This window comes from Capra hircus, chromosome 7 (genome assembly GCF_001704415.2).
Source record: "Capra hircus breed San Clemente chromosome 7, ASM170441v1, whole genome shotgun sequence".
Lineage (NCBI taxonomy): Eukaryota > Metazoa > Chordata > Mammalia > Artiodactyla > Bovidae > Capra > Capra hircus.
This window is the reverse complement of record NC_030814.1, coordinates 103384393-103524123: the sequence shown is the minus strand read 5'-3', so window position 1 is coordinate 103524123 and position 139731 is coordinate 103384393. Positions and strand designations below refer to the sequence as shown.

General features: G+C 50.9%; 5 protein-coding genes across 7 annotated transcripts; 2 read left to right on the top strand and 3 right to left on the bottom strand.

Annotated features, from left to right (window-relative positions):
- On the bottom strand, window positions 6530-9979 carry RPL18A (ribosomal protein L18a). Its single transcript, XM_018051404.1, has 5 exons — window positions 9872-9979; window positions 8359-8538; window positions 7698-7827; window positions 6906-7015; window positions 6530-6685 (listed from the first exon to the last, which is right to left on the bottom strand). Exons 1-5 carry the CDS (start codon window positions 9887-9889, stop codon window positions 6593-6595), a joined length of 531 nt encoding a protein of 176 aa, XP_017906893.1. The 5' UTR covers window positions 9890-9979; the 3' UTR covers window positions 6530-6592.
- Window positions 33357-52295, top strand: JAK3 (Janus kinase 3). The gene is made up of 25 exons (XM_018051403.1): window positions 33357-34092; window positions 35236-35453; window positions 37951-38147; window positions 38610-38733; window positions 39057-39168; window positions 39425-39570; window positions 39966-40260; window positions 40895-41017; window positions 41120-41277; window positions 41694-41805; window positions 42021-42207; window positions 43003-43130; window positions 43361-43492; window positions 44222-44306; window positions 45102-45229; window positions 45919-46051; window positions 46135-46286; window positions 46426-46576; window positions 47195-47334; window positions 47406-47595; window positions 48189-48313; window positions 48837-49009; window positions 49460-49577; window positions 49919-50029; window positions 50976-52295. The coding sequence occupies exons 3-25, from the start codon at window positions 37964-37966 to the stop codon at window positions 51081-51083; spliced, it is 3315 nt and encodes a 1104-aa protein (XP_017906892.1). The 5' UTR covers window positions 33357-34092; window positions 35236-35453; window positions 37951-37963; the 3' UTR covers window positions 51084-52295.
- Window positions 54103-55316, top strand: INSL3 (insulin like 3). The gene is given in 2 exon segments (NM_001285579.1): window positions 54103-54292; window positions 55111-55316. Coding segments are annotated over 2 exon segments (396 nt in total).
- B3GNT3 (UDP-GlcNAc:betaGal beta-1,3-N-acetylglucosaminyltransferase 3) lies at window positions 86882-106079 on the bottom strand. Of its 2 annotated transcripts, none has more exons than XM_018051402.1 (4): window positions 105937-106079; window positions 92729-92788; window positions 90459-91134; window positions 86882-88463 (listed from the first exon to the last, which is right to left on the bottom strand). In XM_018051402.1, the coding sequence occupies exons 3-4, from the start codon at window positions 91023-91025 to the stop codon at window positions 87912-87914; spliced, it is 1119 nt and encodes a 372-aa protein (XP_017906891.1). In that variant the 5' UTR covers window positions 91026-91134; window positions 92729-92788; window positions 105937-106079; the 3' UTR covers window positions 86882-87911. The 2 variants fall into 2 exon arrangements, with proteins under 2 accessions (XP_017906891.1, XP_017906890.1); XM_018051401.1 differs by having other exon boundaries at window positions 90459-91075.
- Window positions 109859-138697, bottom strand: FCHO1 (FCH domain only 1). Of its 2 annotated transcripts, XM_018051400.1 has the most exons (28): window positions 138637-138696; window positions 133850-133898; window positions 133037-133107; window positions 128827-128918; window positions 127703-127777; window positions 126262-126403; window positions 124378-124530; window positions 124054-124158; window positions 122908-123006; window positions 122725-122821; window positions 121089-121133; window positions 120895-120973; window positions 119877-119901; window positions 119446-119503; window positions 118579-118757; window positions 118451-118475; window positions 118018-118069; window positions 117339-117430; window positions 116694-116969; window positions 114907-115019; window positions 114711-114798; window positions 114446-114554; window positions 113357-113512; window positions 112932-113064; window positions 112282-112481; window positions 111367-111422; window positions 110695-110859; window positions 109859-110153 (listed from the first exon to the last, which is right to left on the bottom strand). In XM_018051400.1, the coding sequence occupies exons 3-28, from the start codon at window positions 133061-133063 to the stop codon at window positions 110131-110133; spliced, it is 2664 nt and encodes an 887-aa protein (XP_017906889.1). In that variant the 5' UTR covers window positions 133064-133107; window positions 133850-133898; window positions 138637-138696; the 3' UTR covers window positions 109859-110130. The 2 variants fall into 2 exon arrangements, with proteins under 2 accessions (XP_017906889.1, XP_017906888.1); XM_018051399.1 differs by having other exon boundaries at window positions 109877-110859; window positions 138637-138697.

Here is a 139731-nt window from a genome sequence, read left to right as displayed (position 1 = left end):
ACCCTTTCCGCCCTGTACTCCGTCAGATGGGCCAGGACAGCACACTTAGGTGGCTGCTGGGGGGTGGGGGGAGGCTCCCAAATGCCCCCTTTCCCCCTGCTTTGTGGGGGCACTTTCCGCTGACCATAAACTGTTAATGTCTCCCTTGGACAGGTGGGGAAACCGAGGTTCAAAGTTGCCATGTCACTCGCCCAGGGCCACACCTCTGGGAGCGGTGGCCCAGCATCAGATCCCCGTTGTGCTTTTGTACCCTGAGCTAAGGGGAGCTCACTCACCCACAGAACTGGGCTTACTTTCAGGGTTTCAGGGTCCCATAGGGAAAACTTTCTCTGCTTGAACCCCGCCCTCAATTGGTACTTTGACCCTCTCCATTTCTCTAGAGCCTAGCAGGAGGGCATCACCAAACCCGGCCCTCAGGCTACGCTGAGGGGAAGGCAACAGGTTCCTTCAAGTCCTGAATGCCATCCATATTTGAGAGAGACTTTGCGTCTCTCTGGGCCTCAGTTTCCCCATCTGTAAACGGGCATAAAATAGTCCTTGCCTCAGAGGAACAAACGGAACCTGTATAACACAAGCCTGGCACAGAACAAGGACCTCATTCATTCATTTCTTCATGCATTCATTGGCTCCTCACCGAACATGCATTGAGAGTCTACGCTGTGTCAGACGTTAAGTGTACAATGGCGGTCAAGGCAGAGGGGCTGTCTATGACCATGTTCCCAAAAAATGGAAGGACGTGACTACCTGGGGAAGTAGTGTCTGGCATGTCCCACAAATGAGATCAGAGGTACAGAGGAAGGGGGAGTCCCTTGTTTCAGGTCATGCCCTCAAGAAACCCACACTTTGTCATCTGGAGGCTCTGACCACTGGTTTCGAGTCCTAGCTGGACCTCCAAAAGCTGGATTCCCTCCTCCATAAGCGGGGGGGAATCTGAGAATCTGTCCTCCTAGGGCACTGGGACCGTCCTCGGCCTCTGCCGCCCCCTGGCGGCCTCCTCTGGCCTACACACATCACCCAAGCTGGGTCCAGTGACTGCCAGGCAGCCTCTCATTGGACCCGGGACTGTCTTATTCTGTCTCCACGCAGGGCTGCAGAGCCGACTTACTCCTCCCTGGAGATGCGATGCCGTGGCTCCACACGGCCATCTGTTGTCTGCTGGAATGTCTGCACCCTTCGCTTTATGGCAGAAAGCGAAGAAGAACTAAAGAGCCTCTTGATGAAAGTGAAAGAGGAGAGTGAAAAAGTTGGCTTAAAACTCAACATTCAGAAAACGAAGATCATGGCATCTGGTCCCATCACTTCATGGGAAATAGATGGGGAAACAGTGGAGGCAGTGACAGAGTTATTTTGGGGGGCTCCAAAATCACTGCAGATGGTGACTGCAGCCATGAAATTAAAAGACGCTTACTCCTTGGAAGAAAAGTTATGACCAACCAAGATAGCATATTAAAAAGCAGACACATTACTTTGCCAACAAAGGTCCATCTAGTCAAGGCTTATGGTTTTTCCAGTGGTCATGTATGGATGTGAGAGTTGGACTATAAAGAAAGCTGAGCGCTGAAGAATTGATGCTTTTGAACTGTGGTGTTGGAGAAGACTCTTCAGAGTCCCTTGGACTTCAAGGAGATTCAACCAGTTCATCCTAAAGGAAATCAGTCCTGAATATTCATTGGAAGGACTGATGTTGAAGCTGAAACTCCAATACTTTGGCTGCCTGATGCAAAGAGCTGACTCATTGGAAAAGACCTTGATGCTGGGAAAGATTGAAGGTGGGATAAGAAGGGGACGACAGAGGGTGAGATGGTTGAATGGCATCACCGACTCAATGGACATGAGTTTGAGTAAACTCTGGCAGTTGATGATGGACAGGGAGGCCTGGCGTGCTGCGGTTCATGGGGTCGCAAAGGGTTCGACGTGACTGAGGGACTGAACTGAACACCCTTCGCCTTTGCCAGAAGGGTGCGGAGGACACCGTGTTCCTCCTCCCTTCCCTTCTCTGCTGCATCCTCCTCAAAAACCTGTTGGGAAAGGGAAATGCTGGAAGATTCCCCGCAAAGCCAAGCAAGAAAATGCAAATATATGCAGATTGATGCAAGTTCGGGGGTGGGAGGGGGAACTGTCTTGTCTCCCCAAGGGGTTTGGGGTGGGGAATCATCCCTTGCCAGCTCCTCTCTTCTCGTACCCTGGTGGAAGGAGGGTCCAGGCTGCAGACAACACTTGGGCTGAGTCCCTTTCATTAAGCGCCTACTGTGTGCAGGGCCCTGCACCAGCCACTGGGCACACAACAGGATGCAGGTGGACATGCCGTGCAGGGCTCTGATCAGCCAGCAGATGAATACCCATTTCAGAAGCTAACAGATGACAAGAGTGAAGCAAGGTCAGAGATGGAGACAGCCTGGGGGAGGGAAGTGGGGGACACAATGTGAGGCCTGAGAGAGGGACCCTGCAGGCAGAGAATGAGCCAGGTTTGCAGAGAGCTGGGGGTAGGGCTCTGAGGTTGGAAAGAGCAGGACAGGGAGGATCACTGTAGACTTTGAGCCTTGGAAGGGGTCTGGATTTTATTCTGAGGGCACTGGGTGGGAGCAATTGGAGTCTGGAGCAAATGAGGGACCTAGTTTCCCTGATGGGTCAGTTGATGAAGGGTCCACCTGCAAAGTAAGGACCCGGGTTCGTTCCCTGGGTTGGGAAGACCCCTGGAGAAGGAACTGGCAACCCACCCCAGCATGCTAGCTTGGGAAATCCCATGGACAGAAGAGCCTGGCAGGCTACAGTCCATGGGGTCATAAGAGTTGGGCACGACTTAGCAACTAAATCACCACAGGTTCTTAAAAACCCACCAGGTCCATGGCAGCGGTTGAGGGTGGGGAAAAATGGGTAGATTCAGAACATGTTGTGGATTTCCTGGATGGTAGGCTGAGTTGGAAGCCCTGCTGGGTGGTGGTTGCGGGGTAGGGGGAAGTGTGGAGGAGGGCAGGGAGGAGACAGGGGAAGCAGTTATGCCTTCCCTGACTGTATGATTCCAATTATGGGATGGGAGGAGGGCAGGCAGGACCCGAGGACTCCCCCTGGATGGGGGAGAGGAGCAGGGCAGTCTCTTGAGAGCCCAGCAGCAGTGGTCTAAGCAAAAGGGGCAAGGATGTCGGGGTGCTGAGGGGATATCTGCTGCCACCACTCCTGGCTGCTGCCTGGGCATCCCCAGTGTGCTCATGTCTCCTTGGAAACAGGGCAGGGGTCAGAGATGAGAGGTTGTGAGCTGTTCTAGCTGCTCCAGAATGACCTGCTGGATATGTCCCTGAACATCCCATCCTGCATTCAGTAAAAGCAAACCATCATTACTACCAGTGGCTGTCATTTTCTGTAAGATTCCCTGATTCCAAGTCCTAAAGATTCTGATCCTGTGGTTCCGAGTCTCTCTGGGTTTCGGGATCTACCATGGGTCACCCGGGGCCCCCGTTTGCCTTGCCTGACTCAGAAATGAGGTGCGGGGTGGGTCAGGGAGGTGCGGCTCTCCCCCAGGGCTCCCAGCCCTGTCCAGTCTGGGACACCCGGCACCTGGAGAAGCCCGGGGGCGGGACCTAGAGAGCCTCAGCACCTAAGGACCTGTGGGGTGCAGATTCCTGCCCACCTTCGGGTTGGCCACGTGAGCCTGGGAAAAGACTTGTCCCTGGGCCCGAGCTGACCACTGAGGGGAGCCAGCAATCCAAGTGGCCCATCTTGCTCCACAGGCCCACACAGACGGGCCCATTTCTCCCTAGCCCTGGGCCTTTGTGCTGGTTGGTCCTGGCCCAACCACCACTGGAGACTTGAGGGTTCACCTCAGTGGTCCTTGAGACCTCCAGCCAGCTTCTGGATGACTGCTCTGTGCACGCTTTGTGGGGTAGTTGCCAGGGGTGGTTACGTGGTAGGGGCTGTCAGTGGACAAGGTTATGCGACGACGAGAATGCAGGATGGGTGTGTGAATAGGTGTGCTGGCAAGCTGAGGGCTCACTCATCACTTGGTTCAAGGCCTCCTCTATGAGACTGACCCCATTCCCCAGCTGGTTCCCAGGCTGTAATGTGGATGAAATTTTGGCAGAGCTTCAAGGTGGGGATGGGCGTGCATGAGGGGCCTTTGTGGGGCCCTCCCTGGCCTTCCACTTTCCTGGTGGTATATTCTCCCACCTGACATTGCTGGCCTCTCAACCTCTAGCTTATCTGAAGCCCACCACCTGAGACCTAAGGGATCACCATTTCCACTTTATACAGGAAAAAACTAAGGCTCAGAGTGGGCTGTGACCTGCCCCAGGAACAGGGATCAGGAGTTTCATGGCCAAACAACTGCTGGAGAACCAGGCATGTTCCTATCTCCCAGCCAGATCATTTTCTGGAAATGCATGCATCACTACTGCTAATATTACACGCCCATCCTTAAATGGAAAGGAAGCTGCCAAACTTTTCCTGGGTGGCATCTAGATATGGAGATGCCTATTACTGAGAAAGGAGAGAAGGAATCTTTAGGGTAACCAGGAATTTCTGCCAGAAATCACAGGGTTAATGAAATAACCTAGGCAGATATTCAAGAAAAACTTGGCTGCACAAATATCTTAAGCGTCAGGAGGAACTGCCCTGAGGAAAAAGCATTTATAATCTCTGTGGGGAAATTTTTTTCAGCCTTTTACTCCACATACCTGAGCTTTTTTTTGGGCCACATCACAAGGCTTGCAGGATCTTTAGTTCCCGACCAGGGATCGAACCCAGGTCCCAGCAGTGAGTCATGGAGTCCCAGCCACTACACCACTAAGGAATGCCCATATCATACCAACCCAGCAGCCCATGAGAGGAGTTCCTAAGGCTCTTTTCTACGAGCGATTTTTTTGTCTCAGGGCAGAATGCTTTCCATATAAGGAAAAGCAAATCCTAAGGTTTCTTTTCAGCCACCAGCTTGTTCACCCATGGTGTTGGCAAGGTTGAAGGAAAATAGTCCTCTTATTAAGCTGAGTTAATTAGTATGTTAGTGGTAGGCATTTTGGCATTAATATAAAAAATCTGGCCCAGCACTGCCAGATCAGGGCTTACCCATGTGGTGCAGATGGAGGTAGAAGGGTGTTCAGTGGCCATCACGACCCGGTCTCAGATTATTTTTAACTCCTCCTGGGGTCACAGTAACACATGTGGTCTCTGCCCTCAGTCTGGTGTGGGACAGTCCTTGTCAACCATTGTATGGTCTGCAATCTCCAGGGAGGCAGAGGGCTCAGCAAGTGCAGGGAGGTGGGGAAGAGCCACCGGTGCTGGTGTGTGTGGTGAGCTCAGTCACTCCAGCTGTCTGACTCTTAGTGACCCATGGACTGCAGCCCGCCAGGCTCCTGTGTCCATGGGGTCCTCCAGGCAAGAGTACTGGAGTGGGTTGCCACGCCCTCCTCCAGGGGGTCGATGGACCCAGGGATTGCACACACGTCTCTTACGTTCCTGCATGTGCGGGCAGGCTCTTTACCACTGGCAAGCCCCAGGGGCTGGAACAGGCTAAGCAGTCACCGAGGACTCAGGGCCTGTCTTTCCCGTGAGAATGGCTAGCCATGCCTGAGACCTTCCCTGGGAAACTCTCCAAGAACAGGTGGGATCTGAAGTGAGTTGATTTTCTGGAAACCACCCAAGATCATCACGCCAACTAAACCCCTCCTTGGACAGGTAGGGGGAGTGGAGGCTGTGCCCTTGTCCAGGACCATGCTTCTCCCAGCCCCGACTCCACACTACCTCTTTGTGCGGCAGCTTCTTCCCCATCCACGGTTTCTGGAAGACAAGGCAGGCCCTCATGACCCGTGTATACACTGCCTGCAGATCAGTAACTCCCCAAGGCAGCTGAGCAAATTCAGTCAGTGCCCTGATCTTCTGAAGAAGACACCAAGGTACAAAGTGCCTGGACTGCCCAAGGTGACACCACCAAGAACTGAATTCCTAGCTGTGCCTCAGCCTCCTGGTTGAGGAGCTCAGGGTGGGATTAGCTTCATGCCTGGAATTCCCCAGGCCTCAAGCAGACAGCTGCCCACTGAGAGACCGCGGCCTCCTAGGTGGGATTAGCACAGCTTCATTCAAGGGGCCCCCAGCAGGCAGAGGGGAAACAAGCCAGCACAGCCGCACAACCCTCCTGGGCGCCCCCTTGGGCCTGCTCTGAGGATCTACAACAGGGCTGGAGGCTGGGTAGGGAAGATCACACCTGCAATAGAACCAAACCCACAGGCTTCTCCCCCTGGGTGCAGCTGTCCTTTTACCGCCAAGAATGAGGGGGAGTAGCACAGAGCTGAGAAATACGCATAACACGGCAGGCAAAACAGATCTGGGGCCAAAGCTGGGGCCTGCAGCACACCCCGAAGCTCACAGCACAGCTGTCTGACGGCACTGAATGAAGAGAGCGCTGAGTGGGGAGGAGCGTGCCCTTCCTGAGAATCCAGTGCCGGGGCCCTACTCAAGGAGGGGAAGACCCCTCCCAGCGCACTCACAGCTTGGCTGCACCCTCTTGAGTTCTGCAGGGTGTGTAAAGAAAACAAGACGTGTATCTGGGCACTCGGTTTTCCCATTAAGTTTTATTTGGGCAGACCTGGGGACAGAGGGCCTGCACCTAAAAGAAGGTGTTGGGCCTCTTGGTGGTGAAGCGTGGCTTGTGCTGGCGACGGAGGACCCGGTGGGGCAGTGGGAACTTGATCTTGGAGTCCTGGGACAAGAAGAGGAAGGTAAGGGGGGTGGCGGTGGTGGAAGGCTCTTAACTTTGTCTCCCAGGGACCACTGAGGTGTGGCCACCCCCCACAGGGTTCCTGCGTCAAACCCGCTGCCTTATTGCATCTCCCAAGGCTGGGGGAGCTGCCAGACCAGTCTGGTGTTCCAAGAGAGCCCCCTCAGCCCAGCCCGCCCTGCAGGACCCGGAGGGCACTCACGTGGAACTGCTTGACCGCTGGTCGGCGGCACTTGCTGGCTGCGATCTCCTCCACCTTCATGATCTGGATTGAGTGGGCCCGGGCTCGGTGCCGGGCGCCCATGTCTCGGTCTGCAGAGATCAGGAGGGGCAGGGTGAACGTGCACATTTTCCCATCATGCGTGGGGATGGAGGGCGCTCGGGGACCAAATAGCCACAGCATCTGGGCCCAGCAGACACCGGCCACCAAGCGTGTAGAACCTCCAAATTCACTTTGAGGGGCACGGCTGCAGCCCCACAAAGGCGACAAGGTAACATTTGCTGTTAGCACCTCTGTTTAAACCACTGCTACAAGAAACAGCAGTTCTTGGGTTTAGGTGCTCGGATTCTGGTCCCAGCAGGTGACACACGCTGGAGCACTCAGGGTTGCTAATGCCAGGTCCCATCCCTGGACAGGGGCTGGACTAGGTTTCTGGCAGGCAGCTGCATCTATACAGGGCTGACCTTAAACCTCAGGAGGAGGTTCCAGATGCAGTTGGTGCTGGTGAACCAGCTCAGGAATGACCAGAGCCCCTCCTCTCCACCCACCCGCAGCCCGAGTCCACTTACTGCCAGGTTCCAGAAACAGGCACGCTTGGGGCATCCTCTCCACTCCTAACCCCAAAGCAAACATCTCCCCTGCCTCCATCCCTGAGGACTGCCCCCCAGCCCCGAGAAGCCTCTTGCATTTATGGTGCCTCTGTCTGACAGAAGTGTCAGACTGAGCTGCAGGTGCCTGCCCTGTTGAGTCTAAAGCGGAGGCCTGGCGGCTTACAGCACTGGGTGACGGCGCCCGCAGTGGTCAGATCCCGGTACTCGCGGTACATGTTGTGGGTGCCGCTGCGGGAGTCATAGCGCAGCCAGATGCCGAAGTTCTTCACTCGCAGGGGAGATTTCTCGAACACCTGTCAAGGAGAGGAGACCAGCTGAGGCTAGAGCAAGTGGGCCTCGACCAGGGCCCCCACCATTCCTGAACCCCTGCCTCCAACACTACGAAGGATGGTCCAGCCCCTGGACCTCTCTTGCCCGTCTTTCAGTCCCTGCACCTTCAGGCACCTGAGGGGAAATCTGCTGTCTGAGGGAAATCTCCATGGTAACCGCAGGGATGAAGGGCAGTCCAGGACGGGATGCTCCCGGCAAGGGGACTGACACAGCTTCCGAATCCCCCTAGCCAACCAACAATTCTCTTGGGACCATCTGGGCCATAAAACCATCAGTTACCCAGTGCAGCCTCAAGCACTGCCCTCCCCGCAACTTCACAGATGAAGCCCAGGGTTTTCTCATTAGGAAAAGGGCACCAAGCCACCTATTCCATCCTAATGTAGGGCATGAAGACCACAAAGGAACAGGATCAGAGGCTGTAAAGTCTGCTAACTCTGGAGGGTGACAGATGCCCCATGGGAAAGTGATCCCACCCAGCTTCAGACACCCCATACCTGTCCACAGTAGACGATTTCCCCCGAGGATTTCTTCATCTTCTTCAGCTGAGACACAAAGTACCAGAAGCGGGACTTGGCAACAACATGATTAGGCGCAAAAATTCTCATGCGATAGAGGGGCGGCGTGCGGCATTTGGGGGTCGGCAGGCAGCGCCCCACCACCTTATACTCTCGAAGCTAAAAAAGAAACAATGGTTGAGGTGGGGACCAGCACCCAAAGTCTAGAGGCAACTGCAGGGACTCACTCTGCTCCCTTTCCCAAGCCTGTTGACAACGGATCAGGGGATGGAGAAGGTCAAGTCCCACCAGGGCCTTCCTGGGATATCTGGGTGACTGTGGGTCATTCCATGGTCCGAGCCTTCCACATAAAAAGCAGTGAGAGTGGGGAGGATTAACCCAGGTGCCCGAATGCCCTTTGCCCTGGCTCAGGAAAGCTGGATGAGGCTCTCAGCCCCTCTCTCTCCCTTCACGTTAGCTAGGCACAGACCAGGGGGGCTGTCTCCTTCCTCCCAACACCTCATCTATCCAGCTCACAACCACTTGTCAAAATGAAAATTTGGGACTCCAGAGACAGTGACCAGCCGGGAATCTCACAGCCAACTCCAGGCAGAATCAGGACAAGAATCCAGTTCCCTGCCCAGCTCTGGGTTTCCCCGACTTAGGTCATGTCTTCGGGCTGCCTGTTTCCCAGTTGCAGTCCAAGAGGTTTCGACTCCCAAGCAGAAGCTCCCTGTTTGCACAGATGCAACAGGGATGATATCTGCCACATGCAAATCCTGGGATACAGCAGAAAGGAGCCACCTCCACAAAATGGCTCATCACCATTTTACTAATTAATGTCAGCAGAAAATAACCCCAAATATCACAAACTCCATTCTTACTCCAACCTCTCAATCTGACTCATCGGCCTCCCAGGCCACCCACTCAGGAAGGGACCGATGCGGTCGGACCCCTTCCCAGTGTGCAAACTGGAGCTGGAAAGCCGAGAATGACCCACCTAAAATGCTTCTCCGTAGGGTCTAATCTTCCATCTCTGAGCCCTAACGATGATCTTGCCCAGCACCTGCCACAGCGGTTAAGACTCCCACTCCCCATGTCAGCCCCGAGCTATAATAATTTTTTCTACTTCTCTTACAGCCATACCAAAAAAAACACTATTGCCCGCCAACTCCCACCCTTGGCACTATGTTCACTTCTCAAACGGAGAAACCGAGGCTCGGAAGGTCGGTGAGGTCCCGTGGCGCGTGTTTCCACGCCGCTCAAGTTGTCCCTTCTGTGGAAAGGAGACTCGGACTCCCCCGCTCCCGCGATTCCCGAGCCGGCCCGGGCCACGCTCTGGCCTCCCCACGCGGCTCCCGCAGTGGCCGCCATGTTGGCCGCAACTGGGGACCTCGGCGCACTGGCCCTAACCAGAACGCGCACTCCCCGCGTGTCCCATGCCTCCTCCCGCAGCCCCCGATTCGGTCCGCGTCGCGTCCTCTGACCCCTTGCCCCACCGCGCCCACCTTACCGTCCCTGAGGCCTTCATGGCGCTCTACCCGCGACCGCCGCCACCCTCGAAAAGGAAGTGGCCGCCCTCGCGCAGCCGCTCTCCTTGATTTCGCGGCCGGAAGTCCCGCCCTTTCGATGCCGCGAGCCCATTGGCTCCTCAGCCCCGAGCTCAATAAGATTTGCTTCTTTGTTGTCTCCAGATCCACCAACCTCTCGCAGCCCGGCCTCCCTTTGCGGCGAGACTACAACTCCCGAGACGCAGCGCGACAAGCCCTCCTGTTCTAGCGAGGCGTAAGGGAGCCTCGGCGCGCGCAGCATGCCGGGAGTTGTAGGTACACCGGGAGCTCTCGGAGGCCCGGTCCAGGTTCCTGCCTTTACATCCATTCTGTGTGCATCATCGTCCCGGTGATGAGGCTCCAGGACCTGAGCGTTCTTTTCTGTAAAACGGAAATGTGTGCGTAGTCGCTCAGTCGTGTTCGACTCTTTGCGACCCCATGTACTGTAGCCTGCCAGGCTCCTCTGTCTATGGGGATTCTCCAGGCAAGAATACTGGAGTGGGTTTGCCATGCCTTCCTCCAGGGGGTCTTCCCAGTTTACGGATCGAACCCAGGTGTCCCGCATTGCAGGCGGATTCTTTACCGTCTGAGCCACCAGGGAAGCCCAAAATGGGAATAGTACTGGTGTGTGTGTGTGTGTTTTTTTTTTTTCCTAATAATGTTACCATACTGGCTTCCCAGGTGGCGCAGTGGTCAAGTATCCACCCGCCAAGAGACACAGGTTAGATCCCTGGGTCGGGAAGATCCCTTGGAGCAGGAAATGGCAATCCCCTGCGGTATCCTTGCCTGGAAAATTCCGTAAACAGTGGAGCCTGGCTGGCTACGGTCCATGAGGTCGCAAAGAGTTGGATAGGACTGAGCACGTAACACTCATTCACACTCAACTCGTGTGAAAGGCCAGGTACAGAGCAGTTAACAAGTGCTAACGTTCATTAAGGCTTTCCTGGTGGCTCAGTGGTAAAGAATCTGCCTGCCAAGAGATGCGGATTCCATCCCTGGGCCAGGAAGATTCTCTGGAAAAGGAAATGGCAACCCACTCCGGTATTCTTGCCTGGGAAATCCCATGGACAGAGGAGCCTGATGGGCTACAGTCCATGGAATCGCAGAGTCAGACACACTTAGCAAACCCCCTAAACATTCATTAAGCAATGGAATAGTAATTATTATTATGGGAGGATCTGATTTGTGTTTCATAGTAGCAGATATTCAAACCCCATCTGCTTGTTTCCAGTACAGATCCTGGGGCAGAGTAGGGCTTGGGGCTGGGGCCGGGGTGGGGGGGTGGGGTGGAGGGGAGGTGTGTGGGGGTGCTAAAAATGATCAAGGGGCAGCCCCACCTTTGGAAGCTCGGGCTTAGCAATTTGTTTAGGCAAAAAAAATGGCTCCTCTGGAGGGGAGACCCAGAATGGAAAAGGAAAGAACTCACAAAGTCAGGCTGTGAAGAAAGACATGAAAGAGGATAAAGTGGAGGGTTTATATTAGGAGAGAGAGCTCTTGGAGGAGGTGACAGTTGAGCCCAATTAGAATTTTTATTTTACTAATTAAAAATTAATATGTTTAATTAAGATATGGTTCACAGAGACTTCCCTGGTGGTCCAGTGATTGAGAATCTGCCTTCCGAAGTACAGGAGATGGGTTTGATCCCTGGTCAAAGAACTGAGATCCCACATGGGGTGGGGCACATAAACCCACACGCCCACTCACTCTGGAGCCCTGTGCTCTGCAACAGGAAGAAACCCTGAGGGCCACAACAAAGACCCAGCACAGCCGCAGTTTTTTTATAAAGGGGAATGTCAGTTAAAAAGATTTAGCTCACATGCCATATAATTCACACATGTAAGTTGTACAATTCAATGGTTTTTTTTAACTACATTTACATACATACATACATATATATATATATATATATATATATATATATATATATATATACACACTAGAGAAGGAAATGGCAACCCATTCGGGTATTCTTGCCTAGAGAATCCTGTGGATGGAGGAACCTGGTGGGCTGCTGTCCATAGGGTCACACAGAGTCAGACACGACTGAACCGACTTAGCATGCATGCATGCGTGCGTTGGAGAAAGAAATGGCAACCCACTCCAGTGTTCTTGCCTGGAGAATCCCAGGGACAGAGGAGCCTGGTGGGCTGCCGTCTATGGGGTCGCACAGAGTCGGACACGACTGAAGCGACTTAGCAGCAGCAGCAGCAGAGATATACAGTCGTGCAACGTCACCATAAAATTGAGAACACTTCCATGTTCCCCCCTGAAAGAAGCCCCTTACTCTGAGGAGTCACTTGCCATTCCCTCCCCACTCCCCAGCCCTAGGCTGTTTCCCTATTCTAGACATTTTACATAATTGCATGCGTGTTCAGTCTCTCAGTCATGTCCAGCTCTTTGGGGCCCCACGGACTGTAGTCCACCACGCTCCTCTGTCCCTAAAATTTTCCAGTCAAGAATATTGTGGTGGGTTGCCATTTCCTCTTCCAGGGGATCTTCCTGGCCCAGGGATTGAACCTGTGTGTCTCCGTCTCCAGTACGTCCTGCGCTGGCAGGTGGGTTCTTTTCCGCTGCACCACCTGGGGAAATGGAATCACACAAAATGAGATCTTTTGTGACTGGCTTTTTCCAGTTAGCATAATGTTTTCAAGGTTCATTGACATTATATCATGGATCAATATGTCGTTTCTTTTTACAGCCGAGTAATATTCTATTGCATAGATATATTTTGTTTATCCATTCTTCAGCTGATGAACACTTGTGTGGTTTCTACTTTTTCACTATTGTGGATAAGGAAATAATGACATTTCCATGCAAATCTTTGTGTCTGTATGTATTCATTTCTCTTGGATATTGCCAGGGGTGGAATTGCCATGTCTCTTAGTAATTCTCTGTTTAACTGCCAGAGTGGTTTATAAAATGCCTGTATCATTTTACATTCCCATCAGCAATGTGTGAGGGTTTCTAATTCTCCACATCCTCACTGACGCTTTTTATTATTTTTCTCTTATTATAACCATCCTAGTGGTGTGAAGTGGTGTTTCATTGTAGCTTTGATTTCCTTTTCGATGAAAAGCAATTTTCATTGCTTTCGGGCATCTTTTCCTGTGCTTATTGACCCTACCTGTATCTTCTTTGGAGAAATGTCTATTCAATTTCATTGCCCGTTTTTAAAGCATTGGTTTTATTTATGTATTTTTGGCTGGGCTGGGTCTTCCTTGCTGTGTGTGGGCTTTCTCTAGGTGCAGTGAGTGGGGGGCTAGTCTCTAGCTGTGCTGCACAGGCTTCTCCGTGTGGTGGCTTCTCTTTTCTCGAAGCCTGGGCTCTGGGGCACTCGGGCTTCACTAGTTACAGCGTGTGGGCTTAGTAGTGCATGGGGTTACCTGCCCTACAGCATATGGAATCTTCCGGGAGCACGTATCGCACCTGTGTTCCCTGCACTGGCAGGTGGACTCTTAATCACTGGACTACCAGGCAACTCCTGCCCATTTCTTCCCCCAGAAAAGGCCTCACATATTTATTACTAAGGCAAAGCATTAGCTAACCACAGAGAACCAACCGTTCCATCCGTCCTATAGAACACATGTGGGCTGTTCCAATGGTAGTTTAGTGGTTAAGTGATACGGCAGGATGCCAGCGACCTTGATACAGCATAGATGTGTTCTCCTTCACATGCAGTGAATATGAAAGTGAGTGTTATTGTTTCCTTCAGATAAATATACAGAGGTGGAATTGCTGGATCATATGGGGCTTCCCAGGGGCGCTAGTAATGCAGAATGCCGAAGCTGTAAGAGACATGGGTTGGATTCCTGGGTCGGGAAGATCCCTGGAGCAGGGCATGGCAGCCCACTCCAGTTTTCTTGCCTGAAGAATCCCAGGGACAGAGGAGCCTGGTGGGCTATGTCCACAGGGTTGTAGACTCGAACATGACTGAAGCGACTTAGCACACATAGTAGTTCTAACTTTAATTTTTTAAAGGATCCTCCAAACTGCTCTTCACAGGTGGCTTCATCAACTCACATTTCTGCCAACAGTGTGACAGGGTTCATTTTTCCTCCATGTTCGAAACACCAACTGTTCTCTTGTCTTTTTTTTCTTTCTTTTCTCAATGCAGGTCATGGGAGGGGCTTCCCTCATAGCTCAGTCAGTAAAGAATCTGCCTACAATGCAGGAGACCTGGGTTCAATTCCTGGGTCAGGAAGATCCCCTGGAGATGGAAACGGCAATCCACTCCAGTATTCTTGCCTGGAGAATCCCAAGGACAGAGGAGCCTGGCAGGCTCCATAGACTGCAGTCTACTGGGTTGCAAGAGTCAGACACGACTGAGCGACTAAGCACACAAACAGGGCACGAGGGATCTTCGTTCCCATACCAGGGAAGTCCCACTCTTGTCTTTTTGATGGCATTTTGCTGCCGCTGCTGCTGCTAAGTCGCTTCAGTCGTGTCCGACTCTGTGCGACCCCGTAGACGGCAGCCCACCAGGCTTCCCCGTCCCTGGGATTCTCCAGGCAAGAACACTGGAGTGGGTTGCCATTTCCTTCTCCAATGCATGAAAGTGAAAAGTGAAAGTGAAGTCACTCAGTCGTGTCCGACTCAGCGACCCCGTGGACTGCAGCCTACCAGGCTCCTCCGTCCATGGGATTTCCCAGGCAAAAGTACTGGAGTGGGGTGCCATCGCCTTCTCCGATGGCATTTTAACAGATGTGAAGTGATGTTTCATTGTGGTTTTGATTTGCACTTGTCTGATGACATCTTTTCATGCGCTGTACCTGATGGCCATTTGGATGTCGTCTTTGAAAAAAATTTCTATTTGGTTCTTCTGCCCATTAAAAAAGATCGTACTGTTTGGGTTTTGAGTTCTTTGTGTATTTTGGATATTAACCCCTTATCAGATACAGAGTTTGCAAATATTTTCCCCCATTCTGGAGTTTGTCTTTTCATTTTGTCGATGGTTTCTTTTGCTGTGCAGAAGCTTTTCAGTTTGATGTAGTCCCACTTGTTTATTTCTTTACTGCTTACCGTTGCATGAAGCAACTATTTTCTAACATAACATTTTACTTCCTTTAATGATTTTTTTCGGTATATATATTGAGTTATTTCCTTAGTGACTGTTCTAGGGCTTACCATATGCATTTCACCTTAGAATCTCCTTGGATTTTTGCTGTCTTAAATTAAAAAAAAATATTTATTTATTTTGGCTGCACTGAGTCTTAGTTGCAGTATGCTAACTCTTAGTTGCATCATACATGTAAGATCTATTTCCTCATCAGGGGATCAAAGCTGGGCCCCTGCGTTTGGAGCACAAAGCCTTACTCACTAGACCATCTGGGAAGTCTCTATGCTGCCTAAATGTTAAGGACATATATAGAAATGTTGATCTTACATATTTCATTTCCTCTTCCCCATTTTGTCCTATTATTATGTGTGAACTTCGCTCAGTTCTGACTCTCTGCGACCCCCTGGACTGTGTAGCCCACCAGGCCCCTCTGTCCATAAAATTCTCTAGGCAAGAATACTGGAGTTTGTATTCTCTTCTCCAGGGGATCTTCCCGACCCAGGGATGGAACCCGGCCAGATCTCCTGCATTGCAGGCAGATTCTTTACCATCTGAGCCACCAGGGAAGCCCATGCTATTATTGTTATTATTATACTATAATTGTTTTACATATTGAATCCACCTGTGTTACAGAACAAATAATACATTGTTATAATGATTACTCCATGCAGTTACATGTTTGATAAAGAATCCAAGAAAATAAAGGAGGGCAAGTATCTAGAGTTGTTACATTGGTTTTCTCTTTTTGAATTTCTGGTTCGATTCCTTTGTTTTTGTCAATTAGAGTTACCAGAATAGAGCAGGACCCTGTGCTCGTCTGCCTGCCTTTTGTCTGTGGCAAAAAGACCCATGTCTTTTGCCTGCCTTCTGCTTGTGACAAAAAACTTTAGCCAAAGAATAAGTTTAATCAGGGAAGTGAGAAAATGCAGAAACAAAGGGAAACAGTTCAACAAGACTAAACAGTACCAGTTTAGTCATTAAACATAGTCAAGGACGTTTAGTTCCTCTTCATGGGTTGTAAATAATATTCTGAGTGGCATGCTGTGTGCTGTCTTTAAGATACTGAAATCCCTACCAGGTGGAAGACGTGAACTGCATGATAACCAGACCGTAGGCATGACGTAAGCTAAGCTGTTACGATTTCAAGAACTGGCCTCAAGGACTTGGGAGCAAACTGACCTTGGAACTGAAGATTAGCTCTGCGGAAACAGTCAGGCTGACGCTGCAGACCTCTGAGCGGCCAGTGTGAAGATGACTGTCAGAGCTGGCTGTGCTGTTTCTGCCTGCAGCCCCCTCCCTCTGTCTATAAAACCTCTTGCCCACTGATTGTCAGCGGTGGGGGTGGTGTCAGCTTTCGGAAGGAATCCACCTCCCCTGCACCCCAGTTGCCAGCATGCAAAATAAAGCAAACTTGCTTTTCCACCAACTTGCCTTTTTATTGGCTTTTGAGCAGTGAACAGCCAGACCCCACTTTGGATAACATTACTGCCTGGTGTTAATTCCTGATTTCAATACAGCGTTGTTCCTCTCATCTCCTTTGTGCTATTATTGACAAATATATTACCTTTCTACATGTTTTAAGCCCCCAAATAAAATTAATAATTTTTATACAACTGCTTTTTAAAATCAGTTGAGACAAAAGGAGAAATATGCATGCATGCTGTTTTTATAATTACAGAATGACCTGTATTTGTGGTCTTTAATTTTTTGTATGCATTGAATTAATGTCACCTCCCTCCCCTGCCCACTTTTGGGGTCTTTCTCTCCTGAAGGACCCAGGAGGGAGACTAGTCAGTCGATGCTTCTCAGGCGGAAACTTAGGGTGTGAAAATTTGAACGCTTGGAGGGAGAAGAACTTGAGAAAGGGTGGTCAGGGCCTTAGGCTTGCGTCTTCCTGACCGGCCTCGCCTCCCCGCCCCGGGTCACTGGCAGGTGCTGCCGTGAGTGTCCACTAGATGGCAGAAGAGCCTTTGCCTGTCTTTGCCAGGCTGAGGCCAAATAGCCTAGGACATTGATGTGGTGGGGTAAGCAAGTTTCCAGGGCGTTACTACTCTGGGCCTCAGTTTCCCCATCTGCAAGATGGGGCTAATTATAGTCCCCAGCTTCGGGTTGTTGGGAAGTCTGGTGCGCGCGTCCTCAGTCGTATCCCACTCTTTTGTGACCCCATGGACTGTAGCCCGCCACGCTCCTCTGCCCATGGGATTTTCCAGGCAAGAGTACTGGAGGGGGTTGCCATTTTCTCCTCCAGGGGGTCTTTCCGACGCAGGATCAAACCCACATCTCCTGCACCTCCTGCATTGGCAGGTGTATTCTTTATAACTGAGCCGTCAGGGAAACCACTGGGCGAGGATCCAGAGGAGGGGCAGTGGGAAGGACGGGGAACAGAAGGCAGAGGAGAGGAGGGTGAAGTGGAGAGGGAGGGTGATAGGAAGAGCCCTGGCCTTGGGACCTGGCGCTACTGTCACCAAAGCCTGGGTCAGGATGACCCTTGCAGCTAAGAAGAGGGACGAACACTTGGTGGGGGGGGGGGGGGTGTGTGTATTCTGTCTAAAAATGTTTTGTTTGTTTGTTTTTATGTTTTGGCCCTACCTGGCTTCTCTGCTAGCTCAGCTGGTAAAGAATCTGCCTGCAAAGCAGGAGACTCTGGTTCGACTACTGGGTCTGAAAGATCCCCTGGAGAAGGGATAGGCTACCCACTGACTGCAGCCATGAAATTAAAAGACGCTTACTCCTTGGAAGAAAAGTGATGACCAACCTACATAGTGTATTCAAAAGCAGAGACATTACTTTGCCGACTAAGGTCCGTCTAGTCAAGGCTATGGTTTTTCCTGTGGTCATGTATGGATGTGAGAGTTGGACTGTGAAGAAGGCTGAGCGCCGAAGAATTGATGCGTTTGAACTGTGGTGTTGGAGAAGACTCTTGAGAGTCCCTTGAACTGCAAGGAAGTCCAACCAGTCCATTCTGAAGGAGATCAACCCTGGGATTTCTTTGGAAGGAATGATGCTAAAGCTGAAGCTCCAGTACTTTGGCCACCTCATGGGAAGAGTTGACTCATTGGAAAAGACTCTGATGCTGGGAGGGATTGGGGACAAGAGGAGAAGGTGATGACAGAGGATGAGATGGCTGGATGGCATCACTGACTCAATGGACGTGAGTCTGAGTGAACTCTGGGAGATGGTGATGGACAGGGAGGCCTGGCGTGCTGCGATTCATGGGGTCGCAAAAAGTCGGACACAACTGAGCGACTGAACTGAACTGAACTGAACCCACCCCGGTATTCTTGGGCTTCCCTGGTGGCTCAGATGGCAGAGAATCTACCTGCAGTGCAGGAAACCTAGGTTTGATCCCTGAGTTGGAGAGAGGCCCTGCAGGAGGGCATGGCACCCCACTCCAGTATTCTTGCCTGGAGAAGCCCCATGGACAGAGGAGCCTGGTGGGCTGCAGTCCGCGGGGTCGCCATGAGCTAGACACGACTGAGTGACTAAGCACAGCACAGCACAGCACCTGCCTGGCAAGCGCTGTCACGGCTCCCACTGTGCCCCTGACCCAGCCTCCTGCCCTGCGCACACCCCCTGGCTGCCCCCACCTGGGGCCAAGCAGGAATCTGACCCGATAAGCTGGTCCTGGACCAGAGCTGTCACGCCAGGCGCCGCTCCCTCTCTGTCACCATCATTCAATTAGGTGCAGCCAAGTTCCTGACTCCGGAGAAGGCAATGGCACCCCACTCCGGTGTTCTTGCCTGGAGAATCCCAGGGACAGAAGAGCCTGGTGGGCTGCCATCCCTGGGGTCGCACAGAGTCGGACACGGCTGAAGCGATTTAGCAGCAGCAGCAGCAGCAGCAGCAGCAGCAGCAGCAAGTTCCTGACTCAAGAGGCCGCCCCTGAGTGCCCTGGACCAGTTTGTTAATCCAGGCTTCTCATGCAGCCCTCAGCTTGCTTCATCAGGCTGCCCCTCCTGGGCTGTCCTGGCCGTCACATTTGGAGCTCGGCCATCCTGACCACTCCCTTCTCCATCCTGGCACCTGCATCCTTCTAGGGCTCTGCTGGCCAGAGTTCTGCCCCTGTCCTTTTGTCCTCCAGATGTCTGCAAGCCACCTGCTCCCCCGTCCCTCAGGTGCCACCCCATCCTTGCCCTAGCCTCGTTCCCCCCTCCTCTCCTGTCCCCAGTTGTCCCTGCTCTCAACCTTCCTAACTCCTCTGAATTCATTCATTCATCAGTACCTGCTGCGTATCGGGAACCGGGGACACAGCCGTGACCATGACAACCAAAAGCTCCAGCTAGAAGGGAGCTGACATAGCAATGGGGGAAATGGCCAAAAACAAGATAAAGAAGAAAAATATGTACCACAGCCGAGTGTGGCGTGCAGGTTAGGGAGAAAAATTAAGAAAGGAAGGCTGGTCTCTGTGGGGTCTGTACCGCTATCTGCCCTTCCCCACACACACACCCAGGGGCCAGATCCCTATTTTCATTTCTCAGTCTATCTGGGGGGAATCCTAGGGCATTGTGAGAAGGAGAAGCAAAGCAAGCTAGAGGCTCTTTCTTCCTGCCACTTAACCACCCCCAGGCTCAATTTTCCCCTCTGTAGATGGGTACTGCAGTTTACACCTCTGAGGGTGTTTCAAGGATAAACTGAATTACTCCCAGTGGGCACCTGGTGTACTGGTGATCGCTTGATAAGTGTTTGTGGTTCTTATCACCAATGATTGGTTTGGTTCACGGTCAAATTCTGAACAGCAGCTTCAGGAATTCCCGTTCCCCGCCCCCCCACAATCTGTGTAATTAAATATACTTCCTTTTTTGATCAACACTTGACTTTCTGTATCATTTTATTGACTTTTGGCTGTGCTGGGTCTTCACTGCTGTGCAGGCTTTGCTCTAGCTGCGGCGAGCGGAGCGGGAGCCACTCTAGCTGCCGTGCTCCAGCTGCTCATTGCGGCGGCTTCTCTCGTGCAGCACAGGCTCGAGGCCGAGTAGGCTTCGGCAGCTGCGGCCCGTGGGCTCAGTGGTTATGGCTCCCGGGCCCTAGAGCACAAGCTCAACAGCTGCGGCGCGTGGCCTTCGTCGCTCTGTGGCACGTGGGCTCTTCCCAGATCAGGGATTGGACCCCTCTCCTCACCATTGAGCCGTCGGAGACGCCCTTAACTTTTCAACACTATAAACAGATACGAGCTTCCCAGGTGGTACTAGTGGTAAAGAATCTGCCTGCCAGTGCAAACAACACAAGAGATGAGGGTTGATCCCTGGGTCAGGAAGATACCCTGGCGGAGGAAATGGCAACCCACTCTGGTAATTTTGCTGGGAGAATTTCATGGACAGAGGAGCCTGGCCGACTACAGTCTATGGGGTTGCAAAGAGTCGAACATGACTGAGCGTCTGAGCACAACAGATACAAAATTCAACAGGTACAAAAAGATAAACAGCATAAACTGTCTCCCTCTTTCACTTATGATGGCTCCCCAGTTCCCCTCCTCAGCAGACACCACGTGAACAAGTTTTTTATGTCTCCCTGCAGAGAGTCTTGGCCAGTATGAGGAAATCCTCATTGCCTCTTCTCTTTCTATACAAACAGAAGCCTCCTGCCCAGACTTTCTGTACCTTGCTTTTTCCTTCACAGAGTATCGGAGTGCAGGGGTTAATAATCAGCCTTCTATTGCTCTGGCTAAGCCATGAGAAAATCACCATAATTTTTACGGAAATTGGAATAGAATTCCAAGCGAAGTATAGCAATACAGTATCATCTAAACAAAAAGTACATCGGGTTGATTAGTTGGGGTCATTGTGCCCTGCTAAGCCAAGGAAAAACATAGTGTGGACCTTGGAACACCAGTTCAACGCAAATTCAGAACGCTGCTTGTGCACACACCAAGATGTTTTCCCAAAGCATATGCGGGTCTATGACCTCCAGCTGGGTGATACCCCTTGCACAAGAAAATAGCAGAGATAGTTCAAAGTAATCAATAAAATGGGAGACGTGACTGGGGACACAGGAGGCTGATTTTATTGTAACACAACAGAGACTTTCTGCTTGCCAAGACACTAAATAAAAGTGGTGTCGCTCCAAGGAACAGGGCTCTTGATCCTAGAGGTCCTGAGTTTCCCAGTCCCATCTTTAAGACTAATTCTGTCTCTGGTTTCTTTTTTCCAAACTGTGTGTGGATTACTTTCGATCCCTACCTGCTGCGCTGGCTGCAGCAAGTGGCGCCCAAGGTGGGGCTCAAAAGCGAAGGATCCCCGAGAGCGAAGCTAAAGTTGAAATATTGGCACATGGTCCTGAGGAAGAATGGGGTGAGGCCTCTGAAAATCTCCTTTTGGGTAAGTAACACTCTCTCAGGCATTGAAACCAGTGTTAAGTACGGGAAATTCAGAAAGCTCAGAACAATACCGGCCATATATATGCCTCTTTTCAAAGCAGAGGGAACACAATTAAGTGAGGGCAGGCTATTGGAGCTTTTACAAACCGTTGAGAAACACTGCTCAAGGTTGCCTTCCCTTGGTACTTTAGCTTTAGGAACAGGGGAGAAGACAGGCAGTGAACTAGAGAAACTTCTTTGCAAGGGAGAGAGTGCCCTTGCCTGTATCCATCTGGTCAACCTGGGCACTGACAAAACCCATCTTAGAACATTTTCAGACCCCAGATAACTCAGAAGGGGGTGAGGATGAATGAGAAACCCCATCAAAGAGATGATCGGAATATGCTAGAGCCCGAGGGGGTAGGCAAAAAACTCAGGAGTTTCTTAAAGCTGCAGTTCCTGCTTCACCTCTGTTTAGGGAAGACAAAGTTCCCCTGCCTCCTCTTCCTCCCTCTCCTGTCTTAACCGCGGAAGCGTCTCAAAGCTTTTCCTTTCTTATGACAGATGGCCGTTCTGTCACCCCTCCAGGAAGGTATTTGGTGGGCTTGACAGGAGAGTGACTTGAAGGCTATGGTGACTTGAAGGTGACTATGGCATTTCCAGTGACAATACATGAACGGATAGCTCCTGGGGCAGATCTTAATAATCCTAATGGGGTGTATGAGGCGGTACGTAGATTCCCTTCAAAACGCTAAAAGAACTTACGGAAGCGGTTCAGAACTATGAAGTAAGTTCTCCTTTTACCTTGGGAATAGTGCAGGGACTAGCTGAGGGTTCCTGTCTGATTATGGCGGCTCATAACCAAGCCAGGCAGATCCCCATCTCTTTAGATCAATTGATAGGCAGTGGAACTTGGGAGAGAAGCCAAGATCAAGAGTTTATGGAAGACCAGGCTATAGCACAGATGAGGTGATACGGCTTAAGAGCCTGGGAGAAAATAGAAGTTAACGGACAGACTTTCTTTGCTTTAAGAGAAGATCTCACTTCTCCAGAGAGACAATCCATGCTGGAACATCTTATCAGTCAGGCTACCCTGTCATCAGAGCCAATTTAAACATTCTCTGGTTTAATTTTTAGCTATGAAACTATGACTACAAAAAAAGAGATGACATTTTTGACACTGAATAGCCATGATATTCTTTAGACTCTGGAGAAAACTGGTTAAAATAAAATCTTTTTTGAAATTACAAAACCAGTTCTTTTTGCACATGCAATTAGGAAAAAGTTGGCTTATTAAAATACTTTCTTGGAGCTCCAATTCTGCCTGAGAAACAAAAATAGGCCTGGGTAAAAACCTGAAGTTAACTCTTATCATGTCCTTGGGATACACAGCCCACTCTATCTGGGACTCCAGCCATAAACAAATTGGTAGAACTCAAACCAAGGAAAAAAGAAGAGGCAAAGAGACATTTTAAATTTCAAGTGGAAAACTATGAGATCTCTGTCTGTCTGTCTCTCTAAATTTATCTGTGTCTCAGTGTGTGTCTTTGGTTTTAGATAATATGAGGTTAATTTATGAATGAGCTCTATTTACATTCAGGTTCATGTGAACTGAAAAATATTCAATATTAAATATCTAACATTAATGTCTGTCTGCTAGTCAAAACATGTCTTGAGTCATCAACATTATGTAATACTTTTAGTGTGCCTAGGTTTAATGTAAGCTAAATTTGTCAGCAGTTCATGGTTGCTTAAAGAAAATGATTTATGTTTTTAATAAGTTCAGTTCAGTTCAGTCGCTCAGTCGTGTCCGACTCTTTGTGACCCCATGAATCACAGCACGCCAGGCCTCCCTGTTCATCACCATCTCCCGGAGTTCACTCAGACTCACGTCCATCGAGTCCGTGATGCCATCCAGCCATCTCATCCTGGGTCGTCCCCTTCTCCTCTTGCCCCCAATCCCTCCCAGTATCAAAGTCTTTTCCAATGAGTCAACTCTTCCCATGAGGTGGCCAAAGTACTGGAGTTTCAGCTTTAGCATCATTCCTTCCAGAGAAATCCCAGGGCTGATCTCCTTCAGAATGGACTGGTTGGATCTCCTTGCAGGCCAAGGGACCCTCAAGAGTCTTTTCCAACACCACAGTTCAAAAGCATCAATTCTTTGGCGCTCAGCCTTCTTCACAGTCCAACTCTCACATCCATACATGACCACAGGAAAAACCATAGCCTTGACTAGATACGCCTTAGTCGGCAAAGTAATGTCTCTGCTTTTGATACACCATCTAGGTTGGTCATCACTTTTCTTCCAAGGAGTAAGCATCTTTTAATTTCATGGCTGCAGTCACCATCTGCAGTGAATTTGGAGCCCCCCAAAATAAAGTCTGACACTGTTTCTACTGTTTCCCCATCTATTTCCCATGAAGTGATGGGACCAGATGCCATGATCTTCGTTTTCTGAATGTTGAGCTTTAAGCCAACTTTTTCACTCGCCTCTTTCACTTTCATCAAGAGGCTTTTTAGTTCCTCTTCACTTTCTGCAATAAGGGTGGTGTCATCTGCATATCTGAGGTTATTGATATTTCTCCTGGCAATCTAGATTCCAGCTTGTGTTTCTTCCAGTCCAGCGTTTCTCATGATGTACTCTGCATAGAAGTTAAATAAGTAGGGTGACAATATACAGCCTTGACGTACTCCTTTTCCTATTTGGAACCAGTCTGTTGTTCCATGTCCAGTTCTAACTGTTGCTTCCTGACCTACATACAGATTTCTCAAGAGGCAGGTCAGGTGGTCTGGCATTCCCATCTCTTTCAGAATTTTCCACAGTTTCTTGTGATCCACACAGTCAAAGGCTTTGGCATAGTCAATGAAGCAGAAATAGATGTTTTTCTGGAACTCTCTTGCTTTTTCCATGATCCAGCGGATGTTGGCAATTTGATCTCTGGTTCCTCTGCCTTTTCTAAAACCAGCTTGAACGTCAGGGAGTTCACGGTTCACGTACTGCTGAAGTCTGGCTTGGAGAATTTTGAGCATTACTTTACTAGCATGTGAGATGAGTGCAATTGTGTGGTAGTTTGAGCATTCTTTTGCATTGCCTTTCTTTGGGATTGGAATGAAAACTGACCTTTTCCAGTCCTGTGGCCACTGCTGAGTTTTCCAAACTTGCTGGCATATTGAGTGCAGCACTTTCACAGCATCATCTTTCAGGATTTGAAACAGCTCAATTGGAATTCCATCACCTCCACTAGCTTTGTTCGTAGTGATGCTTTCTAAGGTCCACTTGACTTCACATTCCAGGATGTCTGGCTCTAGATGAGTGATCACATCATCATGATTATCTGGGTCGTGAAGATCTTTTTTGTACAGTTCTTCCACGTATTTTTGCCAAGGTATTAAAAATGAAATTACTGTCTATTAAAAAAAAGTAAGTCTAAATTTACAGGTGACTATTCTCTAAAGAAATAAATGAAGTGATGAATACAAAAAGTGTAAAAAAAGGTTTGTGGCAAATGAAAGAAGAGTTTTGTGCATGGTACAAGTTTCTTAAGACATTAAACTGCTTTTGAAGTCTTATTGTTGCTTTGACTAAGTAAATAACTATTTTTTCACAGTGAATATAAGCTGGCACCAATGTGGAATTGGTTAATTCCTGTTAAAAGAACAAAGTTTTTTTGGAATATGCTTTTGATAATAGACTATGTAAAGTTCTTTGTCTTTAAGTGATTCATACTTGCTTTAAAATCTTTTGTTACTTTGATAAAATCAATGAGTGTTATTTCACAATGATCTATAGAGACTATGGCAGACATAGACAAAGCTCGTTCTGCTTCTACAAAATTAACCCCTCGTCAGAAGATTTAGAGTGGATAAACAATGGCTGTAAACTAGTCAGGGCTATGGGAGGTCCAAGACTTCTCGGCTTTTCCTGTCTCCCTGACAAACCTCGATTTTATTTGATAGGATAAAGCCTTTCCTGACTTCAGGGTTAATATCTCACAATAGAGAAAAAAAAATGGCTAAAATGTGTTTTCTACAATCTCCAGTTGATTGGGGCACCCACTTTGCTGGACAGGGCCTACAGACAAAAAACTTCACAAACTTCTCAGAGACTATTGTTTTTTACTGACGTCCTTGGTCATCGGGCAAGGACCACAAACCAAAGGGACTGGTTACGTGAGATTGAACAGACTGCTAAATATGACTACAATTTTCATGACTTTTTATCTGACATATTACTGGCTTCTAATCTTTGTTTTCAAATATAAAAAAGCTCTTCTCCTCAAGTCGCTGATGGTTTAAAACAATTCAGTGATTTACACCTGTGGGTAAAATTAAAACATTTTTCTTTTCTCTCTGCCTCATCCCTCCAGAAATTGGAGACATTTGGGTTTTGACCAGCCTCATCCAAGTAAAAAAGGCTATTTCCAGACATATACAAACATCTCAAGAGTATAGTGGGGAGCTCTAAAAGAAAAATCCACCCAACTGTTGTCAGGCCTAGGGTATCTATTATATTTCACTGAATATTAAATTCTAGCTTTGTTAATTAAGGTCTGTATTTACTAAGACTCACTTCTAATATAGTTCCTTGTGGTTACATTACATGGCTAGGAGGTTTAATTAAGTTATTAAAAAGGACACTCTTAAGTTTGTTTCTAAAGCTTATCTCAGCAACCAGTCTTTAAGTAAAGATCAGATGCTCCAGGATCTACAACCAGGAAATTAACAACAAGCTACAGTCCTTTAACAAACTAAGTCAGACGTAAAGATGTCACTGGACTGTATCGAAGGATAGGCTCCTCCATCCATGGGATTCTGCAGGCAATAGTCCTGGAGTGGGTTGCCATTTCCTTCTCCAGGGGATCTTCCCCACCCAGGGATCGAACCCAGCTCTCCCGCATTGTAGACAGACGCTTTACCATCTGAGCCACCAAGGAAATCCACTTATGATTTGACTATTATGCTAACTATAGTGTATTCTAAAGTGCCTGCTTCAAAAGGTGTCGTCCCCTACATCATGTGCGTGTAGTCACAAATGTGTGACTGAGACACTGATAAAATGATGGTATACAGTTCCATATAAAATCCATAGTTATAAAAAAAAATCCAAAGTTATAATGGATAGAGCTCGTATATCTTCCTTTGGTAAGCTGTCTTCTGCACATGTGACTATTAGTAATAGATGGACCACTCCTCAATCCAGTGAGACTACAAAACATGTACAAAGACATTTACATGCCTATTTTGCTGTTATAAAACTACCAAAAACTATCAAAACTGATAATGGCCCTGCTTACACCAGTAGAAAATTCCAACAATTTCTTAAAATGTGGTCTATAAGACATTCTACTGGCATTCCCTATAATCCACAAGGACAGGCTGTAGAGGATAAGGCTAATCAATCACTTAAACATATGATACAAAAAAAGGGGGGGGGGAGATGTCATAGGACAACAAACAATATTGAATCAAGCTTTATTTACCCTCAATTTTTTGAATATTTCAGCACAAACTATGGAAACTGCAGCCTGAAACATTTTCAGGCTACATCCACAAATGCAACTAAGCCTGTGATTTGGTAGCAAGATCCACTAACGAATGCTTGGTCACCGGGGAAGTTGATTACATGGGAAAGAAGGCTTGCTTGTATCTCCCCAGGAGAAGGTCTAGAACCTGTGTGGATCCCAGCTCATGGAGTAAAACTGAGCAGAAACAACCAGTGACTCAGGGCAACCTGCCCATGGCTATGTTTGCCCTGATATCACAGTGAGTATACCCCTGGCTTTGGCAGGAGCAAAGACTTATACCTATTGGGCCTGTCTATGTACCAAATCCCCCACTGCCAACGCCTGTTAACTGGGGTGAGGGATCCATCCCTGCGTATGTCAGTGACTCTTCCTGGATCCCTGTTCCAGAAGACGAGCATTTGCCCACTCATAAAGAGGAAGAGGAGACTCCCTTAAATAGTACTTTGGGTTTTGACACTTGGCCTATTTGCTTGGGTGTTGGCCAGGGCTGTTTTAATCTATTAACGCAGGCTTGGCTTTCTGTAAATTCTTTAAACAGAAATCACACTAAGGTTCAACTGCATTTACTTTCTGGATTGATCTTTGGCTATCAAGAGACTAATAAATTAATCTGACCAAGCCAGATAGACCCCTGTGTGAGAACAGCATATGGGCCAACAGACAAGATCAAATACGCAGGGATAATTGTCGCGGAAAGGAGGGGGTGATCTGACTTAATGGCTCCTATGGAAGCGTCTGGGATTGGTCCCCTAAGGGGTATGCAGTCTTTAATTGCTCACACCATAACTCATCCTGCAATCCTTAAAGAAGTTGCATTGGCGTGTGTCTGAATACAATCACACTAATATTACCGCACATTCAGAATATCCCATTATCTGGCATGTCTCCGCCATAGCAACAGTTCAAATTAGGTAGGGCTCAAACAGAAATATGGAAGTTGGCCACAAGCCTGAAAAAAATATAAAATTTGGGATGGAAATTATTCTTATTCCATGAATTATACTCTGTCATTCAATACATCAACAAATTGGACATTTTATACTCAAGCTGGCGTTAGGAATCCATATGTAATATGATTGGCACTATAACTATTAATCAGACAGAAAGGAATCTGACCTGCCAGGATTGTAAGCCATATACCTGCTTGAACAGTTCATTATTTAACTCTAATCATTCCTATGTGATTTTGCGCAGACGTTTAGGAATTTGGTTGTCAGTAACTCAAAGTAGGCCTTGGGAACACACCCCTGCCGTGCGGTACTAAATACCATTCTGAAAAGATCCAAGCATTTCACTGGCCATAATGGGCATTATTGCTATCACCACCACAGCGGCAGTGGGGGGCGTAGCTCTCCATCAGACGGTACGAACTACCACTTCTGTGCAGGAGTGGCCGCTTGAGGAGCCCAAGTTCATACAGATGAGGAGATTAACAACAAGTTGGTGGATTTAGAAAACGCAGTGCTACTCTTAGGAGAAGAAGTACAAACTCTTAAATTAAAAATGCATTTAAAGTGTCACTGGAACGTTACTACTTTCTGTGTAACCCCTCAAGAATATAACCAATCTGAACACACCTGGGAAAATGGTAGGCGGCACTTGCAAGGTCACACAGCTGACAACCTTACTCTAGATACTAAACAGCTACACGCAAGGATTATTGGCATACAGCATGCTTCTCGTAGGCTATTACCAGGTACAGATACACTTCAAGGGATGGTAGAAGGCCTTAACTCATTAAATCCTCTTGAGCGGATCAAAGGTATTGGAGGTGTTCTCATCGGAACACTAGCTATGTTTTGCTGTTTCAATGTAATCTTCTGTTTAGTCCTCAGATGCACGCGAAAAGCCCTCTGAAAACTCATGAAGAACGAATTTGCGAGATAGACATATTTTCTGCCACAAAAACAGAAAGAGGGAAATGCAGGGGTTAACAGTCAGCTGCCTGTTGCTCTGGCTAAGCCATGAGAAAATCACCATGGGAAAAGCATAAAAGCAAAATATAGCAATACAGTAAAATCTAAACAAAAGTACATCAGGTTGATTAGTTGGGGTTGTCATACCCTGCCGCTGCTGCTGCTGAGTCGCGTCAGTCGTGTCCGACTCTGTGACCCCATAGACAGCAGCCCACCAGGCTAGTCCCTGGGATTCTCCAGGCAAGAACACTGGAGTGGGTTGCCATTTCCTTCTCCAATGCATGAGAGTGAAAAGTGAAAGTGAAGTCGCTCAGTCGTGTCCGACTCTTAGCGACCCCATGGACTGCAGCCCACCAGGCTCCTCCGTCCATGGGATTTTCCAGGCAAGAGCACTGGAGTGGGTGCCACTGCCTTCTCCAACACATGAAAGTGAAAAGTGAAAGTGAAGCCGCTCAGTCGTGTCCGACTCTTAGCGACCCCATGGACTGCAGCCCACCAGGCTCCTCCGTCCCTGGGATCTTCCAGGCAAGAGGACTGGAGTGGGCGCCACTGCCTTCTCCACATGCCCTGCTAAGCTAAGGATAAACATAGTGTGGGCCTTGGAACAACGGGTCAGCACAAATTCAGAATGCTGCTTGTGCACACACCAAGATGTTTTCCCAAGGCATATGTGGGTCTATGACCTCCAGCTGGGTGATACCCCTTGTACAAGCAAATAACAAAGATAGTTCAAAGTAATCAATAGAATGGGAGACGTGACTGGGGACACAGGAGGCTGATTTTATCGTAGCACAACAGATACTTTTTATTTGCCAAGACACTAAATAAAAGTGTTGTCACTCCGAGGAACAGGGCTCTTGATCCTAGAGGTCTTGAGTCTCCTGGTCCCATCTTTAAAGCTTTAATTCTGTCTCTAGTTTCTTTTTCCCAAACTGTGTGTCGACCACTTTAGATCCCTACCTGCTGCACTGGCTGCAGCATCTGGGAGGTCTTCCCACACAGTCAGCATTAAGCTACCTTATTCGTTTGCATAGCTGCATAATATCCAGTGCCGAGAATGGCAATAGGTTATTCAATGAATCCCCTGTGGCTGGACTTCTAGGCGGTTTCCAATGGGTTGCTGTTATAAGAGTGCTTTAATGACTAAATAATACTGTAAAGGTATCATTCTTGGAAGTCTCATTTGCTAGAAGGAGACTTACTGGGTCTCAGGGCAATTTCTTCACCTTTGTCTGCTCCCTTCCATAGGGCTAAGCCATGTCCACTTTTTCCTTTTTGGCCACACCACATGGCTTGTGGGATCTTAGTTCCCAACAAGGGAAATGAGGGGATTCCATGGTGGTCCAGTGGTTAGGATGCCACAATTTCATTGCCAAGAGCGTGAGTTTGATCCCTGAATATACAGCCTAAAACTATAAGACGTCTAGAGAAAAACAGAAGAAAAATTTTTGCAAAGTTGTCTTAGCTAGAAAACATCGATAAATTAGACTTCTCCGTTTTGGTCTTCAAAAGACACCGCTGAGAAAACAGAAAGGCAAGACATAGATTGAGAGAAAATACTTACAATGCCAGGCTTTCATTCCCAGGTAACCCTGATGTGCTTTCCGTCACTAAGATGAGTTTGCAAGGTTCAGAATTTTATATGGAAGCTTCGTGCTCGGCTTCTTTCACTCAGCGTGATAATTCAGCGATTGTTCCATGGTGTTGCGTTTATCCATAGTTGGTTCCCTTTTATTGCTGAGTCATATTGCCCTGGATGGCTGGACCAGCTTGTTCATTCATTCACCTGCTGATGAAGTTTTTGAGTGTTTTCAGTTTAGGACTATGACAAATAAAGTTGCAACGAATGCTGGTATACAAGGCCTTGCAGGGACATCCATTCTATTTTTGCTAAATACCTAGGAGTGGAGTGACTGGGTCAGAGTGTAATTCTATGTTTAGCTTTAAGAAACTGCCAAACTGTTTTCCAAGGTGGCTGCATCACTTTGCGTTTTCACCAGAAGTGCGCTGTCAACACCCGTTATTGTCTTTTTAATTTTTCCCATTTTGTGGGTGTGAGATGGTATCTTCATGTGGTTTGGATTTGCACTTCCCAGGCTAGTTTCACATGTTTCTTGGCCACTCATATATCCTCTTTGGTGAAATGTCTACTCAAATCTGTTGCCCAATTTCTTATTGAGTTGTGTCTTTTATTACTGAGTTGTAAGAATTATTTATATATTCTGTATGCAGGTATTTTGTTTATTTAATACATACATTGCAAATATTTTCTCCTGATCTGTGTACCGCCTTTCTGTTTTCTTGATGGTGTCTTTTGAAGAGTAAAATGATGAAGCCTAACTTATAAATTTTCTAGCTAAGACAACTTTGCTTACCAGTTTGCAAAATTTCTTTCTTCTGTTTTTTTTTCTGGATGTCTTAAGAGTTTTAGGTTACACATTCAAGTCTCTGCGATCCATATTGAGTTCATTTTGTGTATGATATAAGGTAAGAGTTAATGTTATTTTTCACATGATGTCTAGTTGTTCTGATACTATTTGTTGAAAAGAATTTCCCTTTCTCCTTTAATTGCCTTAGTATCTGTGTCCACAGTCAACTGGCTATATTCATACGGGTCTGTTGCTCTAGTCTATTCTGTTTTATTGATCTACCGGTCTATCTTTTCACCGATACCAAACTGTCTCATTATTCTAGCTCTATAATAAGCCTAGAAGTTAGATAGAATAATTACTCTGATTTTATCTTATTTTAAAAAATCAGCTTGACCCTGTGTAATTCTATATGAATTTTAAAGTCAGTGCCAGTTTCTGAAAAAGAAAAAAAAATTCTGCTGAATTTAGATTGGAATTACATGACTCTATAGACCAGTTTCCCTGATAGCTCAGTTGGTAAAGAATCTGCCTGCAATGCAGGAGTCCCTGGTTCGACTACTGGGTCTGAAAGATCCCCCGGAGAAGGGATAGGATACCTACTCCAGTATTCTTGGGCTTCCCTTGTGGCTGAGCTGGTAAAGAATCCAGCTGCAATGAGGGAGACATGGGTTCAATCCCTGGGTTGGGAAGATACCCTGGAGAAGGGAAAGGATACCCGCTCCAGTATTCTGGCCTGAAGAATTCCATGGACTGTATGTCCGTGGGGTTGCAAAGAGTTGGACACGACTGAGTGACTTTCCCATCGACCAGTTTGGGGAGAACTGATGTCTTAATAACACTGAGTCTTCCAATCCATGAATATGGTATTTCTTTGCATTTGTTTGTGTATTCATGAGTTTCTCTCAGCAACGTCTTTTAGTACATCTTTTAGTAACTTTTAGTATAACAGTCTTAGACTTCTTTTGTTAGATTTATTCCTGGGTATTTTATCTTTTTTGGTGCTGTTGCAAATAATATTAAAAATTTTTTTTTCATTTTCAATTGTTTCTTACTGGTATATAAAAAATCAACTGAATTTCATACATTAATTTTTTAAACTGTGAACTTTGAACTAATAAATTCATTAATAATTCCAGTAGTTGTCATAGATTTCCTTGGATTTTCAATATACACAATCATATCATCTGCAAACAGGGAAAAACTTGCCTCTTTGTTTTCAGCCTTTAAGCCTTTTATTTATTTTTCTTGCCTCATCGCAATGGTTATGAACTCTAGAACAATGCTGAATAGAAAAGGTGAGAAGGGACATTCTTGTCTTGTTCCCAGTCTCAGAAGGACACAATTTAGTCTTTTATATTAAGTATAATATTACTTGTAGACTTTTTTGGCAGGCACTCCTTATCAGATTGAGGAAATTCCCATTTGCACATAGTTTGCTAAGACTTTTTTTTTTTTTAAATCATGAGTAGGTGTTGAATTTCATCATTTCCTGAGTCCATTAAAATAAGCATGGTTTCACTATACTGTTGATCCTTGAACAACTCTTAGGGGTTGGGAGTGCTGACCTCTGTGCAGTCAAAAATCCATGGATAACATTATATACAGCCCTCCATATCCGAGGTCCCACTGATTCAACCAACTGCAGAATGTTGTCTTCTAATTGTTGCTTGTGCTTCCTAGGTGACGCAAGTGGTAAAGAACCTTCCTGCCAATGGAGGAGACAAAGAGACGTGGATTTGACCCCTGGATTGGGAAGATACCCTGGAGGAGGGCATGGCAACTGACTCCAGTATTCTTGCCTGGAGAATCCCATGGACCAATGAGCCTAGTGGGTTACAAGGTTGCAAAGAACTGGCCATGCCTAATGCGACTTCCTAAAGGAGATCAGTCCTGGGTGTTCACTGGAAGGACTGATGGTAAAGCTGAGACTCCAGTACTTTGGCCATCTCATGCGAAGAGTTGACTCACTGGAAAAGACCCTGATGCTGGGAGGGATTGGGGGCAGGAGGAGAAGGGGACGACAGAGGATGAGATGGCTGGATGGTATCACCGACTCGATGGACATGAGTTTGAGTGAACTCCGGGAGTTGGTGATGGACAGGGAGGCCTGGCGTGCTGCGATTCATGGGGTCGCAGAGTCGGACACGACTGAGCGACTGAACTGAACTGAACTGAATGCGACTTAGCACTCACGTATGCAGGAAAGATATTTTATCCATGACATGAGTTTACCTTTGTCTCCAGTTCCATTTGTTTATTCTTTGCATTTGTGGGCTTTATGCCAGGAGAAAATTTAGGATGTTTGCATCAACAAAATTTCCAACTTATTCATGGGCAAATTCTGGGTTGTGCCCCTTGGAATCGCCTCATGGAGACCTCCCACACCCCTCTCTGGGACTGAGGGTGCCTTTGCCCTCACTCTGTTCCCCTTCTGCTCATTCTCAGTATACCACAGTGGCTACCCCACTAGAGTTGTCAGTGGCCTAGAAACTCACTCTTTGCATTCTTCTCTACTGAAGCCACCCCGGAAGTGAAAGAAAAATACTCTGGCTAAGCCCCCATGCAGCACTTCCTGCCACAAGCCTGCTCTGGCTCCCGCTGCACTGAGGACGAAACTCATGTCTCTTCCCTCTCCACCCACAAAGCCCACAAAGGCCCCACTGATGCCTCCAAACAAGGCTCAGTACACTTTTCCCCTGCCACCCTGCCCTCAGGAACACTGTGACCTTACCCAGCTTCTCAGCCTTTGCCTGGGTTGTTCTTCTGCCAGAACTCCCCACGCCTCCGGATCATTGGTTAATCCTACTTGTCCTCGGGTTTCAGTATATCAAAGCCACTTCCTCCAGGAAACCCTCCCAGACTTAGTGTCTCTCCTAGAAGCCTGGCACCAAGGGCCACTGAAACCCTGACTGGGTACTAATTTATTTTCATCTTCCCTGTTGGCTGCACCAGGCAGAGACGAGACTGGATCTGTGCTGTACCTTGCTGTGTGGGCCCAATGCCCTGTACACCAGAAGTGCCCAGTAAGTGTCTGTGGGTGACTGAACTGAAGTCAACAAAATATGTACCAAAGCCACTTTTGTGCCACAGCTTGTGATGGGATTACAGAGATGAAAGTGAAGTGTGGGTTACTCAGTCGTGTCTGACTCTTTGGGACAGTAGCCCACCAGGCTCCTCCGTCCATGGGATTCTCCAGGCAAGAATACTGGAGTGGGTAGCCATTCCCTTCTCCAGAAGATCTTCCAGATCCAGGGATCAAACCCTGGTCTTCTGTATTGCAGGCAGATTCTTTACCATCTGAGCCACCAGGGAAGCACAGAGATGAAAAGGTGCTCTAAAATTTATCCCATATCCTTCAATAAAAAATAAAGTAATAAAAAAAAAATTTATCCCAAAGCTCTACTTTCTGGGGTTTGTATCCTACTAAGGGCACTGCCCTGGCCTCCTGCCTTCTCCACTCATGACAGCCTCAAGTGTGTTAAAAAACCTCAATCAGACCTGGCTCTGTGAGCTGGCTCCTGATGACTGCCAAACCATCCCCCTCCCTCCCCACTGCATCCAGTCAAGCCCTCTGAGCCTTAAATAGCTCTGTTCACTCTCACCTCTGGGTCTTTGCCCCTATGGTGTTCTTGCTTCACATCCCTGCTTGATCCATCATGTCCTTTACACAGAACCCGCCCCCTCCCATCCCCCAAGCTCCCTGCCCCTCATCCCCTCCCTTCAGCCTCAGCCTGTGCCTGTCCCATCATCTTGGCTTTCTTGGCTATCCATAATGATTAATTGCCTCCCTGCCAGACCAGACAGTGAGGTGGCCCAGTCTGTCCGGTTTCCACAGATTCTAGCTCTGGGCTTGGGGCGTGGAGCACAAAAAGGGACCGCCATACCTTCCAGGGTCTCACTGGAAAAATACTGTAAAGGAGAACTTCACTTTTGTTTGGGGCAACTTCCCTGCCTCCTTCCCGGGCAGATCCAGCCCAGTTCTCTTCCTTAGGTGTGAAATCAGTTCCTTAGGTGCCCAACACATGCACACATGCCACAAATGGGTAAACTGAGGCCAGAAGAAGCCACAGTGTTGCCAGGGCCCCACGGAGACTGAGTCCCGGAGCCTGCTGAGACCCCCTCGGGGTGACCTGGGCCCTTCTCTCTGCTGTCACTCCTTCCCTGAGGTCCAGGGTCTTCAGCAGCTTGAGCAGGACTGCTGCTGCAGAGGCTTCCGGAACTTTCTGCCCCTCCCCGTCCCCGGCCCTCACATGGCCATGACTTTCGGTAAGTGACAGCAGCTCAGGAAGCCGAGGGGCCCACACAGGAAGGAGCAAGTGGGACTTTCCTCCGGCTGCTGCCCCGCTCTGCCCTCCCGTCGCTGGCCCAGGGCCCTCACCTCCAGGTAAGAGCTGCTGGAGCCACTTGGCTCAGGTCGGAGGTGGGGGTGGGGGAAGACTGTGCGGACGGCCGCCGCTGGGGACAGGAAGGCCGCCGCTGGGGACAAAGGCAAGTGTGCCTTCTAGATCTCAGAGAAAAACCGTCTGACATAAGCTGGGACAGCTGGCGGCGCGGCCTCTGGCAAAGCGCTTCCCCTCTGGGCCTCAACTTTGTCCCGCACACGAGGCCGCGAATTCCCAGCTTCCTGACCTGAAGGAATCCTTGCGTATGCGCCCGGGGCTCCACTCTCTGGGGACACACTTCACGTCTCCCACACTCCCAGGTCCCAGGCCCGAGCACTGGGTGACCAACCAACCCTCCCTTCTGTGCATGTGGAACTTTTGATGCTAAAACAGGGACGTTTCTCTGGGCACCAAACAGACTTTCTATTTTTACTTTTGATATTTTAAAAATCATGGTTGTTTTTTTTTAAGATTTATTTTAGACAAAAGACACTGCTTTGTGGTAACATTTACATAAACATGCAAAGATCAGGGCAACTGTTTGAAATAAGGTTTGGGGCATCTCTGTGAGAAGTGACACAGCCGGGTGGGGTGGGGAAAGTACCAATTCCTGGTCTGGGAGCTGGTAACACTGGAGTGTCCCTAGGGGAAAGTTCTCTCTCCCCTATGTCCTACCTCCCTGGCGGTAAGCCTCAAACCACTGTCCTAAGGGACCTTCCCATTTGGTTTGGCTGACATTTGTCAAGTGCTTGCTGAGCATGTCACCAAGTGTTTGTATCATTTAGTGGGGATTAAATGTGTTGATGGGCTTTTCTGGTGTTGATGGGCTTTGAAGGTAAAGAATTCAGAAGGTAAAGAATCTGCCTGCAGTGCAGGAGAACTGGGTTCAATCCCTGAGTTCGGAAGATTCCCTTGGAGAAGGGAATGGCTACCCACTCCAGTATTTTTGCTGGAGAATTCCATGGACTGAGGAGCCTGGTGGGTTACAGTCCATGGGGTTGTGAGAGTCAGACACAACTGAACGGCCAACACTCTCACTTTTGAACGTGTTGACAGGTCGGACTGGACTCCGTAAACTATCTCACTGAAGCAGGTGGGAGTCAGTGCATTTCACAGCTGAGAAAACTGTGTCCCAGCTGCGGGAACCCTGCTGGAGTCACAAAGCCAGGATATGGTGGGGCTGGGATTTGAACCCACAGCCTGAAGTTTTCACTGATCCTCAGTCCCAGGCTTATATTCTGAGTGTGTTTAAATCTCATTTACACTCTCCGCCCCCCGCCCCCACTATTATTTTGGAACGCAGTTTTTGTTGTTGTTTTACACTTTTTGGCCACAACCAGCGGCATGTGGAATCTTAGTTTTCCCACCAGGGATCAAACCCACATCCCCTGCATTGGAAGCGCAGTCTTCACCACTGGACTGCCAGGGAAGTCCCTGGAACATAGTTTTTATCCAATATTCTCTTTGTATCGTCTTCATTTGGGTCAATTGAAGTAAATCTTCTTCGTCTTCCTCCTTTTCCTCTGGCATGTGAAACCCAATTCCTTCCTCTGCCCAACCCAGAGTCCTGAGCTCTGGGTCCCCCAGGGCGAGAGAGATCTGTAAGGTGGCTGGTGTAGAATTAATGTGGGTGGTTTCCTCCTGGACCTAACCCAGGGAGGACTTCCTACTCTGGGGAACTAATGGAACAGAGATGCAGGGATTGAATCTGACGATGACTGAGTCTGATGTCTGGGTCAGCCCCCGAGGCATGCATTAAACCAGCTGCTAAAGCTTCTTTTCCCAGCCTCAGAAGTGCTAGAATCCTCCAGCTTCACAAGGAGGGGTGGCCACTTCTATCTCCTCAAACACCCATGTGCACAGGCCAATGGGTTTCATAGGTGGCGCTGGCCAGTGCAGGAGCCTCAGTAGTCCTGAGTTGGATCCACAGGCCAGGAATATCCCCTGGAGGAGGGAATGGCAACCCACTCCAGGATTCTTGCCTGAAGAATCCCATGGACAGAAGAGCCTGGAGGGCTGCAGTTCATGGGGTTGCAAAGAAGCAGAAACAACTGAGTATGCACCCTTGCACAGGTAGATAACTATCTGCTTGCTGGTTAGCAAATCCCTATTATCTGTGATTGATTGATCATGCCTGTCTGGAGAAGGGATTGGAGAGTGGGTATATGTGGAGGCTGGAGGTTGGTTAGAGATGTTTGCCCTGGGCACCAAGAGTCTGAAGTGTGAGTTCACACAAATTTGTTGTGAATGTCTTCCAGCTTCCCAGCACAGCCCTCACCGGGGGTGGTATGGCTCCTCACCCACCTTGCACACTCAGCTCCCTCTCTCTGCCTTTGCCCATATCTGTCCTTCTCTTTCTGTTGCTCTCTCCTCCTTATTTCTCTGGTTTCATCCCTGCCTCACTCAGTCATATTTCTTTCACCTCCCCACTCCTACCTCAGAAGATCTGCAACCTTGTCCTGTGATCGCAGCTGAGGGGCTGCCTTTTTCTGTGTTCAGGCAGGCTGCATTCATGGCACCTCCAAGTGAGGAGACACCCCTGATTTCTCAGCGGTCCTGCAGCCTCTCCTCTTCAGAGGCTGGTGCGCTGCACGTGCTGCTGCCCCCTCGGGGCCCTGGACCCCCACAGTGCCTGTCCTTCTCCTTTGGGGACCACTCAGCTGAAGACCTGTGTGTTTACGCTGCTAAGGCCAGTGGTAAGTGCGTCCCTAGAAGGCTTGGTCAGAAGGAGGGTTAGGGTTGTGTGGAACACAGATTGGGAGCTGGAATAGCTGTCAAGCAGAGTCAGCACTGGATCTGGGGCTTTGAGGGATGAGTAGGAGTTTGGTAAGGGAGGCGGGTGCACAGGGAATGGCATGTCCATAGACTCAGAGGCATGATAGACTGTTAGAAGAAACAGATGGTCATCCCTCGAGGTAAGCTGCTAAGTGGAAAGAGATGCTCTGGAGAGAGGCAGGGAGCCCTGAGAAGCAGGCTGCGTCCATGACTTTTCTCCTCAGGGCACTGAGGAGCCCTGGAATGGGTCCAAGCAGGGGTGGGACATGATGTCAGAGCTGAAGGTGAGAAAGAGCCTGTGGGGCTGCATGAGGATAACATGGCAGCTCTGCAGGGGGCAGATGGGGAGATTTGAGAGGGAACTGATGCCACCGCCCCCTCAGGCATCCTGCCCGTGTACCACTCCCTCTTTGCTCTGGCTTTGGAAGACCTGTCTTGCTGGTTCCCCCCGAGCCACATCTTCTCCGTGGAGGACACGGGTACCCAGGTCCTCGTCTACAGGCTCCGGTAGGAAGTGTCTCCCCCCCACCACCCCCAAATGTGGGTTAAATAATACCGGGAGGGCATGCCTTTTGCTGAGGGCTTGGGAAATGGGAGTTTAAAACCACAGTAACCCTTGGATCATCGTCTCCCTGCACCTCCTGGTGGGTGCCCCGAGGGAGGGCATGAGCACTGCTCATTTCACAGATGAGAAAACTAATGTCAGAGAGGGTGGTTCACTTGTCCAACATCACACAGCAAGTCAAGGGTATAACCTGGGCTCTGTGAGGTCCTGGCACAGTCCCCCCCTCATCATATCCCCTACTCCAGGGTTCTCCCCTCCCCCACAGCTTTTACTTCCCCAACTGGTTTGGACTAGAGAAGTGCCACCGATTTGGGCTACGAAAGGACTTGGCCAGTGCCATCTTAGATCTGCCAGTCCTGGAGCACCTCTTTGCTCAGGTAGGTGTCTGCACGGGGATCAGCTCAGGGGTGGGGGTACCCAGGGCAATGTCAGGGCTCATGTTTGGGCAGCCTTGCCTGACTCTCCTGTGAGGAGGGCTGAGCGAGGAGGTGGGAATGAATTGGGCGGTATGAAGAAGGAGGGGCTAGTAGGGTGGGCGGGGCTCAGAGTGGCAGCCCCAGGGTGAAGGTCGGCCAGGGATGGGGGTGTATTGACCATATCAGGGCTCATGGTTGGGCTGTGACTGGCTCCTAGCACCGCCATGACCTGGTGAGCGGCCGCCTTAGGGTAGGCCTCAGCCTCAAGGAACAGGGTGAGTGTCTCAGCTTGGCTGTTCTGGACCTGGCCCGGATGGCCCTCGAGGAGGCTCAGCGGCCCGAGGAGTTGCTGAAGACGGTCAGGTGAGGGCTTCCAGGCTGTGGTGCCCAGCCTCTACCTGGGAGCGAGCCAACATGGCTCCACCAGGGGATCACGAGTCCGGCTCCCCACCTACAAGCCTACAATGTGTTCATGGGACCCAAGCCCTCCCCTTGAACCCAGCCGCCCTGAGACTCCATAGCCAGACCTCAGGCAGCTAAAGGACTATGTCTCTGTCTCATGGACCGCAACGGCCCTTCCCATGGAGGCCCTCCCTACCCCCATGCCGGTCTCTGAATGTGTTTCTGTGTGTGCTGTGTGGCCCCCTACTGAGGCCACACTCCAACCCCTCACCTAGAGGCTCGGTTGATGTGCCGCCTCGGTCCTCCCTGGCGGAGACCCCGCCCCATACTGAGGGCCCCACTCCGCGCACTTGCAGCTACAAGGTCTGCCTGCCCCCTGGCCTACGCGACCTGATCCAGGGTTTGAGCTTCGTGACTCGGAGGCGCATCCGAAGGACAGTGCGCCGGGCCTTGCGCCGCGTGGCGGCCTGCCAGGCTGACAGGCACTCGCTCATGGTCAAGTACATCATGGACCTCGAGCGGCTGGATCCAGACAGGGCCGCTGAGACCTTCCGCGTGGGTCTCCCCGGCGCTGCTGGTGGTCAGGATACGCCGGGGCTGCTCCGTGTGGCTGGTGGCAGTGGCATCGCCTGGAGCCCAGGAGAACACGAGGTGTGTGGCGGGGGGCGCTCAGCGGGGGCCAGGGGCGGGGCCAAGGGGAGGGGCAGGGTCGTGGGCGGGGATTGGGGCGGGGCCGAAGGAGAGGCGGGGCAGTGAGGGGGCTTGGGACGGAGGGGCTCGCTCCAGGCTGAGTGAGGCGTGGGTGGGGCTGAGCGAGGCGTGGGTGGGGCTGAGCGAGGAAGCGGAGATGAAAAGGGCGGGACGTAGAGAGAGGGGCTAGTAGGGTGTGCGGGGCTCAGAATGGGGCTAACAGCAGGTGGAGCGAAAAGGCAGGACTCGGGGTGGGTGAGGCTCCCGACTGGACTAAGAGACACCAGGAGATAAAGTGGAGTTAAGTGAGGGAGGGACTCGGGGCGGGGTGGGGGACCGGCCGAGAGAAGGACTCCGGGGTTGGCAGAGGTGAGGGGGTGGATATTTGGGATGAGCAGGGGAGAGAGTTGAGAGGGGCGGTGTGGACAGAAGGAGGCGGGGCTTGGTGGGGGCTCGACGGGAGAGGGATGGGACTCGGTGAGGCTGGAGGAGCGGGTCTCGTGAGTGGGGACTGGTGGGGTCCCGGCTTCCAAAAAAGGACTGGGGGCGGGGAGGGAGCGGGATCCCCAGCTTCAGCCCTCCGCCTTCTTCACAGGTCCTCCAGCCCTTCTGCGACTTTCCAGAAATCGTGGATATCAGCATCAAGCAGGCGCCGTGCATTGGCCCGGCTGCGGAGCATCGCCTGGTCACCATCACCAGGACAGACAATCAGATCCTGGTGGGTGCTGGAACCCCCTCCCCTCCTACCTTCCCCATCCCTGACGGCGGGGACGCGGGATTGTCCTCGGACCGCGGCGGGCCCTGACACCGGTCCTCACAGGAGGCCGAGTTCCCGGGGCTTCCCGCAGCGTTGTCCTTCCTGGCGCTCGTGGATGGCTACTTCCGGCTGACCACGGACTCGCGGCACTACTTCTGCAAGGAGGTGGCGCCGCCGCGGCTGCTGGAGGAGGTGGCTGAGCAGTGCCATGGCCCCATCACGTAAGGACTCACTGGGGACCAAATCTCTGGCACGCTCTTTCTCGGTGCCTCGGTGTCCTTGCCTCTCAGGAGCCCTTCAACAGCACCAGGTGCATAGCTGGCGCTCAGTGAATCTGCAGTCTCACTTCTGCAGCCGCTTCCCTCCCTTTGGCTCCTTGAGGTCCCAGAGCCATTTCCTGGGATGCTCGAGGTGCCCAGGTGTGGAGCTTCACCTGCGGTTTCCTCTTTAATCCCCTAGGCAGAAGCCCAGCTTTGGGTTCATTTTACAAATGGGAGGGAGTGAGGGAATGTTACCTGGTGACGTTCCCAGGGCTTCAGAGAGACCAGGATTAGAGCTCCAGTTCAGTTTGCTTTCTCTGCCTCCATCTGTTTCTCACCGTCTTTGACTCTCAGTTCTCTTCCACCTTTCCCCACAGCCTGGATTTTGCCATCAACAAACTCAAGACTGAGGGCTCACGTCCCGGCTCCTATGTCCTCCGCCGCAGTCCCCAGGATTTCGACAGCTACCTCCTAACTGTTTGTGTCCTGGTCAGTCTACCTCCAGGGGCCAGGAGGGCAAGGAGGGCTTCCTGGAGGAGATGATATTTGAGCTGAGCACTGAAATATGAATCAGCATGGCTTCCTGAAGAAGGGGAGGAAAAAGGCATTCCCAGTGGAGGGAATAGAATATGCAAAGACTTGGAGATTTGAGGGGGAGAGTGCCTCCCACTGCCACTCAAGAGACCACTCACTCCTCTTTGCAGACCCCGCTGGGCCCGGATTATAAGGGCTGCCTCATCCGGTGCGACCCCACAGGAACCTTTTCCCTGGCTGGCCTTGGCCGTTCCCACAGCAGTCTTCGAGAGCTCCTGGCAGCCTGTTGGAATGGTGGGTTGCATGTGGATGGGGTTGAGCTATACCTCACCTTCTGCTGCAACCCCAGACCTAAAGGTGAGCCTGCCTTCTCCCCCAAGCTGAATAGGCAATCTGGGACCCTGCCTTTCTGTGTCTGTTCCAGCTCTTCAGTGGCAAGTGACAAAGTCTGCTGGTCAAAGTAGTCTAGGAGGGAAAAAAGGTGATCTAGGGCTTGTGGGATAGAGGCTGCTTCCAGGGATGGCTGAATCCAGGCATAGCTGGATCTGAGTGATGTCACTAGCACTTAGCCTCTGTTCATCGCTTGCCTCTTGCTCTGGGTGAATTTTGCTCTCAGACAGACCCCTGGGATGGGACAGCTTTGAGGTGTGAGTTCTCCAGATTTTTCCAGAATCCCTAGTAGGACTTGAGACCAAACTGACCACAGCATCACCTGCTCATTTGTACCACCTGCGGGGTTCCTTCCATCTCATTCTCTCTCCCTCCCCTCACTGGGACTTCTTGGAGTTTCCTTTCAAATAAGCCGTGTGCCCTGGAACCCTCATCTTAGTCCTGGCTTCTGCAGAAGACCCCACGCTGAGACAGTTTAGTGTTTGTCACTCAGTTGTGTCCGGCTCTTTGTGACTCCACGTGCTGTAGCCCACTAGGCTCCTCTGTCCATTCTCCAGGCAAGAATACCAGAATGGGTTGCCATTCCCTTCTCCAGAGGATCTTTCTGACCCAGGGATCAAACCAAGATCTCCCTCACTGCAGGCAGATTCTTTATCATCTGAGCCACCAAGGACAACCCCACACGGAGACAGGGAGTGAGCAATCCTTTGAGGACCTTTCACCTTTGACCTCTAGTTTTCTTCCTCCTTCCACTCCCCATAGAAAAGTCCAATCTGATTGTGGTCCGGAGAGGCTGCAACCCACCCACATCATCCCCTGTTCAGCCCCAATTCCAGTGCCAGCTGAGTCAGATGACGTTTCACAAGATCCCTGCTGACAGCCTGCAGTGGGTAAGGGGCCCCAGGAAATGGGGGAAACATACTTCAGGTGGGATCCAGAGACCAGGTCTGCATCCATCTCTGCTGTGTGGCCTCAGTCATGTGATACAACCTCTTTGTGCCTCTGTTTCATCATCTGTAAAATTGATCCATTACCTGTGCCTTGCTTGGGCCAGAGCTAAGGGACAGGATCCCATGGGAGCCCTGTTACTGGCCTTTCATATTGCCTCCTCACTTTCCAGCATGAGAACCTAGGTCACGGGTCCTTCACCAAGATTTATCGGGGCTGTCACCATGAGATTGTGGATGGGGAGGCCCGAGAGACAGAGGTGCTGCTCAAAGTGATGGACGCCAAGCACAAGAATTGCATGGAGGTGAGCAGGGTGGGACCAGACCTTCTGGGTTAGGGCCTAGCTGGAGAGGGGGCTGTGGATTCACAGAAATTTAAAAACACACAGGGTCGGACTTCCCTGCTGGTCCAGTGGCTAAGACTCCATGCTCCCACAGCAGCAGGTGCAGGTTCGATCTCTGGTTGGAGAAGATGCTGCACGCTGCAGTGCAGCCAAAAAAAAAAAAACAACCCAGAAAAGAAACCCAAAACCAAAACAAAGAGAATACACACAGGGTCTTAAAATAACAGAAATGTAGCCGCAGCATCTCCATGAAATACAGAAGGGTGGAGAATTTAGATGCAAACAGGCAGAGTATACCAGACAGAGGGAACAGCCAGCGCAAAAGTCCTGAGGCAGGGCCAAGTCTGGCATGTTTAAGGAATAGCAAGGAGAACAGTGGGTCAGAGAGGATGAGCAAAGGAGAAGAGAGGAATGATGTGGACGGAGGCATCTTCAGGGGCTGGGCAACACAAAGGAAGGTTTGAGCCAAAAGGTGAGTGACTCAAGGTAGACTACAGCAGGGACTTCCTGCCTCCATTAAAAAAATCACGATACAGAGTGCTGTGTGCATTAATGGTGGACTCCAAGGCCAAAGGAAGCTGGCGGCCAGGTCTCCTGAGGCAAGTTTGTGAGCAGCAAGTTTGGGGTTCATTGGTCTGACCCAGGAGTGGAAGAAACCCATACATGTTCTCCCCATTCTTTCCTCCCCAGTCATTCCTGGAAGCAGCAAGCTTGATGAGCCAAGTGTCATACCAGCATCTCGTATTGCTCCACGGCGTGTGCATGGCTGGAGACAGTAAGAGACATTCCCCATCTCTGCCCTGCCTCACTGGGTCCACCTACAGCAGCAATAGCAGCATACACTCAGAGCCTGCCCTGGCTGGGGCTCCATTCCACCAGAGTCTATCATCTTGTACTCATGTCCTTCCATCATCACTCTTTGAATAAGCAGCTCCAGGCTCCCCCCAATACTTAAGCCCCCAGAATTATCTCAAGTCAGGCAGACCTGGGTTCTGATCTATTGTGTACCATCTCCGCAGCTTTGCAAGGTCCACGCTGCCTCTCCAAGCCTTGTTTCCATCAGTTCAGCTCAGCAGCTGTTTATTGGGAGCCCAATATGTGCCAAGAGCTGGGTGCATAGCATAGAACATGACAGGCTGAGCAGGATGATAAGTGATTGTGTGTGGTGGGGCAGCACAGGTCATTGTGGGTGATCAGAGGCTGCTAACCCAGCTTGGAGGTCAAGCAGTGATTCTGAGTAGGTAAGGATACATTCTAAGCTGGAAAGGCAAGAATAAATAGACATTAGGGAAGTGAGAGAAGAGGGGTGTTCCAGTCAGAAACACAGAACTTGTAAAGGGTTGGGAGTGAGTCATGGAGAGAGCGTGACACCTTCCAGGCATTACAGGCAAATGGTTCTGAGATGGGAAGTAGGGAAGCAGAGAGGTGAATAGGGTAAGGATGGAGGAATAGGGGAGAGAAAAGTCAGAGCTGAGAGTTCAAGCTACCCTTGAAGGTGGGGTTGGGGGCAGAGCCTATTGAATACAATATAGTCCTACCTCCCAACCCTGCCCCTTCCTACTTCCACCAGGTATCATGGTTCAGGAATTTGTACGCCTGGGAGCGCTGGACACATATCTACGCAAGTGTGGCCACCTAGTGCCAGCCAGCTGGAAGCTACAGGTGATCAAACAGCTGGCCTATGCCCTCAACTATCTGGTGAGTGCTCCTCTGCCTGCTCCATCCTCCATTCAAGAGTGGATGGGGCTTTGAGAGTGGGCTCTGTCGTATGAATAGGAGTTTGGCAAGGGTGGAGGGCATTTGAGACTGAGGGAACAGCATACATACAAGCTTAGAGGTGTAAGAGCAGAAGGAGACAGCTGATCATTCATGGAAGTTGAGGGGACTGGTGAGCCACAAGGCTGGCCCCGGGGGAGGCTTCTCCAGAAGAAAGAACATTAAAGTTGGGGTCCTGGAGATTGAGTAGAAGTTCATTAAGAAAAAAAAGGAAGGAGGGCATGTCAGGCTGAGAGAAAAGCCTGGGCAAAGGCTGCAGCTTAGATGTGTTGCTTGTCCAGGAGTGTATCAGGTCTGTTCACCAGAGTGGAGATGTGGGAGAGAGAAGCCCATGGGAAGAGTGACCAAGAGTTGGATTTCAAAGGGCCTTGAGTGCCAGTCTGAGGCCCTTTGACTTTATCCTGAAGGGATTAAGGAGCCATGGGATGAAGGAGCAATGTTTAAGAAGAGGAGGGACACAGGAGGTGTATTGCCAGTAGTCTAGGAAAGATGTTGAAGTATGGTCTGAGCAGTACCAGGTGGGCTTTGAAGGATGTGTAGGAGTTCACCAACCAGCATATTCATTCATCCCCCCACCACCCCTGGCATTTCCCTGTACTTGGTCCACTTAGGAAGACAAAGGTCTCCCTCATGGCAATGTCTCAGCCCGGAAGGTGCTCTTGGCTCGTGAAGGGACTGATGGGAACCTGCCTTTCATCAAGCTGAGTGACCCGGGTGTCAGCCCCACTGTGCTAAGCCTAGAGAGTAAGTGCTGAGGGGTGAAGGAGGGAGGAACCTAGTGGGGCAAGGAAGCGGATCCCTGATCCCATCCTTGCCTCCTGCACCAGTGCTCACTGACAGGATCCCCTGGGTGGCCCCTGAATGTCTCCAGGAGGCCCGAACACTTGGCTTGGAAGCTGACAAGTGGGGCTTTGGAGCCACAGTCTGGGAGGTGTTCAGTGGTATCACAGTGCCCATCAGCACCCTGGAGCCTGCCAAGGTCAGAGCACCAGCACTGGCTTCTAGAGCTCTCATTTGACAGAAGGGTGGGATGAAGTCCAGCTTGGGGAGGATGGACGGGTCTAGGGGGTACCTCTGAGGGTTCACTGGGGGTAACCAGCCCTTCATCCTGCCTTTAGAAGCTCCAGTTTTACCAGGAACGGCAGCAGTTGCCTGCCCCCAAGTGGATGGAGCTGGCCCTGCTGATCCAACAGTGCATGGCCTATGAGCCAGGCCAGAGGCCCTCTTTCCGCGCTGTCATCCGTGACCTGAACAGCCTCATCACTTCAGGTGCCCACTTGGGCCAGGCAGGGTGGGCAGGGCTGGGAATGTCATATTGGACCCAGTAGAAGAGTGAGATTTGTATGTGGAGCCTGCTCTGCGTGCCAGGCAAGGTTGGAATGATTGATGACTGTAACAGTCAGTATGAGCTTCAACAGCTATTGTAACAAACAAGCCCCTCAGTTCAAGGCCACACACAATGGATGTTTAGCTCTCATTCAGTGAGGGTGTCCAAGTCAGCAAGGAACTCTCCCTTTGTGGTTCTACCCATCCTATGGCCTTAGGCCCCTACTGGGTCCTCTGCAAGCAGGAGAGAGCGTATCGAGGGTCCCACTCTAGGTTTTCATGGGCCAGGCCTAAAGGAGCTTCCAGTGCCTCTCTCTCCCCTGCCACCCCCTGGCAGTGAGGTCTGGGAAAGGCCTTTCTGTCTGTGTGCAGCATGTGCGCTGCATAAGAGGGCTGCCTTTGCCAGGAGGCAGCTTTTCCCAGCCCTACAAATACCTCTAGGCTTGCAGTGGCCCTGCCATAATGCACAGAGAGGGTAAGCATTCAGATGGAGGTCACACAGCAAGTTAGCTTAGGAGCGGGGGCCCAGGACACTGCTCATTCACTGCCTGTGCCCCCCAGATTATGAGCTCCTCTCAGACCCCACACCTGGCACCCTGGCGCCCCGTGATGGGCTCTGGAATGGCACCCAGCTCTACGCCTGCCAGGACCCTACCATCTTTGAAGAGAGACACCTCAAGTACATCTCACAGCTGGGCAAGGTGAGGTGGGTTAGGCTGGGGTGGGTGGGGTGGCACTCACGCATGTGAACACCAGCCCCACTGTCCCCCAGGGCAACTTTGGCAGCGTGGAGCTGTGCCGCTATGACCCGCTGGGCGACAACACAGGGGCCCTGGTGGCCGTGAAGCAGTTGCAGCATAGTGGGCCAGAACAGCAGCGGGACTTCCAGCGGGAGATCCAGATCCTCAAAGCCCTCCACAGCGACTTCATTGTCAAGTACCGGGGTGTCAGCTATGGCCCAGGTGAACCCCTCTTCAAATCACACACCCTCACCCTTCTGCACCAGAACTGCTGGTCTGAGAACACCAGCAGGGGCGCTACTGACTGATCTTGTTTATCCAGATCTACCTTGTTGTTCAGTCACTCAGTCCTGTCCGACTCATTTGTGACCCCCCTCCTGGACTGTAGCCCACCAGGCTCCTCTGTCTGTGGGATTCTCCAGGCAGCAATACCGGAGTGGGTTGCCATTTCCTACTCCAGGGGATCCTCCCCATTCAGGGATCAAACCGATATCTTCTGCAAGTCTCCTGCATTGCAGCCTGAGTCTTTACTGCGGAGCCACTGGGGATGCCTAAGACTACCTCGGCATCGTCAGTTTTCCCACCTGAAAAAAACGGGTCGTTATGAGGTTAAAAAGAATTAATGTATATTATAGAAAGTACTCAAATAGATTAGCGATACGTGTCACTGTGGCCGTTCCCATTTTATAGAAAGCAATATTGAGGCCCGGAGGGGACACAAGGTCCCACTCTGATCGGGGAAGAAGAATGGGGAAGGGAAGGAGACGAAGTTAGGCCCTGTGGTGACTCCTCCCTGCCTCCCCCGCCACCCCTAGGCCGCCAGAGCCTGCGGTTGGTCATGGAGTATCTGCCCAGTGGCTGCCTGCGCGACTTCCTGCAGCGGCACCGCGCCCGCCTCGACGCTGGCCGCCTGCTCCTCTACGCCTCACAGATCTGCAAGGTGCGGGGCGGAGGAGAGCGGGGCGACCGTGGACCTGCCGCGTCCACAGAGCTGGCTTGATGGGCAGGGTCTGCATGGATTCGCCAGGAAGGCTGAGGGTTGAAGTTTGGGGTCCAGGTTAGGTTGGAAATGCGGTTGAGTCAGGGCTAAGGTCAGGGACTTCGCTTGTGGCTCAAACGGTAAAGAATCTGCCCGCAGTGCGGGAAACCTGGGTTCCATCCCTGGATCGGGAAGATCCCCTGGAGGAGGGCATGGCCATCCACTCCAGGATTCTTGCCTGGAGAATCCCATGGACAGAGGAGCCTGGTGGGCTACAGTCCATGGGGTCGCAGAGTCGGACACGACTGAACGACTAACTCTTCTAGTAGGTCCAAAACAATAAGAAGGTGAGGACTGGAGTGCAAGATGGGTCAGCGGTAGGGTCAGGCTTGGGATCTGGGTTGGGGCTGCTGTTGGATTCCATGTCAGACTTGGGGCCCCTGCGGAGTCATCCTGGGGGTTCACACCCCACGCCCGCCCATAGGGCATGGAGTACCTGGGCTCCTGCCGCTGCCTGCACCGCGACCTGGCAGCCCGGAACATCCTGGTGGAAAGCGAGACGCACGTCAAGATCGCCGACTTCGGCCTCGCCAAGCTGCTGCCTCTCGACAAAGACTACTACGTGGTCCGCGAGCCAGGCCAGAGCCCCATCTTCTGGTAGGGGCCTCCTCCCAGCCCCACCCTTCCTCCGTACTACCCAGGCAGCTCCGCCTCTCGCGCTTTTCGGTTCCCGCCCTGCCTCCCGCGGGAAGGGGGGCCCGCTGTGGCCACGCCCCCATAGCCCTGGCTCCTCCCCATCACGCTCCTTTTCTTGTTCTGGCTCCACCCCTCCTTAGCCCTGCTCCCCATCCCCGCTCCGCCCGCCCCGCTCTGGCCCCGCCCCGGCCCCGGCCCGCCCCGCCCCGCCCCCGCCCCGGCCCCGTCCCGGCACCTCACAGCTTTGGAGCAACCTCCCATCCCACAGCCAGGGAAACTGAGACCTCAGAACTGGCTGGGACTGACTTTCTCATAGTCACCTGCCTGGACCACCTACCCTAGTCCAGGGCTGCGCCCTTTCCTGTCCTCTGCCTTACTGTCGCATCCCAAGACCTCCCTGGCCCCCTCCAGGTATGCCCCAGAGTCCCTCTCGGACAACATCTTCTCGCGCCAGTCGGATGTCTGGAGCTTCGGGGTCGTCCTGTACGAGCTCTTCACCTACAGTGACAAGAACTGTAGCCCCTCAGCCGTGAGTTGGCACCCCTGGTTTCCCCATACCCTCTTCCCCCTCAGGTCAACCCCTGTCCTCTGTGCTGAGGGTCACCCGGTCCCAGCCTTAGATGCTCCGGGAGGACCTCTTTTTACTATGACTGATACCTCCCGCTCCTCCCCTCCAATCATCGGCAGCCCCCTTCCCCATCCATCACAGACAGCTCCTCCTCCCCAGTAGGAGGGCCCTCTTCCCTAACCACGGGTGGGTGATTCCCTTCCTGCCTTCACTGTGGCTGACCCCCATGGTAACGGGCGGCCCCTCCCCTCTCCATGCCGGATGGCTCCTCCCCCACCTCGGGCCCTTCTCCTTGGCTCCAGGAGTTCCTGCGGATGATGGGATGTGAAAGAGATGTTCCAGCCCTCTGCCGCCTCCTGGAGCTGTTGGCCGAGGGCCAGAGGCTGCCCGCACCTCCTGCCTGTCCTAGTGAGGTGAGCTCTGGAGGGCCTGCCTCAGTTTCCCGCTTTGTAGATTCACCATGGTGTCTCTTGGGCAAGCCTGCTGATCCCTCTGAATTACTCTCCACCGAAGATATCTCTTGGTTGAGAGCAGGGATCAAGGGAATGAGGCTGAAGGAGATTTCTGGCCTCTGCTTTGCTGCTCTCTCACTGTATGGTAAAGCACAAACACTTTCAGAGCCTCAGTTTACCTGTCTCCAAAATGGGAATAACAATGCCTTATAGGGTGGGGGAGGACCAATTTGCTAACACCTCTCCAGTGCTCATCTCGGAGTCTAGCATACAGTCGGTGCTCAGTAAATGATGATTCTTACAGTTTCTCATTAGAGCTTTTGTAGAAGTGTCTGACATATGGTTGGTCATTCACAAATTAATTTGCTCAGGCCACAGACATTTATTGAGCTCTGTGTGCTGGGCTTTGTGTTGGGTGCTGGGGACCTAGTGGAGGACAGAACAGATAATACCCCTCCTTCTTATAACCACCAGAAGCTAACAAGAACATTCTGGTGGTGATCAATGTCTAGAAAGAGTTGAGGGAGGTATAGTCAGGAGCAGCTTCCTAGAGGGGGTGGTGCCTGAGGGAAGAAAAGGATACCATCCAAGGGGAAAGCTGGGAGAGAGCATTTTCAGTGGCGCGCAAAACAGATGCAAAGGCCCTGAGGTGGAAATGAGTTTAGTGTATTTGAAAAATGAGATGGGGGCAGATGTGGCTGCATGGAACGCGAGAGGAGGTGATGGAGGGGGTGGTGGAGGGAGGGAGATGGGAGGGGATGAGATTTTTTTCTAAGACCCATAGGGAGCCATGGGAAGCTTTGGAGCAAGAGGGATGGAGTCTAGTTTATACTTTAAAATTGCAAACAGGAGTCATGTCCTTTCTACCACTCCCATGTGACCCTGTTGTCTCTTCTCCACCCCTCAGGTTCATGAGCTCATGAAGCTGTGCTGGGCCCCTAACCCTCAAGACCGGCCATCGTTCAGTGCCCTGGGCCCCCAGCTGGATGCACTGTGGAGTGGAAGCCGGGGATAGTGTCCAGAGGCATGAGACTCTCACCTTCCCTGCTTACCTAGAGGGAGAACACCATTCTCTGTCATTTTTCATATCTCCTGCACACAGACCTCTAGGTTCTGGTCTCCATGGACTTGCTGTGTGACCTTGAGCAGGAACCTGCTCCTCTCTGGTCCTCCTGCTTCACAGAGACCCCTCATAGGGTAACTGACATTGCACTTGGGGGAGCAACCCTGCCTTGCAGGGCAACAGCAGCCTTGTGGCTCTTTGAACTTGGAAAGATTCAAGGCAGATGTCATGATGGGGTCTAATGAGCTCCATCCACTCCCCAGAATCAAGGGACCACATTTAAGACCCTTCCATCTTCCCAACCTCTCAGGGTCTGGCCTGCAGCTTCCTGTTCTCATTTTCAGAGGAGACTTTATGTAGCTTTAAATATGTCATCTCAGGCTTCTATTCCCTTCTGCCTCTTTAGCTGGAGGAAGCCAAGGACAAGAGCAACTGTCCGGGCTGAAAATCCACTCTTTGAGGGGGAGACTGTGGGACTGTTTGGAACTGTGTAAGAGACCAGGAGAGGCTGAGGTCCCCAGCCTCTGAACCTGAGTGTCCCAGGGCTTCTGTACACTGGGGCCCTTTCTGTCTGGACAAGAGGATCATACAGTTGATGACAATGGAGCCTAACAGGAGCTTTGCATCAGTTGAAGGAAGGAAAGGCATTCTTGGCAGAGGAAACGGCATGGCGAGAGGAAAAGCCTCAGAGTACAGGGGTTAGGAGCACGGGGGTTGGAGCCCATGGTTCTGCCACTTACTTGCTGTGTGATGGTGGGCGAGTTGCTTCCTTTCTCTGGCTTCAGTGCCACCCTCTGTATAATGGGCAATAGTGTTGGCCCTTGGGCTCCACAAAGTCAACTTCTGGAAGTTTGTGGGAAGGCATCTAGTGCAGGCCAGCCCCCACCACTCCTTCATACCTGCCTGCAAGGTTTTTCTGCCACTTTTCCTCCCTGGAAAACTCTTACTCAAATCTCAAAAGCCCAGCTATCACCTCCTTGCAGCCTTCCCTGGGATTTTCCCACTACTCCCATTCAGCCCTATACTTCCAGCTCTAGGGCTGGGGTACGTCTATATCCAACTCTGTCTCCTCTGACCTGGAGGCTCCTTAGGGAGCTGGGCTGGGGTGGGCACAAAGAGGACTCTGGGAGTGTTCATTGAATGAATAAAGACGTTCAATGGAAAGGATGGTTTGTTGCTGGACTTGGGCAATGGGAATTCTTGGGGATGTGTGATCCAGGGAGGAATGTGATCAGAGTTCGGGGATAGAGACCCCTGGGGCCTACAGTGGGAGCCTCAGGACATGCTGGGGGCGGAGGGACAGGAGGGTGAGGCCCTCAAGGCCAGAAGCCCTCCCCCAAACCCCAGCTGCTGGCCTTGGCTCTGTCCTGGGGAGCTGATTACAGGCTCTTGGGGGTGGAGGGAACAGGCTGCTCTAGGGGAGATCAGAGGGCAAGGCCCTCTTGGGAGGGTTAGGCTATGGAGATGGGTCCAACATTACTGGGGGCCAAGGCAGCCCTCTATTTGCTCCTCAGGACTGATGGAAAGATTTGGAGAGGGACAGAGACAGAGAGACATAGAAAGAGACTCAGAGAAGGACACAGAGAGCATGGGAGAGACAGAGATCTCTGTACCTACTGTCATAGTCTGCTTTGGTGAAAAGTGGTAGGGGGCTGCAACACAGGGTTTTCAGCTCAGAGTCTCCCTTGCACTGGATTGAGTAACCTTTATGCCTTAATTTCCCTCCTTGGTAAAACTGACACCCAGTAGAGGCCTCGAGCCCCTGTCCAACCCAAAGAGACCCTGATATGGAGGCAGAACCAACAAACACCCTCAGCCCTGGGGCCTGCCCTCTTGTGACCTTGGGCAAGTATGGGGTCCCCTCTCTGAGCCTCAGTTTCCTTACCTGTACAGTAACAAGGATAACAAGATTCTGAATGTCCTTGGTCTCGGTTGATTGGATGCTCACCAGCACCATCCCAGGGAATTATTATATCTAAGTTTATTTCTCCTCTTTAAAAGAGTTTAAAAAAATAAAGACTCTTCAGTGGTCCCCCTGGGAAAGATATACCCAGGAAGACAGACCATGGCCATTTTGTGTGGGTCTCAGCCTATCAATGGATTTCCCAGGTGATGCTAGTGGTAAAGAACCCACCTGCCAATGCAGGAGATATGAGACATGGGTTCCATCCCTGGGTCAGGAAGATCCCTTGGAGAAGGGCATGGCAACCCACTCCAGTATTCTTGCCTGAAGAATCCCGTGGACAGAGGAGCCTGGTGGGCTATAGTCCATGGGATCACAAAGAGTTGGTCACGACTGAAGCGACGTAGCATGCACACACACAGCCTGTCAATAATCAATGTGGTGGTTAGACTGGCCCGGGGAGTTCTTACTACGATTCCAAGATTCCTTTCAGCAATAACCATCAGGAAAGTTTGCAAAAATAAAGGTTTATTACCTATAAATTACACGGCACACATGGAAATGACACAGCACACCCAGGGCCGGGCTCTTGTAGAGGAAGCAGAGTTGGCCTGGGTTCCTGCTTTTATTGGGGTCAAGCATGGGAGCCTAGAGGTTCGTGGGCTCACTCTTATTGGTGAATTTAACATGGGTTGGAGTTTAAAGCATAAGAGAAGAACAAATGAAACAAAAACAAAGCAAAAAAGCCCAAGTGGCCCCAAAGGTAAGATATTGAAGTCAAGATGTCTATAACAGATGTGGGAAGAGGTGGTCGGGCTCTGGAGTCACATTTATCAGACAGTCATGGTTGAAGCTGATGCCTGGGCAATCAAAGGATGTCAGGCACTCACATCATAAAAATAAGAAAACTCAACTATCAGAGGTTCCACGAGGCTTGCCCTGACCCTGCCCTTGACTTCCCTGGGCCGTCGGTTGGGAAGGCTCTGTCCCCGCTCCAAGGCTCCCAGCTGGGGCAGACCGGGCGCCTATAAGGCTGATCCCCGCTGGGGCCCGGTGCCTCTCACCGCCATGGACCGTCGTCCGCTCACCTGGGCTCTGGTGCTGCTGGGCCCGGCCCTTGCAATCGCCCTCGGTCCTGCAGCCGCGCAGGAGGCGCCGGAGAAACTGTGTGGCCACCACTTCGTGCGCGCGCTCGTGCGGCTGTGCGGCGGCCCGCGCTGGTCTTCCGAGTCCGGGCGACCTGTGGCTGGCGGCGACCGTGAGTGGGGGCGGGCGAGGACTGTGCGCTGGGGTCTCTGGGGCGGGGTAGGGGTGCAGGTGTTTGCAGACGGATTTGCATGCATGTTCTGGCTTCCTGCTCTGGCCTGTGTGAGTCTGCGGGGAGGAGCCTCTGCCTGGCAAGAGAATCAGTGCGAAGCGAGGTAGGATCTTAAAAAGTGCAAGATCAGATCTGATCCTATCTTTATTTACAACTTCAATATTTTGATCTTCAGGAATTTTTGAGTTAATTTTACTAGTAAAATATTCAGTTATAATAGGAGTGATCTTGACTGTTGAGTGTTCCTGGCACCCCCTTAAATTGCTTGCTCTGGGTCAGCGCCTAGCTCTCTTCACCGCAGACCTGACCCTGGGGCAGAGGATATTATGCACAACATCTGTCACAGGTGTCCTATGAGTGTGAATCTGTGTGACCTGGGTCCAGAGGGGTGTGCCGAGATGCACGTGGTGGGGTCGGGGAACTGGAGGGGCTACGAGGGCCAGTGGCTGGGTCCGGTGTGCACACACATGCACGTATCACAGGCCACCCTTACTGTCTTCTGTTCTGTGAAGCCTCTATGCCTTCTTACTGTAGGTGGCACGTGGGAGTGTGCACGGCTGGGGACTTGAGTGTGGGCGTGGGTCGAGAGTGTACATGTCTGGACGGGGTGATTCAGTCTGGGCCTGGTATAGAGTAGGCACTTAATAAATGCTTACTTTCTATTTGTGTGCATGATGCATGTCTGGCTGCCATGCAGACAGTGTGGGTGGGGTCCTCTGGGGTTCCTCCCTCTTTGCTGAATTCCTCCCTGTTCCCAGGTGAGCTCCTACGGTGGCTGGAAGGACAACATCTCCTCCATGGGCTGATGGCCAGTGGGGACCCCGTGCTGGTACTGGCCCCACAGCCCCTGCCCCAGGCTTCTCGCCATCACCACCACCGCCGTGCAACTGCCATCAACCCTGCCCGCCACTGCTGCCTCAGCGGCTGCACCCGGCAAGACCTGCTGACCCTCTGTCCCCACTGAATCCTCCTGGGGCGTGGCCTTGGGGGAGCCTGAGACCCACAGGAGTCCAGTCTGGTAAACTCCTGATGCCACACAGCACCATGAAACCCCACATCTAGGGGGATGTTGTTGATTACCTCCTAGGACAAGGTGCTCACCACCTCACCCAGGCCACCTGTCCTCTAGGGGACCAACTAGGGATACCACCAGACCGCAAATCTGGCTTGGAGGATCCTTGGTTTCGCAGAGATGCCAGACACTCTTCTCAAATGTTCTCACCTCAGAGGAGCCCCAGGTGCCCCACTCCCTGCCTTTGACACCCTTCTTGTTGTCTCCTCAATAGCAAATAAATAAGATGCCTGCAGAATCTGAAGCAACGTTGCATTTTCTCACAAGAAAAAGGGACAAGCCAAGGTCAATCCTCATTTGGAATTTTTCCCTGACAGCTGCAGACACACCAACACTTCTAGAAACTTAATAACAGTTGGACAGTTATCACAATACACCGTGGGGAAACTAAGGCCAAGGGAGCTGGCTGCTTGTCTAATTCAGACAGGGAGGGAGCAGCCAAGTTCAAGATTCAAATCCAGGTCTGTGTCATGTCTCAAGCCTTAAACTCATGTAAGGTCCACTTATCAGTGAACACAACGCATGAATATGTGAATGAGTCACAGTGGATTTTTTTTTTTTTTTTTTTTGGCCATGCTGCATGGCACATGGGACCTTAACTCCCTGACTAGGGATTGAAACTGTGCCCCCGCAGTGGAAGCATGGAGTCTTAGGCACTGGACTACCAGGAAAGTCCCCTCATGGTGGATATATTAAAAAAAAATTCAGGGTGTAGTTGCTTTACAATGTTGTGTTAATTTCTGTTGAACAGCAAAGTGACTTAGCTATATGTATATCCCCTCTTTTTTGGATTTCCTTCCCCTTTAGGTCACCACGGAGCACTGAGTAGAGTTCCCTGCGCTATTCAGTAGGTTCTCGTTAGTTATCTATTTTATACATAACTGTATGTATATGTCGATCCCAATTTCCCAATTCATCCTACCCACTCTTTCCTCTTTGGTACCCATACATTTGGTGTCTACATCTGTGTCTCTATTTCTGTTTTGTGGATAAGTTCATCGGCATCATTTTTCTAGATTCCACATATAAGCGATATTATACAGTATTTGTTTTTCTCTTTCTGACTTACTTAACTCTGTATGACAGTCTCTAGGTCCATCCACATCTCTACAAATTGCACAATTTCCTTACTTTGTGTAGCTCAGTAACATTCCATTGTATACATGTAGCACAGCTTCTTTATCCATTCATCTGTTGATGGATATTTAGGTTGCTTCCATATCCTGAGTATTATAAACAGTTCTACAATGAACACTGGGGTACATGTATCTTTTTGACTTATGGTTTTCTCCATGTATTACAGTGGGTACTTATTGGTCCAGCCCTTACCATTCTTTTCACTTGCCTCCTCCCTTAATCCTGAGATGGAAATTATAATATGATTTGACTCTCTTGGGAAAAAAAAAAGGTATTTGACTATGTGATCTGTTCACATGTATATTCGTTTCCTAAGGCTGCTGTAATGGCCACAGATTGGATGGCTTAAAATAGTAGATATATGTCCTCCCAGTTCTAGAGGCCAGAAATCAAGGTATTGGCAAGGTTGGTTCTTTTTGAAAGGCCCTCAGGAAGATTCTGTCCCCTGCCTCTCTCAATTTTTGGTGGCTACTGGCAAATTTTTTTTTTTTTTTTGGCTGCACCAGGCCTTAGTTGCAGCATGTGGGATCTAGTCCCCTGACCAGGGATCAAACACCCAGGCCCCCTACATTGGGAGCTTGAAGTCTTAGCCACTGGACCATCAGGGAAGTCAATCCCAGCTACTGGCAATCTTGGCTTGTAGGTGCATCTCACCAAGCTCTGCTCCCATCTTCACATCATCCTTCTTCCCTGTGAACCTCTGGGTTTTCAATTTGGTCTCTTATAAAAACACTCTCGTTGGATTCAGAGTTCACCCTATTCCCACACAATCTTGATTTCGGAAGTGCACAGCACTCAACAGCAGCTTGCAGCAAACAGCAGCGAGGTGTAACTGGAAGCAAGGTCTTAGTTTCCCAGACAGGGAGTCCTAACCACTGGGCCACAGGAGCCAGCAGTTAGGGCTAGAATCCCTAGTCCTTGCCTGCTAGTCAGAACGAGTTCAGGCGAGGAGGCAGAAGGTAAAGTAAGAAATTTATTGAAAAGTACATGCGGAAAGGCACACGGTGAGTTCAGAGAGAGAGTTGCACTTTCGGGAAGTTTAAATCCTTTATAAGGAGGAAGTTATTAGGCCCTTTGTCTTCGGTCAGGCCAGTCTCTTGCTTTGTCCCTCCCCTGGTTAGTTGTCTCAGGACCTCCCCCGCCCCACCCCTCCCCGCCCGCCGCCGCCCCCCCCCCACCCCGGATGCGCATTCACCCCTTAGCCAAGATGGATGTCTAAGTGAATGCTTCTGGGAGGAGCAAGATTCATTACAACTTGGAATTATCCTCTGACTTTTGACCCCAAGGAGCCCTTCTGTGCATGCGTAGTGTCTCCCTTATCCTAAAAAGGAGGAGGTGGAGATTCCTTAATCCTTTACTCCCTTATCCCTCCATCTCTTTACAAAGAGAGGCAGGATTTTGCCTCTCTCTGTCCTTTGCTGTTGCAGTTCAGTGTCTCCGGCTCTTTGCGGCCCCATGGACTGCAGCGCAGCAGGCTTCCCTGTCCTTCACCATCTCCCAGAGTTTGCTCAAACCCATGTCCATCAAGTCGGTGATGCCATCCAACCGTCTCATCCTCTGCCGTCCCCTTCTCCTGCCTTCAGTCTTTCCCAGCATCACAGTCTTTTCCAATGAGTTGGCTCTTTTTGGCATTGATCGATAGCTTATGGTGAACGGTGTCGGATTCGTGATCTCTGAAGAAAAAGATTTAGCTTCGGGACCAGGGACCAGGCTTGATCACTCAAGAGCTTTTGTGTAGCAGAGTTTTATTCAAGTGAAAAAGGGACAGAGAAAGCTTCTGACACAGACATCAGAAGGGGGATGAAGAGTACTCTGTCCCCTAGTCTTAGCAAGGGAATTATATACTTTTTAATTGGTTATTACAATAAGTCAAAAGAATGTCTCAAGACTGTGAAGATCTTACTAGACCCGCTCCCATAATATACGTTTTAAGATAACAGGATTAGTCAGAAGGTTTTCAGGAAGGAGAAACATGTCCTCAAGCAGGGTACATTATTGTTCAGTTCAGTTCAGTTCAGTCGCTCAGTCGTGTCCGACTCTTTGCAACTCCATGAATCGCAGCACGCCAGGCCTCCCTGTCCATCACCAACTCTCGGAGTCTTCCAATGAATATTCACGGTTGATTTCCTTTAGGATGGTCTAGTTTGATCTCCCTGCAGTCCAAGGGACTCTCAAGTCTTCTTCGGCACCACAGTTCAAAGGCATCAATTCTTCGGCATCAGTCTTTTTGATTGTCCAGTTCTCACATCTGTACATGAGTATTGGAAAAACAACAGCTTTGACTATTCATACTTCTGTAGACAAAGTAATATTTCTGCTTTTTAATATGCTGTCCAGGTTTGTCATAGCTTTTCTTCCAAGGAGCAAGCGTCTTTTAATTTCATGGCTATAGTCACCGTCCACAGTGATTTTGGAGCCCAAGAAAATAAAGTCTGTCACTGTTTCCATTGTTTCCCCATCTATTTGCCATAAAGTGATGGGACCAGATGCCATGATCATCGTTTATTGAATGTTGACTTTAAGCCAATTTTTTCACTCTCCTCTTTCACTTTCATCAAGAGGCTCTTTAATTCCTCTTCACTTTCTGCCATTAAGGTGACGTCATCTGCTTACCTGAGGTTATTGATATAACCTGTTGGTTATTGTCAAGGTTATTGTCCTTGCCATGATTATTTACTTGAGATATTTACAAGAGACAAAGACTGGCTCTGTTTCTATTGTTACTTCTATTTTGGAGAGCAAACAGGAGGCTGATTGTAAATTCTTCAGCTGGAGTGCATCTGTCTCTTGCCTCAGGAAATGCAAACAGAAAGGTGGCTGATTGTAAATGCTCAACCTGGAGTCTATCTCCTACCTCAGTCTTATCTGCAAAGACTATGTTCAGATAAGACCATATTCTGAGTTTCTAGGTGGATGGGAAATTTTGTGAGACACTGTTCAATCCAATGTAGCAGGATTTTGTGGCTTTCCCAAGGGCAGTGGGGAACCACAGAAGATGTTTGAGCAGTGGCAGGATGAGGTCAGATCTAGCTGGTAGAAACCCCTGCAACCCCTGACTTACCTCCTCTGGCTTGGATGCTGTCTCAGCCTCCGCCTTCAACAGTCTCCACAGCGGCCACAGTGCTTCTTAAAACTTAAAGCCAGTCATGCCACAAGCTTCCCTGGTGGTCCAATGGTTAAGAATCCGCCTGCCAATGCAGGGGACACGAGTTTGATCCTTGCTCCAGGAGGAAACCAAGTGGGGCAACTAAGCCCGTGCACTGCAACTACTGAGCGCCTGTGATGTAGAGCCCGTGCTCCAAAACAAGAGAGGCCATGGCAACAAGAAGTCTGCACACCGCAACTAGAGAAAGACCTAACACAGCCCACTCCCTGCAAAAAAACCTCAGTTGTGTAATTTCCTTGCTCCAAAGGCACCGTAACCCTCAAAACTACCCTCTCCTCAGCCCACAAGGTCCCATGTGACTTGTCTCTATGATCTATTCCATCTCCTCCTTACTCACCCAGCTCAAACCACAGCTTCCTGGCTGCAATTCAAATGCTCCTGTTGTAGCCATGCGTTCCGGGAAACAAACTCACTCAGAAGGACAATGCATATAGTGGAGTGCAGTTTATTACACCGCGGGCCCAAGGCAGAGTCTCCTCTTAGCCCAGGACCCCGACCAGTTTTTGTGAAAACCTTATATACCCCAAGTGTATAAGGTTCCCTGAAACTAGTCTGAACAAAGGAAAAAGAAAGATACAATCAAAATTAACCTGTGATTCATATATGTTAAGCCTACGTAGTTAACAGTCAACAATTATTAATAGGCCTGTGGTCATACCCCAATAAGCATAACAGAATGTATGATTCTGTTCGGTTACACAGATAATTAAGGCATTCTTTTAGGTGATGGAGAGCCCTGGGACTCTTCCTTCTGGGAACCTGGTTTTCCAGTTGGGCCTGGTTTTCCAGTTGGTATGTCATTTCCCTAGATACTGGGCATATAGCTCAAAGTCCACAGTCCGGCCCAAGATGGAGTCCTGCTTTCAAGACAGAGCCTGCTCTGTTTCCTCCTTCACTCCAAGATCATCTCACTTTGGGGCCTTGGTATATGCTGTGCCTTCTGCCTGGAACATCCATCCTCCCAATTCTCCCCATAACTTCCCCCTCCAGGCCCCATCTTTGCAGATGCAGCCCTCTGACCTCCTGACCCATTACTGTGTGTCCAGTTGAAACCATTAAACACAGATTGGGACTTGAACTCACATTCTGTTCAGTTCAGTCGCTCAGCTGTGTCTAACTCTTTGCGACCCCATGAATCGAAGCACGCCAGGCCTCCCTGTCCATCACTATCTCCCGGAGTTCACTCAGACTCACCTCCATCGAGTCCGTGATGCCATCCAGCCATCTCATCCTGGATCGTCCCCTTCTCCTCCTGCCCCCAATCCCTCCCAGCATCAGAGTCTTTTCCAGTGAGTCAACTCTTCGCATGAGGTGGCCAAAGTACTGCAGCTTCAGCTTTAGCATCATTCCTTCCAAAGAAATCCCAGGGCTGATCTCCTTCAGAATGGACTGGTTGGATCTCCTTGCAGGCCAAGGGACCCTCAAGAGTCTTCTCCAACACCACAGTTCAAACGCATCAATTCTTCGGCGCTCAGCCTTTTTCACAGTCCAACTCTCACATCCATACATGACCACAGGAAAAACCATAGCCTTGACTAGATGGACCTTAGTCGGCAAAGTAATGTCTCTGCTTTTGAATACACTATCTAGGTTGGTCATCACTTTTCTTCCAAGGAGTAAGCGTCTTTTAATTTCATGGCTGCAGTCACCATCTGCAGTGATTTTGGAGCCCCCCAAAATAAAGTCTGACACTGTTTCTACTGTTTCCCCATCTATTTCCCATGAAGTGATGGGACCAGATGCCATGATCTTCGTTTTCTGAATGTTGAGCTTTAAGCCAACTTTTTCACTCGCCTCTTTCACTTTCATCAAGAGGCTTTTTAGTTCCTCTTCACTTTCTGCAATAAGGGTGGTGTCATCTGCATATCTGAGGTTATTGATATTTCTCCTGGCAATCTTGATTCCAGCTTGTATTTCTTCCAGTCCAGCGTTTCTCATGATGTACTCTGCATAGAAGTTAAATAAGCAGGGTGACAATATACAGCCTTGACGTACTCCTTTTCCTATTTGGAACCAGTCTGTTGTTCCATGTCCAGTTCTAACTGTTGCTTCCTGACCTACATACAGATTTCTCAAGAGGCAGGTCAGGTGGTCTGGTATTCCCATCTCTTTCAGAATTTTCCACAGTTTCTTGTGATCCACACAGTCAAAGGCTTTGGCATAGTCAATGAAGCAGAAATAGATGTTTTTCTGGAACTCTCTTGCTTTTTCCATGATCCAGTGGATGTTGGCAATTTGATCTCTGGTTCCTCTGCCTTTTCTAAAACCAGCTTGAACATCAGGGAGTTCACGGTTCATGTATTGCTGAAGTCTGGCTTGGAGAATTTTGAGCATTACTTTACTAGCATGTGAGATGAGTGCAATTGTGTGGTAGTTTGAGTATTCTTTTGCATTGCCTTTCTTTGGAATTGGAATGAAAACTGACCTTTTCCAGTCCTGTGGCCACTGCTGAGTTTTCCAAACTTGCTGGCATATTGAGTGCAGCACTTTCACAGCATCATCTTTCAGGGTTTGAAATAGCTCCACTGGGATTCCATCACCTCCACTAGCTTTGTTCGTAGTGATGCTTTCTGAGGCCCACTTGATTTCACATTCCAAGATGTCTGGCTCTAGATTAGTGATCAAATCATCATGATTATCTGGGTCATGAAGATCTTTTTCGTACAGTTCTTCCATGTATTCTTGCCACCTCTTCTTAGTATCTTCTGCTTCTGTTAGGTCCAGACCATTTCTGTCCTTTATCAAGCCCATCTTTGCATGAAATGTTCCCTTGGTATCTCTAATTTTCTTGAAGAGATCTCTGGTCTTTCCCATTCTCTGGGACTCAAACCCAGCCAAAACCCAGTTTAGGACTTGAACTCATGTGGCTGGGACTCAAACATAGCCAAAATCCTGCTTGATACTTGAATCCACATGGTTCAACCCAGCCAAAACCCATGGTACCTGGTTTCAGAACCTAATGAAGTTCAGGTTCTTGATGTCTCATAGCAGAAAGAATTCAATGAGAGACAAAGTGAAAGGTAAGAAGTGGGTTTATTCAGATAGAGGGATGCACACTCCGGAGTGTGGGCCATTGCATAGGGTGAGCACAGCCCTGAAATTTGGCGTGGGTGGTTTTTATAGGCTGGGTAATTTCATATGCTAATCAGTGGGAGGATTATTCCAACTATTTTGGGGAAGGGGTGGAGATTTCCAGGATTTCAGCCACCTCCCACTCGAACAGTGCCTTGGAACACTCGATAAAAAATCTGCCTGCAGTGCAGGAGACCTGGGTTTGATCCCTGGGTTGGGAATATTCCCTGGAGAAGGAAATGGCAACCCACTCCAGTATCTTTGCCTGGAAAATCTCACGGACAGAGGAGCCTGGTGAGCTGCAGTCCATGGGATCGCAAAGAGTCGGGCATGACTGAGTGACTAACACTAACTTACTTAATTATTGGAACTGTCAGGGCACCTCTGGGTGTGTCATTGCACTTGCTGATTAAGGATCAAGGTCTAGCCTTATCTGCCATCCTGGTCATAAGTAATTGGTAGCAATTTATTCTAATCTTTTTACATTGTATCTTTGGGTTGTGCCATTCTTTCAAAGGTTATGCCCTGCCCCTTTCCCTCCTGTTACATTTCCGCTGGGAGGTTTCACTCCCATATTCTCATGGGAAGCAGAAGGGTGAAGGTCCATCTTCTGTAAATTGCTTCAAGGCTGAGTAGAAATCCCTACATAGCCATCATCTTGATGTAGAACTGCTTAACTGGTTCCTTAGTCTTCTTATGTATCTTTTTGGTTGATGAAGCATGTTTGTACCAGAACCGGTGTACAGAAATATCTATAAATGACAGAAGACTCAAAAGGCATGGTCAAATATCTGATTATAGTGTAACATAAAGTTTGGTTACAATAACCAGAATTAGAAATGATCACATTTAACATAACATACCAGATAACCCTAGTTAAATATTTAAGATAACTCAGGAGCCCTCTAAAACATCCCAAAGTTAGTTTTTAGTCAGATAAGATCATAAGTTACTGGGAGACAATACTTATTCCCTATCCAAAGTTATAAAGATTTCAAAAGCAAATACAAATCATTTACAGCAAAGAAATTCACCTCAATCTATTTGTCAAAAGCAGCATTTCAAGAAAACTTCAGAGGGAGAAACCAAATACAGTCTTATCTTAGCCCATTCCTAACAAAAATCCATTTACCCAACTAAATTTAATCCAATCTTGGAAAATCCTGATCATGTGTAACTCTGTGCCTATATTAGTTCAGTTCAGTCGCTCAGTCGTGTCTGACTCTTTGCAACCCCATGAATCGCAGCACGCCAGGCCTCCCTGTCTATCACCATCTCCCGGAGTTCACTCAGACTCACGTCCATCGAGTCCGTGATGCCATCCAGCCATCTCATCCTGGGTCGTCCCCTTCTCCTCTTGCCCCCAATCCCTCCCAGTATCAAAGTCTTTTCCAATGAGTCAACTCTTCCCATGAGGTGGCCAAAGTACTGGAGTTTCAGCTTTAGCATCAGTCCTTCCAATGAATATTCAGGACTGATTTCCTTTAGGATTGACTGGTTGGATCTCCTTGCAGGCCAAGGGACTCTCAAGAGTCTTCTCCAACACCACAGTTCAAAAGCATCAATTCTTCAGCGCTCAGCCTTCTTCACAGTCCAACTCTCACATCCATACATGACCACAGGAAAAACCATAACCTTGACTAGACGGACCTTAGTCAGCAAAGTAATGTCTCTGCTTTTGAATATACTATCTAGGTTGGTCATAACTTTTCTTCCAAGGAGTAAGCGTCTTTTAATTTCATGGCTGCAGTCACCATCTGCAGTGATTTTGGAGCCCCCCAAAAATAAAGTCTGACACTATTTCCACTGTTTCCCCATCTATTTCACATGAAGTGATGCGACCGGATGCCATGATCTTCATTTTCTGAATGTTGAGCTTTAAGCCAACTTTTTCGCTCTCCTCTTTCACTTTCATCAAGATCACACCAAAAAGCTTAAACCACTTTCAATGCCAGATATCAGTTTTGTCCTGAACATTTTTCAGATAACATGAGCCTGAAATTCATTCTGGCCAGATTATTTTGTATTTTTGAGTATTTACATGTGTATTTCATTTCCTTTAAGTCAATTAAATAAAACTCCTTTATGAATTAACTTTTGGCAATATCATACATCTATACTGATGCTTCCTTTGTAGCTCAGTCAGTAAAGACTCTGCCTATAGCGCAGGAGACCCGGGTTCTATCCCTGGGTCGGGAAGATCCCCTGGAGAAGGAAATGGCAACCCACTCCAGTATCCTTGCTTGGAGAGTCTCATGGACACAGGAGCCTGGTGGACTGCAGTCCATGGGGTTGCGAAGAGTTGGGCACAACTGAGTGACTAACACTTACTGATTTACTTATACATCTATAATACACATGTAAACACATATGAACAGACAAACAGAGACCTCATAGTTCCTGTTCCAGAATTTCAGCCATGATCTTGAGAACCAAACCATTTTTCAAAAATAATTCCTAAATCCGGGAGAGGCTCCTTATCATTTTGTATATATTGAGGTAATCTTAAAGGTGGGATTATCCTTTTAATCAAGTTCTTTGTTACTCCTGCCTTTTCTATCTGTATGGGAAAAGTCTCCACCCATTCAGTGAATGTGTCTACCTATCCCAATAAATATTTGTATCCTCTGGACCTGGGCATCTGAGTAAAATCAATTTACCAGTTCTCCATGCTGCTTCCTTGGTGTTGAATGGATCTAAATAATAGAGGAGGTGGTGGCATTGTTCTAGGATTGTTTTGTAAACATGTGTCACATGATTCGGTAATCTGGGCCACCATCATTTCATTTTATCATGTGTATGTTCCTGGATTCTTTGTCTCGTCACAACAAAGATTTGGAGTGATGGACATTAAAGCCCCCTCGGCGTGTCACAGCTCTCAGGCATCAAATGGACCATGTTATAGCTCTTAGACAAATCAGTGTTATAGCTCAGTGTTACAGCTCTATTTTATTTAGAAGATAGCAGGAAAATCCATCTTCGAGGCGTGAGGGCACGTCTATCTAAAGACACGAGGACAAGAGTGCCCCAGCGCACAGGGGAGAGAGAGAGAGAGCTGGCTCTGGCTCCTCTATTTATATGTTTCTCTCTCCCTGGGCCTGTCCTGTGTAAACTGGACCAGCCAGGAGTGTTGTTTGTTTTACCTGAGGTCCTCACTCCAGTCCTCGGACCTTCTTTTGTTTCATTTTCGTGGGCTTTTCCCTTCTTTGTCTTGTAGCCACTGCCATTTTGGACTCCTTTTCCCTGTTCTACCTACCTAACATTCCCCCCTCAAGAGATGGGAGGCCCAGTTCTCTGGGAATAGGGGCATCGAGGTCTTTCTGGCTACTTCCTGCTGAACTGGGATGGCGAGGGGTATTGGGCCTCCCCCTCTTGTTAGTCTCAAGCCTCAGAGTCCTTATAGCGGTGTCCATCTAAGGGTGTGATATTTTCCGTGGTCGGCTGGAGTTTTATATCTTTGTTGAACTGGCACTGCATGTTGTAGCTGGTTGACCTGGGCAGAGACAAAGCGGGTTAGACAATTGACAGTACATGGAATAATCATAAGCATCATCAATATAGCATAACAAGGACTAGTAGGGGCATTAGTCAATTTTAAATTCACATCACCAGGATGGCTCAAGTCCCTCCTTGTTCAGGGATCAGGAGATCTATCTCCTGTCTGTTTTAGAGTACAATCTCTGTCAAGCTGTGTTGGCTCTTAAGAGCTATCCTGAGAAATCTTATCCCCAGAAACTAGATTTTGGGGGTGTTCATTAGAATGGCACTCATTGGTAGTCCTGAATAGGTATCTGAGATCTCCCAGGGGCTCACAGGTGTATTGAGTGTCCTCTTCTGTCTTTTTCCATGGCTTGATTCGTAAGTAGTGAATCCAGGTGTCATGTCCTGGTACCTTGACTGCTATGGGGGTAGAAAGTATTACAGGGTAGGGGCCCTTCCATGTGGGCTGGAGTTGAGCTTTTGGGGACCCATCTTTCCAGACTTTAATTAGGACCTGAATCCCTGGAGCATATAGTGGTGACTCCTTAGAATCTTTTGGGTCCTGGTGTATACCCCACAAGCGTATACCCTGTTGGAATTGCCCAATGGCCATGGTATAAGACTGGAGGGTCTGAACCTCTGGATGTAGGAAGAGGTCATTGACATAAACAAAAGGTCTCCCATATAGCATCTCATGAGGACTAAGACCAAGCTGTTCCTTAGGGACAATGCGGGTGCGGAGGAGAGCTATCGGTAAAGCATCCTTCCATCCCAGGGAGGTCTCCTGGGTTATCTTTTTTATAGCTGATTTTAAGAATTGATTGGCTCTTTCTACTTTTCCTGAAGATTGAGGCCTCCAGGCACAATGGAGATAATAAGTAATACCCAGTGCTTTCGAGACCCCTTGGGTGACCTTAAGAAGTAAATGATGTCCCATTGTCACTTTGTAATGACCTGAGCAGACCAAATCTCGGGATGATTTCATGGAGCAGCTTTTTTACCACCTCCTAAGCCCTCTCAGTCCGGGTGGGAAAGCCTTCAATCCACCCTGTGAATGTGTCTATCATGACTAATAGGTATTTATACCCTTGAGAAACTGGCATCTGGGTGAAGTCCATCTGCCTGTCCTCTCCTGGGTAGGTCCCACGTCGTTGGATGGGCTGGGCCAGCTGCGGTCTTCGAGCTCCTTGGGGGTTGTTTAATTGGCAAGTGGGACAAGAGGAGACCACTTGCCTTATAGTCGTTTGGAGGCCTGTTTCTCTGAAGGACCTTTCTAGTAATCTTTGGAGGGCCTTTTCCCCTAAATGAGTGGTGGCATGTAAGGAGTTAGCCAACTTCCATTGGAGGTTCCCAGGCAGAAAAAGGAGTCCCTCCTTTTGGAACCACCCCATATGATCTTCTTGAAAGCCCTCGCTCTTAGCTTTAAGAGTCTCACCTTCAGTATAGGAAGGAGTTTCTGGCAAATTAGTCTGTGGAACTAAGGTGGTCACCCCTAATAGGACATGGTTCTGTGATGCTGCTCTCCTAGCTGCCTGATCAGCTGCTTGGTTCCCTCGTGCCACTCCTGTGCTCCCTTTTTGGTGTCCTTTACAGTGGGAGACTGAAACCTCAGTGGGCAGATGGACTGCCTCCAAGAGTCGAAGAATCTGATCACCATATATGATTGGGGACCCTCGGGTGGTCAAGTGGCCCCTTTCTTTCCACATAGCAGCATGGGCATGTATCACCAGAAAGGCATACTTGGAGTCAGTGTAAATGGCTCTTCTTTTTCCTTTTCCCAGCTCTAAAGCTCGAGTCAGGGCTATGAGCTCAGCTAATCGGGCTGAAGTACCTGGTGGCAGAGGCTTAGCCTCTATGGTCTCAAAACTGGAGACTACTGCATACCCGGCTCTTCTTTTTCCATCCAAGACAAAGCTGCTTCCATCAGTGTACCAGATTTCCTCAGGATCGGCCAGAGGATCTTCTGACAATCCCTCTCAGGGTTTTGTCCAGTGGTCCAAGGTTTCTAGACAAGAGTGAAAGGGAAGAGAGCCCTAGGGGATAGGCAGGAGGATGGCTAGGTTAAGAACCTCACAAGGGGATATAGTGAGGCCTGGATTTTCCATTAGCATTACTTGATATCTGAGGATTTTTTGATCAGACATCCATAATGGCCTCTCCCATTTAGGAGTTGTTTTACTTGGTGGCTGGTAAAAATAGTTAGTTTGCCCCCAAAGGAGAGTTTTAAAGCATCTTCTAGCATGATTGCAATAGCTGCAAGATTTCGAAGGCAGGGGAGCCAGCCTCGGGGGGTTGGATCGAGCTTTTTGGATAAGTAAGCTACAGGCTGGGGCTCAGACCCCAACCTTTGAGTTAACACTCCCAAGGCTACTCCCTCTCTTTCATGGACATAAAGTTGGAATGCTTTTTCTGGGTCTGGCAACCTCAAAGCAGGTGCCTGAGTTAAGGCCTGTTTTAGTGTAGCCTCTGCCTTCTTTTGAGGAGCTCCCCATATCAGTGGGATTGAATCATCTCGTCCCTTTAAGTTTTCATATAAGGGCCAGGCAATTAGACCATAGTTGGGTATCCAGATTCTACAATATCCAGTTAGCCCCAGGAAAGCTAGCAATTGTTTTCGAGTCGTGGGGGAGGGCAACTGGAAGATACTTGATAAGAGGACAGCCTCCTGAACCCGTGTGTAATCTGAACTCCCAGGTAAGCGACCTTTGTCTCGACCATCTGTGCCTTAGCACGGAAGACTTTATATCCTCTTTCTGCCAAGAAGTTTAGAACCTGAATTGCATGTTGTTGGGCATTTTTCTCATCTGGAGAGAAGATTAGTAGGTCATCTATGTATTGTATTTTCCCATTAGGTCCCAGGTCCTGATCTAGGAGATCCCGGCTAAAGGCCTGTCCAAACAGGTGGGGGCTATCTCTGAACCCCTGAGGAAATACTGTCCAAGTCATCTGTTGGTGTTTTTCTCCTGGGGCCTCCCACTCAAAGGCAAAAAGATATTGGGATTCTTTAGCCAGTGGTATGCAAAAAAATGCATCTTTGAGATCCAAGACTGTAAACCACTTGGCACTGGGTGGGATTTCTCCCAAGATTACATAGGGATTGGGTACTGTGGGATGGAGGGGACTACAGTTTAAGGTGTAATGGGTTCTTCAGTAGTAACCAGGAGCTGCAGGGCTCTAGGGGCTGAAAAACTTTCCACCACAAGGGTGGTTCCCAGTTTAGTGAGTATATCTCTTCCCAATAAGGGACTAGGACCCTCAGGTGAGGTGAGGTGAAGTGAAGTCACTCAGTCGTGTCTGTTTGCGACCCCGTGGACTGTAGCCCACCAAGCTCCTCTGTCCATGGGATTCTCCAGGCAACAGTACTGGAGTGGGTTGCCATTTCCTCCTCCAGGGGATCTTTCCGACCCAGGGATCGAACCCAGGTCTCCTGCATTGCAGGCAGACGCTTTAACATCTGAGCTACCAGGGAAGCACAGGACACTCAGGGACCACCAGAAACTGGTGGGAAAATATTTGTCCATCCCAGCAACAAAGAAGTGCTCAGGTGAATCTTTTAGTAGTTGCTTTTCCTGTCGCACCCAAAATGGTACAGGTTTGGGAGGAGAAGGCTCCGGAGTAGGAGATCAAGACAGAGTAGGTAGCCCCTGTGTCAACCAAGAAATTCTCGGACCTACCTGCCACATCCAGTTGCACCCTTGCCTCCAGCCCTGTGATGGTTATCTGTGACAGGCGGGCTGGCTGGAGGGGCTGCTTCAGTCCTCTTGAACCACCCTGAGGGAAGGCTTGGCACTTGACCTTGAGGCTCTTGGGTCCCGAGGGCAGAGTGCCGCCCAATGTCCCAGTTGATGGCATTTGTGGCAAGCCGTTCTAGGAGACTTGTCACGGTTTGGACACTCTTTGGCCCAATGTCCCACCTGTCTACAGATCAGGCTTTTGTCTCGTGCCTTGTCCTTCAAGGACTCGGGGTTTGCCATAGAGTTCTCTGGAGGGCGGCGAGCATCTGGGCATGCCTTGTCTCTCTTTCCCTCCTTCTCCTGGGCCTTGGCTCCTTATCCTGTTCTCTGTTATAAAAGGTATTGGTGGCTGTCTGGACCATCTCATCTAAAGAGGCAGCGGGGTCCTGCTGTTGTAGCTGTTGTAACTTAATTCTGATATCTGATGCACATTGGGACAGGAATTTGTCCTTTAAAATCACCTGTCCCTCGTAAGAGTCTAAGTCCAGATTGGTAAACTTTTGGAGTGCCTCTTTTAGCCTTTCCAGAAAGACAATGGGGTTCTCACTGGGCTCCTGAGTTATTGCTGAGACCCGGGCATAGCTAATTACTTTTGTTGGGCTGCTTTCAGTCCTGCCTTCACACAGATTAGAAAATGATCTCTTTCCCAGATGTGCTCAGGGTCATTATAACTCCAATTAGGATCTGAGGAGGGGACTGCATTTTCCCCTACTGGGTATCTATCACTGGACATGTGAAGCCCTGTTGCATACCTCCGGGCCTCCTTTAAGACCCTAGTATGTTCAGGGTCAGATAAAGTTTGACTAAATATGACCGTGATGTCTTTCCATGTCAAGTCAAAGGCCAAGGTAATATGTTGGAATGTATCTATATATTTGCCTGGGTCATCTGTATAGCTTCCCAGGTCTTGTTTGATCTGTCTTAGTTCTAAGAAGGAGAAGGGCTTATGGACCCGGGTTGGTCCGAATTCTCCTCCAGTTTCAACTAAGGGACATACTCGAGCTGGCTTTTGTGGAGGGGATGCTCCTGGATATGGGGGCACGTTTGGATACAAGGAGCACCAGGCGACTCGAGCTGTGGGAGGTGAGCCTTCACGAGGGGGTTCCTTTCTTTGGTTGCCTGTGCCTAACACCATTTGCCTAGTGGGCTCAGTTTTAAGGCGTACGTCAATCCCATACTTAAGACAGAGTTCCTTCATATCTTAGTTGGAAGAAAATTTGGACGTAGGGGATCTCTGTCCATCTCCCTTGCCTTTTACAGAATAATTCTAATTGCAGGGTAGTTTTGTAACTTAAAGTCCCACCCTCAGGCCAGTGTTTCTTGTCCCCCAATGCATACTGCGGCCATACAGTGGCACAAAAGAATTTCAAGCGACTTTTCCTTAGAGATAGAGGGTCTAACAGCTTCCAGTTATCAAGGATGCACCTCAAGGGCGTCTGCCGGGAAGTGGATTGGTTATTTCCCATCCGAAAGAGTCATGACAGGGAGAAAAGAAAAAGACCTCTTTCGATTTTCATGGGTGGACTTCCTTAGGGGTGAGTCTTTTTGAAGCATATCCTACCCAGAACTGTTGCAACCTGAGAGTCAGGCGTCCCCGGGTCAGGGTGCAGATCCCCAGGCAGGCTGAGGCGTGACAGCCTCCTAGAGATCGAATCCCGGGGCAGGTTGAGGCGTGACGGCCTCCTGAGAATTGGGTCCCTGGGCAGGTCAAGGCGTGATGACCTCCTGGGACCCCTGGACTGGAGGATCCCCGAGCAGGTTGAGGCATGACAACCTTTCGAGGACCAGATCCCTAGGCAGGTCAAGGCGTGGTGACTTCCTGGGACCCCCGGACTGGATTTGGGCGTCCCCAAGATCTCCAGTGTGACCAGTGGGTAGGATTAGGGGGATGGGTATTATACAGTATTTCCCTCCCAAGGCCAGCTATTTTCTGGTTCTCTCTCCAGAAGATTGTAGAGGCAACCCTGTGGGTCTGGATGGGGCTCAGGAAAAGAGCATGAAACAGGAGGGAAGGGGGAAGAGCACAACCTTTGAAAGAATGGCATAGCACAAGGGTATAATGTAAACCAATTAAAATCAATTGGGTCCAAGATGACAAGCCAAATTCAAGTAACCCTTAATCTCCAATCTATAAACCAACAGACACACCCAGAGGTGGCAGGACAGCTCCAAGGCACGGTCAAAAGAGGGAGGAGTGGGTGGTTCCCCAATGGCTGGGATGATCCTCCCACTCGTTAGCATATGAATTCACCCTGCTTGCAAAACCTAGCCAGGCTGAATTCAATGGCCAGTACCCTGTAGAGTGCAGCTCTTTTCTCTGAATCTTAACAAGTCTACCTCTTATCTATCGCTTTGACTCCCAATGAATTTTTGTAATGTGACCTCAGAGCCTGAACTTTATTAGTTTTGGCCAGGCTTGAGTCCCGGGAGAGAGCTGAAGGACAGGAGGAAAAAGCAGTGGGAAAAATGTGCCAAGGAATCCCCTTCATAGCCCGCCGGAAAATTTGCTAAATATCTGACCAGCGCTCAGTTTCTTTGGTCTGATCCTTGGCACAGAGAAGAGAAAGGACAGAAGAACCCCCACCGGCTTGTATAACAGCTACTGGGGCTCAGCAGATAGTGCCTTTGGGACATGCAGAGGAGTAGTAGCCTCCAGAGTCCCTTAATTGTGCCCCCTGCCGCCCGCCTGTTCGCAGGAGGTTTGAGGAAACAAGAAACGAGAGATTGCAAAGGAATTAAGATTTCGTTAGGCATGTCCCTCCAGCCAGAGGAGCGAGGACCTTAACTGGAGATCTTCTGGGATCTGAGACTGGGCCGCGTGGGCTTTCCGCTGTCCCGGTTTCCGGCACGATGGGCCTTCCCCTGTGCTGGATTTTCTTCACGTTCCGCCTCTACCGTGGGAGCTTCGCTGAGTTGGGCTCCAGCTGTGCTTGGCCTCTTCCACGTGGGGGTTGTTTCAGCCGGGTTATATCCAAGTCACGGCACCACAGATGTCACGTGAGTGCATGTTCCTCGATTCTTTGTCTCGTCACAACAAAGATTTGGAGTGACGGACATTAAAGCCCCCTCGGCGTGTCACAGCTCTCAGGTCTTGGATAGACCGTGTTATAGCTCTCAGGTCTCGAATGGACCATGTTATAGCTCTTAGACAAATCAGTGTTACAGCTCAGTGTTACAGCTCTATTTTATTTAGAAGATAGCAGGAAAATCCATCTTCGAGGCGTGAGGGCACGTCGATCCAAAGACACGAGAAGAGCGCCCCAGTGCGCGGGAGAGAGAGAGAGAGAGAGAGCTGGCTTTGGCGCCTCTATTTATATGTTTCTCTCTCCCTGGGCCTGTCCTACATAAATTGGGCCAGCCAGGAGTGTTGTTTGTTTTACCTGAGGTCCTTCTTTTTGTTTCATTTTCGTGGGCTTTTCCCTTCCTTGTCTTGTAGCCACCGCCATTTTGGACTCCTTTTCCCTGTTCTACCTACCTAACACTTTACCCGCAAACAATCTTTGTAGTAAATTCCAAAGAGCTTCACATCCATAGTGTGTAGTTTCATATAGAAAGAAAGGAGAAAGGAGAAAGTGAAGTCACTCAGTTGTGTCCAACTCTTTGCGACCCCATAGACTGTAGCCTACCGGGCTCCTCTGTCCATGGGATTGTCCAGGCAATAGTACTGGAGTGGATTGCCATTTCCTTCTCCAGGGGATCTTCCTGACCCAGGGCTCGAACCCGGGTCTCCCGCATTGTAAAGACATAAAGACAGATGCTTTAATGTCTGAGCCACCAGGGAAGTCTAATTTCATATAAAGCCTTGATTACTTTCCATTGCTGAGCTTGTGTAAACATAATCTTTTCATCTAAGAAATATCATTCCTTTTGATTTATTAAGCCTCTATTTTCAGCCCAATCTTCTCCCTTGGTGTAGCAAGGTTGTAGCATTTCCTCTGTCAAGCCTAGGACTTTTAAAACAGCCTGTATTTTATCTGTTGATACGCCAGCTGCTTTCTTTGCTTTTGGTCTGGTGATTTCCCTTTCCGATTTCAGACCTGGGATTCTGAGACTGATGTCCCCTACAGTGAGCAGCAGCCATTTCTTGAGGGTCTCGTATAGTAACCTGTCAGGGAGCTTTAACTTGAGGACTCCTGAATGTTTTCTGTCTCTCATGAACCCTCTGTTCCTTATCAGTTCCTGGTAGACAGGAGCGGGTGGAGCAGCACGCTGTTCCCAGGACTGACGCCTGTTCCCCTAAGGTAAAATTGTTTAGTCACGACCCTCTTACTCAAGTTATGGATTGTCTTCTGGCCTTGTGACAATTGTTATTTCTTGTCATTCCCTTGGTAACTGTTGTTATACATCTGTTTTTTTGTTCTTTGCCTAACTTTATTTCTTACCTAAAGCTTCCTTGTATAACAATATATAAGCTCACCCAAACTTGAATAAAGCACCCTTGTTCCACTAGAGACTTGGGTCCCCCGTGTCCTTCTTTCCCTTTCTGGCTAGTTCTTTGGAGGGCGGAGGCCTGCTGAGCTCATTTTCCTGCCCGGGCTTTAAAGACCTCCTCAAGAGGACACCCTGTGCCTTTGTGAGCGGTACAGGCCCTATTCTAGGGCTTTATTGGTTTTCCACATAACCCAGGGACTATTAGTCTCTCTTCTCTCTGCTTTGCTTTCTTTTTGTCGATTCCAATCCACCAGGTTTGTAAAAGAGACCGCAACAGTAACCATTGGCTGGACCTCTTTGGCCAGACCTGGAACCTCGATATTCTGCATTCCAGGGCCTATTAAATCTTTTATCTCAACTTCAGATTCAATCTGTCCCTTTCTGTTTTCTGTTAAAATCATTTGGCAATGAGGGTGGTTCCTTTGCCCTTCCAGAAACAGAGTGGTCCCTGTAAGGTAAAGGGACTAGAGAAGGTGAGGTTCGGAAAAAGAACAAGACCAGCGCTTTACAGGGACAGATCACCTCTAATGAGGCGAGGAGGGGCAGCCGTGAGATTAGTGAGCTGCTGTGCTAGGTCAAGAGGAGAGTACGTATATATAGAAAACATATATGCGGAGAGATATTGTTTTGAGGGAGTCTGTTTTTCCTCAAGATTATTTTTGGTTAGTTAGCTTTAAGTAACTGGGGCAAGAAATTCCTGAGACCGGCTGGAGACTGGGATTGGCTGGGAGCTAATCAATCTTAATGTCCATTCCTTTCTTAGGGGGAGAAAGTTCTTTATTCTGTGTAGAATGGTGGGGAGAACCTGGAGGGGAGTTTTAACTACTGGGTATTTTGAGCTGTGTAGCTTTCCTGCAGCCCCTAACTTAGTTAATAAATCTCTTCCCATTAAAGGGATGGGACAATCAGACACAAACAGAAATGAATGTAAAAACAGCTGACCATTAGCACTGCACAAAACAGGCTCCAGAAAACTGTGTCCCTGTTTCTTCCCTGACAATCCCATTACATATTCCTTATGATTGCTAAGGTGTCCAATCCTTTGGGTTAAGACTGAGAAGGTTGCACCAGTGTCTATAAGAAATTCTATCAAGTGGCTGGCCACATCAGTGATCACCCGAGGCTGGACATTAGTTATGGAGACGGTATCTCTAGGCAGAGCCACTTTTGGCCTTGGGTCCTGTCGGTTTTCTGATTACAAAACCGTCAATGGCTGAGGGACCCCCACTGCTCTCTGGCTTCTAGGACATTCTCTTTGCCAGTGCCCTGGCTGCTTGCAAAGTGAAAGTGAACTGAAGCCCACCAGGCTCCTCCATCCTTGGGATTCTCCAGGCAAGAATACTGGAGTGGGTTGCCATTTCCTTCTCCAGGGCAACTTCCCAACCCAGGGATTGAACCCAGGTCTCCCGCATTGCAGGCAGACGCTTTAACCTCTGAGCCACCAGGGAAGCCCCTCTTTGCTGCTTGCAAAGGACACATCAACTCAGTCCTTCCTCCAGTGTCCCTTTTGTCTACACAGGACTCACTGGCCTTGTATGGGTACCCATGGGCCTTGAGGTCTGCCAGGACCAGATTGCCCAGAAAGGGCTGCCTCCTAGTCGGTGGTCTTTGAGCACACAAAGCCACTGTGATCATTCAGGTCCCTTGCGTATTTCTCTGGGGGCGTTCAGCCTTTTCAGCCATATCCTTATTATAGAACACTGAAGCCAATTGGAGTAAATCATTCACTAGAATCTGAGGACCAGCAGTTGGTTTCTGAATGTTGTGCCCCTTGTCTGGGGCAGACTGGACTATGAAATGCATAGCCAAAAGGGTCTGTCCCTCAGGGGAGAGATCCACATTTGTATACTTCCTCAAAGCCTCCGCTAATCTCCTTTGGAAGACTGCAGGATTTTCATCCTGTCCCTATTGGACCTCATTCATCTTTTCAAAATTAACAGGTTTTACTGTAAGGTTCTTCGTACTGTCAACTACAAATTGGTGCTTACCAAGGGCACTGCCAGTGACTGAACAACAGAGGCATTTGCCATCTGCCTCCACGGAGATGGAAGCCCGTGCTGCCAGAGCTGCTGATCTTCAAGCGAGGGAGTCACGGTGGAGGGAGGTGCTCTTTGCTCCAGGGAACCTGGTGGGACAGGTCTTTAGATAGCTGGATGTTTTTAGGAACAGATTTTATGATTTCAATCCTTGCATTTCCTCATATCTGGAGAAGCACTAAATCCCTTCATGGTGCATCAGACTCTCATGACTAACAAAAAACCTTTTGTAAATTGAGTGCTTCATGGGATTGAACTCCCCCTTCACCAAAACTTTGTATATTGACTTTCCCCCACTGCGGCTTTGGAGCAGTCTCTCAGAGCTATTGAGACGCTGCCTCCCAGGCTGCAGTCCTCATTTTGCCCCAAATAAAACTGAACTCACAACTCTTAAGTTGTACGTCTTTTTTAGTCAACAATACCCTTTATTAAACTCAGATGACCATTATATCTACTACTGTGGGCAGGAATCCCTTAGAAGAAATGGAGTAGCCATCATGGTCAACAAAAGAGTCCAAAATGCAGTACTTGGATACAATCTCAAAAGCGACAGAAAGATCTCTGTTCGTTTCCAAGGCAAACCATTCAATATCACAGTAATTGAAGGCTTTGCCCCAACCAGTAATGCTGAAGAAGCTGAAGTTGAACGGTTCTATGAAGACCTACAAGACCTTTTAGAACTAACACCCAAAAAAGATGTCCTTTTCATGATAGGGGATTGGAATGCAAAAGTAGGAAGTCAAGCAACACCTGGGGTAACAGGCAAATTTGGCCGTGGAATACAGAATGAAGCAGGGCAAAGGCTAATAGAGTTCTGCCAAGAGAACACACTGGTCATAGCAAACACCCTCTTCCAACAACACAAGAGAAGACTCTACACATGGACATCATCAGATGGTCAACACCGAAATCAGATTGATTATATTCTTTGCAGCCAAAGATGGAGAAGCTCTATACAGTCAGCAAAAACAAGACTGGCTTGTGGCTCAGATCATGAACTCCTATTGGCAAATTCAGACTTAAATTGAAGAAAGTAGGGAAAACTGCTAGACCATTCAGGTATGACCTAAATCAAATCCCTTATGATTATACAGTGGAAGTGAGAAATAGATTTAAGAGACTAGATCTGATAGATAGAGTGCCTGATGAACTATGGATGGAGGTTCCTGACATTGTACAGGAGACAGGGATCAAGACCATCCCCATGGAAAAGAAATGCAAAAAAGCAAAATGGCTGTCTGGGGAGGCCTTACAAATAGCTGTAAAAAAGAAGGCAAGCAAAAAGCAAAGGAGAAAAGGAAAGATATAAGCATCTGAATGCAGAGTTCCAGAGAATAGCAAGGAGAGATAAGAAAGCCTTCCTCAGTGATCAATGCAAAGAAATAGAGGAAAACAACAGAATGGGAAAGACTAGAGATCTCTTCAAGAAAATTAGAGATACCAAGGGAACATTCCATGCAAAGATGGGCTCAATAAAGGACAGAAATGGTATGGACCTAACAGAAGCAGAAGATATTAAGAAGAGGTGGCAAGAATACACAGAAGAACTGTACAAAAAGAACTTCACGACTCAGATAATCATGATGGTGTGATCACTCAGCTAGAGCCAGACATCCTGAAATGTGAAGTCAAGCGGGCCTTAGAAAGCATCACTACGAACAAAGCTAGTGGAGGTGATGGAATCCCAGTGGAGCTATTTCAAATCCAAAAAGATGATGCTGTGAAAGTGCTGCACTCAATACGCCAGCAAGTTTGGAAAACTCAGCAGTGGCCACAGGACTGGAAAAGGTCAGTTTTCATTCCAATTCCAAAGAAAGGCAATGCAAAAGAATGCTCAAACTACTGCACAATTGCACTCATCTCACATGCTAGTAAAGTAATGCTCAAAATTCTCCAAGCCAGGCTTCAGCAATATGTGAACCGTGAACTCCCTGATGTTCAAGCTGGTTTTAGAAAAGGCAGAGGAACCAGAGATCAAATTGCCGACATCTGCTGGATCATCGAAAAAGCGAGAGAGTTCCAGAAGATCATCTATTTCTGCTTATTGACTATGCCAAAGCCTTTGTCTGCATGGATTACAATAAACTGTGGAAAAGTCTGAAAGAGATGGGAATACCAGACCACCTGACCTGCCTCTAGAGAAATCCGTATGCAGGTCAGGAAGCAACAGTTACAACTGGACATGGAACAACAGACTGGTTCCAAATAGGAAAAGGAGTACGTCAAGGCTGTATATTGTCACCCTGCTTATTTAACTTCTATGCAGAGTACCTCATGAGAAACTCTGGGCTGGAAGAAGCACAAGCTGGAGTCAAGATTGCCGGGAGAAATATCAATAACCTCAGATATGCAGATAACACCGCCCTTATGGCAGAAAGTGAAGAGGAACAAAAAAGCCTCTCGATGAAACTGAAAGAGGAGAGTGAAAAAGTTGGCTTAAAGCTCAACATTCAGAAAACGAAGATCATGGCATCTGGTCCCATCACTTCATGGGAAATAGATGGGAAAATAGTGGAAACAGTGTCAGACTTTCTTTGGGGGGGCTCCAGAATCACTGCAGATGGTGACTGCAGCGATGAAATTAAAAGACACTTATACCTTGGAAGGAAAGTTATGACCAACCTAGACAGCATATTCAAAAGCAGAGACATTAGTTTGCCGACTAAGGTCCGTCTAGTCAAGGCTATGGTTTTTCCTGTGGTCATGTATGGATGTGAGAGTTGGACTATAAAGAAAGCTGAGCACTGAAAAATTGATGCTTTTGTTCTGTGGTGTTGGAGAAGACTCTTGAGAGTCCCTTGGACTGCAAGGAGATCCAACCAGTCCATCGTAAAGGAGATCAGTCCTGGATGTTCTTTGGAAGGAATGATGCTAAAGCTGAAACTCCAATATTCTGGCCACCTCATGTGAAGAGTTGACTCATTGGAAAAAAGTCTGATGCTGGGAGAAATTGGGGGCAGGAGGAGAAGGGGATGACAGAGGATGAGATGGCTGGATCGCATCACCGACTTGATGGACAAGAGTTTGGGTGAACTCCGGGAGTTGGTGATGGACAGGGAGGCCTGGCGTGCTGCGATTCATGGTGTCGCAAAGATTCAGACATGACTGAGCGACTGAACTGACCCTCTATTAAACAGTTAATCATGTGATCCTGTCTATCTCTATCCATAGGCTTCAGCTTGCAATCCCAGCTTGCCTCTAGGACAGCATCATTTCCCACCTGTGCACTGCGTGGCTCTGTCGGGCTCGGGCTGCCAGCTCGTCTGCATGGGCTCTGCCTGCCAGTATTATACCCTGCTTTTTCTCAAAGCTGTGATTTTTCCAGTGGTCATGTATGGATGTGAGAGTTGGACTGTAAAGAAAGCTGAGTGCCGAAGAATTGATGCTTTTCAACTGTGGTGTTGGAGAAGACTCTTGAGAGTCCCTTGGACTGCAAGGAGATCCAACCAGTCAATCCTAAAGGAAATCAGTCCTGAATATTCATTGGAAGGACTGATGGAAGCTGAAACTCCAATACTGTGGCCATCTGATGCGAAGAGCTGACTCATTTTGTCGTAGCCACGCGTTCTGGAAAACAAACTCACTCAGAAGGACAATGCAGATAGCGGAGTGCAGTTTATTACACCGGCGGGCCCAAGGCAGAGTCTCCTCTTAGCCAAGGACCCCAACCAGTTTTTGTGAAAACCTTATGTACCCTAAGTATACTTGCTCAAACCCACCTCCCCGAATTCCTTGAAACTAGTCTGGACCAGGTAAAAGAGAGATACGATCAAAGTTAACCCATGATTCATGTGTCTCAAGACTAGATAAACAGTGGACATTTATCAAGAGGATTGTGGTCATATCCCAATAAACATAATGGAATTTACGACTTTGTTCCGTTACAGAGATAATTGGCATATTCTTTTAGGCAACAGAGAGCCCAAGTACAAATCCTGAGGCTCTTTTTTCCAGGGGGTCTGGTTTCCCATTGGTATGCCATCTCTATAGACACTGGGCACAAAGCCCAGAGTTCATTGGGAGGGTGACCATACGTGTAGCCTAATGTTCGCAGCCTGGCCTAAAATGGAGTCCAGCTCTGTCTGTTTCCTCCTTCAAGTTGAAAAGACCCTGATGCTGGGAAAGATTGAAGGCAGAGGAGAAGGGGACAACAGAAGATGAGATGGCTGGATGGCATCACCAACTCGATGGACATGAGTTTGAGTGAGCTCCGGGAGTTGGTGATGGACAAGAAGGCCTGGCGTGCTGCAGTCCAAGGGGTCGCAAAGAGTCGGACACGACTGAGCGACTGAACTGAACTGATTTCCTCAGGGATGCAGCAATGGGATAGTAAAATCTGTAAGTCCTCCCAGGTGAGATCAAAAGATCTCACTAGTCGAGCATACTCTTTTGTCAAATGTTTAGGATCCTCAGAAAAGCTTCCCAACTTGTCCTCTGCCATACTTAGACCAGACATTGAGAAAGGTATGTAGACTCTTATTGTTTCTCAGTTTCCACCAGGAACTTCTTTCAGAGGCAAAACTGTAGGGACAGCTGGTTGGTAACTTATATCATTGCCAGGCTAGCTGAGCTAAGGATGGGCCCCGTGGGTAACTCAGGGTTCCAAGAAGAGGTTTCAGAATATGGGTGGGGCCTCTTTTCTTCCCTAGCTGTGTCTTCCCCTGAGACAGTGGTTCCTCACTGTAGGTGAGGAGTAGCTCTGGCACTCTCTTGCAGATGATTTAACCTTTGGATGGCTCCATAGGGTAGGTCAGTTAAAATGTCTTTTGTCTCCTTACTAGAATTATCCCTCGGAGCTAGACACATCTTAAATTCCATTTGGGTCTCATTGTCTAAATACAAGGCCATGAAAATTTGAATATACGGAAAAAAAATTTTTTTGAACATATGGAAGCTCACTCCATTTAAATTTCCTTCTACAATATAAATCTAACTGCAATGTAGTATCATAACTCAAGGACCCATTTAATGGCCATTTTGCTTGGCTTCCTAGCTCATACCCTGGCCAAACATGATTACATAGCCTAATGAGTTTCTTTGTTTTTAATCTCAGTAGCCTGAATTTTTCCCAATCCTGGAAGATAAGACCCAGAGGGTTATTGGTTGGGATAGATGCTGCCTGACTCATTTTCACACCCAAACCAGAGATGGTATCTCTAACTCCCGTTCTATCCAAAATTTTACCCTTAAGTCAAAATCCACCACACAGTTTGGTCAAGATTTGCACTTAGAATTTCAGATGCTATCCCTTCCAAAGAAGTCTCCCGACCGGTTGTTAGTGCCCAAAAGTTGTCACAAAGAAATGGCATGAAGACCTCCCCAGTGGTGTTGATGATGAGCTGGAGGTGCTTTAGCTATAAGTTGGGAATAAAGGGTCAACACTTGTAAGGGTTAGAGGGAGGGGAATAAATGCAGTCTGGGGTTAACAGAAGAAACAGGGCAGAAATGGGCAGGAACAAAAAAATATAGGAGAAAAACCTCAGAGAAAACAGTGTGATTCTGTTTTGGACCTGCTGCTGGATATGCATAAGCATACAGGACTGACCTGCCAGTCGCAAATAAGCAGACAACAGAGCGCTTTCCTCAGTATACCTGGCCAGGCTCGGTATCCTGGGACCTCTTTAGGACCAAGACCTGACTCTAAACCTTTTCTTACCTTATCACCGTCCTATCTAGGGTGCTAGCTGAAACCGTTAACCACAGATTGGGACTTGAACCCATGTGCTGGGACTCAAACCCAGCCAAAACCCAGTTTTGGACTCAAACCCACATGGCTGGGACTCGAACCCAACATAACCCTGCTTGGGACTTGGACCCACATGGTTGGGACTCAGTCAGTTCGGTCACTCGGTCATGTCCGACTCTTTGTAACCCCAGGGACTGCAGCATCAGGCCTCCCTGTCCATCACCAACTCCCGGAGCTCACCCAAACTCAAGTCCACTGAGTTGGTGATGCCATCCAAACATCTCATCCTCTGTCGACCCCTTCTTCTCTGCCTTCAATCTTTCCCAGCATTAGAGTCTTTTCAAATGAGTCAGCTCTTAGCATCAGGTGGCCAAAGTATTGGAGTTTCAGCTTCAACATAAGTCCTACCAAAGAACACCCAGGACTGATCTCCTTTACGATGGACTGGTTGGATCTCCTTGCAGGCCAAGGGACTCCCAAGAGTCTTCTCCAACACCACAGTGCAAAAGCATTAATTCTTCTGTGCTCAGCTTTCTTTATAGTCCAACTCTCACACCAATACATGACCACTGGAAAAACCATAGCCTTGACTAGACGGACCTTTGTTGACAAAGCAATGTCTCTGCTTTTTAATATGCTGTCTAGGTTGGTCATAACTTTCTTTCCAAGGAGTAAACATCTTTTAATTTCATGGCTGCAATCACCATCTGCAGTGATTTTGGAGCCCCCCAAAATAAAATCTGACACTGTTTCCCCATCTATGTGCCATGAAGTGATGGGACCAGATGTCATGATCTTAGTTTCCTGAATGTTGAGCTTTAAGCCAACTTTTTCACTCTCCTCTTTCACTTTCATCAAGAGGCTCTTTAGTTCTTCTTCACTTTCTGCCTTAAGGGTGGTGTCATCAGCGTATCTGAGGTTATTGATATTTCTCCCAGCAATCTTGATTCCAGCTTGTGCTTCTTCCAGCCCAGAGTTTCTCATGATGTACTCTGCATAGAAGTTAAATAAGCAGGGTGACAATATACAGCCTTGATGTACTCCTTTTCCTATTTAGAACCAGTCTGTTGTTCCATGTCCAGTTCTAACTGTTGCTTCCTGACCTGCATACAGATTTCTCAAGGGGCAGGACAGGTGGTCTGATATTCCCATCTCTTGAAGAATTTTCCACAGTTTATTGTGATTCACACAGTCAAAGGCTTTGGCATAGTCAATAAGCAGAAATAGATGCTTTTCTGGAATTCTCTTGCATTCTCCATGATCCAGCAGATGTTGGCAATTTGATCTCTGGTTCCTCTGCCTTTTCTAAAACCACCTTGAACATCTGGAAGTTCACAGTTCACAGATTTCTGAAGCCTGGTTTGGAGAATTATGAGCATTACTTTACTAGCACGTGAGATGAGTGCAATTGTGCGGTAGCTTGAGCATTCTTTGGCATTGCCTTTCTTTGGGATTGGAATGAAAACTGACCTTTTCCAGTCCTGTGGCCACTGCTGAGTTTTCCAAACTTGCTGGCATATTGAGTGCAGCACTTTCACAGCATCATCTTTCAGGATTTGAAATAGCTCTACTGGAATTCTATCACCTCCACTAGCTTTGTTCGTAGTGATGCTTTCTAAGGCCCACTTGACTTCACATTTCAGGATGTCTGGCTCTAGCTGAGTGATCACACCATCGTGATTATCTTGGCTGTGAAGCTCTTTTTGTACAGTTCTGCATATTCTTGCCACCTCTTCTTCATACCTTCTGCTTCTGTTAGGTCCAGACCATTTCTGTCCTTTATCAAGCCCATCTTTGCATGAAATGTTCCCTTGGTATCTCTAATTTTCTTGAAGAGATCTCTAGTCTTTCCCAATCTGTTGTTTTCCTCTATTTCTTTGCATTGATCACTGAGGAAGGCTTTCTTATCTCTTCTTGCTATTCTCTGGAACTCTGCATTCAGACGCTTATATCTTTCCTTTTCTCCTTTGCTTTTCGCCTCTCTTCTTTTCACAGCTATTTGTAAGGCCTCCCCAGACAGCCATTTTGCTTTTTTGCATTTCTTTTCCATGGGGATGGTCTTGATCCCTGCCTCCTGTACAATGTCACGAACCTCCATCCATAGTTCATCAGGCACTCTATCTATCAGATCTAGACCCTTAAATCTATTTCTCACTTCCACTGTATAATCATTAGGGATTTGGTTTAGGTCATACCTGAATGGTCTAGTGGTTTTCCCTACTTTCTTCAATTTGAGTCTGAATTTGGCAAAAAGGAATTCATGATCTGAGCCACAGTCAGCTCCTGGTCTTGTTTTTGTTGACTGTATAGAGCTTCTCCATCTTTGGCTGCAAAGAATATAATCAATCTGATTTCGGTGTTGACCATCTGGTGATGTCCATGTGTAGAGTCTTCTCTTGTGTTGTTGGAAGAGGGTGATTGCTATGATCAGTGCATTCTCTTGGCAGAAGTCTGTTAGCCTTTGCCCTGCTTCATTCTGTATTCCAAGGCCAAGTTTGCCTGTTACTCCAGGTGTTTCTTGACTTCCTACTTTTGCATTCCAGTCCCCTATCATGAAAAGGACTCTTTTTTTGGATGTTAATTCTAGAAGGTCTTGTAGGTCTTCATAAAACCATTTAACTTCAGCTTCTTCTGCATTAGTGGTTGGGGCATAGACTTGGATTACCGTGATATTGAATGGTTTGCCTTGGAAACAAACAGATCATTCTGTCTGCTGGGACTCAAACCCAGCCAAAACCCTGCTTGGGACTTGGACCCATGTGACTAGCACTTAAACACAGCCAAAACCCACGGTACCTGGTTTCAGAACCTAATGAAGCTCAGGTTCTTAATATCTCATCACAGAAAGAATTCAGTGAGAGACAAAGGGATTTTAAGAAGTGGATTTAATCGTATACAGAGAGAAGCACACTCCAGAGAGAGAGTGGGCTGTTGCAAAGGGTGAGGGCAGCCCCGAAATTTGGCGTGTTTGGTTTTTGCAGGCTGGGTAATTTCATATGCTAATCAGTGGGAGTATTATTCCAACTATTTTTGGGAGTTCAGCTCAGTTCAGTCGCTCGGTCGTGTCCGACTCTGCGACCTCATGGACTGAAGTATGCCAGGCTTCCCGGTCCATCACCAACTCCCAGAGCTCATTCAAACTCATGTCCATTGAGTTGGTGATGCCACCCAACCATCTTATTCTGTTTTCCTCTTCTCCTCTGCCCTCAATCTTTCCCAGCTTCAGGGTCTTTCCCAATGACTGAGTTCTTTGCATCAGGTAGCCAAAGTATTGGAGTTTCAGCTTCAGCATCAGTCCTTCCAATGAATATTCAGGACTGATTTCCTTCGCCTCATTTTAATTCTCCTCAAAGTTCTTACCACTTCTGGTAAGTTCCTGTTTCATTGTTCAGAGGTTTGTTTTCTCACTATAAAGAGGGTCAGTGCCCACTGAACTTTCCCAGGGGGCCAGAGGAGGAGTACAGGGCAAGGTGCGCAGCGTACAGTCTGACAGAAGGGGAACCTCCTGGGTGGTCCAGTGGTTATGAACCTGCCTGCCAGTGCAGTGGACATGGGTTTGGTCCCTGGTCCAGGAAGATCTCACATGCCGTGGAGCAACTGAGCCTGTGTGCGCCAACTACTGAGCAAGCATGCCGTCACTACCGAGCCCTTGCAGGGCAACGACTGAAGCCCGAGCGCCTAAAGCCTGGGCTCCACAGTGAAGAGGAGCCCCTGCTCGCCACCACTAGAGAAAGCCCTTGTGCAGTAACAAAGACCCAGTGCAGCCAAAAATAAATGAAATTGGAAAAAAAAAAAAGAGACACAAGGAAGGGAACAGAGGAAGGGGACAGGACTGTAGTCCCAGCGGGAGGAGGTGAACCCAGTGAAGAGAGGGAGGGTGGGTGGTGGGATTCCCAAGGAGCCTGGGTGGGTCCAGTGTCCCATGCAGCCAGGAGCAGTCTCTCCATTGTGTCTCTCTTTCCCGAGCCTGCCACTAAGCTGGCAGTGAGAATCAGGCTGGGGAGGTAATATTGTTAGGGGAAAGCACACTGACTGAAGCAGCCCACCCTGGCCAGGCACCATAGTAACCATTTGCGTGAGTTATTTTATGACAGGAGGTCCTGGTAAGGAATGCAGAACTAATAAGCCACCACCAACCAGAAGAATTTGGAAAAGGTCATAAGAAGACATCATGTGTCCAACCACCTCCCAGAATCCTTGCTGGCATCCACTTTGGCTGAGCAATGCGTGCACCACCAGGAGGGACTCTGAGTCAGAATGATTGGTCAAAGACAGCCTCAACTCATGGGGAACCAACCCCATCACCATCAGACTTGAGACTGTGAGCCATGAGGCACAGCAGTTCCCCAGCATTCCCTTACCCTGCTGCTCTCCCCCCGGGGGCCCTTTCCCAATAAAGTCTTTTGCTTTATCAGCACGTGTGTCTCCTCGGACAGTTCGTTTCCAAATGTTAGACAAGAGCGCACTCTCAGGCCCTGGAAGGCGTCCCTCTTCCTGCAACAATATGAGCTGAAGCCAATAGGGAGCCATGGAGGGTGTGTGAGCAGGTGGGGGGATGATGTGAGATCTACCTGATGGAAGCTCTATAGCTTCTTCTTTATCCATGCCCTATTTTTACTGTCTATATTTTCTTCTGGAAATAAGATTTTAAGGATGAATGTAGACTGATCTGATTTAAAACTTGTAAATCACTGTGGGAAAAAAAAGACCTCAAATTCTTTTGCAAAACATTTTATTCCCTGAGGATCTGCTCTCTGTAGTGAGACACCCTCCCCCCCACCGCCACCGTCCCAATCCCTGCGAAGCCCATTTCAGACACCTGTTTGAGGGTAGCAGGGCGTGGGGGGAGGTCACCAGTTCACTTGGATCTCCCCAGTGGGAGAGACACACTGGGGGGAGGGCCAGTCTGAGAACTTAGGCACCCAAAATACCTGAATATCCCCCTTCTCTGGGTACAAAAGAGTGCGTATGCAGGACCTGGACCCAGTGAGAACCCCTCTGGCCCCATTATTCTTCCCTGAAATCTTGGGGAGCACAGATGTGGGTGCTGGGCCCTGCCAGGGACACCAGAAACTCTGAGCTCCCATAGCCTGAGACAGATAGCCGCCTCCCTCCTCTGCTCAGTGTTCCCACCTTTAGAGCGATTGACGCCAGGAGCAGGGAGGAGGCAGTCACACACATTCACAGCGTTTCTGGCCCCTCCCACCATCTGAGGGGTCCAAGATTTGGAGAGGGATGGAGAACAATAACCCTCTCTCCCCAGCTGAAAAATCCTCCTCCCTTCAGCTATGTGTGGACCCAGAAGTTCTCAGTTGGCCTTGAACCATGGCCAGAACTCACCTACCACAGCAGGCTCATGACCGAGAAGCGGCTGGCCACTGCTTAAGGTTCAGCCCATGATGAAAGTCAGGGCTAGGAGGTGGGACACTGAAAAGGAATGGGGGTAGCAGCGGTAGCTGGGACCTGAGCAGAAGTGCTTCTGCCCTTAGCAGCCATGGAGAGAGACGGTCACTCCAGCTGAGAATCTAGGGAGGAAGATGGAACGTGGTCTAGGCGGTACCAGGCAGGTTTTGAAGGATGTGTAGGAGTTCACTGGGCAGATGATTCACTCATCAAGCCCTCCCTGGTACCCTCCTAGCTCTGCCTACTTAGGAGGACAAAGGTCTCAGCTTCCTGGATGGAAGCTGCTGCCTTTTCCATAGGGATGGAGACAGTAGCCTCAAGGCTGGGGGCATTGACACCACCTCAGTAGACCTGACTCTGCCTGCCACAGGTGAGGTTGGGCTGGTTCAGTGCATCCCACATGAGCAGCATCTCATAGGGCAAGAAGCGGTGCACCAGCAGCAGCTCTCGGTAGAAGCAGGGGTCAAAGGAGGACAGGCGGCTGGAAGGGGACTGAACGCCAGCCGTGCGGATACCACTGTGTGAGGCAGGCTCCAGGCCCTCCTGCTTCAGGCACATGCCCAGGAAGACATCATCGATGGGGAAGAGGTCCAGGGCGTGGGAGGCGTGGCGCAGGGCGGCGGCCGTGAATCGGGACAGTAGGAAGCCACCACCTCCGCAGTAGGGTGGGTAGTGTTCCTCCTCCATGACCACCTTCGGCACGTAGTACTTGCTCCACGGAATCCGGATGGGGCCCACATTGTGGATCAGGTGGCCCACAAAGAGGTGCTGGTCAGGGTTGTGGCTCTGCAGGTAGGCGACCATGTTGTCTGTGTGGGCGAAGACGTCATCATCCCCGTTGAGCAAAAAGCTGGCATTGGTGCACCGCGTCTTCTGCCACTGTAGGAAGAGCACCTGCAAGGGCGGGCCGGTGGGTAGACAGGGCATGCGGGCTTGACGCCTGGGCCATCGGCTTTGGGTCCCTATTGGCCACCCCAGTAACCCCCAGTCAGGCTAACCTGGGTTCAGTAATTCACTCTGTGGGGTGATCTTTGCAACCAACAGTCCCTCTTGCTGCCTCAGTTTCCAACTTCCCAGACAGGACTTGTCATAGGACCTACCTCCTGGAGTGCTGGGGATCTTCAGAGACGATGCTCTGTAATGTACAAGAAGTGCTCGAAAATCGTCTCATTTACGCTTATTGCTATTCTTTCTGACTCTGCCTTGCCAAGCACTGCCATCACAGAATTACTTGTATGATTCTTATATAACATCTACTTCCCCTACCATGGCTCAGACGGTAAAGAATCTGCCTGCAATGCAGAAGACCCAGGTTCAATCCCTGGGTCTGGAAGATCCCCTGGAGAAGTTAATGACTACCTACCTCAGTAACCTTGCATGGAGAATTCCATGGACAGAGGAGCCTGTCAGGCTTCAGTCCATGGAGTTGCAAAGAGTCAGACATGACCGAATAACTAACACTTCAATACTTCCTCCACCAGGCTCTGGACTCCCCCTGGGTGGGAGCAGTGTCTCTCCTATATGCCATCAGCACCCAGGATGGGGTCAACACTTCGTAGACACCGGATTCATGTTTGTCAAGTTGCCGTTCATCACAGGCTTTTATGTTTTGCATTAAGAATGTGGCATATTAAGAGGTTCCGGGTCCTCTGCCCACCTTGGCTTTAGTTATCTTCATAACAACTATTGCTGCATGCCAGTGCTTGCTCAGTGTCTGCCCTACCTTGAATTCTTAACACAATTTTAGGAAGCAGGTGTGGTCTTCAACCCCATTTACAGATGAGAAAATAGAGGCTCTCCCGAGAAAGTGCCTTGAGTAAGGTCACACAACAGAGATGGTCTATTGTTCAAGGTCTTGAACCCAGACCTTTCTGTGCTTACTCTGAGCAGGGGGCCCCTTTCAACTTGGTTCTCTACTCAGCTTGCTCCACCCCTCCCACCCCTCAAGCTGGTTGGGTCCCTGGAGCCTTCAATTCCTCCTCGGAGCATGGGCAAGATAGCCTCTACTTCTCACGGTTTCTCTTCATCAGAAAGGTTTTTGTTGAGTATCTACTGCACAGACCTGAGCCTCAGAGGGAGACAGAGCAGAGCAAAGAAACAAAACGTGCTCTGTCCAGTGTTTCCCACCGTGCGAAGTCGCTTCAGTCGCGTCCAACTCTTTGCGACCCCATGGACTACAGCCCGCCAGGCTCCTTGGTCCATGGGATTTCTCTGGCAAGAATACTGGAGTGGGTTGCCATGCCCTCCTCCAGGGGATCTTCCTGACCCAGGGATCGAAGCCAGGTCTCTTACATTTCCTGCATTGGCAGGCGAGTTCTTTACCACTAGCTCCATCTGGGAAACCCTACCTGTCACTGGCCCAGGTACTTTATAAATATAATATCATCTCAGGGACTTCCCTGGCAGTCCAGTGGTTAAGACTCTGAGGGGCACAGGTTTGATCCCAGATGGAGGAAATTAAGATCCTGCATGCTGTACCACCAAATAAATAAATAAAACCTCATATAATCCTCACTGTAGCCCTCAGAGGTGAATGAGTTCAATGAATATCCCATTTCCTTGATGAAGAAACTGAGGCACAGAGAAATGAATGATCATCTAGGGCAAATAGCAAATAAGACGTTTGAACCCAGGTCATCAAGGCTTGGAGAGGCAGGCTTGCAAGCTCACACCACCCTGTCCTTTCTCCCTGCCTTTCCTGGATGAAGAAGACTTCAGATCACTATGAGGACAGTAGTGGGGGTGGGGTGAGGGGGCTTCTGGTCTCCAGGACCCCTAAGAGGAGATGGTAGCAACTTTGGGCACGAAGGACACGTGGCTCCAAGTAGGTGGCACCCCGCCCACCCCCAACCCGGCGCCGCCCCTCCCCCCGCCCCAGCCCCAGGCAACCTGCTTGAGCGTGAGGTTGAAGAACGAGTCGTAGAAATCCCACTGCAGGATGTCCCCGTGAGTCTGCGCCTCCATGGCCAACAGCCGATTGACCTTGCGTGCCTCCAGCGGGTTGGAGTCGGTGCCCACCAGGAACAGGCGGCGCAGCTGGACGCCGAGAATCTGGCGCTCACGACCCCACGTGCGCCGCACCAGCTCCCGGCGCTCGTAATTGCTGGGCGAGGACTTGATCACCAACAGCAGGAAGACAGGGTCCGCACACTTGTCGGGCGGCACTTCCTGGAGCAACGCGAAGTCGCGGCAGTGTTTGTACAGCAGGAAGTCGCGGATGTGCCGCGGCTGCCCTGCGAAGTTAGGCAGGGACGTCATGGAGGTGTTGGGCCGGCAAGGGGCCGGTGGGGGGCGGAAGTGCGGTGAGGGCCAGTCCGGAGCCTTGGGGGCGCGCGGCTGCTCCTTCAGGTGGGGGCAGGTGGGCGGTGACCGGCGCAGACATAAGAGGAGGAGGGTGAAGGTGGCTAGAAGCAGAGCCAGGCCCGCCTCTTTCCGCAGGGGATGGGAGCACCTCATTGTGGTCCACCGGAGTTCCGGAGTGGCCGGAGGAGGCCCCTGGGCAGCCCCTGCTGACAGTAACACTCGCTGAAGGTGCCAGGTGGGCCAAGCGCTTTCCCCGCCCTGCCTGTGGACCCCAGCGCCTGGTTGCAGCGTTACAGTTGCTCACGTCCCTAAAATGCTGAAACCTACCCCCAGAGATTCCCCTGTCCCCACCCCTTCCAGTACCTCATTTGGCTCTGACTCTTGCCCAGGGCCTACTGGGGATCAATATTTACAGAGAAAACAGGCATGGAGATGCCAAGGGGAGCCTCCCAGATTCAGTGTGCCCAGAATCCTCAACATCCAACCTGGACCTCTTTATGTTCCAGCCTCAGAGATGGCTCAGGAGCCTCCCAGAGAAAGAGACAGAGAACTCCCCTTTTAGTAGTTGAGAGCTGCTGGGATCCTTCCTGCTTCCCTTTTCACTTGCCCCTCCAGGAAGCTCTGAGCTTCTGATATAACCATCACTCATTCTACATTTTGGTGGCAGGGCACTGTATGTGGGATCTTAGTTCCCCCACCAGGGATTGAACCTGCGCCCCACTGTGGTGGAAGCACAGAGTCTTCGCTCCTGGCCCACCAGGGAAGTCCCATGACTATTTTTAATGGTCCTGTGAGCTGAGCGTGGCCTTTCCTGATGGCGCAGTTGATAAGGAATCTCCTGCAAAGCAGGAAACCCAGGTTCGATCCCTGGGTCAGGGAGATCTCCTGGAGAAGGGAATGGCAGTCCACTCCAGCATTCTTGCCTGGAGAATCTCATGATCAGCGGAGCCTGGTGGGCTGCAGTTCATGGGGTCACAAAGAGTTAGACACGACTGAGGGACAAACAAACACTGAGCTGAACATGGGCCCTGGCTTTTCACAGACCGCTCAGGATCAGCATGTCTCAAACAATGCTCTCTGCTTTGGCAAACTCCTGTTTCTGCTCTAACGCCCATCTCAAATGATCCATTCTCCAGGAAGCCCCCTTTGACCCCTCAGGAAGAGTCCTGGTTCCCTATTCACCACCTCTAGTACCATGGCGCTCTCTGGCTCAGTAATGGTCCCATGAGGGTGTCTGTATCTGACTTTGATTTCTTAAGGCTGAGGGCTTCTTGAGGGTCCTGGCATTGCCCAGCATGAGGCAGACGCACAGGGGAAGCAAGGAGTGTCTGAATGAATAATTTATGAATAAAAGTAAGTTCACTTAGTTTCTCTCTGGCAAACTCTTGTTCATCCGTCAAAACCCCTCCTCCTAGAGGATTTCCTTTCCCATATCTATGCAGAGCCCTTGGTTTCCTGTTCAGATCCTTTTCCCAGGCTTCCCTGGACTCCCTTGGTGTCCTTTTGTCTGAAAAGGTGGTATCTGTGCTGTGTCCCAGCCCTCAATGTGAAGATGAACAGCATGAAAATGCTAAATTAGACCCAAGGCAGGACCTACTGATCCATTAAACGCTTACTGGCTTATCTCAGAAAGGTGCCCCCTGGAGCCACATTCCTGGGTTTCAACCCCAATTCCATCACTCCCTGGCTGCGTGCCCTTCATACCTAGGGCCTTAGTATCCTCAGCGATAAAGGGGACATGTGAGCAACCCCCAAGTCACTGGGTTGTGCAGGTGTGAAGGGAGTTCCTGGCACCTGGTACCTAGTGGCCATTCGACCAGTGTTTGTTGAATGAATAAGTGAACCTCAACGTTTACCTCAGATTGCTTCAGGAAGTCCGTGCTGGTCTGGGGTCTCCTCCTTCTCCCCTTCAGCACCTGAAACATCGTAGGGCAGTCAGTGGATTCTCCTAGGCCCCTCCAGCTCTAAGCAACCTCAACCAGCTCTTCCCTAAGAGCAAGAGTCTCCCATTTTATCTAGAGCTACAAAAGGGTGCTGGTGCTGGGCACAGGGCTTCCTTCCCTGATCCATGAGGTCTTTCCCCAGTGTGCCCGTCATCATCTCTGCACACTGCCTAGCCAAGGACTGCCTGACCAGGTATGTCCCCAAGAAAGGGCTCAGACTCCACTCTACAGGTTCTACTGTGTGACTCTGGGAAAGAAGCTTGACCTCTCTGAGCTTCAGCGTTAAATGGGAATTAACCCTATGTAAGAATGTGATTGGGATTTTAACCTCAAACATGCTGAGGACCTCAAAAATGGTCCTGCCTCAGGACCTCTGCACAGGCTGTCTCCTCTGCCTGATTCCCCAGATTTCCACACATTCCCTCCTTCACCCCCTTCCCGTCTTTGCTCAGATGTCCCCGTCTCAGGAGCACCTCCTCAGGAAACATCATCTCACTGGCAGCCCTAATCCTCCACCTTAGCCCACTTTTTCTGTCTTTCATAGCACTTTTCATCTTCTGAAGTGAAGTGAAAGTTGCTCAGTCGTGTCCCGTTCTTTGCGACCCCATGGATTATATAGTCTGTGGAATTCTCCAGGCCAGAATACTGGAGTGGGTAGCCATTCTCTTGTCCAGGGGATCTTCCCAACCCAGGGATCAAACCCAGGTTTCCTGTATTGCAGGCAGATTCTTCACCAGCTGAGCCACCAGGGAAGCCCAAGAATACTGGAGTGGGTAGCCTATCCCTTCTCCAGCAGTTCTTCCTGACTCAGGAATTGAATCAGGGTCTCCTGCATTGGAGGCTGATTCTTTACCAGGTGAGCCACCAGGGAAGCCCCTTTCATCTCCTAAAGTACATGATAAAACTTTAAAAAGGTACTTCTTTTCATCCATCTTCTCCACCAGAACACAAGCTCCGTGAAATGTCTTATTCACCACTTTATCCCCAGCCCCCAGAACTGTGCTTCATGCACCGTGGGTGTTCGGTAAATGAGTATCGGATGAATGAATGAATGCTCAAATGCCGGAGATTCTGAAAAAACATGGACTCCTGGGACTTCCCTGGTGGTTCAGTGGTTGGGACTACTCGCTTCCACTGCAAAGCGCACAACCCCAGCTGGAGAACTAAGATCCTGGAAGTCCCACAGTGTGGCCAAACATACAAACGTATATACAGACTCTCAGAATGACTTTATACATTCATTCAAGCCAATATTTACTGTGCTTCTCCTCTGTGCCAGGCACCTCCTGGGAGCGGAGGACCCGGTGATGAACAGGCATGGGATGCCTCAACATCTCTGCCACTCTGGGACCCACACTCTCCGGGGGGAATAAACACTAACGTCACTAAACACTAAAAACGTCAGTGAAATGATATGGGAGGAAACGGGGTCTAGTGTGTGTGGGAGTGTGGCTCTCGAGGTCTAGAAGACATTTAAGTGGGATGTGAATGGCACAAAGGAGCCAGCATGGCTGATGTTGCTGTGTGCGGAGAGGAGGGTAGGGGGAGAGGATACCAGGGAAGGCAACAGCAAGTGCAAAGGCCCGGAGGAGGGGATGAGTCAGTGGAGTCTGAGTAGCTAGGGACCCTGTCTGCTCGTGGCACAGAGCCTGTCTTATTGCTGTGTGCCCCCGGCTTGGCTGCCAGCCTGAGAAGGGGTGGTTTCACCATCTGGAGGGCAGGTCTGTGAGTTCTAAAAGGACATATCACAATCTTGCGAACCAACAAATGTGATGCAAGAATGAACAAATCCAAGGACATTTTTCTGAGCTGAAGAGGAGCCTGAGTTCAGAGTGGACCACAAGGAAGGAGTGTTTCAGGCAAACCTGGCAGATGCCTGAGCTCCAAGGATGGGGAAAAAACCTCAGGAGCTGCCGTAGAAAGCCCAAGTCACCAAAAGTCAGGGGAGAGATGTCACAGTGTTCTCTTTGGCGACACTGGTGGGCAGAGACCCACAGATGCTGGAAGACATGGGACCCCAACTTCTAACTCAGACACCCTCATTCAGAGGGTGGATTCACTTACAGTCTAAATCAGTTTTCAACCAGGGATTATTCTGCTCCCAGGGGATACTTACTGGGCAACGTCTGGGCACATTTCTGGTTGCCATGATTGGGGGAGGGTAGAGATACGGGGCTGCTAATGGCATGGAGTGGGTGGAGGCCAGAGATGCTGCTTAAATGAACATCCTACAGGTCACAGGACAGCCCCCATGACAGAGAATGGTCCAGTCCCAAATGTCAACATTGTCAGGATTGAGAAATCCTGGTCTTATTTAAATAAACATAGAAACGGAATAGAGACTTGAAAAGGAGGAAGGATTCAAAGAGGGGAATGAGGGCTGGACACAGAACCTTGAAACAGGTTTAGATAAATTCCCTGGATGGAGTATTTGAGATTTATTAGTGTTTATTTCTGGAGAAGGCAATGGCACCCCACTCCAGTACTCTTGCCTGGAAAATCCCATGGATGGAGGAGCCTGGTAGGCTGCAGTCCATGGGGTCACTAAGAGTTGGGCACGACTGAGCGACTTCACTTTCACGCATTGGAGAAGGAAATGGCAACCCACTCCGGTGTTCTTGCTTGGAGAATCCCAGAGACAGTGGGCCCCCGTCTATGGGGTCACACAGAGTCGGACACAACTGAAGCGACTTAGCAGCAGCAGCAGCAGTGTTTATTTCTATTTAAATAGAAAATCAAACCTAAATGGCCAAGGATCCCTTAGCTGGGAATGTGTTTAGTTCCCATAACAACAACAAAAAAATTCAGCGAAATAGGAATACCTACAACTCGGCAGGCTTCCCTGGTGGCTCAGTGATGAAGAATCCACCTGCCAATGCAGGAGAAAGGGGTTCAATCCTTGGGTCAGGAAGATCCCCTGGAGAAAAAAATGGCAACCCAGTCCAGTATTCTTGCCTGGGAAATTGCATGGACAGAAGAGCCTGACAGGCTACTGTCTATGGGGTCAGAAAAGAGTCGGACACAACGTAGCCACTAAACAACAATTCAGCCAAACCTGGGCATTGGGAAGGGGGAAGGAGTGAGAAGGGATCAAATGACTAAATGGCTCATATTACAGGGATCAGTGTCTGGGCAAATGACCATTTGCTTCTAATTAATTCCGTTAATGCGTGCTCTTTTCCTTGCACTTTCTTTCTTTGCATATGAAACATTCACTCTTTGTTGGCTACCTGCATTCCCAACTCTTTCTTGCCAGGTCTCTTCTTGAAATGGAGGGAGCTTACAGAGACTCCATCCTCCCAGGCTCTGTGTCTCCTGACTGGGATCTGAAAGTTCAAGCTGGGGTCAGTGGAGGGGATGGAGCTTCATTCCCCTTCTCCCTACACTAGACCTCTATTAATGCACCTCAGTTCCGCTTCCCTTTTCCATCCACCAAGGTCACCCTCAAATAACTCATGGCCCCTTGAAACTTCAAGCAGGAAATACTTCCAGACTCACAACATCCTGCATCCAGATTGGCATAAAAAAGAATCCCTGGGGCTCCCTTTCAGTCAGGCTGAGAGCGTTGGGGATTCACTGATCCAGAATACCCTGCTGGGTGACTCACTGGGCGATACCCCAGGTGGTCCCCAGTCTCCCCTTATAGGCCTTACTTTCTAAAGAGGTAATGACCTCACACCTACCATGGGAAAGACTGGGTCTTAGGGGCCCAGTGTTGCCAAAGTTGGGGAAGCCCTTAGTATTACTTCCTCCAAGCAGCTATGCAGCAACTCTGGGACCTTTGTTGGTAGGCTGGGTGGTTGGTGAGAAGTTCCTCTCAGGCCTGCTTTCAATTCTCTGACCCTCCACCCCACCCCACCCCCAAATTCTGCTGTGTACCCCCTCCAGACTGGCAAGGACTGGACTTGTGGAAACTGAAATTGCTGCTCACTCTGAAGTCTGTGGGGTCTGAATAACTCTGGGAGAATCCCCACCCTCACTCCGTAGCTGGGGAAGTGAAGCTCAGTCATCCTAAGGTGGCCCAGTGGGTGACTTGCATTGCCACAGAAACCCACTTTGTCTCCAAGTTCTTCAGTCCCAAGAAGGGTGTCGTAGTCTCTTACCCCAAAGCACACATAATGAAACATTCATTCATTCAACAAACAGATTCTAGAGGAACTGAGAAGCCTCAGCCCTGGGCCTGGCCCTCCAGAAGCTCTCAGACTTAGGGAGACAAATCCAGACACCTGTGGTTTCAGGTCTGGGCCAGAAGAATGGATTGGGGTATTGAGGCTGAGGTTTTGAAGGATGCATATGAGTTCACCAAGGGCATTCAGACAGGAGGCTGAATGCAAAAGCGAAGAAGAGAAAGAAAACAGACTATTCAAGGAATCACGTGGTTTATTTTGTTGAAAAGCAGAATTTGGAGAAGGGTTGATTTCTGAGGCTAAGAGGTGGGGCCAGACCCCAAAAAGACCTTGAATGCCAAACTGAGCACTGGGGTTCTTTCCTGGGGGTATGGGAGAGTCATGAAAGGTATGTGAGCAGAGAGGCCCGATTCCTTGTTGAAGGGTCCCTCTTTGCTCAGAGTTGACCTTGGTGAGGCACTTCCTCTGGGGCATCTATTTCCTTGTTAGCATATGGAAGTTCTGAGAACACTCATTGCCCTATAAACACACAAGGCTCACTTTCCATATTAAGTAGCAGAGGGCTTGGCATACACTGACTATGTCGTGACAACCTCAGTGACCTTGCCTCATGGTCCTGGGTCCTTTAATGCCCCCAGAACCCCTACTTACAGATGGGGATAATGAGGCTCAGCGCAATGCAGGATTGGAACACAGAATCTGGATGGGTGGGAACCCTGCAGTTCCCACCTGGATGTCCCTCCAGAATCTGTCACAAGGAACCCATGTGCTAAACATCTGATGTAGGACTGAGAACCTGGTGAGCAGGTGGGCCATGCTGGGGGCAGGGAGAAGGGAGCAGGGGGCGGGGGGGCTGGTGAGTGAACCTAGGAACAGGCAGTAATCCAGCTGCTTTACTTGTTGCACTGACTTGTGGGCCACAGAGTATTTACTGTGTACCTACTATGCGCAAGGTGCTGGGGCCACAGCCATGCCCAAGTCAGCCCGTCTCTTACGATATCCACACACGAGGTGGTTCTTTTAGTTGCAACCGTGTTAAATGCTATCAAAGACAAAGGGATCCGTGGCAGGGAAGGGACCTGACCCGCCTGCGGATCCCCTTAAGGATGAAGGGAAATCACGTGGGCAGAGCCCTGGGAGAAGGGCGTCCTAGGCAGAGGGCACAGCAAGTGCCAAGGCCCTGCAGTAGGCACAACTTTAGGTTGTTGAAGGGAGAGGCAGGAAGTGGTGTGGCTGAAGCCAAGGAGGAGGAGGAGGGAGATGAAGGCAGGGTTGCCGAGGACAGCCGGGGGAGGAGCAGGAAATGGGGCCTGGAGGGTGTGTGAGCAGGGGAGGGACGAGACTGAGTTATACTTTGAAGATGTTCCCTGTGGCTGCTGAGTGGGGAAGTGCAATCAGGCCCGAGTTAGAGGTCAGGGCAGCAAGAATTTGGGGGCCTGGATAGGAGCTGGCTGGTGGGGTACAGGGATGTGGGTGAGCTCAGCAAACAGGATGAAGGGAGTACTCAAAATTTGGAACCTGAGTCTTCCCGCGAGATGTAGCGGTTCAGAGGCTGCGCTTCCACGGCAGGGGGCCTGGGTTCAATCCCTGGTCAGGGAATTAAGATCCTGTATGCAGCGCAGCGTATCCAAAAAAAGAAAACAAATTGAAACCTGGATGTGGGGGCAAGAGAAGGATGGGCCAGGCAGAAGAAAATGCGAGAAGTCTCTGAGCCTTTCACAAGGGGATATTATGGGGCAGCAGGTGGCCCAGGCGCAGTGTCTGGGCAAGAGCCTTTGGCACGCGATGGCAGTATGCCAGGAAGACCCATCAGGTATCTGATGGATGAACACATCAGTCTACTGCCCGCACTTGGCAGGGCCTCCTCCCGCTAGCTCATAGTGCCACTATGTAGAGAGTGATTGCAGTGACGTCCAGGCTGACTCTCAAGGCCCATCACCCAACTCCCCACCGCAATACCAGCCAATCCTGCTGGGGGCTGTTTGCCTTCCATGCACCATTGCAAGTTCACCATCACCCAGAGCCTGCTTCTTCCACTGCGCACAGCAAAGCCTCTTGTTTCCACTGACTGAGACCCATAGCCTCTGCCTCTTGCTGTGCAGTCGCTCAGCCGTGTCTAGATCCTTGTGACCCCATGGACTGCAGCACACCAGGGTTCCCTGTCCTTCACCATCTCCCGGAGTTTGCTCAAACTCACGTCCACTGAATCGATAACGCTCCCCACTTTGGGTGCTCTCAATCCCCTTCTCCCCCCGCCCCATGACCTCTGCCCCCTCTCTTCCATTCCAGCTACACACAACCTCTGGTGGCTCAGATGGTAAAGAATCTGCCTGCTGTGCAGGAGACCGAGGTTCGATCCTTGCTTGGGAAGATGCCCTGGAGAAGGAAATGGCAACCCACTCCAGTATTCTTGCCTAGAGGTTCCATGGACAGAGGAGCCTGGTGGGCTACAGCCCATGGGGTCACAAAGAACGGGACACAACTGAGCAACTAAGCACACACACACTCAAACACCCAGGCTGGACCCTGCCACAGGGCCTTTGCACCTTTCACTTCAGATGCCCTTCCCTCCTGCTCTTCCCCCTGGTTCTGCTTGATCTTCAGGCCTCTGTCCAACATTATCTCCTTAGAGAGGCCCCGGCCTCCCAACTAAACCACCCCACCTCGGCCCCACCTTCCTCTGCTCCTCTCTCCACCACTGGACAAATCTACTCGCTTCTTCCCTGTTTATTTCCCCAGCCAACATGGAGCCCCAGAAATGGGGCCCAGCGTCTTGGCACTCGCAGCTCAGTCCCCAGGTGACACTCGCTGCTGTTTGTTGTACGGGCAAAAATACTAACGATAATTCTCGTATTGGCTATTTCCTTGCGTGTCATTTCAGCCTAACCCCATGGCAGACAACGGCTGTCACCGTTCCCTACTTGGGACCCTAGAGGATGCAGGTGATTCAGTCCTGGTAAATCGGCAAGCCCAACCGTGGAGCCAAGGGGACAGGACCAAGAAGCACTGAATATCCCTGACTCCTTCTTAATATGTGAAAGGGCCAAATATTCCTGGCACTGAAATATATTCACGATGTATTTAATGAGCAAGAAGTGCTAAATATGAATGACCCGCTAACTATACAGACACTCAGTACTTATAATACATGCAATAGTTCTAAGGCAACAATTAAGAGTTGCAAGGTGCATTTGTGATGCATTAATGAATATGCATATTATCACAATCGTATTCGACTGTTTGCGATCCTAAGGACTGCAGCCCATCAGGCTCCTCTGTCCATGGGATTCTCCAAGCAAGAATACTGGAGTGGGCTGCCATTTCCTTCTCCAGGGGATCTTTCCTACCCAGGGACCAAACCTTGGGTCTCCTGCATTGCCGGTGGGTTCTTTACCAACTGAGTCACCAGAGGTTGTGGAATATACATATTATCATAATGAATATAATATGGACCAGCCACTAAACAGCCCCGAGGCACCAAGAGACATGTTCACTGAACAGTCTTGATTCATTGCATATATACACACAGTACTTCTTGTTAATAACTCACTGAATATTCATGAGACACTAGATGTGCAGAAGAGGCTAATCACTCAGCAGAATTAATTAGGAACCCCCACTGGTGAAAGGTTTGTTGTTGAACCATGAAAAGACGCTGGGATTTTTGGCCTCCGGAGGAGAATTTAATCCGGGGCCAGAGAGAGGCTTGATTGCTCAGAGCTTTTGTGTAATAAAGTTTTATTAAAGTATAAAGGATATAGAGAAGGCTTCTGACATAAGCATCAGAAGGGGGCAGAAAGAGTACCCCCCTGCTAGTCTTCAGCTGGATGTTATATAGTCACTAGCAGTCTGTTAATAAAAGAAAAGTCTTAAAACTCAGAATGGCACCAGGCCCCTCATCCACAAGATGTATTTTGGGATAATCTTGGCAACAGACGAGTCATTGGCCGTAAAACGATTGACTTGAACCTTGTAGAAGGGTTGATTACCATACAAATAGTTTCCTTTACATAGATTAGGGGAACAATGTCTAACATACTGGTTTGTCAAGGTTTTGAGCCATTAGGCGGAACTGGCTTGATAGTCTGGGGTAAATGCATAGTACATTAACATAGCTTAAGACAAACATTTTATGCATTGGTTATCTCAAGGTTTGAAAATAGTTAACTTCGGGTGAAACCAGGTGTCATTATGGCAACACAGTATTTTAAGAGACTGCTAAGTCACTTCAGTCGTGTCCGACTCTGTGCGACCCCAGAGACGGCAGCCCACCAGGCTCCCCCATCCCTGGGATTCTCCAGGCAAGAACACTGGAGTGGGTTGCCATTTCCTTCTCCAATGCATGAAAGTGAAAAGTGAAAGTGAAGTTGCTCAGTCACGTCTGACTTAGCGACCCCATGGACTGCAGCCTACCAGGCTCCTCCATCCATGGGATTTTCCAGGCAAGAGGACTGGAGTGGGGTGCCATTAAATTTGTATAGAGAAGGAAAAAAATATCGCTACTTTGTTTCCTCCTGCCACTTCAGAGAGAGAAAAATGTCTGACATGTGCAGCCTATTTCTTCCGTTTTTTGGAGACCCCTGGCCTTCCTGCCTGTTACCCTCTCACTGGGAGCAGTGATATAGTCCCCCATCCTCTGTCTACACCCCCAAGCGACAGCCAAGGTCTGGCAAGGTCCGGGCCTGTGTGGGTCCAGGCACCTCTATTCTTCTCGCCTGTTCTTGTCCCTGTCCCTTGGGAGGCCAGGAAGACAGAGAGGCTGAGACATGTGTGCTTAGTCGCTCAGTCGGGTCTGACTCTTTGCCACCCCATGGACTGTGGCCTGCCAGGCTCCTCTGTCCATGAAGATTCTCCAGGTAAGAATACTGGAGTGGGTAGCCATGCCCTGCTCCAGGGGATCTTCCCCACCCAGGGATTGAAACCAGGTATCCCACACTGCAGGCAGATCCTTAACTGTCTGAGCCACCAGCGAAGCCCAGAGACACGTGGGGAAGTGAGAATGCCACACAGTTAGTTAGCACCCTTGGGGATCTGGGCCAGCCCCGCATCCCCACCTGGCACTATTTCAAACATGGTGAGGGCATGCCTGATGCCAGCTTGGAGGTCATGTCAAGGAGATTTCCCACATGAGACTCCTAGCTTCCAGAGGATGAATCCTGGGTCCTTCTCCAGACCTGTAGAACACACAGCCACCTGCCCCACTTCCTACCCTCCAGTCCAGGGTGCTCCCAAACAGACCAGTCCCTCAGCTCGGTTTTTAAGTCAGGAACATGACGGCTTGTTCCCCTGTCACCCAGCAGCTGTGAGGACCAAGAAAGCTGATGCTTCTGAAGCTGCCATGGTGGCCCCCGGGGGTAGGAAGGCCTGCCCCAGCTGCTACTGGCCATCTGTAGGCTCGGGGCAAGTAGCTGTCCCTTCCCACTCCAGGCCTCAGCATCCCCTTGCCAAAGCTGCCTGGTGTCAGCTGACCACTCACAGGTTACCCTCAGCATGTGCTAAATACCAGCCACTGGGGCTTTCCTTGCTTCTCTTCTCCCCATTGACCCTCAGCTGGCATCTGGATGGGGATGGGGACCTGAAACATTCTGGGGTGACAGGAGAACCTCATTTGTATATATAACCCCCCAAGCCCTGGGAGAGGCTAGAGGACCAAGCGGTGAGTTTTCCTCCAAGTCACACACACATTTATGAAGTGTCAGCATAATGCCAACAGGAACAACGTTAGTAGCAGCACCAGCTATTGATATGACTTGCACACCGGTCAGTGCTCTGAGCTGAACGCCCAGTGTATACCACGCCCTGCTCTAGGTTCTGGGAGACAAACCACCGTTACTGTTATCAGGGAGGCAATGGGCTAATAGGGGACAGAAGTAGCGAATGAGACAGTTTTCTAGGAAAGCCCAAGGATGGGAGTCGGGGGTGCTTGCAGGAAAGGGTGTGACTCGTTGGCCTATGTATGGGCCTCTGTAGCTCTCAGTGAGCCTCCCAAGGAGGTCCCAGGTCCCAATTCCTGGGGGTGGGGGGTCAGGTGGGCACAGAGAGGGCACCCACCTACCAGAGGCCAGGCTGCTGGAATTTGAACACTGACCACCTGGACTGTGAGTGACCCCTCACTGGTTTATACCAGTTTGGCCTTCCAGCAATGATAGGCTGGCTCCTTTTTACAAGAACCATGGGTTGCTTTTGTAAACAGGAATAAAAAGGAGCAAAAGCCCAGTAAAGATAATTTCTAAGAATGGCTCATTATGAGCTGACATTGCTTACCAGGTGTATGAGTGGGTTTTATGCAAATATACACCCAACATTCACTCTGGTGAACCCCTGGGTGTGGACGAAAGGATGGGAGGGGGCTGGGCGACACTCGCCCTTTAGACCCTTGAGTCCTGTTTCCAGGTCCCAGGGCTCCTAATGGATGACTCATTGAATGAGCCAGCCCTCACCTACTGCAGGAATTGCCCGGGGTATCTGGGATCAGTGCAGGAAGGATTCTGAGGCTGGTCATAGGCCCCTGATTAAATGCCAGCCCTGCCCCCGGATGAGCCACAAAGGGCATCTCTGGGCTCATTTCTTCAATGGGGAAACTGAGGCTGGGGGAGGCAGGCCATGCATCGCAGATCAAGGCTTCAACTCTTCCCATGATCCAGGGAAGAGGAATGTGGAAATTGAAACCCTGGGAACCTTCTGAATGACCCCCAAACTAGGTCAGGGCCCTTTTCCAGGCCTTGTTAATTTCTCACATGCAACGATCAATAAATGTCATGAGTGAGAACATAATCAAAGATAGAGTTAACCTGCAGGCCTTGTAGGCAGCCTTTCCACCTACATTGCGCACTTGCACGGGGGTAGGGCTATGTTAGCCTCCTTTTGTTTCCTAGGCGAATTGAAACACAGAGGGGTCAAGGAACTCATTCAAGGGAGGTTAAGTGGTAGCCCATTTCCTGCCTTTAACCGCCACCTGGTGGGATCTCCTTTAGTTTGCGATGTCGGTAGTGAGTTTCCCTATCATGGGGGTCAATCAAGCTGAACCAGATTCCCATCAGGTGGAGTGACCACAGTGTGCACCCTCCTGGGGTCATGGCGGTTGGAGGGCAAGCTATTGTCCCACTCTGAGCCTCAGAGGCCATTGGCAGGAAAGAAGACTCAGGACACCTTATCTCCTCCCCTTGGGCTAACCCAGCCCAGCCCGAGGGTCCCTGGGCCAAGCCGGCTTGTCTGGATTCCCCAAGGTCTGGCTTGGAGGAGAGAAGCTCCAAGGCCCCTCCTGAGAGGTGTGCGGCCCCTCCCCCACACCCAGAGGCTCAATCTTCACACTCTGTTGTTAGGGATCAATCTTCCCACTCTGGGGTGAGGGAGAGGGGAAAGGAGGGTGTCTGGGCTGGGCTGTGCAAACATGAGCTGCTCACACAGGCAGCTAAGAGGTGGCGGCCCAGTAGCCTGACGCAGGGGCCACACCTCTTCCTCTGGACTCTTCGGACCTGTCTGGCATGGCGGCCACCTGGGAAGACAGCTATACTCACCATTATACCACCAGTGCTGGTGGCCACCTTGGGAAGAGACGGGGCTGTGGGGGAAAGCTGCGGCCCCAGTTGGAAGTGTGTGGCTAATCGCTCAGTGTCCGACTCTTTGCGACCCCATGGACTGTAGCCCACCAGGCTCCTCTGTCCATGGGATTCTCCAGGCAAGAATCCTGGAGTGGGTAGCCATTCCCTTCTCCAGGGGATCTTCCCAACCCAGGGATCAAAACAAGTCTCCTACATTGCAGACGGATCCTTGACCATCCGAGCCACCAGGGGAAGCCCTTGTGGCCCCAGGGCCAGTCCCAAATCCAGCAACCTTCCCCGGGGTCCTGAATTCCAGATTTGGACAAGGAGGCCCTGGCCCAAGGGATAGGGGATAAGGGTAGGGGTAGGGAGAGGGGGCAGGAGAGGTCGGGGTAGAGGGCTAGGGGGAAGGGGAACAGGTCCTCAGTTCCTTTATCTGCAAAGTGGCCATAAAAAAAAAAAAAATCTGGCCCAGATGGAAAGTTGGTGGAGAAGCCATAAAGATGGCTAATGGTGCAATATAATAACTATAATTACTAATATGCTCATGGGGATGGCTGGCTTTCTGTGGCCCCACAGTTTGGCTGTTGCACTTATTTCACCTTCACCACAATTCCACATCATGAGCCCCACTTGACATAAAGGGAAGCCAAGGCTCAGAGACATACAGTCACTTGCTTGAGGTCTTTCAGTGGCCAGAAGCGCCCCCACCATAAAAGTTTTTGCAGGCTAACCGCTCAGGCATCCTCGTGGAAGCTGGGTCGTTTTGCTACCCCCACAGAGGGGACACTGAGGTGCATTTGGAGAGCAGGAGCAATCAGAAGCAAGCTATATAGCCAGGCACTGGCTGACCTGAATGAATCAGGCCTGAATGACTCCCAAAGGCAACTGTGAGCTGGGGTCCCGCGCGGGAACCTGGTGCAGCGCCTGGCAAGGCTGTTGCTGTTCCTGCCCAGACCCTCCCAATCAGCGTGCTAACAATCTCAACAATAACGATAACAGTAACAGTAATGGTCAGCGGGTACAAAGCGCACTCCACTCTCCGTTCGGTTCCCACTCTGTCCTAGGAGGAAGGCTGGAGGCGGGGGTGTGCACCACGGCTGCAACGGGACAGTTACAGGATCAGGAGCCTCGGTGTCCCCCTATTCCCCAGGCGTGAGTGAGGCTTCCTTCGGGGTCAGGACTGAGTCTGCCGTGGGAGGCAGGCGACTACTATTACCGATGGGTGAGGGCAACAGGGTTCTCGAAACCCGGGGCTCCAGATCTCCCCCTATGGGATCCGCCCCCACGGGATCGCAAGAGTTGGTCACGACTTAGCGACTAAACCACCACCAAACTTCAGGGTACACGCAGCAGGATACCGCGACCCCAGGGACCAGTCCAGGTTCCCTAGAGCCCCGACTCCGCCCCTCCACCAGAGTTCCACCAGATCCTCAGGGGCCCCAGTACTTACCCCCAGACAACCGTCCAGCCTCCGACCCCTTCTCCTGCTCCGGAGCAGGAGGAGGAGTTTCATTTACGCGCGAGGCCCCGCCCTTCCAGGCTTCAAGCCTTCCTGCCAGCCTCCGGCGGGACCCCACACCCTAGCTGAGCCGCTTTCCTGGAGGGCCGGGTCTAAGTTTTCCGGCCGGCCCCGCCCTTCCCTCCCTCCCCGGCCGCGCCCCTGCCCCTCCACTGGCCGGATCGCCCAACCCCGCGGCTTCTCGCCTCCTCCGACCCTACCCCGGCTCCAGACCCCATTTGGGGGAGTCTGGAGCCAGAGAGTGAGCACTCCGAGGCCGGAGATGTGCGAGAGGCGCCTTCCTACCTCTGGCAAAGGGCCCCAGGATTGGTCCAGCGTGTGTTCGATAAGAAATTATTAAGAGGGTGTGTGTGTGTCCAGAGGGTGGGGGGGAGCAAGGAGGCGAGTTGATCCCAGTGGCTCTTCAAGGGGTTACAATATTTCAGAACCCCATAATCTATCCGGAGCTCCCAGACGTCCGGGTGCCGAGGGCTGGCATTCGCAAAGCTGCAAGTCAGATTGGAAGATTCTTGAGGTTGGGGCTAGCCAAGATGCGAACCCTACCTGTGCTGCGTTTGAGTGTCTGGAACTTTCTGGTGTTGGCACATTAGATGGGTTGGGTTGCGGAGGAGAGCTCCAGTCCACAGGTGTAAGCCAGGTGGTGATTCAAGCCATCCTCTACTTCCTGCCCCATTGCGATTTCCTCCCTAGGAGGAAGAGGAACCGGTCCTGGCTGCACTTCAGTTTTCTCATCTGTAAAGTGGAGGAGCTACACCCAGGCTCGTCCAGCTGGGACAGGTCTGGGGAGCAAGGTCAGCACAGAGCAACCGCATGAGCTACTCTGCGGGTGTCGAAGAGTGATGACATTAAATGTCTGCCTCAAATGGGGGCATTTCAGGCCTCAGATCCCCAGGTCGGGAAGATCTCCTGCAGAAGGGAAAGGCTACCTACTCCGGTATTCTTGCCTGGAGAAGTCCTTGGACAGAGGAGCCTGACGGGCTTCGGTCCATGGGGTCGCAGAGAGTAGGACACGACTGAGTGACTAACACTTTTGGGCCACAGAGACCCTGGCTCTTGCACTTTCTCTCGATGACAAACCTTTAAACTACGGAACCCGTTGAGGTTTCCTGGTTTAAAGTTCCTCTAAAGAATGGGGCCCCCTCGGGTTTCCTGCGTTCACAAGCCCCATGTGTGTGTGCACGCGCGTGCTTCGTCGCTTTAGCTTTAGTTCTGTCCGACTCTACGACCCCCTGGACAGTAGTCCCCCATGCCCCTCAGTCCATGAGACTCTCCAGGCAAGAATACTGGAGTGGGTTGCCATTTCCTTCTGCACAAGAGCCCGGTAGGAGAGCTTAATCAGACAACAGATCTGGGGGGTGTGCCTCTGCCCATCCCTCTCCACATCAGGCAAGGGCCCCCTTCCTGTGTCATCCCTCCCCCCAGCCCACCCTCCTCGAATGTGTGGGCCTGGGAGCTGACCAGGCTCGCCCAGCCCGGCTGGCCCGCCGGGTAGAAAGCTGGAGTCGCCTATTACAGCCAGGGTAGCTTCAAAAGCTTTCAGGGTAGAACCGGGGGGCTGGAGGGCTTGGGTTCAAATACAGACTGGAATTATCATATGACCCAGGAATTTAATTCCACTCCTAGGTATGGTATCCACCCCGCTAAAAATAAAAAACAGGTGTTCAAACAGGTGTGCACCGTGTTTATAGTAGAACAAGGCAACCACCAAAAGGTGGAGACAACCCATGTCCATCAAAGGATGAGTGGATGAAAACAACCTGGAGTATTATTCAGCCACGACAGAGAAGGAAGCAGTGAGGCACACTGCAATGAATGCTATGCTCAGTGAGAGAAGCCAGGCTAGAAAGACCACCTCGTGTGTGAAATGCCCAGAACAGGCACATCTCTGGAGTCAGACAGCAGATTGGTAGGTACCAGGGCCTGGAGGGAATGGGGAGTGGCAGCTAATGGGAATGGATTTCCTTTTGGGGTGATCAGAATGTTCTAGAACTAGAGGGGACAACATTGTGGTTGTGCTATATGGCACTAAATTCTTTTGTATTAAAAAAAATATGTTTTATTTATTTGGCTGCAGGAGGGATCTTTTCACTGTGGCATGTGGGATCTAGTTCTCTGACCCAGGCCCCTGCATTGGGAGCGCTGTGTTTTAGCCACTGGACCACAAGGAAAGTCCCTGAATTGTTTAAGTCATTAATTTTCTATTATGTGAATGTCACCTCAATTAAAAAAAAAATTTCTCAGGCCATTCACCTACCAGGGGTGGCCTCTGGCTGGTCACCTAATAGCTTTGTGTTTGGAGGTCTCCAAGGTGTAGGAGACCAGGGCATTGTAAACCACAGACAGGGCTGCCTGCCTGGGGTTGGCCAGTTCAACGGGGATCCCACCTTCCCCCTGGGACTCACCCTCCCACATAGACATCTGTCACACCAGTTCTGGATGTCCGAGCACTTAAGAGGCCGCACCCAGAAATGCCTGATGTGATTTAAAGGTTGCCCAGCCTCACTTGTGACTCAAGGAAAGCAAATGAAAGCCACCAGGAGGTAGCATTTTCCTGCTTCTTATCAGATGGGCCAGAACCCAAACCCAGATAATGCTCAGAGCTGTGATAAACGTCAGTGTCTCCTCATGCTCTGGTCCACAGTGTGGACGTGGCACTCCAGCCTTTCAGCCATACAGGACTAGCAAAGGGACGGTTTTGGATGGGTCAAAGCCACTGAGAATACGCGTACGCATGTATGCACGTGTGCAAAAACTTGGAGGGCGGGGACAATCCTGTAGGCTCTGACATTTGATTCTAGCATCTTTTTGGGGCTCATGAACTCAGGGAACCTGGGGTGAGTGTGGGCTATGAACCTGCAGCTGAGGAGCTGAGGGCCTGTGAGGGGGAAGCACCCACCTGCGCTGGCTCTAAAGTCCTGTTGGAGGCAGCAAAGTATGTGCGCTGGTGCCATCCCTGGGATCTCCATGGCCTTCAGGGTCAGGCACCCAGGATCCCCACATGTCCACCAGGACCCAGGACTTTCCATCAAGCTCAGACCTGCTCCCCACCACAGTATGCGGGCTACCTCACTTGTCCTGGCCCTCCCTCAGGCCACCCCTTGCCCACCTGCACTTAGGTCCCCACCTTCCACCCGGGGACCCCCAGTAAATAAGAGAATACCAGGACTTCTGGAGTGCTTACTCTGTACCAGGCATTCTTCAAAGTATGTGACCTCCTCACAAGCACCTAGTGAGCTGGGTTACAGATGAGGCCTGGGGAGCTCAAGTTACTGGCTCAGTCACACAGCCGCTGGCTCTAAACCCTGTCTTTTCAGCTTCACAGCCTCACGGCTTCCAAGAGCTTTGTCTTGCTCACAGCTGTAGGTGGCTGCAAGTCCTCAGTCAGTGTTTGTGAGCTATTCACTTTCTTATACTAGTTGCTTTTTGCACCATTTCCTTTGGTCCCATAGGGTTGTGTGTGGTTTGCAAAGGAATCCTGCCTTGAGGTCTCTGCACCTCCTGCGCCCACTGCCTGGGATGCCAACTGATATTATTCTGCTTGGCATGTCCACACCAGCCTGAAAACTTCTACTCAAACCTCAAAGCCCCATTTATAATGCCCTCTGCTTAGGAAGTCTTTCTGGCATCCCCCTCTAGGTTCCTCTAGTCCGTGTTCTCTTTCACCAGCCCACCGGACTGGAAGTATTCATGGGATTGGGGGTGTTCATATTTGGCTTTTTTCACCTCAATATCACCCTGCACTGGCTAGGTAAGGGTGGAGGGGTGGAGGTAAGATCATTAGGAATTTTAGCTCTCTCCTACCCATCCGTCTTTTCTTCCTCTCCTCTCTGGAAACGTGAAGGAAACTTCCTGGTGCAAGAAAAGTCTTGTTATTTATTTTATTAGAAAATAGAGTGTTTATGTAAAGAACATCAAAAGGTCGAGGACCTGCACGGGAGTTGGCGTGAGCAGGAGTGTATCTCAGGCTCAGCCAAATTGAGTACGGGGATCCTCTCCATGGAGTCAGGGCCTCAGGGGAGGCCAGGTGGGGAGCCCCCGGGTCCAGCAGGAGGGCAGGAAGCAGTCAGCGAGCACCACAATGCAGGGCGGAGCTGGGGCCAGCAATGCTGGTCAGCTTCTGCGGGCTTAACAGCTCACCAGGTACTTCCCTGTGGAGACAGAGTGGTGAGGGGAGAAGGGATCCCCTAAGCTCTCCCAAACACCCCTGTAGCTCACTGTTCCACTGTCCCATGGACCCCAGCAGCCGCTCGTGGGGACAGAAGCATGGGATGGGGGTGGGGGTGGATGCACCAGTGGGGCCTCCGGCTCCCTGCCTTGGGTTCTCGCAAGGACGCCAGCCAGCCAGGGGACACTTCTTTTTTTCTTTCTTTTTGGGCTGCACTGCGCATGTGTTCTCCGACTAGGGCTTGAATCCATGCCCCTTGTAGTGGAAGCATGGTGTCTTAACCACTGGCTGGTCAGGGAAGTCCCATAGAGGATACGTCTTGATCCCTTTCACTGGGGCTCTGACGACCCATCTCTCCACCTGTACCCGCCACCTTGGGTCTCCAGGCCCCAACACCCACCTATCTCTTCCAAACACCCTAAATGTCTCCCCTCTCCCTGCATCCTAGCAGAAGCAATGAGTGGGACTCAGAGCCCGGCCTGGTCTTGGCTCCGGGGATGCGCAGTGGCAGGGCAAGGGCGTACCTGTGGCGAACCTCCTCTTTACCAGCGACATGCGGTAGCCACTCCCCACCAGCTCCACGTCCACGCCGGACAGAGTGGCCCCCTCACTGGTGAACTGAGCAGCCACAGGGCTGGGCGTGCTGGGCCCAGAGCATGGCTCCCAGCTGGCAGACAGGCGGCCAGAGCCTGGGGAGGTCTGAGGTCAGCTGTGCCCTTTTCCTCACCCCAGCCCTCCAGTGACCTGGGCTCCTCCTCAGCCCTGCACCCAAGCCCTTTGACCTGTGGCTCTGTTCCCTTTGACAACTTCTTTTGTCCTGCACCCTTTTCCTTTGGTCTTGCTGGGGTTGTGTGTGGTTTCCAAAGGAGTTCTGCCTCAGGGCCTTTGCACCTCCTGCGCCCACCCCCTGGGATGCCCTCTGTTCCCGCATTGTCAAAGCCCTTTTAAGCTTTCCTCGATGCCTACATTTCCCTGCCTCCAGCACATCCCTAGTTCTCCCCTAGTTTATTTGCAAAACATTTTTAGCCACGTCCCATGGCTTACTGGATCTTAGTTCCCTGCCCAGGAATCGAACCCCCTCGGCAGTGAAAGCATGGAGTCTAGCCACTAGTCTGCCAGGGAATTCCCTCTTCCCTAGTTTAAATAAGCCTATCCCATTTGAGACCTCCAAGCCCTTATGTACGACCATAACTCACCCCCTGCCTCAGACACATCTGGAAGCTTCCATAGGAGCCGCTTCTCCTCCAGGTTCCTGGCATCAAGAGATCAGGTCAGGTCTTTCCCAGAAACGATATTCGGAGCCCAGGGTCCCAGCTCAGTTGCCTCTTGGCTACATGACCCAAGAAAGCCATGTCCCCTCCCTGGCCTCAGTTTCCCCATGTGTGAAAATGGGGGCGGGGGTGTGGAGCAGCTGTTTCCTGAAGGCTCCTCAGGCTCACAGCACTTGTAGGTGATGCATTTGGTCCTATAAATTCGGTTTCTTGGTTGTTGGTTCTACCTTCTGTACAAAACAAAGTTGTACAGTGACTAAAAGCCCGGGGCCACGAGTGGGTGGCTGGTTCACATCCTGGTGTGACCTCCGGTCAATGACTTTGCCTCTGTATACCTCAGCTTCCCCTCGGTAAGTGGGGATGATGGTGACCCACCCCTCAAGGGATTGCTAAAAGCCCCGACCGGTCAGTGCGTGCAGAGATGCAGGGCACGCCTAACAGGCAGGAAGCTTTTGGTGGCCGACATTACTTTTGTTAATGATATTGCCCTTAGCTCCAAGCAAGGCACGCGCAAGCGCGCTCAATCACTCCAGTCCTCTCTGACTGTTTGCGACCTCCTGGACTGTAGCCCGCAGGCTGCTCTGTCCATGGGGATTCTCCAGGCAAGAATATTGGAGTGGGCTGCCATCTCCTCCTCCCGGGGACCTTCCTGACCCAGGGACTGAATCCACGTCCCCTTGCAATGGTGGATGGGTTCTTTAACACCAAGCTTCCTTGGGAAGCCTCTGAGCAAGGTGAGCCCACAGTAAATGGTCAGGCCTACAGTGGACCCATCAGTTGCTGCGTCGGAGGGCGGTCTACTAGGTTCTGAGCCTCTCCCGGCCTCCCGCTCGCCCTCACCAGGTGGCAGCCGGCTGCAGGCGGACATTGGTCACAGGTTCCCCCACGGGCAGCAGGATCTGGACATTGGTGAGCGGCGTGGGCACGACTGTGGCACCGGGTTGGTAGCTGTACTCCACCGAGACCTGAGTGAGGGTCGGCCCACACTGCCAGTGGGCGCTCAGCTGCAGAGGCATGGACTGGGGACCGGGGCGGGAGAACTAGGGGGAGCAAGAACAGGAGAGAGGATGTGGCTTGAGCTGCCCTGTCCTGCCACACCACACACTGTCCAGCCATGCTGCCCCTGCCATGCCACCCAGCATTCAAATGGCCTGATTCTGCACTGCCTGTGACACCCAAGGGGCCCCTGATACCCCAAGGGAGCTCTTTGTTGATGAGAGGTTGTACTACATGACATGTCCAGCAGAGGGCAATAGAGTGCCTCATTCTAACATAGTCTTGGGGACAGGCCCTGGGAAAAGGCCCCTTCTAATTTGCATAATGCAGCGTCGGCCCCAGCAGAGTCCTGGCCCCCTTACACTGCCCACCCTGCCTACCTCCCACAGCTCCCCCCACTCCCATTGCTCTTCCCAGTGAGAGCTGCCTGCTCACCCTGCCCCTGCCCACCATCCTCCATGCCCGCTCTGCCCCACCCCATCCACCCGGCCCACCTGGTACCGCAGGAGTACTACGTTGTAGTAGGAGGCAGCTGGATTCTGCTCTGCCTGGCGCTGCAGAGTCTCAGTCAGAGTCGTCATGTTGAGCCAGAAGTCTTTGGTCTCTGGGTCACTCTGGGAAGGGTCACTGCAGAGACCGAGAAGAATCACCCCAACCCTTGGGAGATGCCTACACCAAAGGCCTCCTGAAGATGCAGATTCCCAGGCTAACCCTGGGACCAGGAAAGTGTAACTCCCAGGAAAGGAGGGTGGTGGGAAGCAAAAGAGGGAAGGAAAGTGAGTTTCAGAGAGGGAGAGTGACTTGCCCAAGGTCATACAGCAAATCCCAGGAGGCAGAACAGAAATTCAGGGCCGGGGAGCGCCTGGCCTCCTCCAGCCCCTGGTACCACCTAACTGTGCACCCCTTCTTCTAATAGTACCTGAAGAGCAGGTCAGCATTGGGCTGGAAGTGCTCAATGGGGGCCGTATGCACGAGGCGGAAGCTGAGGACGGGAGGGGGTGGGGTCCCGCTGAACACGCGTACAATGCCGGCAGGGAAGGTCATGGTCAGCTCCCCAGTTACTCGAGCCAGGCAGCTGGTGGGAGGAGTTGAAGAAACTGGGCATTGGCTTAGGGCTCTACCAAGCCCCTCTTCCTCCCCTCGCTACTAGCTCCACTGTAGCCTGTGGCTCACCAGGTCCATCAGAATCAGCAAGGCCCTGACCCAGGCAGCATCCCAGCCCCAGCTACCTCCCCTTGTCTCCCTGCCTGGACAGCAATCTAGACACCAGGAAGAATCCACAATGAGCTGAAGGAGACAGGGACACTCCCTTCCCCACTTTTCTTTTCCCCTAGGCCACCAGGAAGCTCAAAGCAAACCATTCAGTCCTCAGCTTGGGTTTTGGGTCTGATACTCTCCTCCTCTTTGTGGCTTCATCTTACAGTGTCTTTCGGCTGGGCGCTGCCCCCAGATTATTCCTGGTCCCTCGAGTCACCTTTCCCTTTCCCGCTCTGTGGGCTGGCCTCTGGTCTTGCTCCTGCAGTGTGATGCGCACAGCAGCCTCGGAGGAGCGCCGCTCCACCATGGATACATCAGTGCCCTGGCTGCCTGTGTGTGTGCACACCCGCTCTGTCACTAAGTCATGTCCGACTCTTTGCCTCCCCGCGGACTGTAGCCTGCCAGGCACCTCTGTTCATGGGATTTTCCAGGCAAGAATACCGGAGCGAGCTGCCACTTCCTTCTCCAGGGGATCTTCCCGACACGGGGACCCTGAATCTCCTGCGTGGCAGGCAGATTCTCTGCCACTGAGCCCCCTGGGAAGCCCACATCACTGCCTTAGCCTGTTCAAATGCCCCCTATGGCTCCTATTGCTCTCAGGATGGGCCTAGTTGTTCAGCTCCATGTCCGAGGCCGTTCCGTGGTAAAGCAGATCAGGAAACCCCCCTGAACGCTGGCCCTGCTGGAACCCAGATGCACAGCTCCCAGGAAGCCCTGTTTGCTTGTCACCATCTGCCCCACCACTGTGTACCTGGGGCTGTGGCCACGGAAGTAGGCGTGGACGTACTCAGTGAAGGCAGTGGCCACGGGTAGGGCATCCTGGGAGCCCAGGACCACAGGGCTGGGACCCCGAGAGACTCCTGGGGGTGGCAGGGAGGGAATGGGGGACAGACAGAGTGAGCACAGGTCCCAGGCTCCCGAACCCCTGCCCTCTGCGACAAAGCCTCTGTTGTATCACTTGGCCACCCACCCGGACTGGAGAAGGTGACCCTGAAGCCCAGAGAGGACCCACATACCATGTCCAGTCTGGGATGCGAAGCTGGGCCGTTCAGGGATGGAGCTGGGAGCTGAAGAGCCCAGTGGAGAGGGGCTCAGGGAACGAGACTGGAAGGGAAGAGGAGAAGCCGGCCTGTGAACACCCTGGCAGAAGTGCCCCAAGGCTGATCCTGGAGGCGACCCCCCCAGCCCAGCTCCTGCTGCCCCCGACCCTACCAGGTCTCCATTGCTGCGCATGAGGGGACAGGATGCCTTCCTGGAGCGCAGTCTCCGGGATGGGGCTGCCAGACCCTCCCTGACAGCAAAGTCAGCAGGTACAGGCATCAAGTCTGGGGAACAAGCGTGAGCACAGACATGGTTCAGCTGCTGTCTGGGCCTCTCGGGGAAGAATTCAGCCCCAATCCGAGAATCGGGCTCACAGGGGGAAACCCCCTGATGGTCAGAAGTCCTCGGGCTGCAGAGAAGGTGCTAGACAGGACTGGAGACACCACATGCAACCTTGAGTCTCCCAGACACTAGACTGGCGGCTCAGTAAGGGGTGAGCTCCCGATCGCTGGAGGTACGCAAACAAGGGCTGGATATTCAGAAGGCAGGCACACTGTTGCAGGGGGGTGGATTTGGCAGAGACCTTTTATCCAACATTTGGCAATTCTACGACCTTCATCCTCTCTGAGAGGGTCTCCCACCCTGGCCAGTGTCCGAGTCACACCCTTCTAATTTAACTAATCTTGGTGTTAACACCTCAGTTCCCCTTGCTCTCCTGCTTCCCTGGTATTCCTGCTTTGCTCCATCTACAAGCGCTTACTTGCCCACCTACACCCCACATGATGCTGTCTGTCCCAAGGTTCTCAACCGGGTCAGATCCGTTGCTGTGGTGGGGCTGTCTTCCTCCCTGGCCTCCATTCCGCAAACGTCAGGTGTACCCTGCCCCCAAGTGGTGACAATCAAGTACCAGTGATCCTGTTGCCAAGTGTGCCGGAGAATAGGGCAGAACCGGCCCAGTTGAGAACCTTAATTCTACGATAAACCTCTGGTAACTTCATCTGTCTACACTTGTGGTCTGCACTCACTCCTCTGAGCCCTGAGCCCTCCCTTGAACCAGTTCCAACCAGGCTCTTTCTTTACACCAAGGATGGTACCCTCTGCCCCCAGTGCTGGGGATCTCATGTGGCCACAGCCTGCAGCCCCTCTAACTCAGGCCCCAGAAGCCAGCCCACACTCAATCCCCTCCTCCCTCCCTGCCTTGCACACCCCCACCCCAGCTTCTTCCGCCCCATCCTTCCTGCTCTTTCTGCCCCTCCCTCTCCTCTCAGTTGCTCTCAGACCCTCCGCCCTGACTCCTCTTTTCTCTGGGCCCCATGTCTACCAGCGGCTTCTCCCCACTGTCACCCCATCACCACTTACCTGGACTCACTTCCCTGGTCTCCAGCTCCCATCCTCACTGACCAAGTGGTCAGTGAGCCTGTAACCCCAGCAGGTTTCACCCCTCTCTGCTCACAGCCCCTCCCTCCTGTGGCTCTGACCTTGTTAGGGGTAAAAACTCACGTTTCTCGCTGGGATCCCTGGGCCCCATCTGGTCCCATCTCCCTGTCGACATCTGCCCCTCCACTCCCTCCTTCTCCCTGTCATTATTCTCTTTCAGTCATGCTGGCCTCCTTGCTCGTTGTTCTTCAAAGGGCCTAGCCCCCTTCTACCCCAGGGCCTTTGCACATTCCTCTGCTGAGAATTCCATTCCTGGAGTCCACATGGCTCCATCCTCACCTCCATCAAATCTCAGTTCAGCCTCTTCAGGAGGCCCTACGCTTCGGAGCCGTCACCAGGCACCTGTCACCTCCTGCCTTGCTAAACATTCATCTCATTAATGTCCCTGCAAGGATTAGGGTTTCTGCCTGCCTGGGTCCCAGCTGTGTCCCTCAACACCCTGTTCAGGCCCTGGCCACATTAGGAACTCTCTCATCGCCCAGGGCTCAGAAAACTCTCAGACCAGGGGTAGAGGGACTCACCTCCTCCAGCCACAGCCTCCGGCCCCCAGGGGCTTGGGGATGCTGCAAGGGGCTGTGGCGAGTCTGATGGCAGCAGGGACTGTGTGCCCCTTGACTCCGGGGGTGACACCCTACAAGTAGGTGGGCTCTGCGGGGTGCCGGGGCGTGGAACCCAGGAATCCGGGGAGGGACCCGGTGCCGCGTGGGATGGTGAGTCCAGTCCGGAGTCCTCCACGTTCTCGGGAGACGAGGAGGAGAAAGGCGAGGGGCTGGAGGTGAAGCCGAGGCTGCTAGAGCCTGGGGGAGGGAAGGGGGGCAGCCAGCTCCAGACTCCACTCATATGGAGTCCTGTCAATCCTCTCACAGGCCACGCCCATGCTGAGGATGGTCCGCCCCCATTCAGCGTCTTGCCCTCCTCAGCAGGCCTTGTCCATCTCTACTGATGCCCCGCCCACCCGCTATTGTCATCCCACTCCCACAAACGCCGTACCTTCTCTCCAGCTCCGCCCATCCCTGCTGTGGCCTCGCCCACCCTCACTTTGACCCACAAAGGATCCCCACCTCCTCCCTCCAACCCATCCCCCCTATCCGAGCCTCCTACTCTGGTAGTGGCCCCACCCACCCTCCTGTAGCCACGCCCACGCCCCGAAGCCCCACCCCCATCACCTGTAAAATCTTCGTGGTCCAAGGCGGACTCTAGGGTAGGCCCAAAGAGGTTCTTGGAAACCTGCTCATCCGGTTGCAGCTTCTCCGCACAGCTGGGGACACGGATTGGACAGGCGGGGTGCGTGCTATTACTTCCACGCTTCCTCCCTTCCACTTCAGGACCCTCGCATACCCTGTTTTTGGTCTTGAGCTCTGTTCCCCCCAAATCTCCCTATGGCCACGTCCTGCTCCTCTTCTGGAGTCAGCTCCAGGCCCTCCCCACATCTGCGACCCCTCCACCACGGCCCCACCTAAAGTCACTCCCTCCTATTTTCCATCATGGTCCCTGCTTTCGTTTCTTCACAGCACTTAGAAGCATCAAACATGCTCTAACGTACTTACTATTTAACAAATCCGAGCCACTAGAATGTGACTCTGAGAAGGAGGATCTATCTAGATCATTTATCTTTGGAACCCAGAACAGCAGGAGTACACACTAAGCACTCAATAAATGCTCATCAAATGAATGACTAAGTGGTCCCTCAAAAATGGCACGTCCTTAACTCCCTGCCAGGGTAAAAGAAGGGGAGTCAGAGACTTGGGGAGGCAGCAGGGGAGGAGGAGGAAGAGGTGGTGTCGGGGACGGGCCGCCCACCTGCCCACTCATGTGGGCCCAATGCCCCACCCCCATGGAACCCACCTGCTGGCCCTTGGGGCGGATTGAGGCCTCTGTGGTCTCCCGACAGTGTCCCCTGTGAGAGATGGACCTCCTGAGCCTTCCTGTCGCCAGGCCTGCACGGCTTCCCACTCCACAGACCAGGAGACCGAGGCTTGGGGCTGTCCAGTCAGCCACCCAAAGTGACCAGCAAATCAGGCAGAGAGCGATCTGAACCTGAGCCAACTTGTCTCCAGCTTTTGGCTTCTCTCCCGGCCTCAGTGATCCCTTTTGGCTCTCATTTAATTCTCATAAGGAATGACCCCATGTCATTAAAGGAGACTGAGATCAGAGTGGGCAAGCAGCTTGCCCCAAGTCACACAGCAGAGCTGACATTCAAACCCACACCCACATTCCAGGCCCAGTCTCCCTTTCACGGGCCTCTTGTCAACTGAAGAGCCCTCAACAGACTACTCACGTGAAGAATGGCGTTTCATGGTGCCCTGCGGACAAAAGGGTGGCATCAGGTTGGGGGGGCGCTCGGCCGGAGCCCCCGCCCCACGCAGGGCATCTCCCCATGCCTCACCCCGGGGCCAGGCGCCTCACCCCGGGGCCGGGAGGAAGAATGAGGCTGCCTGCTGTGGCCTTGAGCTGGGCCGCAGCTGCCTTGGGACTGCAGGGTGGGGCCCGGGCTGAGGCAGGCTTGATGTGCACGTAGATTTTGCGGGGTTCCTCATCATCAAAATCGGAGTCACTGGATGAGAAGTGGGTGGACTCTGCTGTGCGTGCACTGCAGTCAAGGCACCAACACTGGCTCCCCCAGTCAGCCCTCACACCCGTCCCTTCCTGCTCATACCCCTTTGGGGTGCGGCCCCATCTCCGCTCTCATCACTTGCCCCCCTCGCCTTGACACCACGCATCTGCCACCATGCTCCTCTCCCCACAAGCCTTCATACAAGAATGCGTGCTTGCTCACTCAGTCGTGTCTGACTCTTCACAGCCCCACGGACTGCAGCCCACCAGGCTCCTCTGCCCATGGGATTTCCCAGGTAAAAATACTGGAGTGGGTAGCCATCTCCTCCTCCAGGGGACCTTCCTGATCCAGGGATCAAACCCGTGTTTTCTCCATTGGCAGGCATTTCTTTACCACTAGTGCCACTTGGGAAGCCCCTTATATAAGCATTCCCTGACCCAATCAGTAACTATTCAGCTGCTAAACCCCAACACGTGACCACCTCTTCCAGCAAGCCCCTTTTGCTCCCCGCTCTGGGATAATCAAGCCCTCTTCTCTCTCTGTTGCTCAGCTCTGACCCCGCAGGGTGAGTGTCTGTATTTGAATCTGCTTGCTTCACAACTGGAGGCTCCACCAAGCATGCAGGCAGAGAGGGTTTGCTAATGGTGGGTGGATCCCTGTGGATGGAGCTTTGTCCTTGCTGTGCCAACAGCTGCCCCCAGAGGGCGCCAGGAGGATATTGTTCTGGGTGACATCAGGCCTGACGGTGAAACCTTCCTCATCCACCTCTGGACAAGTCTGGGGAGGGACAAGCAAGCAATGCGTTAGCCTCTCCAGTACCAAACCTCCCATCTCACCCTGCCATGCCCGCCTCCCACCTCTGGGCCCTGACTCAGATCAAAAAAGAACCCCAGTGGCAATAACTATCTTCCCGCGGTGTGTGGGCAGGTTCTTAAAGGAAGAGAACACGCCACTACCTGTCCTGAGGGGCAAACTGAAGCGAAAGGAGGATATTGGTCCCTCCCACATCATCCATGGGGGTTTGCAGCCAATGTGGGACTGGAACCTGGTCCCTAAGCCGTGTGACCTCTAGCCCCTTGAGCTCCAGGCGTGGTTTCCAGACATGGGAGTGGGGAGCAAGGCAGGACTGGGCCCCTCCCATGGCACTTACCCCTAAATCAGGTTCCAGGGAATCTCTGCGGATGGAGAAGCAGATGTCAGTGTCTGCTCCGCCACCTCCTCTGGCCCTCCGCTCCACCCCCAACACCAGATGCAGAACCTGCAGGCAGTCCCCTGGGCGGCTCTGTGGTCCTGGGCCAGCCCTGCAGGTGCGGCAACCTTGGGGCTAGCTTGGGGCTGGGGCCAGTGAGTCTGAGTTAGCTGAGTGTGGGGCATTCTCAAACAGCTTGGAAGGGGAGGGACTTGGAAATCAGTCTGAATGTAGGGCTCACCTTGGCAGGAAAATAACAGGGCCAGCCTTGGCAAAGAGAAGAATTCTGGGCTAGCCTGGGCAAGGCTAACCCTGGTCTAGCCAGGGAGACCACGGGTATAGGGAAGAATTTGGTACTAGTTTGGGCAGAGAGACTCGTGGGCTCATCTTGACAATGGTAGAATTACCAGGCTAGATGAGATGAGGGAAACAGCAAGTCTAGCCCTGCCAGGGAGAAATCCCAGGCCAGCCAGGGCAGGGGTAATCCTGGATGGGTCTGCAACAGGCCGCCCCTGGTCTAGTCTTGGCAAAAGGAGAATTCTGGATGACCTTGTGTGTGTGCTAAGTCACTTCGCTCGTGTCCAACTCTGTGTGGCCCTATGGACTGTAGCCTGCCAGGCTCCTCTGTCCATGGGATTCTCCAGGCAAGAATACTAGAGTGGGTTGCCATGCCTTCCTCCAGGGGATCTTCCCCACCCAGGGGTTGAGTCCATATCTCTTAAGTCTCCTGCATTGGCAGGTGGGTTCTTTGCCACTAGTACCATCTGGGTAGCCCCCTGGACTAGTTTGGGCACTGGTAATACTGAGCTAGCCTGGACAGAAGTGCTTCTGGGCTGGCCTGGGTAGAAGGGATCCTGGGCTAGCCTGGAATGGAAATTCTCTTGGGCTACCCTAAGCATGGGACTTCCAGGAGAGCCTAGGAATGAGGAGGGATCCTGGGTTAGCCTGGGCCAGGGCTGGGGCTGGGATGCTTCCTCACACAGCTGTAGGTGGCTCCCGCTCCCGCCGGCTCAGTCCTGGGAGGCGAAAGGCCTTGGCTCCACGCAAACGTTTCATTGCTGAGAACAGATGAAGGGGTGCAGATGAGCCCTGGGTGGGGGTCCCCTTCCCATTCAGATCTGCCTCCCTCATCCCCATGGTCCAGCCTGGGCATCCAGGCCCAGACGTACTTGCCTTCCTGCAGGGTAGCCGCTCTGTACGCCTCAAAGTCCAAAGGCCCTGGGACAGAAATAATTGAGACACTCAGCCAGGCAGGGGGACTGGGCCTGGGAAGGGTAGCAATATACCTTTGGTCACACAATGGCACCTGGGTCTGAGCGTAAGGTGAGTCAGGGTCCAAGGCGTGAGCCAAGATGCTGAACCAGTCTCGGAGATAGTCATGCGTGGGATGGGCCAAGGGTTCTTGGTCTTGCCTTGGATGGTGCCACCTTGGGATGGACTGGAGGGACTGCCTGAGTTACTTCTACTTCCAGAATTTCTGGGTAGAACTTGGGTGGGTCAGAGGATGGATCATAAATGTCAGTGCAGTGGGCTGAGCCTTAAGTCCCAGGATGAGGACCTGGGACTCTCTCCCAAGGGTGATGGGAAACCACAGAGGTTATGTGAGCAAGAGCAGGGCATGAGAAATCTGGAGCCAGTGAAAAACAAGAATGGAGGTTCACACAATGAGAAGTAGCCTGAGCTGGTGCTGAGCTATAGAGACGGGAGGGAGAAAAGACAGACCCTAGTGGTTGTCTAGACCTAAGGATGTAAACAGCATTTACCAAAGTACCTACTGTGTGCCAAGCACACATTTTGTCCTTTATTTGCATCAAATTAGTGAACCCTGAATATTCATTGGAAGGGCTGATGCTGAAGCTCCAATACTTTGGCCACCTGATGCAAAGAGCTGACCCACTGGAATAGACCCTGATGCTGGGAAAGACTGAGGGCAAGCGAAGGAGCCAACAGAGGATGAGACGGTTGGATGGCATCTCTGACTCAGTGATGTCCATTGAGTTTGAGCAAACTCAGTGAAGGACAGGGAAGCCTGGCGTGCTGCAGTTCATTGGGTTGCAAAGAGTCAGACAAAACTTAGCGACTGAACAACAGTAACAGTGAACTTTCACAACACCATTAGTTGGGCGCTATCATCCCTACTTTACAGAAGAGGAAACTAAAACTCAAGAGAAGGCAAGACAGATGCCCAAGGTGACACAATGAGTAACAAGGGAAAGATGCAAACCCAGATGTGACCCTAAAACTTGGGCTCTCAATTCTTCCTTGACCCTGTAATCTGGGACATTTTCAAATGGGCCTTTTGCTCAATAATCCTCAGTGGCTCCCTTGAGCCCTCAGGGAAACAGTTGAAAGGCTGACCCTGGCATTCAAGACCTCTCTGGTATCTAGTGGTAAGAGGTTTATCTGTAAGATTAGGCATCAAGTTCTCTTCCTCTGTAGGTTGCTGAGTTAGATTTGTCTTCAGTCCATTTTTTAAAAAGATTATTTTTAAAAATGTGGACTACTTTAAAAGTCTTTTATTGAATTTGTTACAATACTGTTTCTGTCTTCTGCTTTGGTTTTTTGACTGCAAGGCATGTGGGAGTTCCCTGACCAGGAACTGAATCTGCACCCCCTGCACGGGAAGAAGCCAGCCCCTGGACCACCAGGGAAGTTTCATCCATCCATTTTGCTTTTCTTTTTTTTTAACCCCATTTTTCTGGTGAGGAAAATGAAGCCCAGGGAGGTTCATTCTCTAGGCTCTTGAATCCCGTTCCTTCCCCATAGCTGTGGCTCCACAGCCCAACTCCCATGGATGCCCCAGACTCACCAGGCTTCTCCTGGCCTGTGCCTTTGCTCTCTGCAAACTTCCTCAGCAGCATCTCCACGCTGACGTTTTCTACGTTCTGCTTAAACTCCTCATGCACCTGGGCCAGGAGGACGGAGTCTGTAACCAGGCAGGGCCTTCTTGCCCAGCACCCCAACCTCATTCCCCACCCCCAACACCACTCACCTGCCCAATTTGCACATGGGTGTCCTCCACTGAGTGGGCGTAAGAGCCCATCAGTGCCTTCATTTGCCGCAGGTGGGTCTCTTCCATGGCTTGGAAGCGCTGAGGCAGGAGGGGAGGAGCAAAATGGGAAGGCGTGGCTAGTGACCCCACCTGACCAATCAGAATGTTCCAACCCCCTGGCCTCAGTGATTGATTTGGGTAAGAGCTCTGGGACTTTTGCTGGAATCATAGAAAAAACACTTATCCTGACTCAATGAGCTGGTAGATAAATGGGGCCGCTGCTGGTGGCTACTTTGTAACACACACACACACACACACACACACACACACACACACACACACACACACACACACACTGAGACACTGAGGAGGGTATGTCTGCCTGGGAATGAAGCCCTCAGGGAGAAAAACAGATTTGAGAAGCAAAGAGGCACAACTTCCTGCCAACACCATTTGGGCACCTGGATCCAGCCAGGCCTGAAGCTCTGCCCCACCCTGAACTTTTCAGTTCCCTGAGCCTGTAAGTCTCCTTGTCAGTTTGAACAAAGATTTCTATTGCTTGCAACTTTCTATCACTATAAAATCGAAGGAAAAAAAATCTAATTCTTAATCCTGAGCTCCCAATCTGCTTTTTAAACCTTTGAGTAGACAGAGACCCAGAGAGGTGCAGTGCCTGGCCAAAGGTTGCACAGCTGGTGATGGACAGAGGCTAGACCAGGAATCCAGGCTTTTCAGTCACCATGACATGTCAGGAGACTCTTGGCTTCTAAATCCTGCCCCATCTTGTTGAAAAACCTCATCAATAATAATAATAATACATCATATAGAGTGGTTTCTATGCACCTGGTACTAGTCTGAAAATTTCATATATGGTGACTCATTTAATCTTCACAAGTCTATGAGGCAGGTAGTATTACTGTCCCCATAATTTTACAAATGGTGAAATTAAGGCACAGAACTGATTTGGTCTTTGAAATAATAATAACATCAACAACAACAACAAGAGCTAACTGGCTCTAGAATTTTACAGTTTTGGCCTGTGATTCGAAGGCTTCTGGGAGTTGAGGGTTTGGAAGGCTCTGGACTTCTGAGGCCCATAGCATCCTGGGCCCAGGAATGTGTAGGTCTCCAAGGCCCAGTTCCTACCAGAGCTGAGTCCAGCATTTTCTGCTCAAAGTCAGAGCGGGCTGAGTTGTATTTCTCCACCAAACGCCGCAGGCTCTCTGCTGCCTTCCTGGTCTTGGTCTCCGCCTAGTAGACACAGGGAGGGGACGGGGCTGGGAAACTCTCCCTGGCCCCATCCCCAGCACGTAGACTCCCGGGGTGCCCAGGGTGTGGTCACGCAGGTTCAACGACCATGGCTCTGTGCTATGCTTTCACGCTCCCATCAGGCAGCCCCGCCACCTCTCGGCAAACCCCTCGGGTCTGTGTGGGCCAGTGGTGGCTGGGGACCCGCAGCTGTGCACCCACCTTGTCCATCTCCTTCTGGCTGGTGCTCTCCCTCCGCAGCCGCTCCTGGTCCATGCAACGGTTCAGGTAGTTCTCTCGAGACTTGGGCAGGAGCTGGCTGACCCCCGTGAGGACCTGTATGGCATCTAGGGTGCCCACCGCTTCCTCTTTGCACTGTGGGGGTGAAGAGCATGAGGACCCCCTGAAGGCCCTGCTGGGGTGCAGGACCTGAGCAGACCCTGGTACACACCATGAAATTCCCAGCCTCCCAAATCTGTGGGGTTCCAGTCCTACAGAATACTTTTTTCCTGAGAATTCTATGAATTTCAAAAATTTTAACTCTTTAAGTAGGTAATATTTACACATATTCCACATTTCAGAAAGTTTTAAGGAGTGAGCTCAGGTAAACCTCCCCCCTCCCTTTTTTTTTACTATGAAGTCTTTTTTTTTTTTTTTTCCTTTTGCCCCACTGCAAGGCAGATATGTGGGATCTTAGTTCCCTGACCAGGGATCGAACCCACACCCCCTGCAGTAGAAACATGGAGTCTTAACCACTGCACCACCAAGGAAATCCCAAACCTCCTAATATTACCATGATACATTTCCTGAAATAACTGGCATGCAGATCAGTGAATATGCCCATTTTTTATGACAAACGGTGACAGGCCATACTGTTTAACTGACTGCTTTTTCCACTTAATAATTAATTCTCAAGATTGTTCCATATCAGTCCAGAGAAAACTTCCTTGTTCTTTAATTTTTTAAAGAAAGTTGTGGTAAAATACACATAACGTAAAATTTGCCACCTTAACCATTTTTAAGTGTATGAAGTACTACAACTCTCTTCCTTAATGAGGGTTAAAAACTGCAGATTCTAGGGCTCTGTAAATGCAAACCCTCTATGACTCTAGATAAGCTTCAAATATTTTGGAATCTTGTGAGTCTAAGGTCTGGCTCTTCCAGGATTTTAGTTTTGTCAAGAGTCTAGAAGCCTGGCACTCTGTGATGACATAGAGGAGCGGGATGGGATGGGCGAGGGAGGGAGGTCCAAGAAGGAGGGAATATATATATGTGTGTTAGTCACTCAGTTGTGTCTGTGATCCCATGGAGTTAGGGTCCTCTGTCCACGGAATTCTCCAGACGAGAATATTGGAGTGGGTAGCCATTCTCTTCTCCAGGGGATCTTCCTGACCCAGGGATGGAACCCAGTCTCCTGCATTGTAGGTGGATTTTTTACCATCTGAGCCACCTGGGAAGCCCCATGTTATTGTATGGGAGAAACCAACACGACATTGCAAAGCAATTACCCTCCAATTTAAATCTGAAACAACTTCATTTAAAAAATAAAGTTTATGCCAAAAAAAAAAAAAAGAGTCTAGAAATGTCAAATAACAAGATATGTAGTTTCTAACACTCTAGCTCAGGGGTCAGCAGACTTGCTGTGAAGGATTAGGTGGTAAATCTGACATTGAACTCGGCCACTGCAGTTCATAAGCCAGCCGCAGAAGATGTGAACGTGAATGGGCATGGCTGTGGCCAGCACAACTTTATTTACTGGCATTAAAATCTAAAGGTCCCATAATAGTCACACACCATAATATATCCTTTTTTAAAAAAAATTTTTCCCCCAATCCCTTAAAAGTAGAAAAATTACTCATAGCTCGAGGTGATGGTCTAGCCATCGCCCGCTGGCTGTAGTTTGCAGACCCTGTGCTCTTAGAATTTTGAGAGTCTGAAATTCAACAATGCTCAGGTCTGTGAGATTCTGAGTTTGATGTTGTGGAATTAACAGAACCCTCAGGGGCACACACCAGGAGCTGGGGTTCCAAGGCCCCAGAAGTCCTGGGATCCTAGGAGCCACAGCCGTTCCCCACCCACCGGCCCAGCGGCAACCAAGGCAGAGACCTTCTTGTGTGCCTTGAGCTGTTCCTCCCCGTGGCGGAGCACATCCTTGATGAGATCCTGAAGCTTCCGCGTCAGCTCCAGGTGGCAGAGCGCCAGCTTGTCTGAGGAGACTCGGAAGACCTCCCAGAGTGGGGCAAAGGTCCTGGAAACAGAGACGTGGGGGTCACACCCAGGGCCCAGCAGGCCCAACCCCAACCCCTCGGCAAGGGACCCCTCACCCAGCACGGCCGGCTTTGGCTCAGACACCTCATGTGTTCTGGGCCCTGCTAAACATGAACATACATGAACTCACTTAATCCTCATTGCAATCACATAAGGTGGGCCCGCAGCAGACAGGGAAACTGAGGCATGGGAGGCCCCGTCCCTCACCCAAGGCCCCTCAGCAAGTGAACGTCCGAGCAGGAGTTTCAACCTAGGCTGACGCCCGCCGTCCTCTGTCTGGACTCCAGGCCCAGCCCGATACTCCCCTTCCCACCTCTTTCCCCCACCTCATCTCCACTGTGCCCAGGCCCAGCAGCCACACCTGCCTCTTTGCTCTTCCCTGAAATGCACAAGTGTGCGGCTGCCTCAGGGCCTTTGCACTAGCTGAGCCACCTCCCTGGGTCTCTGTCCCTCAGACACCCCCACGCCAGATTCTTTCTCATTACTGAGATCTCAGCTCCAGATATAGCGCCCACCTTCTAATGCTCCTATTTCATCCCCTTCCTAGCACTGTTCTCTCTGGGAAAGGACTTTGTTCGTGTTTGTGGTTAACATCTGTCCCATATCCCAGAAGCACACCCTACGAACAGGGCATGTAGGTGGCTGGAGGCTTGATCTGTTTTGATTGCCCCTGGGCTCCCTGGTGCCTCGAACAATGTCTGGCACACTGTATGGGCTCAGTAAATATCCACTGAATGAATGAATGAATTATAGCCCGCCAGGCTCCTCTGTCCGTGGGATTTCCCAGGCAAGAATACTGCAGTGGGTAGCCATTCCCTTCTCCGGGGGATCTTCCTGACCTAGGGATCAAACCTGTGTCTCCTGCATTGGCAGGCAGGTTCTTTACCACTGTACGTGCGGGCTCAGTTGTGTCCAGCTCTTGCGATCCCATAGACTGTAGTCCACCAGGCTCCTCTGTCCATGGGATTTCCCAGGCAAGAATACTGGAATGGGTTGCCATTTCCTTCTTCAGGGCATCTTCCCCACCCAGGGACTGAACCCAAGTTTCCTGCACTGCAGGCAGATTCTTTACCACTAATGGCAGCTGGAAGACTCTTTACCACTGAGCCACCCATATATACATTCATATTCCTCTGTCCAATTAGCCCATAAGCAGGGGGATGACTCCACACCCCACATATCACAAGTGTGAAGAGATGTACAGCCAAGGGCAGCCTCCTGTTGCCCCCAGGGACCCCCACACCCTTGGCGACTCCTGCCTCACCCACAGCCCACTCACCCCATGGGGGTCCCGTTGCTGGCCAGCTTGGAAAGTTTTGCCATCGCCTTCGAGTAGGTCTCCTCGATGGTGGCCCTGGGTAGGAGGACAGGGAAAGGATGGGGAGGGTCCTGGGCACCTTGGGACAGGCCCCATACCCCTGGGCCTCAGTTTCCCCATCTCAAACATCTGAGCAGGGGCCTCCAGGAGAATGATACAGCCCCCTGGCAGGGGAAGATGTTTGGGAAATTCACGGGAGAGGTTTTCATCCTCAAATAAAATTTTACTTGCAGCAGCAGCAAGAGCAAGTAAACAAAATTTTGAGCACATAGTCTGTTTCATGTGCTTTGTCTCATTTAATTGCAGAAGATAAACTCAGATTTCTTTATTCCCTCTAGACAGACACTGCTAAATGCTTACCTAATATCCACTCACATTTTCATCCTGATAGAATTTCAGTTTTATTTGGGGTAGCCATGTGCCCAGTTTAAACTAGTTACCCACTGGGGTATTTTTTTTCCCCACTGGGGTATTTTTTGACAGAGGCAACCATGGGGTGCCACAGACAATAGTGGATGGATCCAGGGTCTGAAGCCTCATGAAACGGAGCATGGCTGTGACAGTTCCTGTGTGACAGCCTCAGAGAGGAAAAACCTGGTTAATAATCCTCTGGACTCTCTGCCCGGATTTAACGGGCATTCAGCTGCTGAGGGGCTGGGGAGCAGAGATTGCCTTGCAATTTGAGTTTATTGTGTTTTCTGGGACATCGGAGCATTTACAAGCTGAAATGTAGATTATTTCATCGAACATGTATTTTCTTTTATCGTACTCAGGGCCCGAGATTGAGTTTTCAAATTTCTCCTTGTAAGTAGGTCATATTATCATCTCTACAAGAGGAGGCCTTAGAAGTCTGGTGATTATTGTTTAAAATGGGGCATAGGGCTGACAGTGTTGAGAACTGTCAGTTAGGAGGATCTTCAAGCTCATTTGGTTCCTGGAGACCCCAGGGCAGAATGTGGTGCCCTGTCAGGGTGGGATGGGCATGGGAAAAAGGGGGCAGAGCCTGGGTGGAAGTACAAGATGGGCACGGCAGTGAGGACTTCAGGTCCTGGCCACGGGGATGGATAGGGCTTGGGGAACCTCACCTCTCCCGGATGAAGTCTGCCAGCTCCTTGGTGGAGATGGGCCCCTGCTTCACGCTGTGGTACAGGACCTCAAAGCCATGGTTTTTCTCTCCCTGCAGGGGGTGAGGATGGAGATTGAGAAAGGGGATGGAGAGGACGTCAAGGATGCCTAGCAACAGGGGCCCGGGCTGAAGAGCTAACTGGCAGAAGTCCATACTCTTGGCCGTAGGCATTGGTTCTGGCCTGAGCCAGTCACCTGTTGCATTTCCCCTGGTCCTAAGGATTGGCTTATGGACCTTAATTTGGTCTAATTAGAAAAGACGCCGGGATTCTTGTACCATAGCTGAGAGAGAGGCAGTCTCATTCACTCTTACCTTCCTCTCTCGCTATCTTTCTGTCTTTCTGTGTGAATGTGTACGTATCTCTCTACCTCTGTTTGCTCCTTTCTCTTTGGTCTCTTCCCCTCTGTTTTTCTCTTTGTATCTTTCCATAAATGAGAGATTATGTGGTCACAGGAGATCCTGGAAACCAAATGGATACCATGAATTTTGGAAAGATGCTGAACTTGAGGGTCTGAATTAAAAGCGTGTTGAGAGACTTTCCTGGGGGTCCAATGGTTAAGAATCCACCTTCCAATGCAACGGATGAGGGTTCAATCCCCGGTCAGGGACCTAAGATCCCACATGTTGTGGCGAAACGAAGCCCCCGAGAGAGAGCCCAGGCACTCTGGAGCCTGTGTGCTGCAACAAAGGTCTTGGTTATGAAGTCTTTAAAAAAAAAAAGCATCTTGAGCAGAGAGGTGCTGGACCAAACCAACCCTGAAAGCTACACTACTGCACACCCCTTCAAGTTTATGAATTAATACAACCCCCGTTGCTTAAGTCGCTGTAGCCTTATTTTCTGTTCTCTTCAACATGAAAATTCCCTCTGAGGACTCCACAAAGCAAGATGTGGGCCTGATACTCTCTCAGGAGTGCAGTGCAGGGCGGGGCGCAGGAAGGGCATCTGAGTTTGTTGGCTAGAGGGACAAGCTAGTTTGCTGTTGCCTGGTGCTGGTGGGGACAGAGCCTCTACCCTGGTGTCTGCTGACGCCTTGCACAGAACCCCCTTCCTCCCACCTCTGGGGTCACCACGGTTTGAGGCGGGGCTAGGGCTACACTGTGTGATCCACACCAGTCATGTCTCTCGCCGAGCCTACAGTGGCTCCTCATTAAGATGGGGGCAGGGAGTCATCTACCTCTCATATGCGCTGATCCACATCATGGTCCTCTAAAGTCCCAAAGGCAGCGCTCCTCATTGAATAAGTCACTAGGTTAGTCACTATCATGTCCCACTCTTTGCAACCCCATGGACTGTAGTCCACCAGGCTCCTCTGTCCATGGGATTCTCCAGGCAAGAATACTGGAGTGGGTTGCCATGCCCTCCTCCAGGGGATCTTCCGGACCCAGGGATCGAACCCACATCTCTTGCGCCTAGCGCCACCTGGGAAGTACAGTGGGGAGGCCTCAGCAAACAACCCCAGCAGCCCCCTGCCCACCCCACCCAGGGGATCCTCGGGTGAGGCTGCACCAGGCACTGCTGCCCAGGCCAGCATCTGGAGCTGACTCAGAGCCAACTGCTGGCCTGTTTCCCAGACCTGGCAAACCCCCAGCAGTGTCTGACCCCCTCGGGCTGGGCTGGCATCCAAGGGTCCTGGGAGGGGCTGTCTTGAGCCTATGTCTCCTATCAGAACCTCTGGACACCAGTCTTGCTCTCCAGCCAGGCCCAGAGAGATGTTTCTCTCTCTCTCTTTCTAGATTTACTTGTTTGTTTCGGGCTGTGCTGCATCGTTGGTGTGCAAGCTCCTCGCTAGTTGCAGTGTGCAGGCTGCTCACTGCAGTGGCTTCTCTTGTCGGGAAGAACGGGCTTTAGGGCGTGAGGGCTCTGACTGTTACAGGATATGGTCTCAACAGTTGCAGCTCCCGGGCTCTGGAGCACAGGCCCAGAAGCTGCGGCTCCTGGGCTCTGGAGCACAGGCCCAGAAGCTGCGGCTCCCGGGCTCTGGAGCACAGGCCCAGTAGTTGCGGCTCCCGGGCTCTGGAGCACAGGCTCAAGAGTTGTGGTGCACAGGCTTAGCTGCTCTGCAGTATGTGGGCCTTTCCTGGATCAGGGATCAAACGTGTGTCTCCCGTATTGGCAGGCGGATTCTTTACCACTGAGCCACCAAGGAAACCCAAGAGATCTTTCTAATACAGCTTGATCATGTCCTTCTCCTGCTCACACTTCCCCTGAGTGCCCTCCATGCCTCCAGCCCTGCCTTAGCCCAACAAGACTGGGGCATCCTTGTCTGGCTTGATCTCTCCCAAGTGGAGCCTCCTTCAGATCAGTCAGGGCCCCAGCATCATCCAGCAAAGAGCCAGCAATACTAACAATAGATTAAAAGAAACATTAAGTAAAAGAAATAGACAGGGGACTTCCCTCACAGTGGTTAAGAATCTGCCTTGCAATGCGGGGGACGCAGATTCGATTCCTGGGCAGGGAACTAAGATACCACATGTGTCTGAGCAAATAAGCCTGCCTGCCACAACTACTAAAGCCTGCACGCCCTGGAGCCTGTGCAGTGCAATCACTGAGCCGACAGCTAGACAGGCCGTGCGAAACAGTGAAAGATCCCACATGCTGCAACTAAGATCAGACACAGCCAATAAATAGATAAATAAATAAACAAATAAAAGAGAAACGGACATTCTGGGGTGCTCCCCGAGCCCTGGGGAAGTAGGAGCTTCATTCCCCTTTCCCAGATGGAGAAACTTAGTGTTCAGGATGCAAAGTCACTTGCCCAAGCACTCCCAGAAGAGCCCAATTCAAATCCCAAACTCAAAGCTCTTATCCACTCTGTACCAGGGTATCTTTGGAGGGAGGGGTTAGGGGTGGCTACTATTTTCTCTTTGCTAGTCTGAATTTTCTGCACTGAACTTGCCTGCCTCACACAATTAGAAAGAATTTAAAATACATGTAGATGCCCCTGTCAGGACTGCAAAATGTGGGAAACAACTGATCCTCAAAAGGTCAAACCCCCTTACACAAAGTGCCACCGGGGTCTCAGAGAGGGGCAGCCCTTGCATGAGGTCACACAGCCATTCAAAGGCAAATCCAGGGATTGTGACCCTTGGAAAGAAGGTGGAGGTCCAGCCCTCCTCCCATCCCTCCCACCCCTCTACCCACCACCCGCAGGTGGCAAGGGGGTGCTGCCCCTTTAAGAAAGCAAATGCTAGTAAGAGGAGCCCCAGCTGGGGAGGGAGAAAGGCCTGTTGCCAGGGGTAACTAGTTGCCTAGCAACGGGCTTCCTCTCTGCAAGCTCTGGGCCTGCAACCAAGGAAGGGGCTTTCTGCCCTGGGTCCTACCCTATTCTCCTGTTCACATCTCCTCTGTGTCTCCCCATTAGCTGGCTCTGCAAGAGGAGTCCTTGTGCCCTCCACTGGCCACGCCGTGTCACACCTCTTTATTTTTGCCCAGGTGGCTCCCCCTGCCCAGAATGCCTTTCTGGCATCCTTCAAAGCCCATGGCAAACACAGCTCTGCATCCTGCTCCTTCTCTGGCACACCCAAGGTTGGGCTCTGTCCTGACTCAGTAGGACTAGAGGTGTCTTACTAGCTCTGTGTCCCCCAGATTGGGGGTTCCTCAGGGTCAGGGTTGGGAGGCAGTCTCCTGGGGGCTCCAACATCTCCCAGAGTGGGCTGGGTGGGTGGTGGTGGTGACAGGGAGGAAGAGAGTGAACGAGTAAAAACAAATCTGTCTCACTTGGCTCCTTGAGTCACACTATGTGGTCCCCAGTCTGGAGAGCAGACAGGTGAGCAGGTCCCTGGGGGTCAAGTCAAGAAAACCCCCCAACTCTCCAGCATGGGGAAGACGTGGAAATTCCCTGGCTGGAATGATCCTGGAAGCTCAGTCTGGCCCTGGGTTTGAGATCTGACTCTGTACTTTCTCACTCGGCAACTTCAGGTAAGAGATTCCTACTTTGGGCCTCAGTCACCATGTTCAAGCTGTGATGTGCCCAAGACCACAAGGCCTATGACATCTGTGGCTATAGATTCAAACCCAGCCTGACTCCTCCCCACTTTAACTTCTACCCCCTGCAAACAGTCCATCTGCCCAAGACTCTGCCCACAAGCCACCAGGTTTCTCCATCTCCATAAAAGCCCCCACAGTCCTTCCAGGACACCCCACCAAAATAAGAGTGAATCTTACTTACCCAAAAATACTCCCCAAAATATGACATTTTGATGGCCTCTGTGGAGACCCCTGAAGGTTCCTATCTTGTGCCTGTACAAAGAGAGAGGCAAATTTGAGTTTAGTCACAGCCGGCTCGGGCCTAAGGAGGGGAAATTCCAACTTCTCTCCTTGTGGAGGAAGGAGAAAGAGGATGGAGGAGGAACCAAAAGCCCCAAAGTTGGGAGTATGCCAGGGCCCCTGGAGTGATTCAGCTTGGGGCATGGTCCCCAAATAGCTCCCAGCCTAGGGGGACAGAGTTGGATACAGGTACCCCCAGCCCTGTGGGGTCAGAACTAAACTAAATGAAGGGATAGGGGCTGGGGGAGCCTAGACTAGAGGAGGGGGCTTGGGGGTGGGGTTTTTAAGCATGAAGAGGAGTTCAGGGTGGGGGATGGGTAGAAAAGCTCTGGGCCATTTCAGAGACAGAAAAACTGAGTCCCCTCAAGCTACTTGCCAAGGTAACAAAGCCAGGAAATGACAGCAGATTTGTACTTGGGTCAGCTGAGTCCCGAGAGCACTCAGCTCCGCACTGGGCAGCTCCTGTCGGAAGAGGTAAGCTCTTACCAGCTCCTGTCTGGTAAGAGGTGGACACTGGGACTGTGATTGGCCACATGGGAGTTGGGGTCCTTCAAGTGGCCCTAAGGTTCCCTCAGGGTCTCCTGAATCCCTTTACAACAGTCCCCATGCCATGCGCATTCCTGGGATGGAAAGTTCAACCCTCGCCACGGTGACCCAGCTGACACTGGTGCGTCCATGAGTCCTGCCCCTGCCCCCTGGAAGCCAGTGTGTTCACCTGGTAGGTATCTGAGTCACTGTCCAGCTCCGTGCCTCAGTTTCCCCATCTGCAAAACATGAGGAAATGCCTAGAAGGGATCTTACTGGAGGACCCCAGGCCTCCCAGGAGAAGGGGATGAGCCAAGCCACCAGGCGAGGAAGGGACACTTGGTGTCCTTGGCATGTTGTCGAGGTTGGGCTTGTCACTGGAGCCCACAAGCCTCATCTATAATTCATGACCCCGAGGGCAGTTCAGCAGCAGCTGGGAGCCCAAGAGGCACAGTAGCAGCAGAGACGGGGCTGATGACCGCAGGGATGGGAAAGCTACCTGGGCCTCACTAGAAAGGACTGAGCAAGGACCTTGGGCAAGGCTGCTCCTCTCTAAGCCACAGTTTCCTAATCTTGAGTTTAATTTGACCCATTATCAGCTATCCTCCGGTTACATGACTTCCATAAGTCACCTAGCACTCACCATGTGCCTACCTGGCCAGGACAATACCAGGGTCCATGAGATGATTCGGCTGGGGGACTTGAACTAAAGGAGAGGGCATGGGAGTTGGGGTTTTAAAGCATGAATAGGAGTTCACCAAGCAAACAATTATTTTATTCAACAAATATTCCCAACCACCACCCTGTGTTGGGTGGCGCTGGGACCCCTGAGAAACTCCAGCCCCCAGTGTAGCCCATAAGGAAACCTAGTCTAACTGGGGACATACAAAGCTGACATCCAAAGAGGGAAAAGCCCTAAATTCCCATCTCATTTCTTAGATTTTGGCCATGACCTAGACCCTGAGCATTTCCAAATCCCTTGGAGCTATGCTAACTGATAATGGGAACTGATAGCCCCCATGTGGCAACTTAATTTTAAACTAAATAAAATTAAATACAATTAACCTCCTACTTCTTCAGTTGTGCCAGCCTCATTTCCAGGGCTCAGTAGCCACACAAGGCTGGCGGCCACTGTACTAGACAGCACAGATGAAGTCCTGCTAGACAGCACAGGTCTAGAAGATCCTAGGAGCCAGAGGGCCTAAGTTCCCCCCCAAACCAAGAATCTTTGCTACTGTTTTTACAGCTCCCATTAGATTGCCCCTCCCCGTTACACATACACTGAACACCAGTGTGAGCGTGACACTGCGTCCAGCTCCTTTCAGGCAACACACACTCATTCAACCTTCACAAGCACAACGTGGGGCTCAATATCAACTTTACAGATGAGGAAACTGAACCACAGAGAGGTCACCGACTGTCCCCAGGTCACTATGGCTTTGTCCCTGACCTGTCTGCTGAAGAACCCCTGTTCGAAACTACCACATGTGGCTCTGGTTCGCCATATTTCCGCGGCCGCCCTGCCATCCATCCTGCCGCTCAGGGTTGTAAAGTCGGGGAGCACAGTGGCAGAGCAAAGGGTGACCCTGAGTAGGCCCAGGAAGTGACACCTACTGTTTCTTTCGAAACCCGGGCCAGGTAGGAGGGTCTCCCTTCTGTCCCTGAGACGGGAAAGGAGGAGCAATGGGGGCCTCCTGGCCTGAGCTCAAACTCACCGGACAGCGAGTGGGAACAGAGCCCCTGAGGCAGGGCGGGTACCAGGAGATAACCACGTGGCTCCTGCCGCTTCCGTTAGCTGAGGCCCCTGTGCCTGGGGGACAGGAAGCTCACCCCGCCCCGCCCATGGCCCAACCGCCAGCTCACCTCCCCCGCCAGACCAGCACCCCTGGGACCTCCCTAGAACTGAGCAGGTGCTGGGTGGGAAAGCTGAGGCCCCCACCGTGGGGCTATCATTAGCGAGCAAATACAATCTTGATAACAATTGTCAAATAATAATACCCACAAATTTGAGCACCAAGCATGTAGATGAAACATTCCACATCTCACCATTCTTAGGTGGGCCAGTGATGCCTGCTTCAGTGGGTGGGGGTGGGAAACCCAAGACTCAGAGAGGGGAGTCGATGTGCCCAAAGGTGCACAGTCTGTGAATGGGAGCGCCAAGACTCAAACCCAGGGCGGCATGAGGCCTTCCACGGGCCTGAGGCACTTTTGCTTTCAGAGTCCCTTCCTCCACTAAAAAAAGAGTTTACCCTATTTTTACAACTACATTTGACATAGAGACAAATATATTAATACCATATATTAAATGTTTCCTTTGACCCCAAAGCCTGGGTTTTTTTTCCCCTTCTGATTTTAAAAGAAGTTAAAAACATCTTTACGGACTCCAAGGTTGTGCCTGAGACATGGTGGTCACTGTGTCTGATGGAGAAGTCAGCCCTGTGTGAACCCAGGTCTCCCAGCCTCCTCAGTGCCAGGGCAAAGCCCAGAGATGGACAGGTCCTTGCCCAAGGTCACAAAGCAGGCTGTCAGCTGACCCGGATGCCCCCATCCTCTGGCTGCTGGAAGTGGGAAACAGAGTCCTTCCCAGAGATGGCTGACATAAGCTCTGGGCGCTGCCTGGAGATCCAGCCTCCCCAGCATCAATTCCCAAAACCCTGGGGTTTCTCGCCAGTTCAGCATTTGAGCAGGTCTGGGAGCAGATAAAACAAGACAGGAACCAAGTCAGCAAAGAAGGCAGGGCTCCTGTTCCTGTCGGGTTGTCTGGAACTCCTGACCTCTCAGTAGGTGGCCTTGGGCTGCCCCTGACCTCTCTGGGCCTCTAGGCTTCTGCAAAACAGGATCTATCATTTTGCTCTCCCTCGGGCTCCAGTTTGGGGTCCTATTCTTCTTTTCCTGTGACCGGCCTCTTGGCTATGCTGCGTCAAGGACCAACTCTGTCATGCACTTGCTCCCCTCTAGGGCTGGCCACCAGGGTTGTGCCCATCTACACAGTCTGGCTTGATTCTCACAGTGGCACTTGGAGGCGGGGGTCTCGACTCAGCCATCACCCCCAGTGAGGCAACCGAGGCAGTGGCCCCATGTCATACAGTAACTGGGTGGTGAACAGCCTCTGAGCTTCTGCTCAGGAGTTTTTCAGTCTTCGCTGCTGTCTCCTCTCTCTCCATCACTTTCCTTGGCCAACACCTATTGAGCACCAACTGACTACTGAGCTCTGGAGACACAGCAGGCAATACCCTTGCAGGTTTCCTCCTTTCCTATACTGCCCTGACCTGAATCAGCTGTTGACCCTGTTTATACTCACTAATATTGCAATTAGTATTATAATTACAATATGGTAATGATTATAATACGATAATGACTACAGTATTACAATGTCTGCATTTACAGCGCTCCCGTTCTGCCAGTCTGCTCTGATCTTCCAAGGGGAATTCAGCCCATTTCACAGAGCGACACACCAAGGTGCAAAGGGGCAAAGCCACTCACAGGAAAGCTGGATTTGGACCTGGGAACTCTGGACTTGCACCCCCACCACAGGGACAGAGCCCCAAGGGACAGGGGATAGACTGCCCCAGCACCCCCACCTCGTCCTGCCCAGGATCCTATCTAGGTACTGGCTTGCCCCTGGCGTGGGTGAAGGTATGTGGGTCAGGATATGCCCCGGGCAGTCCCGCCAGCGTGACGAGGGTGGAGGAGCCCCTGTTCTGATGATAGCAGCTTGGTAATACGTTTTATTGTCTGGCAAAGCAACTCTTCTGGCAATGCCAGAGTGTGACCATCAGCCCATTTTACAGTGCAGTAAACTGAGGCTCTGAGGCCAGCAAGGCATATGGAGGGATCTCCAAACCTATCTCTCTCTCTCCTCTGACCATCATCTTTAGCAAAAGGGTGGAGTCACAATTTAGCAAAAGATGGAGTGGGTGGATTTCAGCATCAGTAGAGTACAAGCTTTGAAGCCTCAATCCCACTTTCAAATTAAAAATAATAATAATAATACAGGCTCAGGGAGGTCTGTCATCTGTCCAAGGTCACCAGTGAGGCAGGTCCATCCGAAGCTACCTCCTGGTACCTACTGCAGATGAGGCAGGCGAATTCCGGGATCTGAAGCAGATGGAGGGGCTGCCCACCCCCCAACCCTCCTCCGCACCCCACTTTCAGTCAGCCTCCAGCAAGATCCTAATTTACCTCGATTTATTTTAATCCCTGGGAACAGATGCTCACTGCCCATCTCCCACTGAAGCAGGGACCACCACTGAGTCCATGCTTCAGGTCTTTCCAAGCCTGGCCCGGCCTGGCCCTGCCAGGCAAGGGACTCCATCTGACCCTCCCCAGAATTCCAATCTTGGGGTCCCTGCAGAGGATGCCAGTGAAATGTCCCTCCATTATCTCATCCTTGTGGTAGGGAGCTAGAAAAAGACACTCTAGAGGAGGGACCAGGGGATCCCCAGCTCCTTAGCCAGGCCTAGATAGGGGTTCACAGAGGAGGGGTTCACAGAGGAAGGGGTTCCTCATGTTGGTCTCAGGGCCGGGGGTGGGGTGGGGTGGGGCGATCTACAGGCCAGAGCTGGGAAGAGGGAAATTGGGGGTGGTCTCCATTTCATCTGTCTTGGGTCCCAGGCTCGAGGGAGAGCGACAAGCTCATCTTAGCAGCTCTGGAACCTAGACCCAGACCCAGGCTTAGAATAAAGGGATTTTGGGGAGGGGTCTCGATTCATAGCAGCCCCGCTGCACGCTCCAGTTCTAGGCCAGGAGATGGAGGATTTAGGAGGGGTCTCTATCTCCCTCCGCGGATCCCCGGTTATCACGCGGGAGGAGGAGGAAGGACCGGGTACCCACCGCGCAGCCCCCCACCCTCTGTTCTCTGTCCCCTCACATCCCGCCGCGCCTTCGACCCTGGAGCCTCCGGGCTGCCACGCGCGGGGCGCACGGGGTGCTGCGCGGGCCAGGGGGGTTCGGGGTGTTTCAGGGAACAGCACTCACCTCCCGAGCTCGGGCCGAGCCCCGCGCCCGCCGCCACCTGCGGCTCGGTAGCTGATACCCGAGCCCGCCCAGCTCCGCCCCGCCCCGCCCCTCCCCTCCCCTCCCCTCCCCTCCCCTCTCCTCCCCTCCCCTCCCCTCCCTCCGCGGCTGCGGCGCTGCCGCCGGATGGCCCCGCCTCCGGGGCGTGGCCGGGAGAGTCCCCACCTCCGCGGCGGCCTGGGAGGCAGGGGCGGGCTGCGAGTGCGCGCGGCCAGCCATTGGGCAATTTAGGCGGCCAGTTCCACCAGCCCTGCGCGCTGATTGTCTGGGGGTGCGGCTCCTTTTTTTAATCTCCCCGCCCCGCTACCCGCATTTATTTGCATAATTTAAAGCAATAGATCCGGTTCCTTCTACCTGAGACTCGGTGGGAAGAGTCTCCAAATGTGTGACAAGCACTGAGAAGGACTCTTCTGATTCCTCCCCTACAAGCCTGTGAGCGGTACATATTGATTCTCATTTTACAGATGGGAAAACTGAGGCTCAGAGGAGGCTCCTGCAGGCTACACAGCAGGTCTACAGCCTGATGCAGGCAACCTCAGGATCTGGTCCCAGGGGTTGGGGGAGAGCCATCCTTCAGAATGCTGTCATGTCCTAAACCTGAGAGGCTCCGGTCGCCCTCAAGTGAGTGCTCTTAGAATGAGATTCATACAGCCCCTGTGGGTCCTCCCACAGAGATTCAAATCTCTGTTCCTGGCTGGTCTGCTTGCCTCCAGGCCTACTCCTCCACCAGGCTCCCCAGCTTAGAAAGGCCGCCCAGGAACCTGGCCAGAGGCCTGGGAGTCTCTGAGATCCTTCTCTTCCCTCCCTCATCCACGCTGGTCACAGTTTGCTGTACCCTGCAGTGGCCTGGGCCCAGGGTGCAGCCTGGACGCTGCCTCGGCTCTCTTTTGTTACCTGTGCCTCCTCTTGCCTTTACCCCTTCCTCCTGACAATCGCTGTTCCACGTGGCAGCTATAGGGCTCCCTCCCCGCAGCAAAGATTTACTTGACTTGTTTTTGGCCGCTCTGGGTCTTTGTTGCTGTACAAAGCCTTTCTCTAGTTGCAGCGAGCAGGGAT

Excerpts from the sequence above, each read along its gene's own strand:
- RPL18A (XM_018051404.1), bottom strand. Across the intron at positions 7,828-8,358 it reads AAATCGTCTACTGTGGACAG|GTGTTCGAGAAATCTCCCCT; the intron begins GTATGGGGTGTC and ends TCTCCTTGACAG. Across the intron at positions 6,686-6,905 it reads CAGCGGTCAAGCAGTTCCAC|GACTCCAAGATCAAGTTCCC; the intron begins GTGAGTGCCCTC and ends TTCTTGTCCCAG.
- JAK3 (XM_018051403.1), top strand. The coding sequence starts at position 37,964 with ATGGCACCTCCAAGTGAGGAGACACCCCTGATTTCTCAGCGGTCCTGC. Across the intron at positions 40,261-40,894 it reads GGAGCCCAGGAGAACACGAG|GTCCTCCAGCCCTTCTGCGA; the intron begins GTGTGTGGCGGG and ends CCTTCTTCACAG. Across the intron at positions 44,307-45,101 it reads CGTGTGCATGGCTGGAGACA|GTATCATGGTTCAGGAATTT; the intron begins GTAAGAGACATT and ends TACTTCCACCAG.
- B3GNT3 (XM_018051402.1), bottom strand. The coding sequence starts at position 91,025 with ATGAGGTGCTCCCATCCCCTGCGGAAAGAGGCGGGCCTGGCTCTGCTT. Across the intron at positions 88,464-90,458 it reads TCAACCTCACGCTCAAGCAG|GTGCTCTTCCTACAGTGGCA; the intron begins GTTGCCTGGGGC and ends CCGCCCTTGCAG.
- FCHO1 (XM_018051399.1), bottom strand. The coding sequence starts at position 133,063 with ATGTCATATTTTGGGGAGTATTTTTGG. Across the intron at positions 128,919-133,036 it reads ATTTTGGGGAGTATTTTTGG|GGAGAGAAAAACCATGGCTT; the intron begins GTAAGTAAGATT and ends CACCCCCTGCAG. Across the intron at positions 113,065-113,356 it reads AATGCTGACCTGCTCTTCAG|TGACCCTTCCCAGAGTGACC; the intron begins GTACTATTAGAA and ends CGGTCTCTGCAG.